The sequence below is a fragment of the Penicillium canescens genome (assembly GCF_028828765.1).
Source record: "Penicillium canescens strain IBT 15451 chromosome Unknown utg000007l_segment0_segment0, whole genome shotgun sequence".
In the NCBI taxonomy this organism is placed as follows: Eukaryota; Fungi; Ascomycota; class Eurotiomycetes; order Eurotiales; family Aspergillaceae; genus Penicillium; species Penicillium canescens.
The window spans coordinates 1,750,527-1,859,682 of NW_026703969.1; the positions used below are offsets into that span (position 1 = coordinate 1,750,527).

The following is a 109,156-nucleotide window of genomic DNA, read 5'->3' on the forward strand; positions in this document are numbered from 1 at the left end:
GACATTGCGCATACCTTAAAGAGGATACGATCTCTTGCTGTTTATATCCGCGGGAGCCCTCAGCGTCGAGATCACTTCCTCAAAGTCCAACACGACCTCGACAAAGGCCAAGGCAAAGTTCCAGGGCAAGGACTTATGCCGATCCAGGACGTCAAAACTCGATGGAATTCAACGTTTCTGATGCTACGCCGGGCGAAGAGACTCCGTACTGCTATCAATGAATACTGTCGTCAGTTCAACTGTACAGAATTCGAACTTGATGATGAACAATGGCGCCAAATTGACTATCTGATCTATCTCACAAGGCCATTCTTTGACTTTACGCTCGCCCTTTCGAAGACACGAGAGGCGACGTCGTTTCTTGTCTTCAGGATCTATAACCAGCTCTTTGAACACCTTGAGAAGTGCAAGTCGCAGCTACAACGAAAACGTGTTCCATGGAAACAGCAGATGCTTACCTCCCTCGGAGCAAGCCATTCAAAACTGTCGGAGTACTATAAGAAGACGGATCATATGCGCGGGCATATCTATGCGGTTTGTACGATGCTATCGCCGGATAGTAGATTCCAGTTCTTTTTATCTGATGACTGGGAGGATGCCAAAGAGATCCGTGAGCAGTATCGAGTGGCTTTCCGTGAGGCACTTACTCCTATCCAGGAGCGTCTTACTACTTTAAATAGCCCGCAAGTGTCTTCCTCTGGATCGATGCCAAGATCCTTCCTTCTTGGCCTGATGGCTCCCCCGAAGTCTCTCTCCAAAGGCAAAGGCAAAGCTGGTAAAGCAACGCTAGGCCCGACTAAAGATGATGAGATGACGCAGTATCTCGACGGCAGTAAGTTAATCTCTATGTTTATTCTTTCTTGAGAGATGGTTTTTCGGCCGAAAACCCATCCCTATCTTCATGATACTAATTTCTTACAGGTTTAACTATATCTGATGAGCCGCTCTCCTTTTGGAGAGAGAATCAATATCGCTTCCCTGCTATTGCCGCACTTGCAAGAGATTACCTTGCAATTCCAGCCACAGGTGCTGGAGTTGAACGTCTGTTTAACACTGCACGCGATATCTGCCACTATCGCCGGGGCTCTTTGAAGGCGCAAACTATCGAAGAGCTGATGTTGTGCCTCTGTACGTCAAGGTTTGATCTTGAAGTGCAAGAGGCGAAGGAATTTGAGCAGTTCTTTGGCTCTGATGAGATTCAGAATCCTGGTGGAGGAGGCTCAGGCGGCTCAAAAGCCAGGTGATGATGCCGAGGAGCCAGCTGAGGTGCTAGCTGTCGTCGACGTTGATGCGATCAGTGATGCTGAAGAGCAGGGTGATAGATCCGGTGATCTGATAGATGTTGACGATGACGATGACGATGCTACTATCGCTGCGGCACCGTCTCATGCGGCACCGTCTCAAGTGCGGACATCAGGGAGGAAGAGGAGGCATGTTGAGGATGATTTGTATGAGCATTATTAGCATGTAGATAGTTTTACCTCTTGGGATCTAATCAATCGATCTCATCAGTTGATCTCATCAGTTAATCTCATCAATCTCATAAATCAGTGAATTGCGTCGATTTCCATGAGATCTCAGTCAATTAGGGGCCTCAGGTGGTAATTGTAATACTCAAAATTAGTAGGAAGGTCTACATAACTTATGCAAATGCCAAGAATTGGCATGTTTGCAATGTTTGGGGCCCATTTGGGGGCCCATTAAACCATATTGGGCTTCTACCTTAGGCCCATAGCCTACCAGTGGGCCTAATGCCAGGCCCAAAACCCGCCCCATTTATGGGCTGGGGCGGGTTGGGCTATGGGCTTTGTGGGCCGGTGCGGAGGTCTATACGTGAGACCCTCACATTATGGGATATAATTGATTATGGGATGGTCCATTTCAGGCAAGGAACGTGCCCAGGATAGAGAGAATTCCAGGATGGTGAGTCATGGGATTGCAAATCTTGGGATTTATTCTGTTCCAGATCACTCTCTCCTGTGCTTCCCGTATCCCAGGCCTTGCCTCAGTGCCTCAGGCCCTCCACTGCATCGGAACAAGCATGTTCCGTAATTACCTAATCGGGTAATTCGCCTGGGGAGGGCCTGAGCGCAATTGCACCGCTTTTGCTGTGGGTCTCAATTTCGTAACGTGTAAAACGCATAGTTTAGGTTCTAAATTCACAACAAAACGACGCGACCATCGAGACAATTTGTCCTGTTTCTCCGCCAAATTGCATTGCTATACCTTGAAATTTAACCCATCCTATCAACAATGCCTGTTAAATCAAATGCAGTATCTTTTATGCCTGAAGATCCTCCATCTGCTGAGAAATTACGCGACCTTCTGCACCGACTCCACGGATTCCAACCCCGTCCCGACCAGGTAGAGGCCATTAAAACCCTGGCCATCGATCAGAGAGACCTCATACTCATAGCTAGGACTGGCTGGGGGAAGTCAATGATATTCCAATCAGTTCCTGCACTTAGAACGGGCGGAATCGCCCTTCTGATCATGCCTTTAAACCTGCTAGAGGAGGACCAGGTGGGTTGAACAGCCAGCGTTGAAATTGATTAGCATGCTCCATACCCAGTTGGAGCTATCACAGGTGGTTCATGCAATCTGACATGTCCTAGGCAGCGTCAATCAAGAAAATATCTGGCTGTGTTCCATGTATTCTCAACAGCAAATCGAACAACGCTCATGTGCGCCAGCGGATAATGAATGGAGAATTCACGCACAGTAAGCTGCATCCAGCTGCCGTGGCACAACGACCCACTAACGGGAGGATTCTAGTTCTTTTGGGGCCTGAGATTGCTCTCTCAGATAAATTCGCGGAGCTGTTACGGCATAGGGAGTTTCATCAGCGCTTAGTCTTAGTTGCCATCGATGAACTGCACGTCGTTCAGCAGTGGGGTGGCGATTGGCGAAAACACTACTCTCGGATTGGCGTCCTTAGACATCGTATCGATAAAAGAGTGCCATGGTTTGGGACCTCTGCCACCCTTGACCCGACCATGCTTCAAGATGTCATACAATTGGCGGGTTTTCAGGACGAAGTCGAGGTAATGAAAACAACGATCGACCGACCAGATATCTCATTATCCATTCGTCGGATTGAGCACAGCATTGCTAGTTTCCATGATCTCAGTTTTCTCTTAGACGAAGCAGTGACTGCCCCAGGGCAGGTCAGCATGAGTCAAATCCCAAAGACGATCGTGTACATGGATTCAATCGCCCAGATCGAGGCCGCAGAGTTTCAAATGATCGAATGGCTCGTGAGGTTGGGTAGCCAGAGAGCCTTGGCAAGCGCCGCTATTCAAGCCTATCACTCTCAGTTGGCTGACTTCGACAAGCGCAGAATATCTGAGGATTTTTGCCGTCCCGACCGAGGCCAGGGCGGTCCCGCCATCCACCGCATCATACTAGCCACAGACGCAATGGGAATGGGAATCGACAACCCTGATATCCGCCGCGTCATACAATGGAAACAGCCCTCCTCAATGTGCACACTATTTCAGAGAGCAGGGAGAGCTGCAAGAGGAAGTGGATATATGGGTGACTTCCTTTGGTTGGTGGACTCCTGGTGCTTCGAACCGATGGAAAACCAAGCTGATGCATCCCGAAGAGCAAAATTGGAGAGGGTGCGCAGAGCACAACTCGATCCTGGCCTGCGGGAGTTGATAAACACGCGTGGCTGCATTAGAAAATGCGCTCTAAATTTCTTCGGGGAGTCAATGACGGATTGCCAACGACCTGGACCGCTGGCCTGCTGTACTGGTTGCAGTCAAGTTGACATCCTCCCTAGGCCTCGAAAGCAAGAGCAACAGCTCCGTAAATCGAAAGTCCCTAACTGGGCAAGACTAAGGGCTCGCACGGACTTGATTCAGTGGCGCAAGACAAGGGCAGCGCAGCTCTTCCATGCAAGCTTCTTCCAAGATGAGGACGCTCATGAGGCGCTAATGCCCACGCACTTGCTGGATAACCTGGCAAGAGACGGATACCACATCCATACAATTAATGATCTTCGAGACCGTATTGGGGGGAAGTGGATTTGGTTGGAGAGATTTGGAGGGGAGGTCGTCAAGACCATCAGGGCAGCTGGGGTTACCAAGGGGGTCGACATCAGAGCCATTGCAGCTGCTCGTGCAGCTAAAACAAGAGACGAGAGACAAGCCCTTCAACAGCTCGATGCAAACAGGGCATTCCGTCCGTATCGAGGTCAGCCACCGATTACGCCAAGTCAAAAAAGGCAAAAAAGGCAGATAGGATAGATTCATCCCGTGTCCTCCAACGCGAAGAAATCTACGGGTAGATCACCTGTGTGGGATTCCTCGAGCTCCTCGCTCTCCATGCCATACCCTCGGAGTTCTCTTGAATTAAACCTTTCCATTGTCTCACCAGCCAGTTTGGCAACACCTAGTCGCACAAGATCCGGAGCAACAAACTTGGTAGTTCGATCGTTTTTATATGCCAACGAACCTTGGCGGACCAGTCTCTCTGCCATGATAGTGAGATCATACGTTGCCGACTTCACCGTGTGCTCCGGGTTAACGTGTACGTTAAAAATGCGCTCGATCTCGGAGCGGAGTAGACGGAAGAACGATGAGTTAAGGGAGCAATACTCAAAGAGATAGTCGAGATGGATAGTGGATCCTCGTTTCGCCTTAAAAATCTCCTTCATATCCCCAATATGGAACTCCATCATCCGATCAGTTTCAAACCACGAGTCCTGATGGCCGCGCAAGTTAATGAGGCTATTCGCGAGAATGGCCCGTTGCAGCGCTGGAGTTGCAGATGTGGTCAATAGCTTTTGAAAGTACAGCATCTCATTGGCATACTTGCGTTGATTGGTCCCGGCGAACAGAACACAGGCTCGATCGACCGCTCTCCGTAGAAGACCAATGTCTGCGTATTTGATGGCGTACTTGAGCAACAGGTAGTTGAGTGTATGCTGCAGGAAAAGGCAGTGGTTCTGTAACTCTTGGCCCCCGCGGGTAGCCTGGTGGAAATATACCACACGGATGCGCTCGATTAGGGAGAGGAAATTCTCTGGGCTGTGTAGGCGTGTAATTCGATCAATATCCTCGTAAGATTTCCCTAGTCCGGTATTCGCGAGAAGTAACCAGTACACAGCGGCCACTCGGGCTTCGAAGCTGTGGATTACCAGCTCTTCCAATGCGAAGAAATCCGATTTTGCTTTGCTGATTTTCTTACGCCTCCAAAAGTTAGCGGCATCATGCAAGGTGGATGGATCGCCCCCAGTGCCTCCGTAATGGCACGTTGATATCATGTACAAATAATTCATCTTCAGGTGGAAGAGGCCAGCGACCGGTAGGACCCACTGGAGATTGTCATAAGGTCGAGAGGCACGTCGCCGAAGGCGCTTGCAGGATCGAATACGATCAACGGTTTTTTGATCACCATATACGAGGAAGAGCCGAGTGCGATAAAGCTCTGAGTCCTCGTCGATAGCGTACTGCTTCCGGAAAATATTGTCAAGTATCGATAGGTTTCCTTCATTTGTCGACTCGTCATGGAAAATGGGTCCAAGAGGGGAATGCTTCGTGATCCCAACGGGCAAGACGTCAAGTTTTGGCATGTTGGGAAATGCCGCCGTCGAAGGAGAAAATATTGCTTCAATTGCTTGAGGAAAGACCCCTTTCACAGCTTTAGCAATGAAAAACCGGACAATCTACCACGCTAGGTTAAAAGGGAATACTTACCATACGAGTCAATCATACCTGGCGCTGAATTTCGTCATCTGAATTGCCCGGTGCTAGGAGCACACTTTCCGGTTCCAGGCGGACATTTCGATCAAGCATGGTCTGCTTCAATCCTCCATCTGGCATTTCCCTTCCTTCAAAGACCTCCCCGGCGGTCACTGAGTGGAATGTACTGTTTCCTTCAACACGCTGCTCCCGGACGCCTTCCATTTGCTCAAAGTTATCGTAAACAGTAACAGAATTCTGAGACCTCCCAGCAGCAGTCACAGAAGCGATAGCTTCTCCAGAAAGAGACTTGATTACCCTCAGAATCGTACTATAGCTCACAGAGAGCCCATACTTCGCGAGCAGTTCGATGACTCGTCGCCGAACTCCATTGGCATGCAGGTGTATGGCAAGAAGAGTCTGCACGTTGCTGTGTCGATTGGATTGTGAATAACAGAGGATTGCGAGGATTATTATGTACCGAGACGAAAGCGAACTTATCTCGCTAGCACGCCGAGTTCCGCATGTTACACTATCCAACAATCCAATAAATCTCGGAGCATGCTCATGAGCCGTATCGAGGAGTCCATGTAGCGAATCAGCACTAGCAATGGAGACAGCGAACTCGCCAAAGCCGGTCTGTTTTCCGAGCTCAACAATTTCTCGTCGATACTCTGGCATGCCCCAATTCACTGAGTCGAGTAGCATCTTGCGCAATTCCAGTTCTGATGAACGAGGATGAGCGAGGCAGAGGTCAATTACCTCCCTGCCATATGCAGCTTTCATATACCCAGTTTGTCGCTGGCGGTTCTTTAGGTCATTTTGCTGGCACAGGGTTCTGATCAAGTCGGATAGGGACCAGTTGAGTTCAGTACGAAGGAATGCGAACGTCTTGTCCAACTTTTCTGCCGGACTGAGACGGCTGCGATACTGCCTAGGTGTTGTATGAACGGGGCTGTCAGAAGGTTGCGACATTGTTGGATGAAGGGGTTGTTGTTCAAAATACATTACGAAATTGAGACCCACAGCAAAAGCGGTGCAATTGCGCTCAGGCCCTCCCCAGGCGAATTACCCGATTAGGTAATTACGGAACATGCTTGTTCCGATGCAGTGGAGGGCCTGAGGCACTGAGGCAATCCCAGGCCAGTGCTGGTCCGGAGTCACGTGTATTTGACGGATAAATATTTTCACCGAGATCCCGCCCAGCTGACAGTGACGACGGGGAGGAGAGTTTCACCCCCACCGTCGCGTCGGAGTTGTCCGTCTTTTCCCTCCCTTATTCACAATAGTGATGAGTGGAAGCAGCTCCCCGGACTACAAGGCGCTTTTCCTCAAGGAAGCCGCGCTGAGACGGCAGGCAGAGGAACGGGAGAGGAAACAGAGGGAGCGCAACCGACCCACGACTTTTCCAGAGTTCATCCGACATTGCCACGATCTCCTTTGGACGCCACTCCGAGCCCAAACACCGTCTCGCTCCACGACAGGCAAAATTCCCGCTCCTATCGGAAAACACTGTCCCCTACGACTGCTTCCGTGGACTGACTGTGAGGATAAACAGCGGGAAATTTACGAATCTGTCTGCCGCTACCTGCAACCGACCGAAGGGGATGCCCGAGAGTTATTTACGTCACTGGTTGCGTTGGAAGACCACGGCCGACGATTTACGCGCCGACCGATTAGCAGCGAACAGGACCTCGAGACCTACGAACGACTCGCCGTTGAAGACCACGTGCACGATATCGTCGCTGAGTTATGCAAAATACCAGAGGCTCGCGAGGAGTTCCGGTTAGGCAATGGGCTATGGTTCGATAATCACCCCAATGCTTTGGACGAAGATGAAGAAGTCGATGCTAGCCAGCCATCGACCACAAAGCCTTCGAGGCCGGATCAATTTTGCATCTATCATGCGGACGGTAACCGGCGTACCTTGCTCACCACGGTCGAGTACAAACCCCCCATAAGCTCTCCGCTGCGAACCTACGGTTGGGACTCCGACCGATGGATTTTTGGCGAGAAGTGGTCCAACCTGATCGTGTTCCGACGGAAGAGCCAGAGAAATCAAGATATCACGCCGAGCGGCTGGTTGGATCAGCCATCGTACAAGAATTTCACGTGATGATTCAAGAGGGTCTGGAGTATTCATATTTGACGAACGGTCTGATGGACGTGCAGCTCTGGGTGCCCTACGACGACCCAACTACCCTTTATTACCACCTGGGTGATCCCGGTATATACGGGATGGCGGGTGTTGCAGGGCCTGGAATTCCCAGGACTCGAATTGAGAGGACCCTGTGCCTCTGTTTGATGAGTTTTCGCGCTCCTCTTCGTGATCAGGCGTGGCGGAATGCGGCCAAAAACGGGCTCCCGAAATGGCATACGAATTTTGATAGCGATCGCGCTCAGATCGTAGTAGTGGAATTACCACGGGACCTGGACGTGGACGATGCTAACTCCGAATCCGCTAGTCCTGAGCAGTCAACCTCTGAGTACCTCACATCCTCGTCTCCCATCACCAGCGGCCCTCGGGTGGCCACTCGAGCGGCCGCTAGCTGCGCGCCACTATCCAGTCCGTATCACCACGAGAGTTCTTCGGATTCCGAGGCCGACCCTACCGCATCTGCAGGACGGAAGCGGGGGTTCAGCCAGGTCACATCGTCCCCTCCAACCCAACGGTCTGCACCGCGAGCAGATCGCCAAGGGAACCAAACCGGGCAATCTCGCTCCCATGATGCTCCATATTGCACACAAAAGTGTCTTCTCGGGCTACAGCTAGGTGGCACGCTTGATCCTAAGTGCCCTAACTCGGAGCTGCATATGCTTGGTGGAAGGGCGGACCGCCATCCGATCGGTGCAACTGACTTGGTGAAAAAGCTCAAGGTGCAGCTTGACCAGGATCTGGATCATAACTGCACCCCTATCGGCCCTTGTGGGTCCTCCGGCGCACCATTCAAGATTACGTGTGCCACCTTCGGATATACTGTTGTCGGGAAGGGGACAACATCGAGACTCTGGGGGAGGTCTCGCGTGAAGCAGACGTCTACCGGGTCCTCCAGCGTGCCCAAGGATCGGCTGTTCCCGTCTTTCTCGGGGCGATCAATTTGGCCCAAACCTACTTCCTCCACGGCGCGGGAAGGATCCGTCATATGCTTCTGATGGGCTGGGGTGGTGAGAGCGTGGGCCATAATACTCTCGACAAGGCCATCCAACTGGCGATTCACCAATCGGTGAAGGAGATCCGCTCTTTCGGCGTTGTTCATCAGGATCTTCGTCCGGACAACATCCTGTGGAATGCTGAGCTCGAGCGAGCCCTGATCATCGACTTTCATCTGTGCACCTTGGACCGTCGACCGTTGCACAATCGGCCAGGTGCTCTCAAACGCTTACGGTGTGGTCGTGAAGAACGTCACTCAAAGCGGGTGCGTGTGGTATGAGAAAGGCCACTGGAGACGGGCCTAAAGCACTAGAGCGATGCCGAAAGTCAACCTGCTCTACGCATAGCCTACTCTATATAACCCAGCTAATTGTCTACCGAGTACTAGCTCACCGTGAGGATATCGGCCATGGAGCTCAATGATTTGCATGGCCTACCTGACAACCCTTCGAAAAGGTTCCTCCGAAAACTCATATGCCTGCTCTCGTCTCAGCGGACCATTCAGAGGGTGTACTCTCGCAGCTCTATGCGTGAGTTCCAGACTAGCACATATTATCATGCTCTCGGAGAGTCATACGCAGGGCAAAGACGTTTTCTCGTGTTGATCTATACCTAATTGGCTATTCGTTAGGGCTTAGGGTCCGTGCTTTGTCATTTGTATTTAGCAAGCATCCCCAGCAGATTTGCAATTCACGAACATCGATCCACGCCTTTTGGAATCCCAGATGTCAGTCTCATAAAATGTCACTGTTCAACTGTTCAACCAAGCATAAATGCGCCAAGTGGAGATCTGACCTGTGAGGCTGCCTTGGCGCTTGCCTAGTGGGGGCTGAGGCGGTCAAAGGTTATGTGAACTACCAATGATGACCATAGTGGTGGGGCATGGTAAGTCGGGTTGTGATCGTTCCATGATCGGCTATCGCAGGTAAACTGTTCAACAGGTCAATATCGAGAAGTTGTACGCAATAAGGCCTGGAGATAGTGATGACCGTCGAGTTTACAGTGCTCTAGATCTGGCGTTCGCATATTGATGTACATCACCCACTTTTTCCTGTCCTCCAGCATGACGCGAGGGTGTTGATGAGGTGATTATTATAGAACGTTCAACCGGCTCATCAAGCCCATGAAGGAATACTGTTCAACCAAGCACCTGCTGCTCCAAGTGGAGATATGACCGCGTGGCGGCGCTAACGCGGGGCAAAGTAGACCAGGGCCATTATTGAACTGCCAATATGATGAACGTAGCGTGGGCCATAGGAACTGGAGGGGCTGGCTATATACTAAATCGTCGCACCCTAAAGGGGCCGCACGCCCAGCCCCCGGGGGCTCCTGGGGTAGGCCCTAGGTTGCGCATCCATGGATCAGAAATCGTTGCCGCATCTCGTTCAATATCGCCGAGGGTTCATTTAGCGAGCCCTCCTGCACCTCCAAGACGGATCGTTGGATCACCAGTAGCTGCCCAATCTTGATGAATCCCGAAAGGATCGGTGTATATAGATAGGCACTACGAAAGGTCTCCTTCCGTTCGACAATTCCTAGGATCGCTAAGAACCCTACTACCAAACACTCAAATACATCCCTTTGCATAGCTGCCAACTCAATTTTTACTGCTGTTCTGGTCACTATATTAGTAAATATCGCGATACCACTGTATCCTTTGTGAAATTATATAATTATATAAAACTCGTCTGTATATAGAATACCTAGTCTAGCAAATTTATATTGAATGAGGGTAGATTCAGAAGCCCAAACGATTGGGCAGGTCAGGAAAGGGAATGACAGTCAGTCAGGAATACTCAATAAACGTAAGGTCAGCTCTGCTTTACTGTTCCGCTACCAGGCATGTCTATAGCCGTGAAAGCTAAGGATCTGGAGACACCGTCAAGAGCAGAGAGAAGTGGGTTTATTCATGATTAACTAAGGGCAAGCCCCGGAGGAGACATATATACAATTTTCTGGCTGGCATAGCTGATCAGGCCTCCCTTGCTGGTAGTTACCGCAACAATCTCTGGTAGGAACAAGGAGTCATTCTGCTTTCCATGTTAGACATTCCATAAAAGCACAGGGTCAGTCAGACGTAGCGTATTCTATTATGTTGCATGTGCTCTGGTTGTCAGCCAACACCAACAAGTCCCAATTAGATAGACCCTTTCAGCGTCACTTTCCGCAACAACACGACCTATCTAAGTCGTTCCGGAAACGCAGCGCGAGCAGGTGATCTCTTGTCCCCGATGAGAATAATGGAAAGTGTCCGTTCGCATAGGAAGGCCAAGATACGCTCCCAGTTCTTTAGGTTTTCGAAATCGGACAGACATCTGCAAGCTGAGGTGGGCCAACGCAGGTATTTGAAGTGAACTTAGTAGTGGTAAGGTCGAAATAGAGTCCTCTATCGTCACATCCATGAGATTATTGCAAGCTGCGAAGTTCCGAAGTTCGTCATGGAAGTCGCAGTGTGCAAAGCATAATTCTTCAGGGCTCGTATGGAGTCTCGTCGAAATGAACTTCAGCAGGCCCAGCCCTCTTGAAGAGGAGAGGTGCAGCCTTCGGAGTCCGTTAGATGTAGAGAATAAGGTATTATTTCTTACAGATGGGTGGTTTTGTTGTCTTGGGAAGTACTTAGTCGTAGTTGGAACATATTTATATCTATATACACCAACTAGTTAATAGATACTGGAAGAAATTGCATTGGACTATAAAGATACTTTTATGATTGTTCACACAGTCAACCAATTTCAATTCCAACGGTGTCTTCGTACTTGGGACCACCAGGAAATCTAGATTTCACACTCCAAGTGAGCAAAAGTTTGTCGCCTTCAAGATACAATCTGATATAGCCCTTGAAACCGGCAATGTTGAGATTGACCCTGATTCCGTTTTTCAAGTTGCCACTAAGAGTGCCGATCTTAATGCCGAGAAAGTAGAAGATATTACTGGCCTCCCACGTTGTCGTATCAACGTTGCCAGATACCTACTTTAGTCAGAAATGATAAATCTGTGAGCCTTGAAAACGCACCTCAACTGGATAATTTTCATAACGAATATTCACCGCCTCCTCCAATGTATCCTTCACTTGTTCGACATCATACTCTCCTTTTCCCAAGTTTTCAATGGAGAGTATAACCCCTATGGATTTGTCAGCGGTGCTGAAGTGCATAAGTATATGTATGGATGGGAAGTTTACCAGTGTGGAAAGCCTTGGAGGGTTGGCTCATTTTGCTTCGCGATTGGCTTCAAGACCTCAAACCTATAAATTGTCAAGCTTGGAGCAATGCTAAGGATGAGAAGATAGCCTGAAAGGAATTTGTATTGTCAGTCAAGTCACCGGCATAAGAGGGGCTTATATAATATTTCTTTTCTCAATACTACATCACTCACATGTTGGAAAGTATCGAAATGCCGGTATCATGAAACAATCAGCGGTGGTCTAGACAGATCCATTTATCGATGCTTCTAACTATTCATCAGCAAACGGTTGGCTGCAAAGTTGGACTCCGTGCCATTTTAGTGCACGTATCAGAATGGTCTATGTAGAATGCCTGTGCAATGATTCGATAAAATCTAAGCTCCGCATTCTATGTCAGTGAACTAGTGAGAACTCCAATCCTTCTTTTCCAATGTGATTTGAATATGATATTCTGACGTTCGTATGGATATGACTCCATATATCCCGTACGTAAGATACTGAATTTTGTGTAAGGTACGTGATTTAATAGATGGTGGATTGAGCCTAGGTATAGACACACTTATCTAACAGCAGTAACCTTAGGCAGTTTAATAACGACGCTGTGAGCACTAGCTAATCCAATGCCCTTGGTATTACGAATTCAGTTGGGCAGGGAACATTAAATACGAACTTGTTATCTCAAAGGTGAATGACTCGATGGTAGAAGAGAAAACCATCGTACCTACTACACCACACCGCTTCCTACGCCAGACGAAGCGCTGGCAATGCATACAAAGGAGCTTACCCGCTCCACTGATATGGTGGATTCAGGTGGAGCTCATAGCCAGCTCCCGGGAAAACGACTGGTTCGCGATTGCCACGCTGAGCATGAGAGTAGCCGTCCTCTGGACCAACGTTTCGACTTCATTCCGGCATATACCAGGTACAGCAGCTACCACCTAGCCGCGGCGACCTACCTTGGCCTCATCGACGACCCTAAGTTGCAAGCCGATGGGGTGCGCTCTCAGCACTGCTTGCGACTTCGAACGAAGCCGCGGGAACATAGCGCTGCAATTGGGGAAAGTGGCGTGGAACATTTCGACTCTCGTGGTGTTTGCTTATGGCCTTCCGAGGATGCTCCCTCGGAGCTACTGGCCCTACTATGTCCAGACTCGTCCACCAGTCTTGTTCGGGCTGTTTGTGACGAGCGGTCGATCATATACTCTACCTCTGCTGAAGTATTGCCCCCAATCACCATATGCTGATTCTCATCAACTTCGACCCTATGATACGCTTTCCTTACATGACCTCCCTGCCTGAACAGAATGCGAGCACAAAGTCGGTCCGAAAAGTGCTTGATGCACCGCGGCCTGATCTTAATTTTTCCCGCCCGCTCGTACAAAATGCGGAGGCATATCACCTAGCTCTTCGTCAAGGCTATCGATTTGAACGTCCAAGTTCCAAGAACTTTCCCAACTCACCTTAACTTGATTATGGGCCAATAATGGACTTTTTCTTGTTGCAGCCTACAGTAAGACAAAGACTCTGCTCCAGCCAATCGCTGGAGCGTGCATCAACCTTGGTGGTGAGGAATTGAACACTACTGACCCATTGATATACTTGTTCTTTGCAAATGGTTGGCAAACCGTAAGCATCGCACTGATTTCAAAGGTTGCTTCATACTGACATACAGATACTAGTCAAATGTTCCTTCCCACTCCGCCCCACTATATTGGCCCAACAACCAACCCAAGTTTTTTTTTTCACTCCTACACCTCCCCTATTGCTCCGATTGTAATGAAATTAGGACCAAAAAGTAGCAAAACGGCGCAGCTATCTACGTCCCAAAGGTCAGCTATTATCTATGCTCACGAGAATGGCGCTACGCAAGTGCAATTAGCTAATGACTTTGGCTGCTCTCGGCGTACAATCTACAATACGCTAAAACGCTATTCAGAAGGCGAAAAGCTAGAGAATCGCGAAAAAAGCGGCCGTCCCGCTATTATTAGTGAGCGCGCTTGCTCTCATCTCTATTTACAGGCACGTCGGCATCCGTTTTAGACCTATAAACAGCTAAGTGCTGCTACAGCTCAGCATCCGTCACCCTCCACTATACGTCGAATTTTGAAGCGATTCGGACTCGGAAAACGGCGATCGAAACAGAAAATACCAATTAAGCCTCCTCTTGCAAGGAAGAGGCTAAAATTTGCGCGAAAATGGCGACGCGAAAGCTTCCAATCGTGGATCTTCTCGGACGAGTGTTCGGTGCAACGAACCTCGAACTTTGGACCACAATGGTGCTTTCGTACAACCTCGGAGGGCCTTCGTAAGGACCTTGTGAATGCTAAGGCTCACGTTAAAGATATTTCACAAATGGTTTGGGCCGGAATCTGGCTAGGAGGTCGAACAGAATTAATAATTATGGAACGGGACAAAGAATCGCGGTCGGGGAGGGGTTATACTGCGAAGTCGTATATTTCGACGCTCGAAAAAGGTCTGATGCCAATCTACACCCCTAATTTAGTATTTCAGCAAGATAACGCGAGGATTCATCTAGCGAAGGACACGCAAGAGTGGTTTGAAACTCACGGAGTATACGTCGAAGACTGGCCCGCGCACTCACCCGATTTGAACCCAATTGAACCGGTATGGCGCTGGTTAAAAGTGAAGCTTTTTGCATTATTTCCGGAGCTTATTGGCATGGGAAGGTCGGAGGCAGACTGGCATTATTTTAAAAAATGCCTAGTGGAAGCTTGGAAGGCATTAGATCAGGCAAAGATAGATACGCTAATATTGAGCATGGGAAGACGTTTGAAGGCAGTGCGGAAGGCTAAGGGGTATTACACAAAATATTAAGCGAATTTTTGAAAGTGCTATTATTAAGCAACCCTGAAATTTAATTATATTATTATAGACCATAAAATGGTGGTGCTATATACTGTGTAACTGATATATATATTTTGAGAGGGGACCCGAAAAAGTGGAGTGGGAAGGAACATTTGGTAGGGGATGTATTACTTATGCAGGTCATATGTAATGCATATGTTAACAATATCCTAGGTTCAATTCTCAATTGAAGCTACTGGCAGAGCAAGGCAAAACTTCTTGAAGCTTCTTTCCAAGAAGCCTAAAGATCCGGATTCTCGAGTTTGGCATCGTTCATATCGGTGCTCTGGAATTCAACACTGTGAACAAGCACATCCTGAAATTTTGACCTCATGTGATCAATACGATGCGGTTAATCCTAAGATCTTTATCGATGTACGCAAAAAGATGGCAAAGCCTGTCTATGCAACAACTCGGCAAGAGGTTGAGCAGCGAACCCGAGAGCGTTATCTAGGTTTCATGCGTACATGGAATATCGATGGCCCATGTATGTATTATACTGGAGCAACAACATGTAAAGATCAGCACCCCTGTATATGGCAGGATGGTAGTGTAAGTGATCTTTGTTATAATATTGACATGTTGTTATGATATTGACGCGGTTAGATGTGGAGAATTGGATGTCCATCTTATCACCAAAACGCGGATTGGCATTATGTACAGACACTTGAACATAGCCATAACATCAGTATGGACTTCATGAAGCTTCTGGTTGAGAGATCTGGTATTCCGACGAATCAATATCAGAACAAGAATTGTTACTTTGTAGCAAATCGTCGGAAGACTGGAAAGTTCTGTGGTAAGTCGCGTTTCGACGTCTTATGTTTTGATATGTTTTGCATATGCAATACTTATGCAAAAAATAGATTCAATACACCAAAATAATATTGGAACTCTGGTCAAAAGGGAATGCTCAGTCAGATTTGATCTCTTTATCCCATACTCCTGGCATCGCTTCCCATTTGTTTTGCTAGTATGTCGTGGCAGTCATTCACACTTCCCACCGCCACCATCAAAGATGCCGCATTCAATCGCCGCAGAGATTACAGATGTTATTCTAAAGCATGATATCCTAGGATTAACCGCTCGGTCTTTGATGTTTTCTCCAAAATTCAGTGCATTAGTCAAGCAACATTCAACATCCGCATTACGACAGATCCATGATACTTTACATGTAGAAGATCGAATTACAGCGCTTATCCGCAAACAAAGACTTCTCCACTACCCTAAGGGGACAGATATTGCGGGGGTCTATCGCGAGTTTCTCTTTGATCAAGCAAAGGAGGTCGATGAACAATGGATTCGTGATGTCTATTTCTTTGATGAACAACGCCAGCACTTTCTGGTCATCTGTTGTACATATGCACAGGCTAAGCTATTCCAATCAGTGCGTTATATTGAAATGGATCTTGCATTCAAGATGGTAGCTGGTAAAACAAATGTCTTTACTATTGCTTCATGGAATGAGGAAGGTAATCGGATTAACACTTACGCCTATGCATTCATGAATTTGGATACACGTCATGCATATGCAACACTTTTCGAAAGGCTTTTCAAAGTCTTGGGTGATGTTGGCCGGAAGCCAGTATCTTGGGCATATCAACTTGGTGGTGACGATGATGCAGAGGGGATTCGCACAGTTACATTAGATATGTGCAAAAAACAAGCACCTGGTATGTACAAGATTCTCTTGATATGCAATACATATGTTAACCATATGTTATCATTAAAGGACTTGGCGATTATCTTGCATCTCGTGACCCACGCTGGAACTGGCATGAGCATCTGGAACGAGTGCTTCTCTTTTGCGAGGTACATGTTAAACGCGCGTTTTTCAAGAAATTTCCAAGGCATCCTGCCTTTGGTGTAATCACTATGATCTTTCAGAGCACTTCAAAAGACGAGGTTATTCGCTGTATGGATAAAGCATCAGAAGAATTCCCTGAAACAGCGAATTGGTTCAAGAATAAGCGAGCGTCATGGATTTTAGCAGGGATCACGCGTGAAGCCTCCAAGATCCCGATTGATTGGTGGATTGCGGCACCTCATCATACAGGAATCTGCGAAAGCAGTCATTTTGTAGATAATGAGGCAATTGGTCGGAAACAATCGCTACTTACAGCTGTCTTGAAGTGAGTTTCTTTAACATATGTTAAACATATGTCAAACATGTGGCTAATATATGACTCCCAGAACAAAACAACATGTTTTTGAGATGGTTGAAAAGAACAACCGATTTGCTGAAACTGGCCAAAATGCAACCTGGAGAGCTTCTGACAGTATCTCACGCATCAGTAAACAATACCGTCGAAAGGAAGTACGCAATCGTGCTAGTGCAGTATCTCGTCAAAAAAAGCCATGGCGACCTTGGAAGCCCGGAAATCCATATGATTCAATTGAGCCTTCTACACCTCCTATGGGCCCACCTCCACGCCTAGATTCCGACATCAATTCTGATTCAATATCAGTTGCTGATTCGCAATTTGAGACTCAGTCATCTATTAGTCATTCGCGTTCACGAATATCTCGCTCACGCTCTATTCAATCTTGTTCATACTCAGTTCAACCTACACAGCCTCAAACATCTCATCTTGATAACCTTTATCAAGAAGAGATCAAGTTACAACAGGAGATTGCGGAACTTCAAGCGCGGAAACGATTGCAAGATCTTAAGCGGCAAAAGGAGGAGTTATTAAAACAGCTTTGATAGATCATGTTAAACATATTCAAAACCTAAAAGATCGATCTAAGGACGCCCTGTCGAAAATGCCGCTGAGCTACTAGATACAGATCCATCTCCATCGCCATCGCCATCACTATCTCTATTACCGCCATTGTTGTTGTGATTACCATTATCATGACCTTGTAACACAAATGGAATCGGGTTCGGAGGAGGGTTTTGCCCACGCTGCATATGATAAGCATATGTTTATAATATTCACAGAACACTAAATACTTACGCGTCGACTACGGCCACCACTAGTAGGAGTAACCGGTTGCTGGAGTCGATGGAAACGCTCTCCATACGCGTTCCGGAAGTCGTCCTCATCCCGACTATTTGTAAACAAATACGTTAGTAATAGATCATTCATAGAAGTGCAAGATTCATACGCAAGGCGCTCCATGTTATGGTTCACGACTATCGAGTTAGCATATCTTTTACATATGTAACCCAGATGTACTCACAGCATCCAGAATGAACCTGGCGGAGATGCCGACGGAAATCAGGCTGGCTCTCAAACGTCTGTCCGCACTGGTGAACCGGGGGATTTTCGACGACAGGGCAAACCAGGGTATTGATTTTCGACAGCCGTAGACGCGGATTTGGAGGCTGGCCAGCCGCGTTCTCAAGATCGGCTGCGGTGATAGCGTAGCGGAGGTTACCAGCAGCGTGTTGTGTATGCCATGTGGCAGGCTTTCCGGTTGGGATTCGGGTCAATAAGTGGCTCTGCATCTGGTCAACATATGTTTTGCATATCCAAGAATCAACATACCATGGACGTAGCCAAATAATGGCACTGGGTTTGCCGCCGTATTGACCCCAGTTGCCTCAAAGTAGGCGCGTGGAATTTTTGACCTGGAAAGACGGCGAAGCTAGTGTGATCAGCTGTATTGAGAGCTGCAAAACACAAGAAGCGAAGCAAAAGAAGTTAATAAAGAGAGGAGGAGGGTAGATGAAGAAGTTAAGAGATGGTGGTTGGAAGAAGAAGAGAGAGGGAGTAGACAGTGCATGAGTGCTTTGTTTATATATATACAACGTGCTTTGTTGACATGTACGTGAGCGACATTCATTCAGTAGTTGGTTGAAATAAAGTGCGATCGTAGAAGAAACCGCGGTGCTCCTTCCTTTGTTATTCAATTCTACAAAACATGTGTTCAGAATATGTTATAAATATGTTGAAAATATGTTCATGAACGTAGGTGTCGTAAATTAAGGCTATACATGAACTACTTATCTAGCGTGAATGAGTGTGGGGAGCGTTAACCAATCAAATTCTACTATTTTGCTTACGTGGACTGAGCGAGGCTCAGAATTTTCCGAACCAGGAGGAACCTGGAAGCTAAGCCTGGTTCAAAATCCGGAATATCAATTTTCCGTCCGGGTGGGTCGGTCACGTTACTTTTTGAACCAGGCTCAACTGTAACCCGCCTTTGGACCCCCAAACTCAAATCGCTCTATCCTGATTATATAAGCATATGAGATTCACTCTGACTAACGTGATTCACGGTCTCCCGGGCGACACTGCCAGTCGGGCGACCCCATAAAAAATCCCCCTCAATAATAAAACATGTTTTTTAACCACAACAAAAATGCCCCCCCAACGCTCTGATCGAAAAAAAAAGTTGATAGAGCAGGAGGGCCGTCTTTTATTAGCTATAAAGGCTATAAAAGATGGTAAATATCCCTCTGCTGCAGCTGCTGCACGATCATTTGATTTACCTGTCTCAACTTTGAAGTATCGGATCAATGGGCGCGAATCTTTGGCTGAGAAGAGACCAACTGGCCATATTTTCACTGAAATTGAAGAGCAATCAATGGAAAATTGGTTACTTGATATGGATACCAGAGGTGCTGCTCTCACGATGCCTATGTTGCGCGATATGGCCAATCTCCTACGAAGTGCCCAGAAAAATACCCCTCCACTATCGGTGTCAATTGGCCTACTCAATTTATCAAACGACGCCCGAATTTATCCAGTCGACTCTCTCGAAAATACGACTATCAGAGAGCACTTTCAGAGGACCCTCGAATTATTAAACCATGGTTTGATTTGGTCCAAAATACTATTGAAAAGTGGGGTATCACTTCAGATGATATTTTCAACTTTGATGAGTCTGGTTTTGCTATGGGGGTTGGCGCAACACAGAGGATTATTACCTCGGCTGAATACTATGGGAAAAGAGCTCTCTTACAAGCCGGAAATCGCGAGTGGGCGACTTCAATTGAGTGTATCAGAGCTGATGGAAGTGTTCATCCTCCACTCTTTGTTTTCAAGGGAAAACTTTTTCCAGCGCATCTACGCCAACCCCTCCTGAACAATCAAGAAGGAGCTGGTCTTACTACAAGTAAAAATGGCTGGAGTACCAATGAGATTGGTATTTGGTGGCTAAAATACTACTTTATCCCAAATATTGGGAGAAGGGTAGGAAAATATTGCCTCTTGGTCCTGGATGGTCACGGTAGTTATTTGACCCCTGAATTTGACCAACTTTGTGATGAAAATGATATCATTGCAATCTGCATGCCTTCCCATGCCTCTCATCTTTTACAACCTTTGGATGTGGGTTGTTTTTCGGTTTTGAAGAGGCTTTATGGAGGAGCGGTTTCAACCATGATGCGGAATGGAGTCAATTCTATTGATAAGGAAGATTTCCTTGAATTGATTGCAGATGCAAGAAAGGGTGCTTTTACGGCCTCTACTATCCAGAATAGCTTCTTGGCTACTGGATTAACACCATTTAATCCAGATAAAGTCTTGGAAAAACTGAATGTGCACCTGGATGAACTTCCTCCTCTTGAGATCCTTTCCCAGCGACCACTCTCTTCCGGCAGTGATAGTGATCCAAATACTCTCTGGACTCTCTCGAAATTCTCAAAATCGCAATCTCGTATCAAAAAAGGTCTAGAATCTTCTTCTTCAATCCTTTCTTCGCCTATTAAACGGGAGATTAAGAGGACCTACGAAATGACCATAAAAGTGGTCCACCGCCAAATTTTCCTCCAAGATCGCTGTATACAATTAGAGGCAACCAACAAAAAACAGACAAAAAAACGAGTGATCAAACATACATTTATTGATCAGAGAGGCATTTTAAGGGGTCAGGAGAGCAGTCAGAGTGATGTGGTTATTGAGAAGAAGGATGTATGTAAAGATATATCTTTGCTGGAGATGCCTGTAGAACAACCTACAGAACCTGCTTTACCCTCTATGCCTACAGTTAGGCGGCAGGTCACCTGTTCTGGATGTGGTACTAAAGGTCATACGTATATTAAATGCCCTACACGTGTTAAATAGCAAAATTTAAGTTGTTTTTGTGGTATTATTCATGCTTAAAAATTGAAGGTTTTTTCATTTTTGGTGGGGCCGCCCGACCAGCAGTGTCGCCCGGGAGACCGTGAATCACGTTAACGTTAGCGGACTCGCTACGGGATATCTCGAGTTGCCGTGGGGATATGGAAATCCCTTCATCTAAAAGCGACGTGGGCGGTCTGGTGTAATGTCGAAAAACATTTCAATACGCATGATAACACTGAAATCTGATTATTATTTTAATATAAAGATTCCTTTTAGCCGGTTCGCAGGATTTCCGTACATACCAGTACTGAGGGAACCAAATTGAACGAGTTTGACTGAGAACTAACTAGGAGATGGCTGTTGAAGGCGTCTCATAGCCTCAGGGGCTAGTATGGCGTGTTACGACGCGGGTATTCTGAGATGATCCGGTTTACCATACAAAAACATACAGAGGAGTGGGTAGTCGTTGAACCAGCCAGTCCTTAGTGGTAAATTATCACTTCTCAGCTTGATATAATCCTACAATGGGACACAGGGAGGTACCGCATCACAGCGGTAATTAAGACCAATTCCTTGGCACTGTTTTGCAGCTAAGAATGAAATGTTCTTAGGAGAAAGAGAGCTACCTCTGGGGTATTTCCAAATGGCACTTGCATCTTCATGGGGTCGCTTTTGGAATAAACTGATGCTAAGCTTTTGCAAGCTTTTTAAGATGGTGAGAAAGAGGGGTTGTGGATCGGTCCGGGGCGAATGGTTGGCTTGATGGTCCCATACCAGACCCACTTGATGACAGCTTGTGAATAGGAGCACGCAGCCATTGGGTGAATACGCCGAGCTTAGCCTCCAACTAAGTGGCGGCCCAGCCTGAAGCCCCGTTCAAAGTCACATGGTTCTATACTGGCTTCCTTCGAACGGCAGAATACGAGCTGACCCCGCACGATCTCGTCCTCGCCGAAGTATCCAACAGAAAATCGTCCCTAAAGGCCTTAGGTTCCAGACACGAAAATTAGGCGACCGACAACTAGGGTCAGGCAGCTCTCAAACGGTTGAGCCATTTTCAAAATACCGTTTTCCAGGCCACTCGGCAAAGCTCTACTTTTTTATTAGCCTTTAGTTACGTGACTCTTCTAACCTTGAGAGCATTCGTAGCCGTATTCCGCCAGGGTACATAAAGACTTGAATTTCCATCTTAAATGCTTCATCATTATCATCATCTCCGAGATTTCTTGCCATTTACCTCAACCTACTGTATCAACGATAGTTCGGAAAGGTAAGGTATTTCGAATCGGTATTATCTTTGCGATATGATATTCTGACGACGACCTAGAACTATATTGTCATCTGATTCACTACACAAGCTTTATTCAAGGTGTCTTCCATTTCTACTTACTATCACATAGTGCTTGTTAAACTGACAAGATTTAGTTTGAGAATCATGAAAATTATGAGGATTGTCCCTGTTATTCTTTTCTCGGTTTCTGCTGTCTCAGCTAGTCCAGCACCTAATCGTGACGGAAATGGGTTAATCCTACCCAGGATCTGCTGTACTTGTCCCAATGGCCAGTCTGGTTGTGGTGGTTTCTGCTACGAAAATAATTGTTAGTCATTGTCTGGGTGCGCGTCCATAACCAAGCTCAAGTAATGCCTGCGCCGAAACGTCATCAGTCCTAAAATGTTCCACACTGGCGCCATGCGCGCAAAGGTACCTTGGACTATAGTTTACCGCCTTGATTATTCTGCTACTCGCTATAATTCGCTATAATTAAATACGTCCATCCTCTCATTCGAAAACGAGCGGTCCGAACTACGGAGTACAAAATCATCAATCTGCTTCCCGAGTATGAGTAATCTCTGCAATATCATTGGTGTGGTTTTGTGTCGAAGACTTCACAAAACGGCAACAACCATGAACTTTTGGTGGACTACGCTACGGTAGGGCTCTCTTTGACACATCAAAGTGTCCCTATCTGCCTGCGGGCTTGAGAGGTTCCGTAACCACGGCTGTCGCTGCCACGAGCCCAGCGATGTAAGAGTTGCGCTCCCTCATAGCCAATGAGCCCTGTGTATGTAAAAATGTGCTCCCTCACAACCAATGAGCCCTGTGATTGTAAAAATGCACTCGGTCATGCAAGACTTGGCTCGCCATGGACTTGTTATGGCTCCCCAGCAATGTGCAGGCACCTCTCCGTGGTGCTGGGGATCAGTATTCGAGTATTCCAAGAGTATTCGATGAAGCAAAGGCCTGTGCATTATCTTCATCGTTCGCTTCGTATTCCGAAGAAGCATCATTGAATAGATAAAATGAATGTAGATCATCCCAAATTCAAACACCGAATTGTAAGGTTCAAACTAGGCGTCCGTCGTTAGCAACCCGTATTCTCACTCTTTCTGCCTTTCTCGCGCCAGCAATGGAAAATGGCATCTTTCATTCAGGTGTAAAGTAACAGAGATGTTGTACGGGGATGCTTGTTCTGATAGAATGTATGTTGTCTTCACTCAAGTCATCTTTGTAAGACCGCATTACTATAAGGCATTCCCGCGAGTAGCTGGATGCGGTAGCGTATTGCCCAGGACAGGGGTCGCGAGCCGGGAGTGCCAGCTTGGAAGGATTTGAGGGTGCAAAATGCCCTCTTAAATGCTAGCCAAGAAGTGGACCTCCGGAAAAAAGCTCGGACAAGATTTGACACTAGGCTTGATGTTTATTATACAGTATAAGAAATAATACTAAGGTTAATTTCATATAGTGTAATAAGCAACGCTTGGATGGGTAAAATAATCCTTATTTTACTATAAGCGTATTCTTAACAAAAGCTGACTTCTATATCTAGTCACTGCTTTGCAGATATCTATGGAACGTAAGTTCTTTTTCCTTTTTAAAGCTATTAGCCAAAGCTATTAGCCAAAGCTAATATAAACTACTAGCTCTAACAGCTACTGCTATGTAAGTTAATACCTCTATACCTTCGCTTGATAATCTAAATCCGTGTATAGTAACCTGTAATTATGGACGAGAGAGCATTACATGGAAAGAGTAGCAGGGTACATGAGGTGAAACCGCGGTGGGGCCTTGAGAAAACAGGCGGGGAGAAGGAATGGAGTGCGAGCAATCTTTAGCATTTCCTAAAACTTTCAACAAGCTTACATTATCCATAGAACTATTATCAAGTTTGCTGGTTTCACATTATTGACAAATCGCCGTGTGGTAAAGGCCTTACTGCGAAGTCTGCGGGGGAGTTGCTGAAGTAAGGAATAGCAGTCAGTCTGTAATAACCCTTTCAGGGAATATCTACGTCTCACTGCCCAACCGCTGGGGCTCTCAGCGACCCAGAAAAATGACCTTAATCTTGTCGAGCAAGTGCGTCTGCCTTTCATTTTGGCTGTTCTCGCGGCGATTAAAAACCACAACACAGTCGAGTTTGGACAACCTTTGTGATTGACGAGACCCTTGTGTGAAGTACAGTCGCCCATTGAGAAAACCCCCGGTTAGAGTCGTCTGAAACACCAACCGTGGGTCTTCAGGAACTGGAAGGCCACCTGACGATCATTGCGACTGTCGGGGACAATTCACACTTGCAAATCGGGGCTTGCTTCTAAAGGCAATGATCAAGGCTCTAGTCTACTCAAGTTCTAACAGGCTAAGCCCACCTACGCGGCCGCTCCGTGTCCACTACCAACAGTGCAGCCTACTGCGTACACTTCTAAGATATAAAGCAGCTTTCGCATGTTCATTATGTCTTCATTAAGGCAATTTTTTCTCTTCCTCCCCTCGTTCATTCATTCCTTTGATTCCATTCCTTAACGTATTCCATTCCTTAACGTATTCCATTCCTTAACGTATTCCATTCCTTAACGTACTGCTGGTCCAGTCGTTCTTTTCTTTTTCATTCCCATTCCCTTCTGGACAAATTCCAGCAAACAATGTCCCTCCTCAAATCCCTCGTGGCAGCGGTCGCCCTCTTGGGCGCCCACGCCCAGGCCGCTGGTGTGTCAGGCACCGCAATCGGCTTCGCATCAGGCACAACTGGCGGTGGCAGTGCCGTCGCCGCTGCGCCTAGCGATACCACCGAATTGACCAAGTGGTTGACCGACAGCACCCCGCGTACCATCCTCATTGAAAAGGAGTTCAACTACCTCGGCACGGAGGGCAAGTGCACCGACTGCAAGTGCTGTATCCCCGAATCCAACACCTGCGGCAGCGCTGGCCAGAATGCCATCGATAACTCCGACTGGTGTGGCAGCTACCCGACTACCACTTGTACTTATGACAAGGCCGGCATTGAGGGTATCAATGTTGCATCGAACAAGTCTATTGTCGGTGTTGGCAGTAATGGTGTCATTCGTGGTAAGGGTCTCCGCTTGACCGGTGTTAGCAATGTTATCATTCAGAACATTCACATCACCGAGTTGAACCCTCAGTTCATCTGGGGTGGTGATGCCATTAGTCTCAATGGTACCAACAACATCTGGATTGATCACGTCAAGGTCAACCTCGTTGGTCGTCAGATGTTCGTCTCTGGTTATAAGGCTAGTATGTATTCCTTCATCCTCTCTCCATAGATCTATACTTACCAAAACCCAGGCGGCGCGGTCACCATCTCCAACTCTGAATTTGACGGCCAGACCAGCTGGTCCGCCTCCTGCGATGGCCACCATTACTGGACAGTGTAAGCAATCACATCCACAAACAAACATCAACACAAACTAACCCACCCCAGCCTCGGATACGGCAAAGACGACCAAGTAACATTCACTGGAAACTACATCCACCACACTTCCGGCCGCTCCCCCAAGCTCGAATTCAACAGCTTCTGGCATGCCTACAACAACTACTGGTTCAACAACACCGGCCACGCCTTCGACATCGGTGAAAGCACCAACGCTCTAATTGAAGGCAACGTCTTCCACCAAGTCAAGATCCCCATGCTAAAGGACAGCTCCCCAGGCGCAACCTTCGCCGTAAGCTCCAGCTCAGCAGCAACCTGCAAATCCAAGCTCGGCCGCGACTGCGCACCAAACTCCCTTGTCCAATCTGGCACCCTTTCCGCTAGCGATGAGTCCGTGCTGAGCGCCATGCCCAAGGGTGAATCCAGCGTCAACGTCCTGGCTGCTAGCCGCGTCCGCTCATCCGTTCTGTCCAATGCTGGTGTTGGTAAGCTCAGCTCGTCGAACTCGAAACGACAGTTCCGGGGTCAGATTGCCCCTGTGCTGTCCTCTGCTGGTCCTGGTGCTTCGCCTGCCGGTCCTAAGCCTACTTGGAGCTGGAGGACTGTTGGCGTTAAGCCTACTCCTTCCTCCATCCCTATTGCCTTCCCTACCACTTTCCCTACTGAGACCCCTCAGGGTTCCCACTTTGGTGGTAAGGGTAAGGGTGAGGGTTCTTCCGGTGGTTTCCCTTTCGGTTGGTTCTAAATGCACACCACTGGACTAACTCATGGAGTGAGGATTCAACCTTGGTTATGGACTCGGCTTCTATATGTCACTAAGTGTACTTCTTTCCACTTCCTGTATAAGCTTGACGGGTTCATGTGAACACGCTGTCTTGCTAATTTTGTATTTATTCTTGAACTATATGTTGCTGTAGGTAGAAATGTCACTTTGAGGCGAATATCCTGCTCTCCAATCCTTTTCCATCCTCCCATATAGACAGACATCCACCATTTCAGCGCATTCTTACACTACCACTGCCTTCGCCCTGCTCTCAACGTGCGCTGTACCCTTCGATTGAATTCAAATACACATGTATGAAGGTAAGCAGCTCATTGAGATTGCACGATTGAGTGAAGGCAACGGGTGATGATTAGTTAATCTACGAATCAATATGCGCATCGTCTTATGTCTTGTGTTATTACTTCCCGTTCCCAAAATAAATGATAACACAAAATACAGCCAGTGAGCTGTTCTGGTGGGAAAACATTGTCAGACATGGGCAAATCTCACCCGCTTTGTTGGTAGCTGAACTTGGCCTTGTCCATAAAGACAGCTGCCCTCACCTCCATTCCCAGCAAATACGCTATCCTTTGAAGCCCTCTCGGTGGACTCAGCGAATATAAAATCTAGGAGCAGATCTTTAATGGAGTTCTTATTGCTGATGCATGCCTCGATCCATGGCGAGAATCCATCGACGTCCTTGATATCGGGGTTGGCGCCTCTTGAGAGTAGTAGGCTTGCCAGTTCTCTGTTGCCTCGGTAGACAGCAAGCCGAGCACTGTTTGGCCCTGACAATTAGGAAGATCGATCTTAACACGACGGTGTTGGAGGAGCCGGTTCACGACCGCAAATGACCCTTTCTCCACGCCGTACCACGGAGCATACAGGCCGTTCGCGTTTCTTGTATTCAAGCGCGGCTCTCTCTTACGCAGCAAGAGATTGGTGACCAGGTCTGAACCGTATTTTGCGGCTGTCATGAGAGGAGAGAAATTATCGACCATCGCATCTACGTCGGCTCGGTAGGAAAGCAAGATCTTTGCAAAGGGGTGAAGGAGAGTCTTGGCAACGAGCGTCAGAGTACGTGGTGTTCGGCCATTAGAGTCCTTTGAGTCCACGTCCACCTCTGTGGCCCATTTTGAGCGGTGCTCTCATCCAGCGTGCTCGCTGGAGACAGGGCAAATATTATTCATATGCAAAACACGAGGGATCGTAGATTGGAAAAATTTATGGAAGTGGCAGACACAGATATTAAATAGGTGGTATATAAGCAAATGCCCCAGAGGGCGACAAAGAATCATACAGCATAATTAAGCTCCTAGCCGCTCCGGCGTGCGCTCCTATCCATATACCCAGCAGGGGTTGCGGGTTCGTGAGAGATCTCAATGGTGGTTTCCTGGTACACGCCACCAAAGTTGGTCATTTCCACGTCGTTCTTCGGAACAATATCCTCGGTTGAGTCCTCGAACGGACGATGTCGGGTCTCCTTGTCAACAGTGGGCATACTCCGCCTGAACTTCGAGCTCAGTCGAGATCCCATGCGGGACCCTCCCTTTCGAGAGCGAGTTCCACCACCAGCGGTTGCGGTAACGATGGTCTGCCATTGTGAGTCTGTGTTATCATAGTTGCCGTCAGTCGTACTGTGCTCGGTATCGATGAGCAGGTGGCGACGAGTAAGGGTATAGACAATCACATCCATGACACCAGACAAAGCCATCAAGGAGCCAGCGATACCGAAGTAAGTCTTACTGGGGGGTCACCGCGAGCGGTTGCCATACGACCCGCAGCAAGTGGCAGCGACAGAATCAGGTAAACGAATGGGTAGATCACCATGTAAATAACAACTCGGTTGAGACGGTGCAGGCTCTCTTGCTGGCCACGGCGGAGCATCTTCGCTTGCGTCATACGACGTCGAAGGTAGAAGAACATTATCGCATAGAGGACGATTGTACCGAACTCGGAAAAGAAAATCCAGATATAGTGACCCCAAAGTCGTTCATTTTCGTGCTCTGGACTCAACCAGCACTGTATAATCAAGCGAATCAGCTCACTGGTCTTCAGGCACAAGGGAAGCAGGAGTATATACCCAATTGGCCTCTGAGATGACAAACGCCTCAGAGCCATACAAACCAACCGGAATGAATCCCAAAACGAGAATGAATATCCATAGCCCGATCACCAAGTATACAAAGATATTGAACGGCAATTGTCGGCCACGCAGCACCACGGCCACCATATGAAGAGCAATTGACAGGACGAACAACCCACTACCCGGGTCTCCTGTCTGAATCCACCATCCTTGCAAATAGCAGGCGGGCTCACCAAAGCGGATGCCTCCACGAGACACCCAGTACAAACTGATTAGAAAGGCGATTGCTTGCTGCAAGTCAACCAGCAGGAGATTGTAAATAAGCACAACGTATTGGTTCTGAGCAAGCGAGTGCTTATAGTACCGCTGCCAGTAGATGAATCGGTACGTCAGGAATGAGACGAGGCTAAGAGTGGACCCCAAAGAGAAGAGAGCTATCACGCCCATGGCAATAAAAAGCGAGCGGTCGCTACCCTCGAGCGGGGACTCTTTGCGAAACTCCCAGCGACGAGAGAGGGACGAGTCGACCCCTGCGGCATATAAAGAACGCAGAGCGTGGACTACCATGACCAAGATTCCAGGGAGCTGGGCCGTGTCCCTGTGGAAGCAAAAGTCGCGAGGAGTAAGGCCCGCGCTTGTATAAAAGAAATGGCATCTGGGGGCACGGTTCCTGGCCCTGGAGATAACAACCCGTGTTCCTATGATGATACTGTGGAGAGTGAACATGGAACCGGACCCAGTATATTAAATCCCGTGCACGAGAAGGTCTACAGTGGCGCGTCGCCCAGTTCCACCTATTTGGCTGCCCGTGAGAACCACCCACTACTTCGACTACGCTATGACGTGCTCCTACCAGGCTAAACCCCAAATGAAACGGACTTACACGTGTTGCTATCCGCTTAAACAATAAATTCCTACATCTAGAAATGTTGTTGCAGATGTCCTATCGTGGCGATTGATGCCAAGACCCGTTCGCGCACTACCACATGTATTTGGCAGAAAAAGAGAAGAAACGTCAGGCAACACTTCATGTTGACTTAGAGGACCTTGATTATCCCATGATAAACTTTTACCCTCAGTAGCCAAGGCCCAATAAGCCTTTTAATTCTCACATCCACCCTAGCCAGATAAGCATAACAAAAAAGTTTCGATGAAACACCAGGAATAGAGTTGAAACTAATGTAAATAGCTTCGAGGAGTATACGTGAAAGGTACTCCGTCCGTACTTTATTACGGTCCAGAACTACCGAATAAATTTGGCAGTTTTGGCTGGATACTGTGCGCCCATTGGTCAGACACATTGTTGGCGGTTCAGAATCGCGACTCCGCAAGAACTTGCCGAGCCGCGATTCCAGTTCGTACCAAACCATACGATCTCCTTCTAGGAGTCTCCATCGTCCGAGAAGGTGCGATAACTTCCCCAAGGACGGAAGCAGTGTTTCTAGTTTTTTTGCAATTAGCTGTATCGAATGGCCAGAGGTGAGGAACAGGTATGTGAAGTAGGACTCTAACCTAGGGCTCCGAAAGGAATAAATGAATGCGAATATAGGGCATATTCATATTCGCACTCCGCGAATATGAATAAATGAATCTCGTTGTTGAGTATCGCGGTGGTCAAAGCTTATGGCAGGACTAGCGATGATAGGTTCTATTTGGGACTGTTGCGTGAGAGCCCCCTTGCGTCGGGCCCACGATATCCCGTGCTGGACTTCGCACACAAATATCGCCTGGCCTTCCCCTCCCTCGAAAAGAACATCGCCGTTTCGAGGGAGAGCCGGGCTCTCTCCGCGACGGTTTCTTCCCGCCCACCGCGGAACCCCCTCATGTATATACAACGTATGCTCCCGCATAGCTATTTTTCCTCCTAGAATATACGGAGTGCCACGGGCCCGCCTGCAGCCCTCACGGCGCTGTAGCCCTCCGTCAACGAGGCCTACATCGCCAGTGTTCAGACCGCAGGTGCCCCGTGCGGGCCAAAAATATCTCATCCGTCTCCATTTGTGCCAGTGTAGCAATGGTTAGAATAGATGGACATTTAAATAGACGGGGTTCCCACTTTTGATAGTAACCTCAACAAGAACACTACAACTACCTATCTCAACACATATTATGCAATTCATATAATTCATATTCGCAATTATTCATGAATATTCATGAATAATCATATTCCTTTTGGGTTAGAGTCTAACCCAAAAGGACGTACACGTGGTATCAGCTACCGACAGGGTGCAACCGGCTAGCTAGTATTTCTACCGACTTTACACTGTGCGTCCATCGATGGAGCGCCCATTTCGCGGTTTAAAACAGCGACTTTGAAGAAAGCTATTTCGAACAGCCACCTGGCGAAGCTACTTTTTCATGCCACAAAAACACTACTTAAAGAAACAGGATATTCTTCGCCATCTTTCAAATGAGATTTAGCAATGAACTCCATTCCGAAATAGCACTCTAGAGCGAGTCTTAGGGCCGGGAAGGCTGGTGAGAAGTGGGTTGATGTAAGGGCCCGGATATCCATGTTCAAGGCTCAACTTTAGTGCAACAGATGCGTCTTACTGACAAGGTAATATATACTGAGGTTTAGAACAAACTGCTCTGGATCCAGTACATCCTAAGATGAGCCACAGTTTTCCATCCTTCCAAGACATTCCGCGCAGCTGTGTTACTCCGAAGAGCGCAAATCCTGAGGCGGGCCACAGTTTTCTGTCTGTGCCCCCGATCCCGAGACTGACCACGAGTTCCCTTCTTCAGTAGGGCCAAGCTCATCACAGGACAGTCCACGATTACCCCTTTCTTCAAGCCATCGCAGGTCAGGCCGTTTCTCCCGATCGAACTCATCGTAGGACGGGCCACGATTTTTCCCCTCTTAAGACAAGCAAGTTCGCTACTCCCGATAGCGCGTATCCTGGGACGGGCCATGGAAACCATACGCTAGCCATACACGAATCGGGCGCCTCGCTATTCGGTAGCACAGGACCTAAGCGATTTCCAAGAGACTAGTTGGGAGGAGACAAAGCTGCTAAGAAAGGAGGTGGGTCACGCCTACGGAAAGTTTACACAATACAGTCAAAGTGGAATTTCAGGTAAGCTGATAATGAGCGTCTCAATGAAGTGGCCGCCCTGTTTATCTTCCTGGGTATCCACAACAAACATCTGCCTTCACCTGAATACACTGCTTTTTTCGAGAAGGAACCTGCCGTTTGGACAGCTTGGATGTTTTCATTAGCACTTACAAGGAATAGAGATAAGTTTTTGAGCACCGGGCTTTTGAAAGGACTTCCATACATGTCAATACATTCGCTTGGATCCGCCCTTCCCTGAATTAAAAGCAATGAGTATCGCTTATGCAGTTTTCTTGCCGCGAGCCATCGCGGCCACTTCAGAGCCGGGAAGACTGAAATCTACAAAGCCGCGTCTCTGGTATAGCGGTGCGCCTTCCTTGCTAGCATCCACATAAGCTGCAACGCCGTCCTTATCAGCCAAATCGCAGCCCCATTTGACAAGCATAGAGCCAGCCCCACGCCGTTGATAATCGTGATGATTGGCGAGGGTATCCAGGTCTTTGTTTCCAAGTCAGTAACAATCCTTTCCAATGTTAATTGTGAGATATATCATCCATACAGTAATGCTTCTCATCGCCCATAACGCGCTTCCTCTCCTTCTCCAGCGCTCTAATGAAGTCCTCGCATTCCTGAAAAGGTGAGTCCGCATGCCAATGCGGAAAGCGACGACCTTGCTCTTCGGGCATGGACAGGTCCCATTTGCTAAAGGCAACTAGCCGCTTGGCTGGTGCGATCGCATCGTCGAGCTGCCGTGCCGCCTCCAGTGAATCCTGCTGGCCATATTTCCCTTCTCCAAGCCCATATCAATGAGTGTACTCGTCTTTGGTACGTTCACCACCCGTAATAGGTCTCATGATATTTCGAAACTTATTAATATACCCACAATTCTTCATGTGCCGGTGACAGAGGGTTAGAGGGTTCCCTCTATTCCAACAATGACTAGATCTTCCCGACTGTCAGATCAACGCATCGACATGTCTTACTGTAATAAATATGCCTATGTAATACTGGCGCCGATATAGATGACTTCGAACTTTCCTATATCCTCGACGCAAGGCCTCTCCCAGCTGAAGAAATTCCTTCGTTTCCAAATTTCGTGAAGATTCCTTCGATTCTCTTAACTTGTCTGCAGACCCTGTAACTCCAGGAGCAGTGGTCCTCCATTTTCTCGTCCGTCCAACAACAGACGGTAGTCGTTGCTGTGGCTACGACCGTCTATGGTTCCGAAAGTCTGTTCTTCGAGCAACCAATGCGCTACTGATTATCACCGAACAGGGCGAGTAAGAATATTTCGGAAGATACTGATGGCGTACGTTCCAAAAAAAAAAAAAAAAAAAAAAAAATATTAGTAGGAACTGTGCCGCTAAGGTTCCCCTAAGGGTTAATTAGCCCTCTTTCGAAAAGCGCCCCCGGCCGAATAGTATAATATGTCGAAATGCAGCATAGCGGGAACAACTCTTTCTTGGCAAAAACGTTTTCTTGAAATATCTAGCCAATCAGAGGTCTCACGGCCTCGTGAATTAGTTCATCGCAATCGTAACCTCAAGCGCTACGGCCTGATACCCTTTTCATAGGGGAGATGGCAGCGATGGTTGGGACGGGTGCGAACGCACAGATTTTGCCCCCTGACAGGAGAGGAACGCCAAAAACCACGGCCCTCGCGGATCCGCCCCGATCCATGGACGACATCGCGGAAGGGGCCCGCCGGGTGCTTAACCACATCGAGAACAATGGCACAGAGGACAGGTACGTCACTGGATATATTCGTGCCGTCCGCCAGTACGCACTAAACGCCCAACGGGGAGACGGTCAGGGGATGGCCAAGGTGCTTGAGGCGCTGACCAAGATCAACGCCGGCACCGAACGCCTGAACCAGCGAATTAATACCATTGAAAAGACAACGAACACATTATCGACGGCACTATCTACCCCCGCGGCGAACTCTGCGGCAGCGTGGCGCAACTTCCGGGCCAAAGAATGGCGCCGCGACTTGGCTACGGCTGCGGCTCCTATCACCCGGAGCGGCGGCACATCGTCTCTAGGAGTACCGGAAATCGAACTTCGCGAGGACCGAGAGGTCATCGTCAAGGTCGGAACGAACCGCGAGCAAGTCCGTGGATTAACACCAAAAGATTTGGTCGAGAGGGCTGAACGACAGAGGGTATCAAATGCCCGTCAGAAGAATTCAGGGGTACTGGCCGGACAGGCTTCATTTGTCGCTGCTCGAAAATTGCCGTCGGGGGATGTGGCAATGATCGCCAGCAGTGCTGCTGGGGCAGAGGTCCTCCGCAAACATGCTGCGTGGCTGAGAGCCTTTGGACCAGGCTCGGTGATCCAAGAACCGTCATGGGGAGTGGTGGCGTACCATATCCCCGTGAAATCGATGAAGGTTACCCCGGAGACGATGGCTGACGTTGCGGCCGAGCTGCTCGCGCAGAACAACTGGGGCGAAGGCGCTAAGATCCAGTATCTAGGGTGGCTAACCCGTCCGGGGGAGAGGGCGGAGGGCTCCATCCTGATCGAGTTCACCAGCCCAGTCGTGGCTAATCGCGCGATCATCTCGGGAGTCGTGTGGGGGAAGCAAATTCACAATGCATCACGATTCTGTCGTGAGGGGCGGATAAAGCTATGCAGAAAATGCCAAAAGCCGGGGCATATCCAGTCACACTGTTCCAACTTATTCAAATGCGGTCACTGCGCCAACGGACACCCGACCTGGGAGTGTCCGTCGACGAAGGGGCAAGCGATACCAGTCAAGTGCGCCAACTGTGGTGAAGGGCATCGACCTACAAGTCGGGAATGTCCGGTGAAGGTTGCAGCGATGAACGAAGCCAAGCAAGCGCTGGCCAACTGCCCTGCATATCACCGCGTTCCTCTGCACCTCCGAGTGACGGCAAGCACCGGCAAAGAAGCAACTTCGACCAGCGCAGACCCCATGGCCACGAATGGACTCGAAGCGTCGATACACGCCCCGGAGGAGCAACGGGGGGAAGAGCCCCGGCGGAACCCCCAGGATGCTGTAATCGACGTGGAGGCTGCAGCAATAGAAGTAGAAACATCACCAGAGGAAAACACTGAGCCTATTCAGCCTACTCAGCTCAAAAGAGGTCCTGGTCGCCCAAAAGGCTCAAGAACGAGGCCAAAGAATCCGAAACCAGCAATGATACCACTAGCATGCCAAGGGTCAACAAGGCTCCAAGCGGCCTCGAAAAGGCGCCGCACAGGCGAGCCGGACGACACCATGGACGAGCAACCAGACGACAATGAATGGCTCAGCATTCAACCCACTCCGGCCGATCTCCCTCAACCTGACACTCCGCAGGATAGCCGGGAACACCGACTTACCCAATTCATTAACGAGGTCACCTCTGTCAACATGGCCGGTAACACGTCCGAGCCTGATGACGAGGACGAACTGGACCCGGAGAGCCCCGAATACCGCAAATTGGTGGTTCTGAAATACAAGCAGCGACAAGCGATACCAATCGGATCTTCTCCGCCGATTTTTACGACGGATGCACCAACAATCGAAGATCCAAATGATGAAGTATGGCACGAGGCCAGCGAACGAAGCGATGACGAACAAACTGATCAATGAAATCGTTTGAGATTCTTCAATACAACGTACACAAATCGTGGCCAGTGATGGCAACGTTCCTCAGAGACAGAAATGTCCTCGCGGCGGACGTCGTCGCGGTGCAGGAGCCATGGAAGAACGAAATGCAACACACAACACACCAACCAGCGACGGCAACATTCCAGCTAATTTACCCACCAAAAGCAGCTGCCGACGGAACAACCCAAGGCCAGGACAATCAAGTCCAAGCCTCGGATCTCTCCCAACCGGGCGTATGCCTGTTTGTGTCTAAAAGGCTTGACCCGAGCACTTGGTCGTGTCAACTCGTCTCACAGGACTACCAGTTACTGAAACTTAGAAAGGCTCATCAGGGCAGAGACTGGACAGATCTCTTCATACACAACATATACAATAGGCCGGGCAGCAATACTCTTAGACATCTGAGAAATGAGCTGTCAAAACGACCTCATGGAGAACACATCATCCTTGGAGATATGAACGCGCATCACCCGAGATGGGGAGGAACAGGGACCAGGCTCGATCAGGAGGCCGAGCAACTCCTAGAAATCGCCAATGAATGGGGACTCGAGTTGACGACCCAACAAGGCAGACCTACCTGGTCTCGAAACGATCAGTCGTCGGTGATTGACCTCACCTTCATCACATCCAACCTTGTCAACAGGCTTATCAATTGCGAGAGGGCGGATGACATCGAACACGCATCCGACCATTTCCCGATCAGGACTGTGCTTGATATTATTACACCCATTGCAGTACAACAGAAGAGAAGAAACTGGAACGCAACCGATGATCAGAAACTCATCCAGAAGATCGAAGGAGGTCTACGGACAGGAGGCCTATACCGGGCAAATCCGCAAAGGATAGAAGCCAAATGCCAGGAGCTGATGGGAGCGATCCAAACAGCAATCGAGGAATCAACCCCATGGGCAAAACCATCCGCGTGGTCGAACCCCGACTTTGACGACGAGTGTAAAGTTGCGGTCAAAGAGGTTCGTCGCCTCCGTCGCAAACATACGAGAACTCAAGACCCCTACGACTGGATGTGCTACTCTGAAGCACGCAACAGAAAAACACGACTCGTCAAGAGAACCTTGTCAAGGGCGCACCGGCGCCGAGTCCAGCAGGTCATTGAAGATGGCCCACAGGGTATGTGGCGATTGGCTAAATGGGCAAGAAACCGAGATGGGGCCTACGAGAAGGGTATCACCCCTTCGCTGAAAATACAGGATCCCCAAATGCCTGGAACTCTCGCAGAAACAGTTGATCAAAAGGCAGAGGCATTCCGGATTGCCTTCTTCCCCAAACCGCCGCCAGCCGATCTATCCGACACGGACTCATTCCAGTACCCACAGCAAATCGAGTTTCCAGCAGTCACCGCTCAAGAGATACAGGAGGCGGTGCGAGGAGCGAAAGCAGGGAAAGCACCCGGAGAAGACGGTATACCAAACTCTCTCTGGCACAAGCTTATCGAGATACCGGTGGTTCTAGCAACAATGGTCCAGTTATTCAACGCATGCATAAACACGGGATACAACCCGTCACATTTCCAGCGCTCAATCACGGTGGTGCTCCGGAAGCAAGGCAAAAGTGACTACCAGCTCGCAAAATCCTACACACCCGTCGCGTTGCTGAACACGCTCGGAAAGTTTCTGGAGGCAGTTGTCGCGCGACGGATCAGCTACGCAGCAGAAACCAACGGTTTACTCCCACGAAACCATCTAGGCGGGCGAAAGGGCATATCCACCGATCATGCTATCCACACTATCATCGACCGAATCAAGACTGCATGGGGAAAGGGCAAGCCAGTGGTATCTCTGCTAATGCTGGACGTGTCCGGAGCGTACGACAATGTCTCCCATGAACGTCTACTACACAACCTCAAGAAACGTCGCTTGGGACATTTCGTTCCCTGGGTGAGGGCCTTCTTGACCAATCGAAGCACAAGGATCCGCATGCCCGAGGGCACATCCGATCGAATCCTGACACCTACAGGCATCCCTCAAGGATCACCGATCTCACCCATTCTATATCTCATCTACAACGCAGACCTCGTTGAGAACTGCAGCAACGGTGTGACAAGCAATGGGTGGGTCGACGATGTTTGCTTCATGACAAAGGGAGACAGCGAACGCGAAACCATCAAGAAACTCAGAGCGGAATGCCGCAAAGCCGACCAATGGGGCGAGAAACATGCATCAGTTTTTGACCCGAAGAAGTATGCACTCGTGCATTTTGTAAACACCAGGGAAGTCGACCCACAACACACATCGCTTTCTCTACGAGGACACACGGTGACAGCGACGAGGACGGCTGAGCGGTACCTAGGCTATTGGCTGGATCCGGGTCTGGAATTCCACCATCACCGCGAGAAAGCGGTGGCCAAGGCCGGTGTCTCTCTCCACGCACTACGAAGCCTGGCAGGATCAACGTGGGGAGCCTCACTCTATGCAATGCGAAAGATCTACCAAGCGGTGATAATCCCGCAGATGCTCTTTGGGGTTTCCGCGTGGTATCAACCTATGCTCATCAGTCATTCCAAGGCACGCATAATCAGTCGGCCTTTCGTGGCAATCCAGAAGCAGGCAGCATGTCTCATCAGTGGAGCTTTCAGAACTACGGCAGCAGAGGCACTGAATGCAGAGCTTCACCTACCGCCTATTTCTGTTCACATGAATCGACTGGTGAAAGAAACGGCCCTTCGACTACGGACAGGACCAAAGTTCGCTGTCCCGCCAACGATGTTACGTCGACGACCGGCAGATGAGAGAGACTGGGCTGGATGGTCACCGATGGAGGCGCAAGCTTGGAAGGCGGGCGGATGTCTTATGGCTCCCCCGGATACTTTGACGAGGAAATGGGAGAGTCGAAAGGCATTCGTCCTGGCACCATGGCAAGCGCCACCAGAGGTAATCATCGAGGACAGAGAAGCTGCGGTGAACAATCACAACCAGATCCTGATGAAAGACCCAAGAGAAAGACCCTTGATTCTGTACACCGACGGGAGCGGAATTGATGGAAGGATCGGAGCGGCAGCGGTCGTGGACCTTGAGGATCAACATGCTCATAGCCAGATGGGAGATGATAATACGTCCACCGTATATGCGGCAGAGCTTCGAGCCATTGAGATGGCACTTGAAATGGTTCTGGAAAGCACAGAGCCATGGGCTAAGCAGGCGAAAAACGGGGTAGTCATCTTTGTAGACAGCCAAGCAGCGCTGAAGGCGCTGAGACGACCGCGGATGCCGTCAGGACAGGTCTATCTAGCAGGATGCCTCAACCTGATCCGACAACTTGCGGGCAGAAGCATTCGGACAGAACTCAGATGGATTCCTGCGCACCAAGGAGTCATTGGCAACGAGATCGTGGACCAACACGCAAAAGAAGCGGCGCAGGAACAGGACGGGCTGCATAACCCCCTCAACCGAGACATATGTCTCGCAGCCGCAGCGAGACGACGAATTCGCAGAGAAGCGAAGCTGGAGTGGGACAGAACGTGGGCCAAGGAAGCGACCAGTCGTCCGACGAAACGCTTGATTGAAGCACCAACAAAGAAGACGCTGGAATACTGGACGGGCTTGCGCAAAGCGACGACATCGATTCTGATGCAGCTTAGAACTGGGCGAATTGGCCTAGGGGCTTACCTGAATCGTATCAACCGACGCGAAACAGCGCGGTGTGATTGCGATCTTGGCAGCCAAACAGTAACACACGTCCTACTGGAATGCCCCTTGCACCAGGACGAGCGAGACTGGATGAGAAGCGCTCTCTCATACCAGGGAGTCGCTCTCCACCGGGACGAACTCCTCACACGACCGGAGGCCCGCACAGTTGTGGCCGAATTCATGGTCAAGACCGGCCTCCTAGGCCAATTTCAGACAGTCGACCCTACGGCTCTGGGCGAGGAAGGGGACGACAAAGGAGCGGAGACAATGATCCCTTAGACAGTGTGACGGAAGAAGAAGGATGGCGCCCATTAGGAGTGCAGTGCCAGGTCCACTGTACTCCCTTGATCCAAGCGAGCGCGCAAGCGGCAGCCGACAAGACTGGACAGTTGGAGAGAAGAGGGCGTGGGAATGGTGTGTTGAAGCGGGGCCCTGGTCCTACCCGCGACCAGGGGTAAATGACGTTCATTTTGGCTTTGTGTTTATCATGTTTGCATCCGTGCATTTCTTTTGTTTAGTTTACGTCTTTCGATTCGAGGGCGATTGATCAGAAATTCGCAAGGCGAGTTCCCTGACGGTCGCCCAGTGGGCTGGCGACCACCTTCCAGCTGTCGGCAGGCCTGACAGCACTCCCGCATAGCAGCATATATATAGAGCGAGCTACATCGGGCAAATGAATACATCATCATAACTATCCTGTTGCTCTGCGATCATTATTTGCCTCTTTGAGGTAACCTATGCCATTTAAAGGCGGTGTTAATTGGGCGGACATAAGATCTTTGAACAATATTGACAGTTTTACGACTCTAGTTGGTAGATCAAACGATGGAAGCGAATAAAGTGAAGATGGGAGGTGCGAAGTTAATGTAAGTTAGATCCGGTCTCATGCAGTGTTCGTAAGGTAATGGCGACACAACATCCGTAAGTCAGTCAGTGTTCCTCAGAGAACAGGGCTGCGGATACTTCCACATCTCACATGTGGCACCTAAGATGACGCTAAGGAAACATTACAGAAAATCTATGATTAGGCCTCTCATTCAACAGTTGATATTTCTTACGAAAAAAAAATAGCAGGAATATTGGAATCGCTAACTCGCTAGTTGTTGTCAACCCAGTTCCCGTGCAGACCAGGTCTAAGTCTCAAAGGAAGCATGATAATAGCCCGGGCCTTGGTGAAATCGCGACAATCGAGAAGATGCAGCTCACTGGACATGTTGCGATAGTTGTTTACCAGTGCCATCAAATATCCATCACCTTCCTCCGTAGAGCACGCACGAGGAATGAAAATGGGTTCTTGCACGAGATGCGTGCTTCCGGGGAAGTAAATTTCCGTTTTGCCCGTGCTTTCGTCATGATGTGCCAGCGAGTTATAAGGAGGATATCCACCGCCCATGACCGGGCCGATAGCTGCAAAGTCCGTTCCCAAGCTGGGGTCCATGAGATCAAAGTAGCAGTGGCTATATTTTCTTCCAAAAAAACGATCATCAATGCGATAAAATTCCGAATTTCCATCGTGCAAAACCTCCGGCTCTGGGAGGTTTTCTTCCTCCGCCTTAGGATCCACAGTAAAGCGTGTTAACTGAGTGTGGATCTTGCTAGGCTCGGGCGAATTGCCCTGAGCATCTGCCCACCAGAAAAAGACATTCTTGTCACTGAGTCCGAGATCGAAGACAATCTTCCCGTCATCTTGCTCATAGGCATTGGCAGTATGGCTGGGGAACGAATTCTTATATGTGAACCACTGCGAATGGCGTGTGAGGACATAGTAAAACATACAACACTGGGTATAGAAATCCGCTTACCTTCACATCCGAAGGCTTAGCTCCGTACCTGGGGATCACTCCGATATATAAGGGGGTCTCAGGGCTCCATTGCCAGTGTTCTCCACCCTGCTTCAATCGTTCAAGATCACTTAACTGGGGAATCACAGGGAAAAGAACCTGACACAGAGGATCATGGTTAGATGCCGACATCGTGCCACAAATGGGTATCAAAGAGCAACACTCACCCAGTTCTCTGTCACCGCGCAGTCATGGATCATTCCACAAACGGGAGCCACTAGCCAAACCGTCTGGGTGAACTTACCGTCAGGACCAATGGTATAATAGCAAATGTCGGGGCTGCCGTCTCCCTTTGCTTCGTAACCGAAACAGACCAATTCTCCAGTCATTGGATCGGTCTTGGGATGGGCAGTGAAGGTCACGCTGGGAAGCTGGCCGTCAAAGGTATACAAGCCCTTTGTTTCCAGGGTCTTTGGATCCATCGCATATGGGGGAGAGTCCTCCTTGAGAGCCAAGAGCTGGCCGTTGAAGCTGACAATATTGGTATTGGCAGTACTTCTAACGTTGAATCCCACGGCATCGGTAAACTTGTTTCGGTATTTTCCTGATTGAAAACAGTTGTTTTAGCCAGCTCTATAATATATCTAAAGCGGGGGGATGGAGGCCACGTGGGCTGGGAAATGCGTACCAATGAGCGCGCGGCCAGCTTCTCTCTCGCGTACGAACTTCTCGGTGCGAACATATTTTTGCTGAAAGGTCACTGAACCGTTCTTGATGCGGAATGCGCTGATATTTCCGTCTCCATTGAACCACTAATTACCTGAGTGTTAGGGCGCCAAGAAGAATGTGGAATAGTAAACTTAGGTGGATACATACGGGATCATTGTCGATAAAAGGAGGCAACTGAGGATCAGGCATGACACGGTAGAAAGTACCGTCGATGTCATTTGGAAGATCTCCATGTACCTCCAGATTTTGAATCTCGCCCTCGAATCGGCATGGCTTCATAAAATCTGAGAATTGAGGGCGGTCGGGAAAATGCTGAGGAGCAGGGGATGCCATTTCCGATTTGATTTAGAGCAATGATCTTAAGTGGCGCGATAGGAGGTTGGTGAGGATTGACGTTGATATACGTTTCGTTTTCACCTCTAGGCGCATGGCATGGCCACAGGCACGAGGAACGGGAAACTCGGAAACTTCCCGGAGAATCCCCGAAGCCACGCTATACCCTCGGGGAGATATCGGGATGGCGGTGATGGCCCTCGGGGGAAGTACGGATCGTTTCCGCTATGTTCTTGTGCCCTGAAACGGACGAAGTGAGAAAAAGGTTCTACCTTCGCGCCCAGGTAGTACAATAGGTATGTAGGAACTACTTTCAAAGTCGTTCTTTTCATTCTTTTCGTTCTTTCCATTCTTTTCGTTCTTTCAAAGAGAAAACAGAAGAAGTTAAGCCGAGTCAATGTTTGGAATCATGAAATAGCACTACTTTCCAACAGAAAAACTTAGTCTGTGCTATGTAGTTATTAGGTTCAACATCCCAGTCATAGTGTGGATTTAGGCTTACATAAAAGTAATTGAAATCCCAGTCGACGTCGACATAGACGTTGCATTGGATTCATGGGACAATGCCCTGGCTTGCGATTACGCTGTCCATGTTTTCTTAGATGGAATAGCCATGGAGTTACAATCTGGTGAATCCGATAATTTTCGAGGCCAAAGTGCTTATTTAAGCATACATTAAGCCCTTTTGAGTTTGGCGGTCAAAACTAAACTTCTTTTGGAACGTCAGCGTACTTATCTGCGATATTATGATATATCCGATTCCTACACTGACTGGATTTTTCTGGGCCCGGCCCTTTTTCGTATCACGTTAAAAAGGAGGCCTATCCCGTCACAGACTAGCGTTGAACGATATCCGGGCGGAACTCAGCATTACATGGAGTTCTTGGATGAAATTTCCTCCCCGCGCCAGTTATCTCCAATCGTGAAGGTTGGCAAGCGTTCGAACACTACTCCGGAAGGTAGAGATGTGTGGAGCCTTGAATGTCAGTTCCTAACCAAGGGGACAGGAGTTTCCTACATACGTCTCAGGACCCACCGTTTCGCTCATTATCAATGGAGACATCCAAAAATCTGTGCATCGGGCTTCTTTCTTGAGCAAACTTACTCCTATTTATACGGAACCCAGTCACTCGGAGATAGCCAGCCATAGCGATCTTCTCACCAAGACGCGGCTCCCTGTGGCAAGTGTAGCTAATAGGCTACCGCATTCTAATTGTGGCGCATTACTAAAGTAAAACCTTTGATTTCTGACTCACTTATACATCGGTAGCCTTTCCATCCAACCAGTCCTTAGAAAACCAATAAAGTAGATCATGCTTCTCTCCACAAACAGTGCCAACATGCCTTCTGTGCCCAGGCATATCTTTTAGTACAGAAACACCCATAGTGAGTTCCTGACAGTAGGCAAGGCACTTGTATCCCTCAGGATACGAGTTGAGCTTCTCCTCATTGATTCGAGGAATCTTGTTGGGGTTTACAGGTAACAGCTTGTCCTTTTCGTACCAGTGACGCACGAATCTGGCACCCCAGCGGCCGTTCACCTTCTCGAAGAAGAAACAGAATCGGCAGTCGGCCTCGGCGTCAACTTCGCATCCGTCGATCGTGAAGCGCTGAGTGATTGTCGCCTTCATTTTGGTGACGGCTCGAGCGGCATCGGGAGTGATGTCCGTGGTCACCCCTTGGCAGCGGTGCATGATAAAGGCCCCCTTGTCCATGCCGGCCTTGGAAGCGGCAATGAAATCCTTATAGGAGACTCGACCGGACCAGGTGGTGTATACATGGGCATCCTCGTGAAAGATTGACTCGAAGTTCTCCCACTCACAAGCATCACTATGGCGGATTAAGAACTGGAGGCGAAGATATTTGGGATCTTGATTCCTTGAATCGCAGCTTACCGGTAGCAGGGCCAGCCCTCCGCAAGCTCACGCAGCTTTGCGCGCTCTAAAACGAGACTGTCAGAACCATTGTTGCGAATAGCCTGCGCGGGCCAGGTGCCCGGAGGAAGAGTGTGTAGATTAAGCATGGTGTAATCTAAGATCTCGCGCGGAAGTGGCAGAGGATGCTTTAGCGCCCCCGGATGGAAAGACGAATATATACCAGCTTCGGGATATCCGGGAACACGGTTGTTGCCATTGCCGATGTATTCCCATGGCGGGCGGTAAGCCGCTCCGACAAACCAAAGCGTGAGAAGTGGAACAGCGGAATAGATGGTAGCTCAGGGGAATTATTTCCGATGATGCAGCTTAGTTTCTGATCTGTACTAGCCTTATATTCCAATAGTTTTTGTTACCCCTAGACCTGACGCGGAAGGGTTTTAGAAGTTCCGGCCTCCTTCCGATCCGGTGTTTCCCCCACACAACTCCTGGCAATAACGGCATCGTTTGTTGTATATCCGTGTCAGAGATATATCTCTGTAACGCCATGTACCGGAGATAACCCACTGTCTGCAACAAAATTGGGATGCAGAGGTCTCCCTGGGACCACAGTTTACAAACAGCTTCAGAATAAGAACTTAACTCTATGCCGCTCATTGGCAATCCACACCATCTCCTTTCCACTTAAGATCAGACCTCTGATCTTTTTTAAACCCCTCCATAAGCATTGGACTCAATCCGTTTCCGTCCAACTTTCAATATTTTCTGTTAATATTTTCTCCCTCTCCCTTACACCATGACGAACGAAAAGGCGCTCACCCCGCTCATCATTAATAATGAGTCTGTTGAGACCGATATCAAGTTCGAGGTCCACGCCCCTGCGACGGGCAAGCTGAACGGCTACTGTGCTGGGGTCTCCGTCGAGGAGGCCAAGCGCGCAGTCGACAACGCCCAGGCTGCCTTCCCCGCATGGAAGAAGACCAAGTACAATGAGCGCCGCGAGATCCTGCTCAAGGCGGCTAGTATCATGGAGTCGCGCAAACAGGAATTCATCCAGTACCAGTGCGAAGAGACCGGTGCCGCTCGCCCCTTCACTGAGTTCACCTTCGGTCTAGGTGTGGAATTCATCCGGGACTTTGCTGGCCGAATCTCCTCCGTCCAGGGTATTGTGCCTAATATCAACCGCGATGGTGAGGGTGCTATCGTGTACAAGGAGCCATACGGTGTGATCCTGTCAATTGCGCCTTGGTGAGTGTCCAAGTTGATATAGTACTCAGATGACCCTCGGAACAGCTGACTCAGAAGCTTTTTGGTTGCACAGGAATGCACCTTTCATCCTTGGTGTCCGTGCCGTTGCGCAGCCTCTCGGCGCTGGTAACACGGTTGTTCTCAAAGGTTCCGAGCTCTCGCCCAAGTGCTTCTGGGCTATTGGCGACGTCTTCCGGCAAGCTGGTCTTCCCGCTGGATGTCTGAATGTCATCTTCCATCGGGCCTCTGACGCCGCCGCTGTCACCAACGCGTTGATCGGACACCCTGCCGTCCGCAAGGTCAACTTCACCGGTAGCACTAACGTCGGCTCGATCATTGCTTCCACTGCTGGTAAGTACATCAAGCCTGTGCTGCTCGAACTGGGCGGTAAGGCGTCTGCTATTGTCTTGGACGACGCGGACCTGGACAAGGCCGCCATGAACTGCGCCATAGGCTCCTTCATGCATGTATGTACCGTAGCACCCATGACATCAGTGGCCATGGACAAAGTAACTAACCTATACAGTCCGGACAAATCTGCATGTCGACTGAGCGCATTGTCGTGCTGCGCTCGATCGCCGACGAATTCCGCCAGAAGCTTGCTGCGACAGCTGACAAGCTGTTCGGCAAGGACGTGCCCGCCCTGGTGCTGGTCAACTCCGCCGCTGTGGTCAAGAACAAGAAGCTCGTAGGCGACGCCGTGTCCCGCGGTGCGACCCTGCTGTTCGGTGAAGTCAACGCCAACGAGTCAGTCCACACGGCCATGCGCCCGATCATTGTCAACAATGTGACCAAGGAGATGGATATCTACGCGGCCGAGTCGTTCGGACCGACCGTGTCGCTCATGGTGGTGGACACAGAAAAGGACGCTATCGCGCTTGCTAATGACACAGAATACGGCCTCACCGCAGCGGTATACACCCAGAACCTGTTCCGCGGATTACGGGTGGCGAAGGAGATTGACTCGGGGTGAGTGAATTCATCACATCATACCGTATTTCGGAGCCGCTTGAACAAGTGCTAACTATGTTTTCTTAGTGCCGTCCACATCAACTCAGTGACTGTGCACGACGAGTCTGTCCTGCCCCACGGTGGATGGAAGAGCAGCGGCTTCGGTCGCTTCGGAGGAGCCGTAGGCTACGAAGAGTTCCTGCAAAGCAAGTCTGTGACTTGGCACGAATAGGTTCAGACCATGGAAATGCCCGGATTTTGGCCCCCAGAAAGAATTGGGGGGGGGGGGGGTCTTCCAAGGACTTCTCACACTTGGGGGTTGAGCTGAGCCGCATACACCGATAGCGGAGCCTCGTCTCGCCTGGCCCCCTGTAGCTAGAGAAGCAGGCGGCATACCCGGGAGTTACTGTGAAAATCTCGACGAATTTAGTGGCCCCGTCCTGTGTTATATGCAGCGTCTCGTACTCCCAGAGTGCGTCCGTATCGCATTCGCTATTTGTGATTCGTATCCTCGGCACCTCTTCCTTAGTGCCCAGTGTATGTTTCCACAGAGGAGTAAAGTTATATCTATAATTAAAGGGAAAGAAGTCGAGTAAATAAAGAAAAATGAGGCGAAAAATCCGAATACCTCTCGAATTAATATACGTGTTCACCAGGCCCACAATTTCAGGAATCCACTGCAATCCCTATTCCCCAGATCGACACTTAACATCACTGAGACCATCGGCGATAGTACCTTGAATACAATCACCCGAGGAGTGAAGACCAGCTGAGCCCGAGCCATGCCCAATAAAGTCTGTAGTGATTTTGGTTGTGTGACCCGAGGTGGTCCACTCACTTTCATCAAGCCGAGAATAGCCATTTGAAACCAGCGCACAGTAATATTCGTGACCAAGGCCAGCCAGACAGTAGAGCACTGATAACTGCTTGTATACTGAATCCCCCCTGGGCGTGTACGAGTGTAGAAGATACTTACAATGCAATCCCTGACATCAAGCGTGCTTTATTTTAATACCTTGGTTACAGGCAACTCTGCCTCAAATGATCCACAAATGCCCAAGACCGGCACACTTGATTAAGGTGTGGCAAGAGTTTTGCTTTGTCCTATCCACTTCGATTAACTTCCTGTAGCCAATAGGGTGGCAGGTTCCCAGATGAGTCTATTACGCCTCACAAATAATCTCACTATGTTACCCCCTTCAACTAAGCTCCCCGGCCGGGGCCCATGGGAAACAATATAGGGAAGGCAGATGTGAAATGACGAGGTTCCTGCCACTGAGTGAGGAGCGCTGCTTGCCCTCGAACGCCATATTCAATTTGAATGAAAGCTTCTATTTGGTACAATACCAAATTCCTACCTGGAATCTTGTGGTCAGCCCAATTTCTCATGGCTCGATTAAGGTAGTGGATTGGACCTATCTAGACAGCCGACGAGTGACAATTTACCACATATACGCTATATGACGTTCCGTTAAATGCAGATAAAAGTGGAGAAGCGGCCAATGTTGGAATCAGACGATGCAAGCGATTGAAGCAAGGAAGACGGGCGAATGAGCAATGTACTCATCATGTAGCGCTACGCGAACAACCTTTCCCTTGCGCTCAACATCGCACTTCTATCCAAATAGCGCAACATTTCAGTTCTACCCGATCGACTGCCGGTTCACCACCCTCCCTATCGCCACTGCTACTTCGGTCTGACGGGCTCGCAGCTGGGTACCGATCTGAAATGGGCTGTGTCGAACGGGGGAGTGTTGTGCGGTTTCCCTTGTACAACGCTACAAGGCAAATTGAGGTCTTATTTCCCGGTAAACCCCATCTTGTCCAAGAGCCGGTCTTTATCCCGTGGAAGGAACTCGACCACGGGGGAGATGGGGGGATATATTTTAATGCTGTTTAATAATTATGAGATGATAGCCAGCAAACTCCATCTGCGGGACAGGCAAAACTTCGCTCACGTGCAGGCCAGAATCCACATGGAAGCTGGGTGGATGGAGAGATGCTGAACCACAGACAGAGTAATACTAGTAAACTGCATTGTAGGTGTAGTCGTTTTGAAGGATCGAAACAATGCTATTCCAGAGCCATCCTTACCCGCTCACGCTTGAGGACTGTAGGCGCGGTCAATAAGGACGTAGGCTGACAACGTCAATAAGTCGATCCGTGTGTGATGTTGGTAAACAATTCCTCCAACATGAATTCCCCACATTCAATGCCAAACGACGCAAAGTTGAAATCTGGGTTCGCACTGCCCACGGCTGCCGGTTCAAGCTGGGTGGGGTCTGTACCAGTCGGATCCTCTGCTGCGCGATCTGATTAGCGTAATCGAGTCCACGTGGTGCCCAGAATGCCTTACGTTGTAAACGTAGGACAGATATCAACTGTTCGAGGTAGTACCTGCAGCGGTCCACCATCCGATTGCCCGTATCTAATTGATGCAAGGTTGCGACGGCGCGATCAGGATATATCAGGATGTCCAGCGTCTGGAGCACTGGGGAATCTCGGGCCGACTGCCTCGTGCGCTGCACCCAAGTCACACCGATAATTACCAGCGCAGCGTTGAAGGCTGTCCCGTCAAACAACAGAGGATCAGACACCTGTAAACTACAACGGAAGTGGAGGAGGGCAAACTTACTGTAGTACAGGGAGTACCACCACGCCCCAAGGAGATCTTGCTGCCACCCAGTCCCAGAAACAAGTTCGTGGACCATGTCAATAATACCCATAGCTGATTCGACGCACTTTTTCATGCTACTGTAGCCGATGTCATTCAGAATCCGCTCTTCGCTGAGCTCCAGACAAGACGCGTGGCTGGCGTCGAGAAACTTCGCCAGGATAGGCCGATGCAACAGGATCTGGATGTGGAGATATCGCAGGGTCAGGATAACCCGAAACTTCAGGGGAAACAGCCGGCCGAGGGCCTGCGACTGCTCAATTCCCTTGCGAAGGCCCTGCAGCGATAATTGACGAAAGCTGTCCGGAAGCGCCATGTTCCACGAGAACAGCTGGTTCTCGATCGCCAGCACCCGGCCCACCGTCTCACTAACAGACAGGCCAGGCCCACAGGCCAAATTTTGACCATAGATCTGGTCAATGATATTACCCATCTGCTTGTACAGGGTTCTGTACACGGTCAGTGCGCGGCCAATTTAACGGGGGAGATGCGGGGTCCACTGACATGGTGCAATTATAGAACTGGATGCTGTGATGTATGGTCTCATTGTCGACGAAAGGTTGGACCTCGGTGGTACTATCTAAGATCGGGAGGTCTAGCTGAACATAACTGTCGGGAATCGCCGGCGGTCGTCCGAAGGTCATGCTCAAAGTTCTACGGAGCGATTAGTTGGAGCCACACTCGCGAAGTACGAAGGGGTGAGTACCGATCCAATACCACACAGCCAAACCATGTTCTCTTTCGTATCTCGCGCTCAAGAGGGGAGAAGGCCTGGGACGCGTCCTTCGAATGGAGCCCGAGCTGCAGGGCGGCCTTGACCGCGAGCCCGTGAACGGTCCACGCCTGGACGGATTTTTGCGTCCCCTGGAGATATTGGCCCATGAGCAGGAGGAACTGCACTAAGGGAAGGTTAATTGGTGCGCTAAGGTTAAAAGAGGTGCGCCAACCCACCAACTTCCAATGTGGTCCCTCGTAGAATCTCGCCTCGGCACAGGTTCAACGCCTGTCGATAGTAGACGGTGGACTCTTCGATCCTTGTTTCTGCAGGCGCGTGGCCGGACACGGCGGTCACCTTTGCCATGGCCAGCATGATGTTCAGCAAGCCTAACCAGGTTCGGCGGACTTTCCTGACATTGTTCTTGAATTGGTGATACACCTCGAGGAAGCCCGGGGGGTGTATGTATGGGAACAGCAATCCCGTATGGTAGAAATACCGGCGAATCAGCTGTAATGTATCGGACGGCAAGGCTAGATTCGTCGCGAGCCCGGGATGCACAGTCGTAGGCGTGCGGCTTGATAACGGCGATGGGTGCCGGGTGGCGCTGACAAAGCCGCCATCGTAGGCAATTTGGTTTATCCGAGGTGAGTGAGTTTCTTTTTGGTTGCTTCCTGTGTATGACACCGCGCGGGATAGGTGCCGCAAGAACGCGATGTTTGATGACGGGCCTGTACCACTTTCCCATTAGTATAACGGCTAGACGGATCGGAGACGGATTGCTGCACCAAAATATCCGCAGTCCTCCTCATCTGCGAAGGTCACCGCGCCCATAGCGTCAATTGGGTCCTCGGTTCCAGCCAGGTCAGCAAGAGGCTCATGTCTAGGCTCCGGACCTTCGCCCACGGGGCTTCTGTTTGTGAGGTGCTCCGCCAGGCCAGACAGGTCCGATCGAATGTTGGTGAGGCTGACCTCAAGCGACTTCACCCGTGACTCCATATCTTGGAGGTAGCTAAGGACTGATAAGCACACGGAAGCAACAAGAACTGGATACGTCGTGACTCACTGTTTCTGGACGATCACGTTAGTGGCAGTGACTGGTGGCATGTAGATACATTCAAATTCCAAGTCTCTGCACATGCCACACTGGGGCCGGACGCCATCACACTAGGGACGCAGAGATCAGTGGGAGGTCTCATTTTTGCTGCGTGACGGTCAAAGGGTGCCTGTCTACCTTAGACTTTCGCGTGCGACATACTTCACAAGCCAAGGCTACGCGGCGACGTTTGCCCGATGGCCCTTGCAGGGTAGGCTTATTGGACGGCGGCTCCATACAGGAGGGCTGGTACTACTTGTGCCTTGCTGTTGCTGCTGCGCTAGTGGGGTTGGAAGTAATGGAGGGAAGAGTGAAGTCGGGGGGAAGTCGGGGGAGGCGCTGGGCAGGGAAAGTCCGGACCCAGTGTTTAGAACTCAGTCAGGACTACGCCTCGCCAAAACCAGCCCAGGCCCAACCCGTGGATAACGGTCAGCTAAACCATGGGCGAATTTTGTTTTGGAAAGCCAAAACCAAATTCGAATTCGCCAATTTCGCACGCTTATGCGGTAGAACTAAAGCTTCGCCACCGTTGTTTGCGTTTACAGCAGAGAGAATTAATTCGGCGCTCTGACGAACAAAGATCGCAGATTGAATCTTGACTTTGCACAGCCGTTACGGTCTATCAAGAATTATTCCGGGATCTCGATCTGGTTATTTTAATATTATTTTAATATTATTTTAATAAAGAATGGGATATATATTATTTTTCATGTAACTTCCAGTGTTCAAGCGAAAACTACGTCATTCCTCAACGTGCCAATCTCTGAGATAAACACATCCATTTGGGTTCCAGGGACCAAGTACTTTGGAGGATTCAAACCGGCACCGACCCCTTGAAATAAAGTAAGTGACAGTTTCTTAATTGGCTCCACTTGCATTTCGTGGACGGAGGGGTTCAGGGTGGATGGCTGCATGCACTTACCGCCAGGTGTACCAGTCATGATCACGCTACCCTTTTGAAGTGTAGTACCTTGAGACAAGAAGGAGACCAAATATTTGCAGTCGAATAATAAATCGGATAGACCTTCTTCTTGGCGCAATTCACCATCAACAAATGTCTTCAACTGTAGTAAACTCGGGTCTTTGATCTCGGAGGCCGCAACCAACACTGGGCCGAGAGGAGCGAAGGTGTCAAAGCCCTTAGAAAAGCCCCACTGGGGAACAACGCCAGCATAGGCAGGATCCCGTTGAAGTTTTCTCGAGGAGATGTCATTCCCAGCAGTATATGCAGCGACATAATCCAGGGCATCCTCCACTGGGACATCCTTAGCGTCCTTCCCGATCACCATGCACTAATATAAGGTTTGTCAGGTTAGAAAATCTTACAAATGCTAGCTAGAAATTTAGGACAAACCAATTCTCCTTCGTAGTCAGCCTGGTTGTTTTGCGCAACCTTGGGGATCACAACAGCTGCACCGTGATCCTGGACAGTGGTGTTGGGCTTAAAGAAAATGAATGGGAACGGGGGGCGCTTGCGTCCTGCTTCCTTGACTTAGATACAAGCTTTCATGTTAGCCTACTTTGACGGTGCTAAAGCAGTGCATGGATAATCAGAGTGTACGAACTGTGCTTGGCATAGTTTAAACCCACACAACGCAAAATAGGCACGTCGCTAGAGGCCAAGGGCGAGAGGATCTTCTTGACCAATACCATCTCCGTTGACAATTTGGTCTCGCCTGTTACGTCAAATATGTCGTCACCGACAAGGATTCTGGCCTGAAGGTGGTCAGCTTCTGTGACAAAACCGAGGTCGATTTGTTTGCTTTCGGGTATTACAGGCTCCCCCCGCAGGATACGGCCGTCGACTGCCTCGAACCGGATCAGGCGTATCCACGGAAGAGACATAGTAGAATGAAAATATAAAATAGTATGGGAAGCGTTAGCGAACCTTCGCCCCCATTAACATTGAAATAGGTAAACTATATAAGAGGAGGGGCTGTCGGAAGATTCGTTGGCAGATTCGGCGGACGGGGATAGATCGGGACCTATTCCGGAGTTACCGGTGAGAGCAAACATACGGAAACAGAGACGGTTCGCTAGGCAAACATAACCGGCTAATTGATCTAGCCAGATTCCACTTTGAGCATAGGCCGATTTCGCGCTGCGCGTAAGCTTCAAACGTTGTCTGTAATAATCGCGATCGGCCCTTCACCCAATATATAATCTGTATCACTTCCGAGATTGCTGGATTTCACATAGGCCCAGGGTTGCAACAAAGTGGAGTGCCAGCTAAGATGGCATCGAAAAGCTCTGCTAAATTGCAGGAAGACTCCAACATAACAATAGCAATTTTCAAGTGGGAAAAAAGGGAAAAACATAATGTCATAATAAAACAGTTAATTCGAACATCCCAAAAACCATTATGACATCATTCTGGGTCGCGTTGTTTCCAAGCTCAGGATGTGCCCAACCAGCTCTATTTGTTCTTAACGAATTTGCGAATAAGAGGCTGGCTACCTTATAGGCTTAGTTATTGCGCAGAAGCCAAGATATTCAGATAAATCTATGAAGCTAGACAAGCACCAGAATACTGCTTGGTACAAATCCGTACTGTTCTTTTGTGGGAAGCTTCGAGTTAACCAAACTTTTGAAGAGATGGAAGTCCGGTATGGGGGCTTCCGAAGAAAGTACGGATCGTGTCGACTGTCTGCTGGCAAGGATGGGCTGCTAGTTAACACTGTACGTAGAGCAATAGAGTGTATGCCACGCAAGAAAGTATGAAATTACTGGCAGAAACGAGGATGGCGAGAATCTAATTCTACCTATCCTAAAAGTGGCTCTTCTCCCATGCCTCATCAATAGCTTTCTCGGTATCATATCCATAACACCACATCTGAGTTGCAGGGTCGCTCCACTGGTTGGGGCTGTGGCTAAAGGCGATTCCCAACACTTCGGGAGCCATTGCTGAATCTCTTGCCTCTTGCAAAGGGCCATCGGCAAAATGCCAGAGATGACTGTTAAGCAGACTAGCCTCCTGCATCTGACCGGCACGCTTTATCCTGACCTTTTCGAAAACAGAAAGAGCCTCCGCCAGCTGCTCTTTGTTTCCGATCTTGGACAAGGATCGGGAAAGTGCTAGTCCGTCTTCAACGGCCATAGCGGCACCTGCTCACACTTGTCAGTATTTCGGTATTAGGCAAGGGGCGATCTAAAAACCTGCCTTGCGACATATAGGGCAACATTGCGTGTGCAGCATCCCCAAGGATGACGAGTTTGTTTGACACCCATTTGTCGAGAGTCAAGCCGCTAGAGAGGGGCCACTTAAGTGTATTTTCTACCATATCAATAACTTTTGTGAGTCTGTTGAGGGGTGGTAAGCTTCATATTCTTTGGAAAACAAAGTAGAAAACAAATTAAAGCAACAGGATCAATACGTACACTGGATCCCACCCCTCGAATTCGGCCTTCATATCCTCAACGGCCTTGCTGGGGTCCCATGTGGATGGGTCAGTGGCATCTGGATGAGATAGAACCATGTTGAATGCTTTTCCAGCCTTTATAGTATACGTCATGACATGTCTCGAATCGCCAATCCTTAATATAAGTTAGTAGGTGATAGACGGGTGGATAGCATATGCATGTCCTCATGCCCGTACCAAATATTGAGACCCGGCTTCTCAAGAACCCATGAAACATCGGGATCCTTTCGCATCCGTTCCACATCTACCGTGGCGCGGTAGGCTGCAAAACCAGGCTTCTGGAAAGTCACATCTACTCCGCCGAGCACGACGGTGCGAGCAACGGACTTGATCCCTATAGTGATGCAGGTCAGGTAAAAATTTCAAGGCTGTGCGCAAGGGCGGCTAACCATCAGCGGCGATGACCAGATCTCCGGTGTGGGTTATCCCATCAGCAAGCGTGATGCTTCCGGCGACTGGATCATAACTTTCGACGTTGGCCCCCAATTTGATTTCAATTCCCATGTCCTGAACTTTCTGGTATAGCGCGGTATGAAAGTGGGCCCTGTGGATTACGTAGTATGGAGCACTGAAATTCTGCGTGAAATCAGGGACCAGCTTCGTGTTGCCGATGACTTCGCCGCTTTGCCATCTTCTGAATGAAATGGATTCGGGTTCGGCCACGTAAGGCGCCAGATATGACTTTAGGCCCAGCTTGAAGAGTATTCTAGTAGAGTTAGACGGGATTTGAATCCCAGCCCCCACCTCTCCAAGTACGGGGGTCCGCTCGTACACCGTGACTTTGTGGCCACTTTGTGTGAGCGCAATGGCTGTGGCAAGACCACCCAATCCAGCACCGACCAGGAGGATATTCAAAGGCACCTTGGCACTTTGCAGGTAGTCAGGGGAATCAGTTACCGAAGAGAAAAATGGCTTCGCAAATTCCAAGCAATTGCTGGGGTATGTAGGCATCTGCAAGGCAAGAATAAGCACGAACGGCTCCAGATCAATTGGCGTGCGGTGAGACTCACGCTGAGCGCCTTAGAAACCAAGGGGTTGTGTGAGACCTCTTTTAGGTTCATATTTGCTTTCAACTCTACTGTAATTTGGTTAACGAGGCGTCTCCATTCACGGTCCTGGTGTGATTAAGTATATAACTCGAAATAATCAGGCCTCCTTCCCTCTTTCCGGGGTTTCCCCGCCACGGGTGAGCTTTCCCGGTTTATCTCCGGCCTTTCCCACCTTCGAAAGATGCGGTCCAGTTGTGAAAGATATAAAGCCTATCACAGGCCTTGTATGGAAATTCTAGTATACAAAATATCTGGATTGATCAACTTCATTGAGTTCGTTGGCTCACTGTATTTGGCTCTGGAAACGGTAAAAGCTAGCTATTCGACCAGATAATTTATCATGGCTCAACCATCGGAAAAACAGTCTCCCAAAGGGGCTGATTCAACCGTGAGACTTCTCCAAGATCTTGAAAATAGCAAAACACTCCCGCTTTGGGCTCAGATGACTCGGCTTAACCCGCCTGCGCCCAATCCAACGGCGATCCCATATGTCTGGGATTACGGAAGCATTCGCCCAAACTTGCTCAGGGCCGGCAAACTCGTTTCCGAGAAGGAGGCCGAAAGACGAGTGTTGATGTTGATCAATCCCACTAGAGGTATGTGAGATACCTTTATCCTCTAACAGGTCTGATTGTTGGAATCATCTTTCCTAGTGAGCTGATACCCATTGTACAGATGCTCCCTACACAACCGACACACTTTATGCTGGACTGCAGCTTGTTATGCCAAATGAGACTGCTCCAGCTCACAGGCACACTGCCTTTGCCATGCGCTACATCATTGAAGGCAACGGAGGGTTTACTGCCGTTCATGGAAAAAGAATCCAGATGCAAAAGGGAGATGTGATACTCACGCCGACCTGGAATTGGCACGATCACGGAAAGGATGGAAATGGACCTATGATCTGGCTGGATGGTCTCGATTTGCCTAATTTTAGACATTTCCCCGTCCACTTTGTCAACCACTTTGAGCAGCCCCGATATCCTGCCGAAAATGTTGATACTAATGCTTCGCCTATTGTGTTCCCTTGGACTCGCATGAAAAGCATGCTCGATCAGGATCATGGTACCTGGACAACCCGGCGATATCTGAAGGAAGACGGAAGTGAAGGTACTTATTTCCCTCCCTTTCCTTGTTCATTATGTTGTTGAGGAGTTGTCCGATGGTGCTAATATGTCATTATATAAAGTAAGCCGTACACTTGGTGGCTGCGCAGAAAGATTAGACGCGTCCACATCGTCCCCTTCCCGCCGTGAGACTACATCCGCCGTATATCATGTCATCGCAGGAAGCGGCATTTCCAAGGTTGGCGATGAGACATTGAGATGGAAGTCCGGAGATACATTCTGCATTCCTTCATGGTACAAGTACCAGCACTTTGCCAACCAGGGCGAGTCGGTTTACTTATACCGCTTTGATGATAAGCCAATGATTACAGCTCTTGGATTCTATCGTACGGAGCAAATGGATGTGGAGAGCTTGGTGTCCTATTAAGCATGAAATATTCGGCTTTATAATTATGTTAGTTTCAATTATAGGTCAAAATGTTGTAGGGAAAATAGAAAACCTTCCTACGTTGAGCCACTATGGACTGAAAGCAACCCGCATGTGATGTCGCCCCTGTTGAGAAATCGTAGCACATCAAATAATTTATTCATAAACTGCAAAATAGCAAGGGACGACTTACTAAGAGCAGCGTAATTTATGCCCGTAGGTTGTCTCCCACATTCCATAAGCCGCATGTTCAGTCTCGCAAAAAATCAGCCTGCACGACCTTTCAATTCTATTTCTAGTCGGAGGGCTCACTGATGTAACCATTGCGGGTGACATATTTCCGTGAACATCAGTTTTGCCTTCGACCTTAAGCTACAGTAGCCTTGGTCACGGGCGCACTGTGCGAACGTTTACACAATATCGACTTATAGATATGCACTCATTATTGTGTTTGATGACTGCCAACAGGAACTGGCGAACAGTACAATGAAGAACCGACGATTCGTATTTACTACTCAATCAAGTGAGAGCTGGCGACGCGTTAAAAAATGTGATACGTCAGTTTCCCAGGGCAAAACCTGGCATGAGCTCATAGCGCTTGTTGGAAGAGGGGCTGCTCCGCAAGAAACAATAGAGATAATCCATTTTTGAAGAGATTTCTCCACAATTTCTGCCAATTTATGGCCATTTGCGTGTTTTCGCTGCGTGTTTTGTGGCCTTTTAGACGGCGATGTAAAGAGGTCTCCGGTACATCAAATAGACTTGCTGCTTCACGAACAGGGCTTATTTCTTTGTTCTTAATAGCCTGGATAGCTAATGAGATCCTAACCTCTTGCTTTGCACAATTTTGAGAGTTTCGGAGCGAATCGGTGACATGGTGGCTGGTTGAATAAAGGGGACTAATTAAATTGAGCGTTTTAGGTGGGGTACGCACCTCGCTTGTGTGCGCCGGCTCGCATGTGCAATACGTCGGTGAGGGTAATGGAAAAACAGATTGATATCCAATTGGCCGGATACAGGAAAAAGTGACACCTTCTCTTTGTCTTGGTCCCTTTACCGCTCTAACAGAAACCCTTGATCCCGTTTTCTTCAGAAAATCTTCTGGATCGTTGTAAACAGCATGTTAGCCTAGTAAATCGAATTAATTCTGTTTCAGAACTTCATGAAATATGTTCTGAGTCTCAGCAGCGGCCCCCTCATCTACAGTGATTCACATAATAAACGGCAGAGATGGTGACTTGCAGGAGTGAGGACGACGTGGTCGCATTGAGCCTCTGCACTGCACTGCCGCCCAGAACACGCACGGCTCACTATCATTCTCCTCGTAAGTTAAACTGTCAGCGAGAAAGCTTGGGACCAGAGCGGTTACCTTCTCGATCATCGGCCTTCTGCTAGCGCTGTGTGGCCGAATCAACCTCCATCTCATCCAACCCAGCTTTCAATTGGCCCCCGGTGAAGATCATCTGAGAGGCAGTCTGGTTGAGACCCTTGGCCGCGTAGCGAGGCTCATTGAAGTGCTCGACAAAGTGAACTGGCAAGTGTCGGAAATTGGGCAGATCCAGGCCGTCCAGCCAGATAAGCGGGCCGCTGCTATCCTTGCCGTGATCGTGATAGTTCCAATTAGGTGTCAGAATTGCATCCCCTTTCTGCATTCGGATGCGTCTGTCATGCACCGCCGTAAAGCCTCCGCTACCCTCTATAATATAGCGCATCGCGAAGGCGGTATGTCGCTGGGCTGGGGCGGTCTCTTCCGGCATCACCAGTTGCAGGCCAGCGTAGAACGTATCCGTGGCATGGGGGGCATCTACTCGAGGTGTCACTAACAATTCTAAACAATTCTACGCCACGCCAACCATACCAGCTGGGGGCATACTTCAACCAGGGTTCACAGTATCAGGACTCTCCGCTCTTCCTCCTTTTGGGTGACTAAGTGACCGTCGCGCACCAGGTTAGAGCGGATGCTGTCATACACCCACACGAAGGGAACAGCCGTGAGGTTCAACTTCCGGGGGAGGGGGGAGGGTTCACTTTCGCCATCTGGGTCCAGATGGACAGGCTTTGCTATATTCGAGACCCTGCAGCAGTTGCGCCGCGCTGTCCACGTTCCCGGGATGCTCTTCTACAGGGGAAGAAGCCATTACGATTGTAACGAACAGTGCAAGTACATGTACAAATGGTATGTCAGAGAAATACACCGATGGGACCCTGTGTAATTCTTACCATGTGTATCTAGATGTCACCTACTCGCCCATAAGCTCACCAAAATCATTGGTATGGCGGTGAAAGACGGTGTGGCTCTGGGATCCTTGTCCAATATCAGCTGAAACGAATATCGGAAAGCAGAAGGAGCTGGTATTGTCCCTTTCCGAAGTTCCCGGCTGTGGCTCAGACGACACAAGAAATCCAATAGTTATAGCCAATGGTAAATCGAGACCACGGGTTTACCAACTAGAGTAAAGTTGAAATAGGGGATATTGAACGTTTAAGGGGAATGATCCGTTCTCTCCCCGGAGAGGAACCGAAAATCGGATCCCGGATACCGGATACCGGATACCACGGAGGACAAGCGTCTGGGGTTAATTTATGGAATCTTCAGATCGCTTCCCATTGGAAGTGGGTTAACTCTATTACCTCTGCCTCTTGATATAGTTTGGGTCAGTGCTGACTCTGTTGTAAAATGTCAGACAAGCCCCGACAATCCCCTCTTCGACCCCGGACTTCCCCGCAATGTCTAGCTAGAGTCAAGACCCTCCCTCCGGTCTTCAGTGCGCCACACGATGTTACTGTTGGCGGGGAATATAGCGGATAGGCCGGGAGCTGGAATTGAGACATACAATGGGGCGTAGGTTCTCGCTTGCCCGTTCGAGCCGTTGCATTATCAATACAGATAACCATACACTGTTTTCCTGGTTCTGAATTTAAATACTTAAAAAGGCCCTTGTTCTTCTTCTTTTTCCTGCAACATTTCATCGCCCTGCGATCTATGACAGCTGTACTTCAAGCTATCATTATTTTCAAAGGACTCGATCGTTCATAATCTCATCGAATTTTCACATTCAGTGACGCTGACTTTGGAGCCAACCTTGCTTGGTGGTTGCAGAAACCATGGCACACGCATCTTCACCGAACGGCGCGATGACCAGCCCCCGCGTATGGAATCTGGACTACCCTCAAACCCTTCTGCGTTGTGTCTAATCAAGAAATACGCAGGATTGGCCTTTGTGGTGGCGAATAATGGTTCTGTTTAATGTCAGTGCCTACACCATGTTGGGTAACATGTTTGCTGCCGGCATTACGCCCCTCTTCGGCCTGATCATCGTGGATTTCAAAGTCAGCACTGGCCAAGTCTCTACTTTGTCATCATATGCCCTGCTGGCCCTTGGGATTTCGGTACGTGAGAATCCTATCGTATGTTGACGAAGTAATCTGAGCAAAGGCAGAACATGTTCGCGGTTGTGGCATCCAAATACATCGGGAAACGATATACAATCCTCATCTCTCTCGCTGTGTTCACTGCTTCCAATGCTTGGGCCGTGTACGCGACGACCTTTCATTCACTCATGGCGACAAGACTCGTTGGTGGCCTCTCCGGGGGAGTCGTCGAAGCCCTCGGCCCAGAGATTATTGTGGAAATATTCCACGAGAAACACCTTGCTTCGGCCATGGTCATCTATGTAGGATTCCTGGCAGCCGGATCCGCTATTGGACCCGTTGTAGCTGGGCTTATCGGAACCGCGACGGGCGAGTGGCAATGGTACTTTACGTTCCTGGCAGTTTTTGCTGGGGCCATCATGCTGCTTTGCATCCTGATGCTCCCGGAAACTACCACTAACTCACAGTCCATCAGCTTTCCTAACCAGCTTGCGGAGCCAGTCTCCAAGAGGGATGCTGAGCTTACCGAAAATTCTGAAATCGCCTTTAACCCCCGACAAGAGGATAATCTTCATGATGTATGGGTATCGCGATCCTTCAAGGTTCAAAATTCAGATTGGAACCGAGATGAAACTGCAGTCCAGTGTTTATATGTGCCCTTCTTGATGCTTTCTAAGCCTGCTGTTCTCGTCACAACTATTGTATTTGGCCTGACAATTGGATGGACCGTTGCCTGCTCCATTGTGTTCTCCAATGTCTTCCAAAAGCCACCCATGTTGTGGACTGCAAGAGCCGTCGGCTTTTTGAATATCGCTCCGTTGGTTGGACTGATGATTGGTCTTCCAATTGGCGGCATTTTAGCAGACAGATTGTCGGCCCGTTCTGCCAAACGACATGGGGGTATTCATATCCCGGAAAGTCGACTACTCATAGTCACCATTGGTGGTTTTCTCAGCCCTGCTGGTGCTCTCATTATTGGGCTCACTATGAGCTATCACACTCATTGGGTTGGACAAGCCATTGGATGGGGTATGCTGTCACTTGGTCTGACTGCATCTGCTAATATTCTCCTCACTTACGCGGTTGACTGTTATCCCACCCGTGCTGCACATACAGCGTTGATGGTGAACGTCATCAAAAACCTTCTGGCATTTGGTGTGTCATTCCGGTCAATGGATTGGTATTTACGTGATGGTCCTCTAAAGCAATTTGGTGCTATGGCAGGAGCTCTGTGGGCGAGTTACCTGCTCGTGCTACCACTTTACTTCCTTGGTGCGAAAATCCGAACTCGCTTCCACTCGTGAAAAGAAGGAACAGTTCATATAGTTACGAAGAAATAGCACAGGAATGGACGAGTTATTGAGTGACTATTGAATTCAGTTGGTGATAAATGTCAAAAATAAACAATCATATGACCGTATCTGTTCATCACATTCTTGCAATAGCAGGATTTGAGGGGAAAAATAAAAATAAAGATAAAAAGATATCAAAATGCACCATTATTCAATCGTATAAATTTCAGTTATTGTTCATGCGGGCCATACCTAGCGTGATTTCAACGATACAGATGATAAAAAGAAGAATACAAATGGATAAAAAGAGAACGCGGATTTCCATTAATGTCAACCAGTTCAAGATGCCCTCGTAGACGCGTCGCTCTTAAGATTATCAATGACTCTACTTGGTCTAGGGAAATCTGTCACCTTTTCAGAGGTTGGATTGTGCGGGTTGCGAGAGTATTTTGAATTGCTATCTCAGATTGTTGTTAAAGTACACTTGACCTTATTTCTTTTCATACAGGGCGATATCTGAAGTCATTCTTGCGATCTAGATAATGGAGAGAAGATACACTTGGCTAAACACGATATACTTCCCTGCATCTACCAGCTGAAACATGATTTTTACTTGATCGTAGGTGAGTACCATTAATCGAGCACTAAAATCACCTTGCTCGCATTCGTGCTATCTAAACCGACCGAGTATTGGTATTGCTACTGCTCGTCGAAGGATCTCCACAAGAGCGCAGGCATCCTATCCCAGACAGGCTTTTTATGCGGAGTGTAATTATACACGATCAGCATCTCAGTTGACTGAGCAATGAGGCCGGTAGATTTTGTCCTCAGTTATTCTCCTTTGACTTGCAATAGATAGCTTCATTTTGTCTTCTAGATCCATGAAACTGTCGTAAATATCACCTTTAACTGCAGATATGGACATAATGATGTTTGTTAATACTTAGTGTTTGCGCCAGAAATTTTAGCTCATGGAATTTCTCGTTAGCCCAAGGAGATCATAACATAGGTTGATGGGTTTAGTCGTTCAAGCAACCCTAAATTACCCACAATCCCACAAAGAAAGTTAATTGAACATTGCACGGAATCTGCTTTCCGATTGCGTGGCACACCCCCTACTTTCTGTGGAAGAGCCCATACTTTATTTACTTCAGGTCGAGAAAATGGGGCGGAGACTTACCCCTAGAACAGGATGCTTATAGGCCGATCTACATCTCCTTATTGAGCAGGGTAATTTTAATGGACCGTAGTTGTGCATTGAGACGCATTGTCTTATTCAGAACGGACCTCCTCCCTGTGACACAGACGTGGTGTTTTTTACCCATGTGTTTATCTCAGCGCAAGCAAGCCTCCTAGTCTCTTTCAGTCTTAGACGCGTTGATCGTCTTTTTCGAACATTCGCCCCTAAACCGCTGTGCATTTTGCGCTCTTACCTCATTAGTGTATTCTCGTCGTCGTTCCGTAACATTAGAGTTCCGTCGTACTACAGCGGATATCAATATTCCGGTAGTACGTCGAATTTGGCCATGCAGTCCCCCAAAAGATATTGTCAAGGCAACTCTTGCTAGGTGGGCGGTATTTATCAGATCATACTCTGCCAGCCCTAGCATGTACAATGGACAATGTCGGCTTTAAAAGCGTCTGTGGGGGTCAAAGCCTAGCCCACAGTATAGCCGCGTCACAGAACGACCCCCACCCCTTGGGTAGGATACGGTCCTGTGACACGGCTACCGTTAGAACTGACATGTGCTCGTTCTAACAATACTAACTGCATAGACTATTCAGCGATTGTGGGTCTTGAGTACAGTCAACTCTCGCTTATACCACAGCATACTATCCAAGCCAAATTACGTGGTATAATTGAGTTGTGTTTTGCTGAGAGGATGACATAATATTTGACAAGCTAACTCTAAGCCCTAATACCTATTTAGTCTTCCATCCCATCATCTGATCCAAAGTCACCTGACGTTTCTCATCAATCTGAATCCTGCCAAAGTCGTTGATTAAGCTCTCAATTTGTCTAATATGGTCCGAGGTACCCTTTTCTTTGCTACAAACCCATAGTAGGATATCCTGGAGGCTGTCCAATATAGCAGAATTAGACAGAAGCTCAGGTGGGGGCCCATCAATGTCAATATCCTGAATTTCTGAGGTTGTTGGGGCAATATATATATCTTGCTCATTGGTCTCATCTCGCCCTTCAGTCCCATCTTCTAACATGTCTTCGTCCGAAGGGTTCAAAAACTCGTCAAATGGCACAATATCTTTATCACCAAGCTTATCAATTGCTTGATTATATAGACTTTCAATCTCATCACTCAATCCGGGCTCGGAAAATAGTGCAGACTCAGGTGCGGACTCGGGCGCGGACTCAGGTATAGGTATAGACTTTGGACTAATCAAAGTACTTTGTTTAAAGCAATTGATAATCGTTTGGTCTGATACACTTGTTCTCCAAACTTGCGTTACCCAGGTAACAGTATAATAAATGCTCATTCTTTGTTTTGGGTCTATCCCACGATCAAGAAAAGCAATCATATAGCGCATCCATTTCTTCCGATAATGGTGCTTCAAGTTTTGGATAATACCTTGGTCCAAGGGTTGATAAATTGAAGTTGCGTTTGCTGGCAAAAAAACAACCGTAATCCGGGGTGGTGGTGGCGCTCGCTGGAGTCCAATAACATGTGGTGAAGCATTGTCTAAAAGGAGCAAAGCTTTCTTATCTAAGGGAATACGCCCATAGAAAGATCGCAACCAGTCCTCCATAATGTCATGACGCATCCATGCTGCCTTGTTGTGACGCCAAACACATCCCAGAGCTCGGAAATTAACCCCCGGAGTGCGCGAGGGGTTTTGCTGTGCCAATCAACCATAAAGGGACTCGATCGGAACCATCCGCATTTGATGCAACAACAATAGTGATTCGTGTTTTATCAAGCTTTTTGCCAGCAATTTTTCCCTTTGAAAGACCACCATTTGGCATACGTCGCCAAAATAGGCCAGTTTCATCCATATTGTAGATTTCGGACGGTTTGAATTGATTGCAAATCGATTTGGTGCTTTTGATCTGATCATGTACCGAGGATGGGACTGAGGCAGCTTCCCCGTGGAAAGTATGATATTGAAGAGAGTGGCGTTGTTTGAAGCGAGTTAACCAACCCTCAGAGAATTGAGGTTTGGTCCGATCTTTGTATTCCGGTATTTGTCTCCAAAGCTCAGCTGCTTTAGTTTGGATCAAAGGGTTATTTATTGGTATTCCATTGCCAATATGGTTATCTGCCCAGTCATATAGCTTTTGGTCCAATAATGGCCAATGAGAGGATGAAGATCGTTTGTTTGCCCCTGCAGGGCCCGTATCAAGATAATTGTATTTGGATGAAAGGATCCTTGATATGGTTGACCGGTCAATCACTTGTTTGAATTGGTCCTCAAACCACTTAGCACATGCAGTCTGCGTGGGCTTTGGGCTAGTATTAGACCAAAATGCCCGTAGTGCCTGTTTCTGCGCGTCTGATATACCCAATTTGGTACGCTTTGGTCCCATTCTGACGCGCTTGGGTGGGGTCGGGAGGGTAGGAGAGCTTGTAGATTGAGGCATTCTGATTGGTTGATTGCGCTGACTAAGCAGATTTGAGAGGAAGAAAGTGTGGTAAAACAAAATGTGTTATATTCTGTCAATTTATATGGAAAAAGCTGGAATGAAGGGGCCATCCAAGCAAGGGATGTGTTATTATCAAGAATGTGCAATATCCCACCGTGGTATAAGCGAGAGTTGACTGTATATACTATGAGCTTCGTGATAACACAACTAATTCAACAGATCCCCTTCGGCTGGCTCAACATACATGGGCCCATACATCCCGTTTATAATATGTACGGACACCGGCGCAGCTGCACAGTGATAAAGGTACAGACATGGGCATATGAGCCAAAATGTCGCTGTACACTTTGATATGATAACTGACAGTTTCTGCTCTGTCTTAGCGGCTCAGCCAGCGATTACTGTGGCAGTAATTGTGACCCGAACTATGGTGACTGCTCTAGTACTAGTACCGTAACATCGACAGCCGCATCGACTAATGTAGTGCGACACCATCTGCAACTTCGAGCTCCAATGTCTCACCTAATGGACTCAAGCGCTAGCAATAGTGGCTACACCTGCCTCGGATCTCAGTTCGGAGATTGCTGCAGGCAGTACGGATATGTCACGATTTGTCCTGTATCCGGCCAATTTGAGATGTCAATGACTCTGTATTTCCATTACCCCTATTTCTCACTAACTTATTTATGGGTCCATTCTAGTTACATAAGCTATGCTGACGGATCATCTAGTTATAGACCCGGTTTCATGCAGTATTCGTAAGGTAATCGCGACAGGATACTGGTAAGCTAGCTCTAGATCAATGCAAAATGCAATTGGCTGACCAAATTGAAAGTGGATCGGGGAGTGACTACCGTTCTTCGGCTAACTGCGACTCGAGCTATGGCAGTTGCTCATCGTAGTGATTATGGTAAACATATAGCCTGGGGCCCGTAACACAAAAGTATAACAAAGTGGATCATTCTCGTAGACTTGCCTCCAGCTTCTGTTTCAATTGCACCATCTCAACACGTTGACGGCTAGTTTCTTGTGACTCGCCAATAAGACGCATCAGGTCCTCGTCTGAAAACCTACTCACAACTGTTGGGTGAAATGCCCCTTCCAGTTTGGACAGAATTTCCTGTTATTCCTCCAAGAATGAATGTAAATTGTTCTCCCCAATTCTCGTAGAATCAATTCTCTGGGCCTTCCAACGTTGACTGGAGAGGTACTCCATTTCTACCCGATGGCGCTGCCGAAAACTGATTCCATTCACTAATTCATCTTGGGAGGGACTTTTGACGAGAAATAAGAACCTGTGCCATGGTGGTTATGAGTTTCTGCAACTGGGCTGTTATGGCGTCCCATCATAAACTCTTCCAGTTGGTACGGGGGTTGCGTGAATTGAGACATAATCCAATATGTGGTTACGGCCTCAGCGTCAGAAGGTACATACTAACAGCTCCTGGTGGCACTTGCAGAGTATGGTAGTTTGGGAGATGACAGACCCCAAGTTGCGAGATGTCGAGCAGAGATGGGGACATGAAGTACCATTTGTGTCGGTCATCATCAAGTCGCATTTAGCTTGGCTAGCTGATAGCACGCGGAGTCTGTTAGATCCGGTCAGTCTGCGCAAGGTCGCAGATGTGGTTCATTTTGAGTGGCAGGGGCAGATCGGTGACGTGGAATGTTGTCCATATTTAGCTTCACGTAAGGAGTTATCAATTTCAGTGGAACATCACTTGGATACGGGGTGCAACCCTTGCCAACTGCTGCATCTAGATACAGGCGCGCTAAGCGAACATAACAGCGGCAGCCGACGGCCAGGATGGCTGCGCAGATGGTGGTGTAGTGGAAGGAGTTGTGAAGGATACTCTGGTTACGGAGGAAGCCAAGGGTGACGTTCGTTCGCATTTCTTTTGTTAGTGGTTTACGGAGCGGGGTTTATCTTGTTCGCATTTATACTGTATTATACCAAAGATCAAGGAATCCAGCAGTCCAAAGTGGCGCCAGAAACTTTTAAAGTGTTGTTTAGTATTCGAAAAATTGCATAAGTCCGAAGCTTTCAGGAATTTACTCATTTCTCATTTCGCTATTCAAATCGTAGTATATCTACAGATCAGCCCGAGCCGGTTCACCCGCCCAAACTCTGCGCAGCAATTCCCGAATAGGCGCATGCTCAATCGGACGAGGATTCCAATAAGCATTGGAAATGGCAATATCCGCTGCCTTATCAATATCCTCCTCCTTCATCCCGAAGTCCATCATGCCGCGCTTAACCTTAAGCTTAGTCAGGAGCACGTTCAGGCCGTGGATAGCGTCACCATTGCTGTCGGGCAGAGCGTCGGCGAGCTGCTTCATAGCTTCAGGAATGCTAGGTGCATTGTAGGAGATAGCATGTGGCAGAACAGCGGTATGGGTTTAAGCATGAGGGAGATTGAAGCTGCCGCCGAGGGTGTGGCATAGCTTGTGGGGGATGGACATGCCAACACTGACCAGGCATGTTCCGCAGAGCCAGGCGCCGTAGAGAGCCTTGGATCGGGCGGATTGCGAGGATAGGTTCTCGACAATCTCTGGAAGGGATGATGCGAGAGCTCGTGTCCCTTCCAGTGCCATCATGGTGATGATTGGGTTGGTGTTACGTGCGTAGAGAGCCTAGACTGTCGAAATGCATTAGACTTATATTCTTGGGGCTTCATATGAGTCTATGAGTACTTACCAGCATGAGCGATAGCATTGACACCACTGATGGCACTCATAGCCGCCGGTAGGGTCATCGTCAAATCAACGTCATAAATGACAGTCGCGGGCAAGATCTTAGGATCAAAACGAGTCTTCTTCAACCCATCGGCAGTTTCACCCAAGACGGGGGTTCATTTCACTACCGGCGTAAGTTGTCGGAATGCAGATATGTGGCAGCCCAGTACGAATGCTAATCGCCTTTCCAAGGCCGATGGTACTTCCACCTCCAATGGAGATGACCGAGTCGGCTCCCTTCGCCTTAGCACATTCGAGAGCCTTGTCGGTGATATTCGTAGGTGTGTGCATGGTGGCCTCGCTGAAGATGCCGGCGACTTGACCTTTAAGCACATCCTTGACGGTTTCCGCCTGTCTGAGCTGATAGGGCGTCGACAGCACCAGCGGGGCCTTCACCTGCAGGTGGACGATCTCATCGGGGAGTTTCTGCAGTGTGCCGCTGCCCAAGACGGCACGGCCGAGGTTGGGATTGTACTCTAAGGCGTCCATTTTGTGCTCTCATCTTAGGGCGAGACTTGGGATCTTATAGTCACTCACCCCACCACAATGAGTGTCATCCGCGGCGGGGTCTGCCGGCAGTTGCATTCTGCTGAATTTCCGAGCCATTGCACTTTTTGTTATTTCTTTTGTCGCTAATACAGCAAGTTAATTGGCAGATAGTCTCATTTGCTTCATATGGCCTTTTATTATCATTCATTTCATGCGCGAGGCATGGTTTTCGGTCTCTACGATGTGCGGAAATACATCCATGATTCTAAGTTCAGCATGAATAAGTTCTTAAGAAACCACCCGTGAACGGATACGCGGCTCAACGAAGATTCCCCTCAGCATTCAAATCCAGTGGGACTATGTTTTAAAGATATGTGGGCTTCCGATCGCTCAATCCCTAAAATCGACGCCGTATACACTTTACTGTTCGGGATGAATTCTGCAGAAATGGGTACCAGATAATAACGAGATCGGCAGGACATGAAAATCCATACTTACAAAGCAGAGCCGAATTTGGTAAGACAGCGTCCTTCAAATTCTGTGTTCTATACGCTTAATTCTTTTCGCATAATTAGAACCAACGCCACCACAAATGGCGGGTTGGAAAAAGCTTACAAGCGGCGGGCATTTGCCCGTTAGTCAGTTGGGAAAACGTGATCAAGCCCCCTAATCCCGCTCCGAGCCGAACCGATGCTGCAGTGCATTCCCATACCGCGGAAGGGGCCGCGCTGCAGTAATCCGGGCAAGTTGTATGGAAACTGGAAGAGAAATCTATCTGGTAGTATGGTGCCCGATATGTCCCATGATAAGAAGCGGTGTCTTGTCTTATCGTCCCGATTCAGCCATGTTCCCTACTGTTTCGCGTTCGACACAACCTCCATATCTGATAAGAACTGCAGGCCATAGACCAATATCTTAAAGGTAACGGATAGCTATCATCCTGTGCACTGCCGCTGCTCGACATGGCCATAAGCGGTAGTCCTTCGGTAATCTGTGGTACTTAAGCAAGTGCTTTATGATCCAGCCACGTAACCGTATGTAGATCGACAAGTTCCGTCTGACTCCTTTCACAGCCCGACGCCTCTCCATTTGGCTCGCTGTCTTCCTCAGGTACACCGAGGTTATGTCGTGATCCCTGGCTGAATTTCTTCCAAGTTTTCGTTCAATTCGTTCCACACCTTCTTCTGTGCCTCAATCCCAGCTTCACCTCTCACAAACGACGATAATGCCATGTTGTACACTTTGCCATTCAGCAGGTATGGTAGTCCCAACAAGCATAATAACAGTATCAAAACACTGGGCATACAAGTAACTGCCGCTACCAGTCTGTATCAATGCTTCGCCAATTGGCAATCCTGTGAGGGCTGCGGAGCTGATACTTAACACCATTCCAGTTCGAACAGCAATCTTCTTCGAGTCCTTTGTTGATAATATTAGACTGGCCGGAAACAAGGATTGCGGACTAGCTGAGAATACGCCGTAAAACACTTCGAATATATACAAACTGCTCAACCCTGTAACGCCCATCCTGCTAAACAGCATAATCGATGAAACCATGTCAACCGGAATGAGGAGATTGATCGAGCCAGTCTATCGGTCAGCAAGAATATCTAGTAGGATTATCACTGGAAACTGACACCGACCATTATCAGTCTCAAACTGAGAGAGGTAGACTGACGCTAACGATACCAACGGGAGGGGTGACAAAGCCGCTGCCCGTGCGGGAGTTTTCCGTGAATTTCTAAGGATGTACATGTAAGCGCGGGACCAAGATCTTAAGGCTGACCAACTCGGCATTTTTATCACTTATCATGCAAAATGATGTGCCCGGGATGATTACAAAGAGGAAAGCGATTGCGAATCCCTCCAACAATGCAAAGGATGTATCCAGGTATATAAAGAGTGTGCGCCTCCTCGAAAGTTGAACTATTCTACCTTCAATCAAGCCAACTTCGATACGAACATTACCAACCCAAGACTTGGTCTTGACAAAATGCCTGCTAAAGTTGCTCTTGCCGGTGTAAGTAACCTTGCCCTCCTATCTTTTGCACTCAACTAACATAGACCAGGGAAGCGGCAACCTAGGCCCAGCTGTCCTGGATCAATTGCTGGACGCTGGGTTCGATGTGACAGTTCTGTCTCGTCAAGATAGTGACAAGACCTCTAACGCAAGAGCCCAAGTCGCAAAAGTCGACTATAAATCTCTTGACTCCCTCAAGAATGCCCTGACTGGCCAGGATGTCGTGGTCAGCACACTTGGTATGAGTGCAGTGCCACGGGACACCCACCTCCGTCTCGTTGACGCCGCTGTCGCCGCCGGGGTAAAGCGGTACATCCCCTCAGAATACGGATGCGACACGACCAATCCCCAGACTGCCAAGCTCCCCGTCTATGGCGACAAGGTGGCCACCCAGGAACATCTTAAAAAGGCCAATAAGGAATCTGGTCTGAGTTATTCGCTCCTCATCACTGGCCCCTTCCTTGACTGGGGCCTCAAAGTGGGATTCTTGCTCAATATTTCCGGACCCGTTGCAACATTGTATGATGGCGGCGAGCGAAAATTCAATGCCACCACTCTCGCCGATGTTGGTCGCGGAATTGCTGGAATCATCAACAACCTCCCGGAAACCAAGAACAAGACCGTTTACGTCAGCTCTGCCTCTGTGTCCCAGAAAGAGCTGTTGGTCTTGTCGGGCAAGAGTCTTGAGACGAAGACCGTCTCGACAATTGATTTGGAAAAGGATGCGTTTGCGGAGTTGAGCAAGCCGGCTCCTAACCCAGGAGTCTTTGCTCCCCTTTTCATCCGGCGAGCAATCTTTGGAGAAGGTTTCGGAAGCCAGTTCGATTCCGGAAAGCTGTTTAACGAGGCGTTTGGTTTGAAGACTTTGTCTGACGAACAAATTCGGGGCTTCTTCGGCTGAACCATTTGTCAATAAAACAAGGATAGCCATATTTAGGATATAGATACGTATGGTATCACATTTATATATATCAAGGATACTTCGTATTCCACGCGCCGTAGTTACTATGAGTTGCAAAATGTCATTGATTGTTTACATGTGGTGAGATCACACATTCAAATTTCCCGATCTCCATCTCGATCTGAGCCCCTTGCATAACTCAATTTACACGTCTTAACAAGAGGACCCCAATAGAATTTGCCAATCTGTGAATTATTGTCAAGGAGGAATCTGTTGTGAGATTCACTCGGGTATCAGTCGCCAAACTACAAGATGAGAGGAGGAAATGCATCAAGACCAGTAGTCCTCTACTGGCAGGGAAGAGATTTGCGACTTCATGATTCTCCAGCTTTACACGAAGTCATCCATCTTCATCCCGGTGTGGACTTAGGATTCTCACTATGTCTACCGAGCACGAGTAGACCCAAGCAGATGGCGACTTTTGCAAGAATGCCAGACGGACCTCTCGAAGTCATAGACTAAGCTGACTCCAAATCAAAAGCTCTTGGTCGTTCGCGAAGCGCCGCAGACTATCCTCCCAACCTTTGGAAACATTGGGGTGTCGCGCACCTGGTGTTTGAGAAGGACACAGATGCGTATGCCACGGACAGAGATATTGATGTGATCAAGATGGCCGAAAAGAGAGGTGATTGTCAAAATGGGTAGGACTCTGTTTGATCCCGACGAGGTGGTTGAAAAGAATGGCGACAAACCGACAATGAGTATCGCGCAACTCGAAAAGGTTGTTGAGAAGATTAATAACGGCAGCCCGGACAAGCCAGTCGAGGCACACAAGAGCATCCCGGACCCATGGGAGGAGGATAAAATGGATATGAGCTGTCTCGAGCATGACTCGGTTGATCATGAGCCGGATTTCAAGGCGGATGCTCAATACTCTCAATCGATGGGCCCAAATAATGATTTTGGAGTTCCAACTTTCGAAAACAAGGGTATGGATATATCGGAAGCTGCAACTCCTCATCAGGAGGCGAGACAGAAGCCTTAAAACTTTTTGGAGACTGCATCAAGCTCGAGGACTACATCGGGAGGTTCGAAAAACCGAACACCTCACCAGTGGACTTTGAACCCCAATCAACGACGCTGTTATCCCTCACCTCCACTTCGGCTCGCTGTCAGTACGCAAATTCTGGTGGGATGTTCAAGGGATCCTCGCCAAAAGAAGGAGAGAGAAGAAGCCAGACTCGTCTGTTCCAACCAGCTTGGAGGGTCAGCTTTTATTCCGGGACATGTATATGGCAGCTCACCAGTGTCTTTAACCTTGGCTCAGTGCTCTCCAGCCAAGGGAAATATGAAGAGGCGTAATCGATGAATTTGAGCGACATGTAGACGTGTCTAGATGTGAATATTACTGGAGGATCATTAAGTTATTTGTCAGGAAAATGGTGATCAGCATCGTATTGACCCAAACGGTACCTCTGGGATTCTAGAGGATTCGATACCAGGTATTCTCGAGGCTATTTTAACCCCCTCGATCCCAGTAGATAGGAGACAGGAATCAACACTCTTTTGATCTCATCATTTTGGGTAGTTCCCCTTTTTGATTCCGTTGCGCCAATCGCCTAGTACATCCATTGTTGTTGGTATCACCAGCTAGGTACCGTGTACACAGTTAAGTGAACAGTGTTTATGCTCCTAAAGCGAAAGTTGATTGATTCATGTAGATAGATGTGTTCGTTCCAGGTCATCTCAGGTTCCAAGATACCCCTTAATCCCATGCACGGACACTCGGCGGTCACAACACCGGAGCCGCAGCTCCGCGCAAGAATGCGTACACCAAGAACGGGACGTTATGTCCCGACAATTGTATTTCCCTAGCTATACAGGATATTCCTGTTATTCTGCGTGCCGAGTAACCGAGCCACCTTGGACGGCTGTGAGCTTGGGAATAAGGTGAAGCTAGATCTCGCGGGCGACGCTGCCCGGCGTTGTGGCATTGGAGGTGGCGCAGGCGCTTTCAGAAATCCCTATATCATATCAGAAGTTCTATATCAAGACATATTTCGGATAAGTCCTACATTTGCGTCCGGGACACGGAGATTGTCCAATATCTTTGCCCTTCTGGCCAGCAGTGAAGGTCTCTCGTTCTTGTTGACAACGTCGCTGAACATGACACTATATCGCTCCATTTGGATATCCGGGATGTCGACACTCAGCAGCCTTTGAACGGGTGGTTCCTCTGGAGGCGCTTTCCTCCCGCTCAGTGAAAACTTCTGAGAACGTGGAGGGCTTTGATTAACGCCGCCCATGATTGTCTTAGGGTCTACCTCAAAAGCCGGCCACTCTTCCAAAGAATTATTCCTTTCCTTGGGCTTGTTGGACTTCTCGGGTTGCTGAGCCAAGCTTCCATGTAGTTGATTTGATGGCGATGTAAGTGCATTCTTTGCCCTGAACATTCCCCGAATCTTCTTCCACTTGCTCTGTTTGTAAGCCTGGGGGCTTTGTGTCATTCGCTCTGGCTCGAAGATTGCTGTATCGAACCGAGGCGGCGGTAAAGGTTCATCTTCGTTGATCATGCCTGGGCTACCCAGTGCAACTCCTATCATATACTGCTCGGTCGGTCCGTTGCTAGATGGAATGACTTCATACAGTGGCGATGTCACTTGAAAGTCGAAATTCGCACCAGGGCCTGGCGGTGGTCTCATAGAGCATGTCGACTTGGACTTTTGTGAGTCGAATCCTCATGTAGTTTTCCGCGTTTGGATTGCCCATGTCTTTGATGTGTCTACAGATTCCAGCGATCCTTTGTCTTGCAGACGACCCTGGTGAAACACCCACGAAACTCCACAATCGTTCAGCTTGCCAGTGATTGACCTGTGATTCCAAGTGGGCAAGTCTTGGGGGAAAAGACGGTCACCTAGTTCCATAGCTTGTCGAAGTTTGTTTGTACTTAAATCCGGAAACAATAGTATCATGTTTTGAGCATGGTCTAGGGGCGCAACTTCAGGGACCTGGGCAAGTTGCAAGCTTCAAGGGAAAGAGACTGACTAGCGAATTGATTTCCCTCAGCAGGGTCATCAACCATATGTGGACTTGAACATTGCTCAGCAGCTTGGGAGATGAGCGCCGCTGGCTCTGCCAGTGGTGGACTCATGCCAACGCCATTCATATTTTCGGGCGTATTATGTAGCGTAGAACTTTCTAGGCCAGTTGCCGGTCGCGGCGTATAATCGAATGTGGACTGGGTCGGGTGCAAATGTGCGGGTCTTGGCACATCTAGCAACTGGAAAGGATCGAGATCCGTCGGAGTCGAGAAATCAGAGCCTAACGTATTGGTTCTTACGTCTGGACTGGGAACAGACTGGGGGTTGGATACGAGGTTGTTTCCAAAGGCTGTGATTTTGGCGGATTAATCTCCGATTTCGAAGGTATGGGCGAGATACCGAGATCGTAGGTGAACTCACTGAACTCACCCCAGCCAGTGGCTTCCGTCGTGGGATCTACAGATATAAAATCAGTACATGCGGTGTTGAATAGCTTTTGCCGACTACTAGCTTTGCTGTGCATTCCTCACAGCGAGATCATACAACGCAGTTATGCTTCGAAGCAAATGGCTTTTATGGAGGAAGGAAGTGGGGCCTCGCGAGTGATACAAATTGAAATAGTCGTCTCGCTATGGCGACTGTACTTTGAGGATCGGAAGCAGGACGGAATTTATCTCGTACTGACGAGGCAAATCCAGATACCTTCGAGTCGGCGCATGTTTTGGAGACAATGCGTGAAACCAACTGAAAGTGCAACATTTTCGTTAATGCCTGAAGCACCAATTGACTGTTGGTCAAGAGGTGTACTCCACTCTCCCGGGAAACCGTAGGGCTGCGTTGAAGACGAGGGATTGGATTGGCGGGAACTGGTTGGTTTCCCAGTCTTCTGCAAAGGCGCGCACTTGGGAAAGAGAGGAGAGATCGAGACGTAGGAACTTAATTGTCGAAGTGTTCATTTAACGTTGCGCTATCCTTTGTATCCATTCAAATGCAATTGCGTTGGCCAGACCAATAAATTGGGTCGACGCTTGAAGTAGATCCAGGATTTTCTGATCATGCCCCATAGCATCAGCAATGCGGGATGCTATTCCTGGAAGCCAGAGGATAATGTACAGTGTCGGATAAATCTTGAGGGCTCTAATTTTCCGAAAGAGAATCTCGTGTTGCTTTCTCCTGAGACCTTTGGTCTCAAAGTCCACCCTACTCGTAGGAAGAGTCGCGCCATTCGTAGATATATCCGCGTTGGAAAAGGAGTCAGGGTCGAATTCGTTTTTCAAAGGTCTAGCGGAATCGTGGGAAGACCTATTAAGTCGGCCTTCAGAGAGATCTATTAGCTAGGTTTCTGTTCATCCATATTCAAGTTATAAGTTACCTTTCCTGGAAAGATTTTCCGCCCTTTCGACACCTAACTTATAATGATTTTCAGTGGCATCAACGGTTATTCCCATTGGAGGACTTGGGTTCATTGGTATTGAAGAAGGTAATTCGTCATGGGTACTCAAATCGTTGCTATTGCCGCTCCAGGGTGGATAGTTGACCAGATGCCGAAGGTGTATGTGAACAATCACGCACTGGCAAATGAGGAAGATTATTATAGCGAACCGCCATGCATGCGCAAGCACGTATCGCAAATACACGGGATGGTCTTGGATCCAGCACCAGTTCCCACTGACTGGGTGGATGTAACCCTTTATTAGGGCCACAGAACCTATTTTAGGTCAGAAGAGAGATAGTGCGGCGGCCGAGGTCTTACTAGTGATAATAGGTAATATCCAGACACATCCAACCTGACCAATTTGGCGCCTAACAGTTTGCTTTATGACTGTACGAGGACACAAAACCATGACGAGAGTCAAAATAGCGATTGATAAGGTGGAACAATCCACAGCCTAAGAGTGACCTGTCAGGAACTAGGATTTAGTGTAGATGAAGAAAGACGAGCTAAAAATGCTCAAAAGAGAGATACTGGGAGGAAAACTAACCTGCACAGAAAGTTGTCCGATAAATCCATTTATGGTACAACCAACGCCATCAGCCAGGGGTTTGTTCTTGGTCACGATAACGAGGCCAGAAATGCTGTTATTCAAAGCATTTGCAAAGTCTGCAAGTTCCCCTAAATATCAGTTATCTATCATCAAGGAAAACGGACATGAGAGATAGATATGGACAATTACTTGCAAATAGAAGATTTATAACCAAAGCGTTATGGAAAGGCCGAGGGGTAACCGGCCAAAAATGACGGCTGATTATGAAAGCGATACCTGCGCTAGACAGAATGCTCCCTGAGAGGGTTGTCGCTGAAATCGCAAGATCCATTGACATAGAAATTTGGGATTAGACATAAACGTACCCATGCCCCTGTCTGTGGCAGCAACTTGAGATATATAGGTCAGTGAAAAGCTCTAGAGAAATGTAGTTGAGTCATGGGTTCCGTAATACGTTTCCGGCGCCACCTTTGATTCCCATCGCTGAAACACAACATCCACCACAAAACGCTTTTCAACTTTACTAGCTCTGTCTAGCGTGGTGCTCAGACACTTAGAACACCTCATTCCCCCAGGAAATCAGCTTGAACCGGCAAAAAATGTCATGAATACGAGGAGGCTATAAAGCTACACCAGAAGGTCTGTGCGAATGTGTGAATTGTGGCGAGGAAAACGAGTCAAAGACCTGGAAGTAACTGGATGTGCTTGGATGTAGGCAATTTGCAAACGGTCTGCCATAGCGCAAGGGGCTCTGTATGGACTGTAAACTTGACTAGATACATACATACTGTCAGTAATTTTGTGGCAGATCGGATGCCTGACCCATGTTCTCGAGAATATCTTTATTATTGTGATTCAGGAATACTGAGAAGAAGGGGATCGGTTAAAAGGAATTTACTAGGTTATGCTTTTAATTGGCTATCGATTATCTTTTTGGGGCGGCCCCAGAAGATCCCAACAAAACCCCAGAAAAATCTCAAATAATCCTAGAAGTACCCCAGAAAGCCCCAGAGAAGTCCCATAGTACCCCATCTCCCACCTTTTATCAGGCTAGGGATCCACAAAAAGTTTCACCCGGTCAGAGCAAGACATCCAATTATACTAGGAACCTAGCCTGAAGGCTAGATCGATTAAAACGGAACCATTGCCCGATACCGCTAGTCGAACAGAACAAGACTATTAGAATAGAAAAACCTTACCCATCAGTTACGGAATCAAATAAGTAGATATCAGAATAATTACCCGTATTCGTACTTCCAGTAGGTATAAATTCTCCTGCAAACAACAAGTTTATATTTCAGCAACCTCATCAACAAAGATCCTGCATACTACCTACACGCCACTAAAATCATCTAAATTCTTCAAATTTTAGTAAAGAATTTAAAACGAGCTACATCCATCCCTAATTTGAGATTATTACCTCAAATTACGAATACCTTCAAGCAGGATCATATAGTACTCTAACAGCAGAATCAACACAAGTGTAAAAAACAGGATTATATCTTATTATTTAGCAGATTTATACACGCCAACGCCTGGATTTTATGCAAAAAGGTGTTTTTTCGGAGACTTTTTGGGGTGACTCAGGGGCATTTTGCGGAAGGCTACCCAAAAATGACAATCTGCATGATAGAAACAATAAGGCCAACCATGGTAGTGGTGAGTGAGTTGAACGTATCATTGAAGGCACTTAGGTTCACGAGGCCTCCCATAAGGCCATTGTCAAACCTATATCTGGTAAGTCACGCCCATTAAGTATTACAAGCAAACGCCCATATACTTACCCAATCTGCGTAAAACCCAGCACCGTCAAGGCCGTCACGGCGGCAAAAGGGCATTCTCTTGTAATTTCATGCTTCAGCTCCAAAGCGAGTGATACAATATATGTCACAAGACGTGTGGGTGCGACCCGGAGAGCCACTAAAAGTCTGTCGTAGAGGAGTAAGTTTTGGACCCGTAGGCCTTTGGGCTTGTTGACTTCCAAAACTAAGTTGAGGACTATTACTATACGGCGCCAAGGTTTGCGACCCCACAATAGCTGGGAACTGTATTCCTAAAAGAGCGGCTACGGAAGCTCTCTGGGGTTAGCGCTGAACTTTACTTCAGTTACCGATAGTCAGGCAGTGGTCTATTGTGGAGACCATCCTACCCGGCAATTGAAGAAGCTCGCTCGTATCATATCTCTAGAAAATAGAGCCGAGTATCGATAAATATTCTGCCTCTACTCCGTATAGTGTCTGGACTCAGTTCGAAGGTCAGCACAATTAGCGTGGTTTCAGTTAGTGTATTATATCAACCAATAGGTTGCAAGACTAAAATCCATGACAGTAGATCTGGCAATCTGGCAAGATCGCCTGGTAGTCAATTAGTCCCGGGTTGCCAGTTTACCCTAGCCCTTTCGTATGCAGCAGCCCTCCGCCCTCCCAGTCATCATATAGAAGGCTGTGCTTACGGCTTAGAGAGCTATTACTCTCCATCACAACGATTATGTTTCTCAATAATGTGGGAGCAAAACTCAAAGGGAGCAAAACTCAATTTACGCGCCAATCCCTGGCCAGCCTGACATCCGCTACGCTGCACCATCTGCCTTCAGCCCCTCTCCATTCAGTGTACTTGAACTCTCCACATGGCGCTTCGCCGCATGGTTGCCTGAACTTTGTTTGTCAGCTCGGACAAGCTTTTCAAAGCATTTTGGGGCGGGGGGCCCATGCACGAGGCATGTTGATATTACATGAATAGTTTAACCGAAGCAGCTTTGGTAGCCTATTCATTAGCGGCCTGTACGTTCTAGCTGGAATTGACTTTTGTGGCGGGATCTGACTTCTGTCTTCGTGGTAGACACTGAACCTCAGCCGCCGATTTACGGTGGCATGGCTGAGACAACGGAGAGTGAAGTCGATAATCCGGCGATTCTCGGCATTTTCTTGATTCCACGTTGGTTGTTTCCCCTCCCCTGAACCCCTATTTTGCATCTAGTCCTTTCCGCTTTGAGCGGTTGGCTGTTAGATCGCCTGGTAGAGAAGCCGAGAGATGGAGAATGGAAAGTAAGGAGAGCGCCAGTATGGTCCGGGATAAGGTCGTCCAGGCGGGATACCCAAGTATATAAGAGAGGAACGGGACAAAAACAAAGTAAAGCCAGTGAAGGGTCGCATCTCTCTATTGTACTTGAAAAAGCTCTGCCGGACTTCATTAACCACGAACCTCCAAAATCTCCCATCTTCCAGACCAATCTTCGCCAGGCTCTAACCTGTGTACTGAACTATTTGCTGGAGTGTGCATCAGCTGAACTTTCCATGGCCGTCAAACCTGCTCAATCTTGGTCTGAAAGCAACGATCAAGCGAGCCTTCCTGGACCAGATGTATTCGACTTCAAGCACCCCATTTGTGCTGCCGAATTCGAAATTAGATTCCCCCTTCTTGCACACGTAGATTGTTTCCCAAACCCTATATCAAAGTACGCTAGGCTAGATTGGATTAACGGCCTTAAGACCCCTGTCAAGCTGTTTTGTCTTGCATAAACAGTATCAAACTGGAAGACGCGCGCGTTGCGCGCATCGGCCCTGAAACGAAGAACTGGAAAGGGGAGACGGAGAGGTGAAAAAAGACATTAAAATGTGTGGATGATATTTGAGTTGCGTTTTAGTTAAGATTGACCAATGAGAGGAAAGATCAGATGACTAATAAATGAAATCGAAGAAAGCAACTAAGAAATCAGTTAAACTCGCTAACAGTTGTTATTTTTCGACTGCGCGAGTATATCGGCATATGAGATTTTCCTTGGCCTTTGAGAGCGTCTCTCTGGAGTGGGAGTGCTAGCACGAGGTAAGGCCTTGACTTCGTCTGCCGTGTCTGGCCACGTCATTTGCGTGCTTTCGTCGTCCTCATCATCTGCAGCGTCTGTTCCAGTTGGCCCAGGATAATGCTGATCCCTGATAGAAGGTTCATTTGGGGGTTTCACTAGGTTAGAAAGGGGTTTTATGAGAGTAGGGAAGCGCACTGCGTTCTTCTTAGGTTACTAGCTCTTCTAGCTTTCACTTATAGATAGCTGACTAGACTAGATCATAAACCCACAGAGGAAAGGGAGAATCCAGCAGTTTTCAATGTGACCTAGACAGAATCTCTGCCTGAGGCAGTTATAAATTGTCAATGCTAGACCTCCGCAAAGCCCATAAATGGGCCCGACCTTTAGGCCCATAGCCCAACCAGCAGTGGGCTGTGGGCCTAACCTCTATAGCCCGCCCCAACCCATAGCCCATGAGTGGGGGCCCATGAGGCCCCCAATATAGCCCATTTCTATGCATAACTACGATCTTGGCGCTCATAAAACCGCTGATTAATGCCTGTTTTTTACGCATGTTCCAGTCTGTAAGCCTTTACAAGGCATACATCGGCCCGACGTTTTACCAGGCCTGATCTAGTATTTCAACTCCCAATCCGGGGTTCAACTCCCCCAAGAATCAAGATCTCAAGATCCAACGGCGACGACATAGTAATTAAGGTCGTAGATGAAGCCAGCTACAGTAGGCACTATAGTTTACCGGCGTCATCCAAAAAACAATCCAATTTCACCAAGTTTTCGTAGTATTCTAGTACTTAGAGAGTTCCAAAGTGTCAACATGTAGAGATATATATCTCATATAATTAGAAGTAGGTGCATGTTTCTGTTGAACTGTAGATTCAAGGGTCAAATCTATGAATTATAGGTTTATAGAGTTGAAATTTATACCAAAAGATAGCCAATCTCTCAGACTTAACGTCTGTCTTCACAGGAACGTAATATTCTGGGGATTACAGAGATATGAGAGGTTTGAAGATATCTCATGAGCCATGGGGTGAGATGTTTTGGGCGAACAAATTGTAAAATGGGCGGGGAGATGGGTTATCCATGGACTTTTCTTGGGCTTTGGATGGGCTGAATTCACTGCATATGCATGATCTAGCCAATCAGATGCTAGAATCAAGATATTCCGTTTTAATGTCGACTGCTACGGTGATCTCTGTTTACAATATCTGTTTGCTACGGCGTCGATACGTCGACAGTTCTCTCACTAAGAAGGTATGTCGATTTCTTCCTCCTGAAGCTATTCCCCTGAAGCCCTTCATCCAATTTTGAACCTACTATCAAGTTGTCATCCTGATCATGTCGCAAAGCCAGGAGTTTAGATCCTCCCAGTTGGGCCTGTTCGACACTGAGCCCGACAATTCGTCAATTGCTACGCCTTCTCTTTGCCCAGCTACTCCGTCCACCTCTCGGCAGGTTGATAGCTTCTCGTTCGTTGAGCCGTCTGTTCCTTCGTCTATCGCCCTAGATCCCCTTGAACGCTTCCAACGTGTCGGTCCTGGTAGGAGAGGAGGCCAGTTTTTCCTTTACGACGCGATGAATCACACTGATTGGGTCAACTGGTGGTTGGAGACTGACTATGGATCTAGAAACAAGATCGCTTGGGAGTCACAGCATGGCTCCGCTTCGGAGACCTGGAAACAGTTTGAGCAAGTGGCCCATACGGCGACTGGAAACCCAAAGGTCTTGTGTAAGCGTTGCGATGCAATTCTTGAGCACCCTTATACTACTAAGAAGGATGCCAATGGGAGGGTTGGTCGTCATGGCACGACAACAATTACCCGTCATCTTCAGACCTCAGCCTGCCAAAAGGCTACAAGTGGACGCCGGCAGAGGGCTGAATTGACGAGGTTCCTTCAAACGGTATACTATCATACCTAGCTCTACTAGACCCTACTAACTAGCATCATGATCAGGGTAGTCATAGCCAGACATTCTCGCAAGAAGGTTTTGAGAGTAAAATCTTGGAGTTTATTACTACTAACCGGCTTCCATTCCAAATCGTTGAAAATCCAGCATTTCGTGAGCTCATCGCAGAGGTAAGTCCGTCAGACGCCAGTCCGTAGGCGTCAAATCCCCCAAATCCTCCAAATCCGCCGTCTTTACCAATCAGCCTCTATTTTCCTCGTCACCTAACTAAATCTTAAGTCTTGAATCTAGGCACAATCCGCCCTAAGCCCTCCGATCGTGCCCTCCGCTGATACAATTCGACGTCGCCTGTCTGGCCGTGTTAAAGAACGACAGCATGATACACTCAGAATGCTTCCAGAACATGCAAAGATCTCGATTGCGTTAGACTGTTGGACATCTCCATTTCAGCAGGCATTTATGGCTATTACTGGCTATTTCATCGATGCCGAATGGGTCTACCGTGAGGTGCTACTCGGCTTTAAACCCCTTCATAGTTCGCATACAGGTGCAAACCTAAGTGCTATTCTGATGGAGACGCTTACCGAACATGGCATTAAGGGCCGAGTCTTTGGAATAACCACCGATAACGCATCGAATAATGAGACTCTGGTTAAGGCACTACAACAGTCTTTACAACAAGAGCCTTCGGCTTTCGGCTACTGGTTTTAACGTCATCCGGGTCCCCTGTCTCGCTCATGTCATCCAATTAAGTCTGAACCAACTACTTCACCGACTTAAAGCATGCCCAAAGAATGAACAAGCCGAGACTGTCTGGACAGAGGAACAACAGATTAGCCTTGCTAAGGCGAATGCGGAGGCCAGGTCTAAGAAACGGGACATTGCGCATACCTTAAAGAGGATACGATCTCTTGCTGTTTATATCCGCGGGAGCCCTCAGCGTCGAGATCACTTCCTCAAAGTCCAACACGACCTCGACAAAGGCCAAGGCAAAGTTCCAGGGCAAGGACTTATGCCGATCCAGGACGTCAAAACTCGATGGAATTCAACGTTTCTGATGCTACGCCGGGCGAAGAGACTCCGTACTGCTATCAATGAATACTGTCGTCAGTTCAACTGTACAGAATTCGAACTTGATGATGAACAATGGCGCCAAATTGACTATCTGATCTATCTCACAAGGCCATTCTTTGACTTTACGCTCGCCCTTTCGAAGACACGAGAGGCGACGTCGTTTCTTGTCTTCAGGATCTATAACCAGCTCTTTGAACACCTTGAGAAGTGCAAGTCGCAGCTACAACGAAAACGTGTTCCATGGAAACAGCAGATGCTTACCTCCCTCGGAGCAAGCCATTCAAAACTGTCGGAGTACTATAAGAAGACGGATCATATGCGCGGGCATATCTATGCGGTTTGTACGATGCTATCGCCGGATAGTAGATTCCAGTTCTTTTTATCTGATGACTGGGAGGATGCCAAAGAGATCCGTGAGCAGTATCGAGTGGCTTTCCGTGAGGCACTTACTCCTATCCAGGAGCGTCTTACTACTTTAAATAGCCCGCAAGTGTCTTCCTCTGGATCGATGCCAAGATCCTTCCTTCTTGGCCTGATGGCTCCCCCGAAGTCTCTCTCCAAACGCAAAGGCAAAGCTGGTAAAGCAACGCTAGGCCCGACTAAAGATGATGAGATGACGCAGTATCTCGACGGCAGTAAGTTAATCTCTATGTTTATTCTTTCTTGAGAGATGGTTTTTCGGCCGAAAACCCATCCCTATCTTCATGATACTAATTTCTTACAGGTTTAACTATATCTGATGAGCCGCTCTCCTTTTGGAGAGAGAATCAATATCGCTTCCCTGCTATTGCCGCACTTGCAAGAGATTACCTTGCAATTCCAGCCACAGGTGCTGGAGTTGAACGTCTGTTTAACACTGCACGCGATATCTGCCACTATCGCCGGGGCTCTTTGAAGGCGCAAACTATCGAAGAGCTGATGTTGTGCCTCTGTACGTCAAGGTTTGATCTTGAAGTGCAAGAGGCGAAGGAATTTGAGCAGTTCTTTGGCTCTGATGAGATTCAGATCCTGGTGGAGGAGGCTCAGGCGGCTCAAAAGCCAGGTGATGATGCCGAGGAGCCAGCTGAGGTGCTAGCTGTCGTCGACGTTGATGCGATCAGTGATGCTGAAGAGCAGGGTGATAGATCCGGTGATCTGATAGATGTTGACGATGACGATGACGATGCTACTATCGCTGCGGCACCGTCTCATGCGGCACCGTCTCATGCGGCACCGTCTCATGCGGCACCGTCTCAAGTGCGGACATCAGGGAGGAAGAGGAGGCATGTTGAGGATAATTTGTATGAGCATTATTAGCATGTAGATAGTTTTACCTCTTGGGATCTAATCAATCGATCTCATCAGTTGATCTCATCAGTTAATCTCATCAATCTCATAAATCAGTGAATTGCGTCGATTTCCATGAGATCTCAGTCAATTAGGGGCCTCAGGTGGTAATTGTAATACTCAAAATTACTAGGAAGGTCTACATAACTTATGCAAATGCCAAGAATTGGCATGTTTGCAATGTTTGGGGCCCATTTGGGGGCCCATTAAACCATATTGGGCTTCTACCTTAGGCCCATAGCCTACCAGTGGGCCTAATGCCAGGCCCAAAACCCGCCCCATTTATGGGCTGGGGTGGGTTGGGCTATGGGCTTTGTGGGCCGGTGCGGAGGTCTAGTCAATGCAAGTTCATGAATACTGGAAGAGAACCGGAGAAATGGATACTCCGAATACGCGGATTGGTCATTAGTGAATAGCATAAATAGCTTGAAATTGGTAGTAATAAAAGACAGAGTCATCGAGATCTTATTGGTCGGATGAAGTACGGCTTTTGAGAGTTATGAGCCCGGATCGCCAAGAATAGGACTGCTTCCAGCAATTGAAGCTATTCACAAGCTGAATAAGACCCCTAAAAGCGGAAAATCCGAATACCCCTGAATCCTCCGAACACCCTCAATTCGACCAAATACCTCCGAAATCACCTGCGTCCAAGAGAGGAAGCAGCAATGGAGTCAGCATCGATACTCTCCGCCCTTAGAAGCGATAAATTGAAAGACTCGTCCCAATGGCGAGCCTGGCATAAGCGAGTGAAGGCATTCGCAGTGCAAAGAACAGTCTGGGATCTCTGTAACCCAGATACAACATCACATCCGATACCTTTATCGGAGCCAATTGAGCCTGAATACCCTCAATCGGGAGATCAGGAAGAAAAGAAAGAATGGAGAGACCTTCTTGAGGTCTACAAGATTAAGGCGAATCGCTGGGAAAAGCAGCGGAAGGGTCTGAACGAGGTGAATGAGTATATCATCACCTACCTAGACGCATCCTTGCGAGACGTTGTACTAGAGTATGAGACTCCGTACGAACGCTTGGTGTATCTAAGCAAGCGCTTTGCTAGATCCCACGCGTATAAGGAAGAAATTCGCATGAAATGGAGAGCTTTCGCTACCCAAAAACCCATCGGAGATGTCGAAAAATGGCTGATTTCCTGGGATGAAATGCGTGAGCAAGCAGTGAGCCTCAATTTGAGCGAGGCTGCAAGTGCGAATAATGACTTTCTACAAGCCACAAAGGAAATCTTGCCAATCTGGTGGCAAGCAAAATATCAGGAGATCGTGATGAATGGTGGATCGGTTGATACTCGAGATCTGATTGAGTCCTTCAGGGCAATGTATCGAGAGATCGGACCAAATGCATTAGCACCGGAATCAGCACCATTAAAAGGGTCTTTCTCTACCTGGCAAGGCCATCAGGAAGCAAAAAAGGAGGTCAAAAACATGCCGTTCGAAAAGAGACCCTGCCCTTGTGGAAATAAGCATCCCCGCCATCATCCGACGACATGCTACATTCTCAATGAAGCAATCAGACCAAATGGATACGTGCCTAAACAGGAGGCCGTACAGAGGGTCGAGAAGGCGCTAGCATCAGACCTAGCGTGGAAGAAATGGATCTATGAAGCCATTGAAAAGGCGACTCCAAAGCCGTCTAATGCTATACAACCGCTACACTTCGGAAATATGGCGTTTTCAAGCCAAGCAATCGGACCGGCAGTAGCATCACTCCGAAACCGATGGATCCTCGATACTGGATCGGGTGTCCATGTCTGTAATGAGGAGAGCAGATTCATCAATCTCACTCCGTGCAATGAGATGCTAGCCACGGGAGATGGCAAGACAGCTGTTAAAGGTCGCGGCACCGTGAAACTCACCGGCGTGGACCCGATAACGAGAGAAGAAAAGACTATCACCCTAAGCAATGCATGCTATGCACCTGGCTTCCATGTGAATCTCGTGTCATACGCCCGTCTGAGAGAAAAGGGAGGCACCTGGTCAGAGTCTAAAGGGTATATCCAGGATCATGAAGCAATACCGATCGTCAGCCTCCGTCTATGGCATCATATCGGCTTATGGGTCTTTGATCAGCCGTATGAGGCAATTGGTACGACAAATGCCGTCAGATCATCCTCGACCCCACAACATAAAACCGCCTCAGCCGAAATGTGGCACTGACGACTAGGTCATGTCAATGACAGAGTAGTCCAGCAAGTGCCGGAAATGGTCGACGGAGTAAGCATTGGAAAAGCGGATAAGGCTAGCGAGATATGCGAGACATGTCAGCTAGGAAGGTCAAACCGCCAAGTGTCTAGAAGGCCAATTGGACGTACATTCGGACGTCTTGGAAGAGTGCATTTTGATCTAATTCACCTGCCGAAAGCTTACAATAAGCATCACTGGATATCGCACTTTTACATCGATGGTATCAGATTTCACTGGCTGATGACCCACGAGTATAAGCCAGAATGCCAATTTGCCATTGACCACTTCGTCAAGTTGGCTAAGAATTGGTGGAACTTGCCGATCAAGGCATTCCACTACGACAATGAGGCCTCTGCAGGCCGAGCATCAGAGAGAAGCTTAACATCGGACGGGATAGTGATCTACCACAGTCCACCAGCACATCCAGAGATGAATGGATAGACTGGGCCATGCGGGAGGCAGAATGGACCGTGCGGGAGGCAGAATGGACCGTGCGGGAGGTAGACTGGACCGTGCGGGAGGTAGACTGGACCGTGCGGCAAATCTTTACCCAAGTCTCAGAAAGCTTTTATTGAAAGTTTTGCCTCCACTAAGAAAGACAAACACTTCAAGAAGTCTTGTGATTGGGTATAACGAAAAATTTCGGACACATTCATAGGAGACTGCATGTATGACTTGCAATGCAATGTATATAAGCAAAAGCCACGGTATCCCTATAATTTCACACTAGGACTGCATCGAAAACATATTTTAAATTTACAACCCCGACACTGGTATAAAATGGCTTAACGTGATTACTCCGTGGAATATTCGAAACCTACGTAAGCTTTGAACTGTGTTCATGCTGTCTACTATCCGTGATCTTACACATAATCAATAAACAATACTCCTAATAGCCCGCGATGGCGCGGGTTTTATCGAGAAGCTGTCTACAGAAGCAATATTTTTAGAGATGTTGCCATACCTTGATTCAGAACCGACCCTCAACCACCGGAGTCCAGCTGTGGTGGCTGAATTTGAGCGAGCGTTTAGGAATTTTTGAAACAATATAAACCGAAAATTAGAGTGCATTCTCCAAGAACCTTTTGAGCCATTTAGAGAAAAACCAAGCCTTCAAATTTGGTAAGAAGAGAGACGGACAGAGCAGCATTTAACATTGCTAAGAGATTGCAAAGACTTGTCAAGGTCAAAGGTCTTTGATTGTCAACAACATTTATGTTTGCTTAATAGTAGTATTCTCGCTACTTCTAGAATTCCTACGTCGTGTACTTAGTCTGTCACCTTTGCTTGGTCTCCAGATGTATTTTCTCACTTCCAACTCTATGCCTTATGATAGTGTAGGCTCTGTCAGCATACGTCGAAACTTTTGTCTGATATTGATGCGCCTTTTCTTCTGTCCACCCATTGGGTTGCCTCGTCATTATTGCTATAAACACTTGGCCTTCAACCATCATGATATAATAGTGCCAGTTTTGCCCATCAGAAATTTGACTTCCTGGCCCTGGCATCGATGCAAGCAAGCCTGCATAAGTCACTGAAATAAAAAGTATTTAGTATTACCCGACAATGTAGTCAATCATACCACTTTTAGAGCTTTCTAAGTTCTAAATAACAACAATCATTTATACTACAGTTTGTTGAATTACAACCCTATGGTGCGCTTGTGGATAAATGCTCGACAAGTTGTAAGGGTCATTGATTCGTCGTTGAATGCAGGAGGCCCATAATACAAAATGCCTACAATGCAGGAGGCCTTTGATGCAGGAGGCCCATAGTGCAAGACACCTGTTATGTAAAAGGAACTCTATCGGGTAATATATTATGGAAGAAAATTCAGGATCGTGTGGTAATAGGTGCCGTGGTTGTGTCTTGCACGTTTTCGATAAAGTCGGGACGCATAGCTTAGCTTTTATTTTCCGCAACTCAACGGTTGTGACGCTACTCTCATGATAGGGCCTTCATGGACTGATCATGCGGGTTGCTTTGAAGCGAAATTCACTCACAATGAAACCTGTGGAGTGGATCACATTTTCATCGTAGATCGACAATGGTCGATACAACAGCGGTGAGAACAATACGCCGACAATGGTAGATTTGCTTTTAACATTATGTCAAATTGGTATATTCGACCTAACTATAGTAGAGGCTAAGATAAGATGATAAGCGCCCTTACATCGTGTGTATATCAGTTTTCTGCTCGTGCAACTTGTATTGCAGGCGGAAATCGAAGGCAGTACAGTTTGCATAAAGGGCGTCGGCCTGTTGATTGAAACATTTTCCTTAATTCATAAGCCGGTCCCTAGAATCTTCGCAACCTAACGCAGCTAGTATTAGACCCAAAACAAGCTCCCGCACAAACTAAGCCAAATCCCACAGCAACCGACCGTCTGTCAACCTCTACATTATGGCGCATGCTCCATTCTCTAAGACGATGACTTTAGACGACACATTGTACCTGTTCCACCACATATTTCTCCCACCAAAGCTTCCCCAGGCAAAAGATTACAATGCGCAACATGAACATCTTTTGCTCGACAGTGTCGTTGATGCGCTACGGAGCTTCACTGATTACGTTCCGACCGCAGATACTACGATCCTGCGTAAGGCTACTGAGATGATAGCTCGCCTAAGAAAAGCGCATGGCCATCGCGGCGATGTTGATGAAAAGCAGCTCATGAGGGTTCTGACAGAGCTACCCATTTGTGGTAAGTATTGCAACGCGCGAATCAATGCGAAACTTTCTAACCAGGTGGTAGGCGGATTCCTCCCCATTTACGTTCGGGAGCAAAACGCAGGCATCTTCTTGTAATGGCATAGCGACGCGATATATGTCGAATCATTTGAGTTATCAGCTCGCAATAAGGCCATTATGACAACAGCGGGACGGCTACGCCGTACTTTTCCTGGCCCTACCATGGCTATGGAAAGGGCAGCATTCGAGGAACCTGGACTCAAAGAGTTCATGGCGCAAACAATTTCAAGGATGAGTCACCAGCCTGTTGCTGGTACAAAGCCAAAGATCAAGAAATCTGAACAGCAGCATGATGAGGACAGGGACACCACACATCCCAAAATGGTGACTGAATTTCTAATGTCATCTCTCCGTCCGCGATGCACAGACAAAACGACGGTACAGATTCAGAAGAACACTCGAGAGGAGGTGATGTGGCTTAATTGCCGATCGCCGTGGCGCCGATCTGCATTATGGCTCCTGGTGCGCGTGGCGCCAGCCTACGGAGGTTAATAGGGATCACGAGTGCAAGAATGACAAATGGTGGCTTTTGTCGGGCAGAATTCCCGCTTGGCCGACTTAGAGGTAGTGAGAATAGTTATGCTGGTACCAGTCTAGCCTTATTAAACCTAGCGTAATACGAAGTAACGTCGTCTATGCCCAATTAGGCTTTAGTCTATCCAGCGCTCACAAATAGACCTAACGTCGGCCAACTCGTCTTCCTACCCTTCCCTGCCTATAAGGCACTAAAACAAGCTGAATTCTTCCAAATAACATGTTTTCGCTAAACAAGCACCTGTCTCCTCTTTCTGACTAGTCAAGACACGCAAATTGAAGTTGATTGAGTCTCAAAATCGAAAAATAACGCGAAATGACATATACTCTCCAAGTCCTTCCACTCCGCCATCTCTGTCTTATGCTAATTACCCCCTGCTTGCCCTCCAGATCTCCGAAACAGGCCCTGACTCAGTCATTCTCTCCATATCCGACTCTCGCAGCTGGTATCTCCGCCGGGTACGTGGTGGAGAGATCCCTGGCGGCACACGAGCTCGCTTTCGCCGCTGCGGCAGCGGTGCCGGTGGTGCTGGTGGCGGAGTGGCCTCCACAGCTCTCTGCGGTGATAATGACCTGATAATTGCTCCTAGTGATGGGAGAGATGATGGGATAGATGCCTCTGACGGCGGAGGAGATGGCGCTGGAGCTCCTGCTGCCACAGGAGCTTCAGCTTCAAGCTTTATCGTCACCGGTTCCGGTCTTTTCCTCTTGATAATCAGGAAGACCTCATAACTATCCTTGATCTTGGTAAATTTCGTACAGAAGTCTGTGAGGAAGCTGTTCATGATCTTCCCGCATGCCTAGGAACCAAGGCTCCTTTTTATTTTTAACTGCAGTTGCAAATCGAAATGTATCTCCCTCCTCACGTGTGTAATCCTCAGGGTCGAGCTCTACTAGAAGCTCGTTTTCGATGAAATCGACGAAGCTACTAATAGTACCCGGCGTAAGGATTGGAGTAACTGTAGCTACTCATAACGAGACAAGTTAGTATATCTCTCTTAGCTGCGGGATCTCTCCATACTTAGCTTTTCAAGCCTATCTGGCTTTCCCGATGCTAAGCACCAATAGAGATAGCAGTGGACGATTAATGAGACTGTCGCTGGCGCTGTAGGGACTTGAAGTCGCCCTCGGCCGAGGCGGCCACCTCCGGAGCTTCTCCCACCAATAAATTGGCGCTGAATCGATCGCTGTTGGATCTGGCGCTGCCGGATCTCATTTGTCGTCCCCGATAAGGCCTGGAAGCGTGGTTCAGGGGTAATTAGGCTTCTCTCGTAAAGGGTCGCCCTAGCCGAAGAGGATAAATTCTGTATAGGAGTTCTCGTGCTATACGTAGGGGAAGTAATCTGGGCAGTGGAGACAGGAGGATAAGTAAAAACATCTTCCCCAGTATCGTGGGACTGAGTATCGCGGTAGTGCGCCATAAAAACACAAATAGGATGTTTTTCGAGGAAGAATATCAGGTACAAAAATAATGTGAACATAGGAGGGAGCCGAGTCAGCTTGGAACAGAACGAAATCCCCTAGTAAAATTAGTACTCAGTTAAGACTTTATGACGAACTGAGGCATGGATATCTTACCACAACGAATCCACGGATAGGCTTATTTAGCGTCGGCGCCTTCCCCTATTAGTTTCGTATGGTAATCCGGATAGAGCCGGAAGTATAGCGCCGTGATAACCTCGTGTTTTGGCGTTGAGACATATATACGTAAGAAAGTTTATATATCGAATTACCTCCGTCGATCCCCTTCTTCCTAGATACTAATTGGCTATCCTAAAATCCTAAGAGCGCTATGGCACTCGCTGATCGGCCTGTGTTTGGATATTGGGCCGAGATGCTGTATAGCGGCGCTGAAAATTAGCTTTCCTGTGCCTCTCCAGGCTCCCAATCCCACGCGCCGAGGGGTTTTGTAGTGAGGCGGAGCACTGGATACTCATCCAATTGGTCATGGAGAAGGGCACGGCGGCGGAGTTCGAGATATTCTGCACGGTAAGGATGACTAACTTCCACTGGCGCACGAGACGGGGGTCCTCAGGATTGAAGTCATTCCCAGGCCCATAAAGCTCGGCTCCAATCTCCTGAAGCTGCTGGTGGCACCAAGCCAGGACGTCAAGGGGTAAATATTCATCTTTATCCCAGTCCCGGACGTCCTCCTGTAGCTCGCGAAGCAGCATAGGATCAACTGCACGCTGGTAATCGGGCTTAGATGCATTAAAATAATTCATAAAGGGCTTCCCGGTAACAGCGTTCGGCCGTGACTTTTGCTTTCGGATATTATGAATATTCCAGGTCTTAGCGTACTCGCTAATAACCCGGCGGAGTGTAGGCATATAGACCGCAAGAAGGGCGACTTGCTCAGGGATAGAGCCGGAGAAGAGACCTATAGAGGATTAGCGGCAGCAGCGGATAGTGGGCAGGATAACTTACCTTGTTCCTGGAGCTCCCGGAAATACTGGTAATAGAGGAAAGTACATGACTTAGATAACTGCGCCCACCAAGCCTCTATTCTCTGGTTATCTGTGCTTCGTCCTAGCCAGAAACAGTCTCCATGGGCAGCCTCTGGATCGAAAACCTGCCGCAGCGCCCATTGTGCATCCCCAATTAGGGATGTCTCCGAGCCGAGGTCAGACCGAATAATCTCCGGTTGGTAGCAGAGGTCGGCGATGGTGTCAAGAAACTGAGAGAGAACGCTCACTGCTGTACGAGAACTAATTCCCACGTATATCCAGAGAATATACCGAGAGTACCCATCAATAGCGGCATAAACCTCAACTCCGAACTGCGCTAGCTTCATATAACCATCCACATGCCACACGAAATTCGGCCCAGGGCACCAATACTCGCCGCGGGAGCGCTGGAGATCGTATGATCGGCGGAGGAGTGAGTCAGGGCGAAGGGAGCGGTAGACTTCGAATACTCGGTGCTGTGGGAAAAGAAAACCATGACGGCGAAGGTGGTGATAGAGAACGCGACGCCCATAACCTTCGGCATCGCCAATCCCAAGCTCCTCGGTCAAGATAACCTCGATTTCGAGCCGCTGCTGCTGCCTCTGAAGCGGGCAGTCTGTACGAAGCTGAATTCCAAGCTGTTTTCGTAACCTTTTAAGTGTAGGTTCAGAGACCTGGAATCCCTCCTTTTGTAGCACTTCGAGTGTCTCTTTAGGAGATAAACCGGCTTCGGTAACTAGCGTGAGAAGGCGAGCGTGCAAAGCTTCATTTTGGCTGGGTAGTTCGCGTCGCAGGCCCCAGGAAGAAAGGCGAGTTTTGAGCGTGCGAAGTGAGATATTGACGCCGTAGCTTTGTATGATGGTCTGGATATTGGCAATAGGTGTATTCTGAGAATATAAGAGAGTAATCTCCTCCCTATAAGACTCTAGGTTAATTGGAGGGCGTGGCATGGTAAAAATAGAGGTTATTCATACGAGCCCAAAATAGTAGGAATTATACTGTGTTAAAATCAATAGAAAGGATTGCCGGCTACCTGGTCATACGGTCTTATATACACACTACACTAGCGTAACTACTGAGTCGGAGATTTAGTAACGTAATCTACGGGCGAGTGAAACACCGCAAAATACCATATTGAATGCCATATTTTGATTCCTCTATATCTCAACCACTAGCGGTTTATTCTTGTTAAAATTTGAAACAACAGTTTTCCAAGCAAGAGCAATAATATATCTAGATTTTGAGCTAGTCAGACCATTATTTCGACACTTTACCATAAAATACAGCGTAGTTTTGATATTGAGACATCAATATATATATATCTCCTATTTCTTAAACTTTCTATGCTGCACCACTAGGTCACAAATGCTATTTAGGTTATACGAGCTTTTTATGCTATCCGAAAGAGCTATATTTTTGGAGATATGAAGTTGTTATTTATCGCATTTAGTATGGAGTTTTGGGATATTTCACACGCCCGTGTGTTTCACTCGCCCGTGGATTACGTTATTCCGACCTAGAACTACAGTGACTGGACATAAGTTTCTACACCCCGGCCAGCTCACCGTCTCTATTGATTTATACCGCCTACCTAAAGCGCGTAGTATAGAACCATGCTAAAAATAGTAAGCGACGCAAACCTAGGATGGGAGCATTTCCTTGAGACGATTCCGCAGCGGATGGAAGCTATTATTGGGAGCCAGAGGCGGTATACACCGTATTAGATTCCATAGTATGAATTCATGGAGGTTTTTGACTGGCAGTATATTATATAATCAGGGGATGGGGCCAGACAGTGTAGAAACTTATGTCCAGTCACTGTAAGTCTGTTCCTCGCCATAGTGGCTAACCTAATTAAGGTAGGGCGAACAGGATATAAAATACGGGCGGAAAAGGAGGCGGTATACAGATTGCCCAATTATATTGGATTCTGGGTTATTGCACTCGTGATCCCTATTAACCTCCGTAAATTGACGCGTTTTTGGATGGGGTGGCGGCTCGCTTGGCAAACACGTTATCTTTACCAACACCAATCTTATGTAATACGTACTTCCTTAACGTGAAGTCCGATTGCGCGGGCGACCCGGTTGCGCGAGCGACCCCACCAAACCTTGAAAAACCTTCAATTTTTAACCACTATTAAAACCACCAAAAAACATAAGTTTGGCTATTGAACACGTGTAGGGCATTTAGAATATGTATGACCTTTTATTCCACAGCCAGAACATGTCACCTGCCGCCGAACCAAGAGCATAGAAGGTAGACTAGGTTCCGTAACCGGTTTTGCAGGCACCTCTGGTAAAGATATATCTTTGCTTCTATCTTCATCCCCAACAACCACATCATCCTCACCACCCTCTAGACCCCCAAAGATGCCTTTCTGGGTACTAAACTTGTGTTTGGTCCCTCGCTTTTTGGTCTGTTTCTTGTTGGTAGCCTCCAATTGAGTACAGCGATTCTGGAGAAAAATGTGGTGGTGGACCACTTTTATAGTCATCTCGTAAGTCTTATTGATCTCCCTTTTTGTTGGTGAAGAAAGGATTGAAGAAGAAGATTGTAGACTTTTTTTGATCCGAGATTGCGATTTTGTAAACTTTGAAAGGGTCCAAAGGGTATCTGGATCACTATCGCTACCGGAAGAGACTGGTCGCTGAGAAAGGATCTCCAGAGGAGGAGGGAATCCAGGTGCACATTTAGCTTTTCCATGACCTTATTAGCATCGAATGGTGCTAATCCAGTAGCCAAAAAGCTATTCTTTATAGTGGAAGTCTTAAAAGCACCCATTCTCGCATCTGCGATCAGTTCAAGGAAATCTTCCTTGTCAATGGAGTTAACTCCGTTTCGCATCAAAGTTGAGACCGCCCCTCCGTAAAGCCTCTTCAAAACCGAGAAACAACCCACGTCCAAAGGCTGTAAAAGATGAGAAGCATGCGGAGGCATACAGATTGCGATGATTTGGTTTTCTTCACAGACTTGGTCAAATTCAGGGGTTAAATGACTCCCATGACCATCAAGGACCAGTAAGCAGTATTTTCCCACTCTTGTCCCAATATTTGGGATAAAATGATATTTTAACCACCATAAACCAATTGTATTGGTAGTCCAACCATTTAAGCTCATGGTTAGACGAGCTCCTTTTTGATTTGAAAGGAGATAGGGTCGTAAATGCTCTGGGAACTGTTTTCCTTTGAAGACAAAGAGCGGCGGGAGAACACTTCCAGAAGCTCTAATACACTCAATCGAAGTCACCCACTCACGATTTCCGGCTTGTAAAAGAGCTCTTTTTCCATGGTATTCTGCTGAAGTGATAATCTTTTGTGTTGCACCAATACCCATGGCAAAACCAGACTCATCAAAGTTGAAGATATCGTCTGAAGCGATACCCCACTTTTCAATCGTCCTTTGAACCAAATCAAACCATGGTTCAATAATTCGAGGGTCTTCTGAAAGAGCTCTCTGATAATCGTATTTGCGAGAGAGGCGAGTAGAGAGATTTGGGCGTCGTTTGATAAATTCAGCAGGCAATGATTACCCACAGTAGAGGGTGTAGTTTTTCGGGCATACAGTAGAAGATTGGCCATATCTCGCAACATAGGCAAAGTAAGAGCTGCCCCTCTGGAATCCATATCCAGTAGCCATTTTTCAATCGATCCCTCCTCAATTTCGGTAAAAATGAAGCGATTGTGTCGCTTTTCAGTAGCAGATTCGCGCCCATTGATCCGGGCCTTCAAAGTTGAGACAGGTATCTTAAAAGATCGCGCAGCAGCGGCAGCAGAGGGATACTTGCCATTTTTAATAGCTTGTATAGCTAATGAAAGGCGACCCTCCTGCTCTATTAACTTTTTTTCTTATCAGAGCGTTGGGAGGGCATTGTTTTTGTGGTCAAAGAAGATGCATCATTATTGAAGTGTATTTTTGGTGGGGTCGCTCGCGCAACCGGGTCGCCCGCGCAACCGGACTTCATGTTAGTGCTCGAATTTTCGATATCTGACAATGCAGTTTCTAACATTGAATTTAGCTTCAAGGACAACCACCGTGTATCTATTTCAACTCGTCGGATGCATTTAGAAGACGAAATCATGATGCTGCCCGTACTTCCTATTTGGGCCTGTAGAGCCTTGGCGAGCGGGCCCGTCTAACCGTCTTCAGCAACACCGAACGCCCAAGACTCTCGAACGAACCAAAACAATTTCTTGACCTTGTCTCACGAGCAGAAGGCAAGCGTGCTGTTGGTGTGAGCTTAACTGGCAATAGGCATGTCATGATGAATTCTAAGAGATGCTAATACTGATTTCACTCACACAGCTCACATTTTAAAGCCGAACCTGGTTCCCATGGGTCAAGGGAACCGATTGAGTTGGTGTGACCTGGTCCGTAGTCTGGGCTCCAAATCAGGTCTGCACGTGACTACTCGAGACTCTCTGATCACGTAACCAGACGTATTGTCGTCAACCAATGGTGTGTTCTCGACCGTGTAACAGTCTGTCCCATTTTCTACCTTCCCAGCACACGCAAAATGCCGTGCGCTGACTAATATCCAGGATGACAAATCCGGATTATCTTAATTACATAGATCCACAATTCCGACAGAGACGTTCATCTCCAACGTCAGCTCTTGGCGTTTCAATTTGCTGCTCCAGGAATAACTGAAGAGAAAACAAGGTTGCCTAGGCATACCACGTGATATCTTTAAGCGTTTTGTCTTGATTGAGTGACGAATTTCTATAAGAGTCTTGCAGACAAAAACACGAGGTTGTAATGTGAGGACAAGAAACCTTCGCGCAATGCCCATTCGCCGGTCCCACAAGAAGTCAAGACACGGTTGTACGGCTTGCAAACAGAGGAGAGTTAAGGTCTGTTTAATCTCCGGTGGACCTTCAAGCCTGCGATCACTAATGTATGAGCCAGTGCGATGAAGTAAGACCAGTATGCTCCAATTGCAAACAGCGTGAGGAGGACTGCAACTACGTGAGCGCGGCGTCATATCTGTGGGCTAGCGAAAAGAAGCCTCGTACTAGGACTCGGAAACGCAAACAGCCACCTTTAAAAGATGTCGAGCAAACTTCATCCCCGCCTAGCGATGCTCCTTTCTCTTTGCTCGATAGATGCGACCGCACCCGGCCTATTAGCCACCCTGCACCACCACCGCTAGACATAACCCAGCTACGTCTCTTGGTGAATTGGCAGAAGAATACGTGTTACTTTTTTCCCGCGATGCGGACACGCGAATTGTCTGGCAGGTGTTCTTAGTTGATGAGGCTTTGGAATCACCCTCACTAATGCATGGTATTCTGGCTGTTTCTGCGCTGCACCTTGCCCTCTCTGAGCCCGCTTCAGAACAATCATTCTGGTTTGGTCTCGCCACAGCGTATAAAGGCGAGGCTTTGTACGCGCTCCGACATAATTTGACGGAAATGACTCCAGAAAAGGCCAAATTCATGATGGGCCTATCTGCTTTAGCAGTGGTCTATGCTTTCGGCTCTGTTCTGACTGATGTGGATGACGTTCAACCAGGCCTTGACGCTCTCAACAATGTGTTTATTCTATGCCGCGGTGTACAGCAAATAACAGGACAAGCGCACTCCTACCTACAGCAAAGCAACTTCGCGCCACTTTTCAACCCTGGTGAACCAACTGTTGCTGTCCCCGATCATGTTCAGCAGTCTCTTGATCACCTTGACTACTTGAATACAGAGTATAACGAAGACGACAATGGTACTGCAACATACAGTCAAGTGATTACAGCTATGAGGAGCTTATCTGCGCACGCTTTCGCCCAGCCAAACTCCATGACTTTGGCTGCTGGATGGGCTATACGCGTGCCTTCCCAGTATCTTGAGTACCTTCAGTTACAGAGACCTTTTGCTTTGGTCATACACGCGCACTACTGTGCTTTTCTTCATCTAGCCCGCGGAAATTGCTTTTTCAAGAATTGGGGTCACTCGGTCTTAAGAGATATACTCAAACTCTTGGATCACTCTTGGATTCCCCACATTCAATGGCCGATCTGTGAAATATTTGGTGATGGATATCCTGACGAGTTATATAGTGGCCAGGCTCATACTCCTGATTTCAAAATATAAAACCTTTTGTGGAGCTCCATTAGTAGCGAGTCGCTCCGAAATGTTGGCCAAGAGTAAAGACTTACATACATTCTCTTACGGACAGTACAGAAATAAGTCAAGCACTGGATAGTACCGCCTAAGAGAGGCCAAGTTTCGCAGGCGCTGGCGATCTTCGTGGCATTTAAGACAGTATGTATTCTGTATACACTGTTATAATTATTCAGGTACTGAATGTTTAAGCCTGAGGACATTCCACGCACCAAACATCTACCCCAAAAGCTTTTTGAAGCATTTATTTTCATTAAGTTCATTCTTGCTATGGCCTGTGTGGCCGATGGTGGAGGGCTGGAAAGACACAGCAAATCGCCGAGATAAGCTCTCATCAGCTTATCAAAGGGCTGTCCACACTAGACAATAGAATGTCAAGCCAGCTGACTTAATTGCTTACGGGGTCGTCATCGCCTTAGTTCGCCGAAATAGAGGCGCGACAACCGATTTGTTTCGTCTTGGCTGAGAAGAGCTGTCAGAATGTGTGAGGCCGGACGGCATCGGCAGACCTACCGTCTGAAAGCCAAGGTCCATAAGCATCGTCGCCGCTTGGTTGATCATGGTATTCAAGTCTTGACCGCTATAGTAGTCATAGGACGCGGCATGGCTCGCTGATCGGGGATAGGCAAGAATCGGGTGTTGGACAAGATCGGCCGCTCGCAAACGGATCAGGTCATCCAGAACCTGGAGCTGTCCATATTCCTGAACCAGTTGGTCCGCGGTGTCGAAGAAATCGACCTGAGATGTCTGACCACTGCGTTGGATACCCATGGTGAGGGAGAGTTTGCAAGATTTAGGGGGATGTTAGAGAGCTCGCAGCATCGATCTCTGAGAGAACAAGGGCCCTATATAGGAGCAAACCAACAGGTTAACTTGAACATAATGGCATTGATTCTAACAGATAACGTTAGTGCTTAGGATGATAGAGACGGTCGTTGGTGATTTCAGTGTTGTAAGAGCGTTTGAAATCCAATCTGATCATCTTTTCCGCAAAGATGTTTATTTCAACATCCAGTTATGGCGCGATGGTTATTACCTGGCACTCTTCGTTCATCTACCTTGCTTACGGATTACGTGGTCTCTGGTTAATTACTGGCGGTATCGAGTCACCACGTGATGTGGCAATGAACACGCAGCGACAAAGGAGAGCAAACACCGGCAAATGTAAATTTGCGTCCTTGTCAAAAGGCGGAGTGGTGTTTCAGGGATAAGTTGCTAAAATTAAGCAACGGAGAGGTAGCTTGTCTTTAGACCTCGCCACGACCCGCGGGTCACCCTGACGACCCGGACCACGACCCGGACCTCGGAGGGTCCTGGGTAGTGAGTCCCGACCCTGACCCTCCATGAGGGGAGGGTCGTTGAAAGTGCCCCCCGACTCTCAGGGCCACGACCCGACCCTCAGGGTCGTAAAACAATGCAAACACCAGCATGTCGCGCGGTGCACAAATTATGTAGGTTTTAGCTCTATTTTTGAGTATCTCACTTACAGCAGTTCTAGGCTTACTTTGCTACCTTTGATCACTTTGAATGCATTAAACAGATAGATTGAAAGGATGAACTGAATAGATGAATTGAACGAATTAACTATATATCCAATATTTCATATCCATCAAGCAACCTTGAACGCTTGCGAACTCTACCAGATACTCGGTGCTGTATCTCTGGCAGGCATGTCACTTCACTATCATCTTCCTGGTCACCTCCTGTATCCTTGGCTATACTGCTTAAGCGTCTTTTGCCAAGTGCGTTTGTAGATAGGCCTTGTGAAGCTGCTTGGCCAGGCGAAGTTGCTTGAAACTCTGTAGAAGGCCCCTCATCCTCTTCATCATCACTGATTGGATCAACGGTGATATGTTGCTGTGTTCTCTCTTCCTTTGCAGCCTGTATCTCCTGGGCTGAAAGATATTCAGACAGCATTATTCGCTCCTCTTCAAGAATCTCGAAACGCGACGTGCACATATACATCATAAGATCCGAGATTGTTTGAGGCTGTAGAGAGCCCCGCCGATAATGACAAATATCTCGCGCAGAGTTGAAAAGCCGTTCTACTCCTGCACCACTAGCTGGAATCGAAAGAATATCCCGTGCAAGCCTCGCCATTCTCGGGAATTCATCTTGGTGATATTTCCACCAAGTTCGAGGCTGAGCATTTGGTACTGTGTCTGAAAGAGAAATAAGTAATAAATTCTGTCGAAATTAAGAGAAACTTACTACTATCAAGATACCTTGTCAGCTCGTCAGATTGAACTCGCTGTGGAATCTGCGATTGCTGCGACTCGTCTCGAACACATGCTAAATCAAATTCATCCGTTTCTGGAATCATTAGAGGAGCACCTAATGTCAGCTGCTCCCGCGCAAGGTTCTCAGAGTACTTTTCGAGAGAGGACTCAAGGCTCTGGCGATAGGTTGCTCGGTAATCAATTCCGCCTTCCTCTGGGTCCCAGTCGGCGGTTGAGAAAAACTGAAGTTTATCCTGCGGAGAAAGGATTGTGCCAATGGCATAGAGATCGCCATCCATATTATCAGTGTCTTTATAGTAGACTGAGAGCTTGCTTTTTGCCGCTTCGAGTGACATAAGCATTACTTGCTTCCAAGCGACCCTCTTCCGTCTAAGCCGTCTAATCGACTTTTCTATGTGATCAAATAGCTTATTGTAGACCTTAAAGACCCGGTGGATAGTGACGTCCTTCGACTTTGAAAGAAGAGTTGTGAATCGGTGAAAAGGCTGAAGGATGCAGATAAGATAGTCCACTTGTCGCCACTGCTCCTGACTTAGGGCAAAATGTTCTTGGTCGTACTGTGTACAGAAAGCATCGAAGGTTTGCTGGAGTTTCTTTGCGCGGACAAGCATTAAGAACGTGGAGTTCCATCGAGTAGCAACATCCTGAATTGGCACGAGCTTTGGCTCCTTAGTTTGTAAGTTGTAGAATGACTCTCGGCGCTGCGGACTCGCGTTGATATAGATCGCAAGGCTTCGAACCTAAGAGACAGATTAGGATAATGAATGGTAGAAAAGTTACGATATCTCACCTTATTTAGAGTGTCCACGATCTCGCGTTTCTGCTGTCTTGCACGAAGACTATCCACCCGGTCATCAGACCATGCCTGTTCAGCTACATCATTCTTTGGAGCAGCCTTCATCTTCCCAAGGAGGTCTTTAAGGCTTAACTGGATCACATGTGCAATACACGGTATCCGAATAATAACGACATCGTTGACGGATTGTAGTGACTCAATCGCGTCGTGGACACTTGCCATAAGGGTAACGTTATTTGAAGCGTTGTCGGTGGTTACCGTAAGCACTCTATCTGTGATCTGATACTCCTGTAGCAGCTTGAAGAGCACTTCACTCAGATTTGCACCTGAATGAGATCCATGTAAGTGTTCGAATCTGAGTAGTATCTCATTGTACTCCCAGTCTTCGTCAAGAAAGTATCCCGTAATCGCTATAAATGCCTGCTTAAATGGCGATGTCCAGCAATCTAGAGCAAGTGATAGCTTCGCACCAGAAGGGAGTCTCTGAAGGATACTCTTTTGGTTCTCACGGACTAGGTCTCGAAGCTGCCGGCGCATAACCTTAGCAGAAGGAATTTCCGGCATTGACGGTGCAAGCCGGGCGTAGGAGATAAGATCACGGAACTCGGTGTGCTCGAGAAACAGAAAGGGGAGATGCGATACAGCAAGAAGCTTAGCAAGCTTCTGCTGCCAAACTCGCTCATCGAATCTTCGTACCGTCGCATTCTGCGCCTAAACGTCGAGGTCAGATTTAGGATCGTCACGGTTAGAGTTAGGTCTTATCTATACCGCATGCTCTAATGCAAGCTTGATATTTGGTTTCTTCCCTGCAGCTGAGGCAGCTTTTCGGCAATTTACCCCATTATAGTGCTTATTCATTGAGGTCGTCCCTGAATGAGCCCAGCCAGGGTGATCAAGCACCTTCCGACATTGATGGCACATAACCCCAGGCTTTCCATCTTTTTCAAACGCGACTTGGTCAAAGTTTTTCCAGCACTGGGCAGCTCGTTTTGTATCCCAAGATATCTGTTTCTTTTGGCCAAAATCGGTATGAAGCCACCACTGCACGAATTCGCTACCCATTTCCGGTGAGTATAAGATGTACGATCTGATCCGATCGGGGCAAATCCGTGGAAGACAATCAGGTGCCGCTCGATGTAGAGACGAGGGAAGGGAGGTAGTTTGACTTCCAGATGGGATAGAGGAGTAAAGCTGATTTGAACTATCATTAGCAATATATTCAAGAAAATCCGAGGGAGGACCCCCATAAGCAGATGAAAAGTTATCAGAGAACTGGGACATTATGAAGATGGTTAGGAGAAGAAAAGTCTTACCTCGATCTCTTGTGCTATTCAGTAAAGAACTCAGGGGTAGTTGAGTCTTGTAGACAAGGGTCTACTTCGCAAACAAAGGAGAAAAGGTGATATATCATATTTGATACTACCGATACTAATTGGCTAGAACAAGGATTATGAGGGTCACCCTGAGGGTTATGAGGGTCACTTTGAGGGTCGTGAGGGTCACCCTGAGGGTCGTGAGGGTCGCCCTTAGGACCCTAGAACTCTGGAGTCACATAATTGAACTTAATCGACATATTCTGCTTAATTTTAGCGTAGCATAAGTGTTTAGAGAGTGAATACAATATATCAAATACAATGAAGTCAGGATTTCCAGTGGTTTTAGGTTATATCCAGAAAAATGTTAGCCGTCTCTGGATTGCGGTGCGACTACGTTCTGCACTCAAAATATATATTTCCACATCGTGATTTGCCAATCTCTCCAATTCTTTACAATACATACCACAACGGTCTCCCTTAGACCTGAGAATCTGTCAATTGAGTATTACCAAGCAAGAAGACCTGAAGACATATTTCATAAAAATACACAGGGGTCGGATAGAAAAAGATGAATTAAGTGTGTGACAGACGAAACAGGTATAAGAAACAGTAATTTGTTGCTATCTGTCAGCAAATTTATCCATCCTAATCAGGGAAGGTGTGAAGAATTTATGCATATGCGGGTCGTGAGGGTAACTTGGCGGGTGACCCTCCAAAGATTTTATGACCCTCAGGTGCGGTGAGGGTCGTCAGCCTACGACCCTCCCCTCCGGAGGGGCGGGTCAAGGGTCGCGAGAAGGGACCCACGGTCCGGGTCATGGCGAGGTCTAACTTGTCTTGCTCATTGATGAGGCTGGTTGAGGTCGTGTTTAGGGTTCTTAATAGCTCATAATTTAACAGTGTGCTCGCTGGTCAGACTTAGGCTGCGGCACTATCCAAATTATCGGCAGATAATCGATTATCGTATCCGTAAATTGCGGATAACGATATAAATTCATTATCGAATTATCCGCAACGATACGATACGATAATTATATTTTCATTTGCGGATATCCGCGGATTATCGTACGATAACAAATATTGCAAACATGCTAAGACTCGTGACCCGAACGAGTTTGCATAAATTATGCATTTTCCCCGGTATTTTTTGGAGTATTCAATGTGTAATTGATTGTATATTTGTCACGCGAATGAGTGGCCTACGATATTTTCTCCAAATTAACCTACTTTGTCTCGCTTTATTGCAACAGCATCCAATTATTCAAGATTATATTACAGGTTATCAAATTCAAATCCATCTGGCTGCTTTGGCTTCTTCCGAATCCTCCCTGATCTCCCCTGCGTGGACCCTTCAGTTGGCATTTCAGGAACCGGGAGGTCATTATCACCATCATCCTGAGGCTCAACGGCACTATGAGGCCGCTTGCGCCGTGGTTGCTTGCCCTGGGCTGTAACCGGTGTAGGAGTCGCCTGCTCAACTGTATGATTATCTCCCAAATCATTTTCTGAATCATCCGATCCATCCTCCGCTTGGTTACTATCTTCTTCGTTTTCACTTATTGGCTCGATATCGTTAAGCGACGGAGTTGGCTTCCATGTCTGATCGAGTATGGCAGCCTCTCCACTAGAGAGATACTCCTTGATCATCTCGAGCTCGGTTTGTTGAAGCTCGAACTTCGATGCGAACAAATGAAGCATTAGAGACCTGATTGTTTCTGGTTTAAGCTGCCCCCGGCGATAGTGACAGACATCACGAGCACAATTGAAGAGCCGCTCAACACCAGCGCCACTAGCAGGTGTTGCCAGATTATCCCGTGCCATCGCTGCAAGCACTGGATATTCATGCTCATGCTCCTTCCAGAACACCCTTGGCTTTCCTTTGGTAAGACCTATTGGATAAATTAGCTGGAAAGCCGTCTAATAAAGCAGGGAAGTATACGAACCCTGTGCAAGATATCGTGTGATCTCATCCTCCGGTCGGTCAATTCCACTTTGTAAAGTAGCGTGCAAATCCATCATAAGATCAAGCTCCTCTTCGTCCACTTCTTGAGAGAATTGGACTTGAGAGGGCTCCTTGTGGCGGGTAATGCGTTGTTGATATTGGTCAAATTCCTTCTTTAGTTTATCCCGATAGATCTCCATCCAATGAATATCTTCTCCCTTCTCGTTTTTCTCTTTCCAATCATCGCCTTCAAAGAACCGAAGCTTCTTCGATGGACACAGAATAGTTGCAATTGCATAAACTTTGCCAAATGATTCACTGTCGGTCGCTCTGTAGTACTTTGAGAGTTTCTGTTTCGCTGCCTGTAGTGCCTGAAGCATTCTCTTTTTCCAAGGGACAGTCTTGCGTTCTAGTAACTCTGCAACATCATCAAGATGGCTAAAGAGCTCCTTATAGATGCTGAAGACCGAATGAACAGTAACATCTTGAGTCTTGGATAAGATCTTGGTGTAATGAAAGAAAGGCTTTGTGACCAAAAGGAGATACTCCACTTGGCGCCATTCATCTTGACCGAGCTGAAACTGAACGTATTGGTGGGTTGAACAGTACTGGTTGAAGACTCGCTGTAGTTTCTTGGCACGTTCGAGCATTAAGAAAGTAGAATTCCAGCGTGTACGAACATCTTGAATCGGTAGAAGCTTGGGCTCTGTTGTTTGAAGCGCCCGGAAAGCCTCTCGGCGCTGAGGACTGGCGGTAATGAATACAGCGAGCTCTCGAATCTATAGTATTTTAGCAATTATGTCCTCGGAATATAACATGATACGTTTACCTTCTTCAAAGTAGCCACGATATTCCCTGAAGCGTGACCCGGAGCGGACTGTAGCGACTTCGTACGTTCATCTGACCACTCTGACTCGGCCTCTGCATTCTTTGGGTTCGCTTTGATCTTTCCAAGGAGGTCTTTTAGGCTAAGTTGTATAACGTGCACAATGCATGGTACTCGGAAAACAGAGGTATTGTGAAGAGCCTGGGACTGAACCATCTCTTGAATGCCTTGAATCATTGTGTTGTTATTTGATGCATTATCAGTTGTGATTGATAATACTCGTTCGGTAATATCATGCTCTTGAAAGATTCGGATAACAGTCTCACTTAGCTGAGTCCCAGTATGTGATCCCTGGATATGCTCAAATCCAAGAAGAACTTCACAGTAATTCCAGTCCTGGTCGAGGAAGTATCCAGTGATTGCCATAAATGCCTGTCCAAACGGAGAGGTCCAGCAATCAAGTGCAATAGAGAGAGAGCTTCCAGGTGGAAGCTTACTGAGCACGCTCTGTTGCTGTTCCTGGACTTCATTATCCAAAAGACGTTTCAAACTGCGGGCGGACGGGATATTGAGCTCTGATTTGGCGAGCCTGGTGTATTTCAGAAGCTCTTTGAACTCTGGGTGCTCAACAGTGCGGAATGGGAGACGGGTGGTCGTGATAAACTTGAGGATCTTCTTCTGGAGGGTTATCTGGCTGAATTCTGTGCTTGTTGATTGACGCGGCTAGGTAGAGATAAGGAAAATTAGTGTATAATATAGATTAGATCTAGGATAGACTTACCATCTCTCGGAGAAGCTGGTCTATGCTTTGCTTTGTAGTCTTCCGCGGCTGATTGCAGTACGCACTATTAAGATGGTTCTTCATGGGAGAGGGACCAGAACGATTGAACCTTGGGTGAACAACCACACTTTGACAGCGGTTGCACATAACCTTAGGCTCGCCAGTCCGCGCATTTGCAACCTGATCAAATGAGCTCCAAACATCAGACTTTTTGTGTATAGTATCCCATCTAATAGATTTCTGCAGTTCTTTCTTGCTGCCAAACTCAGTCATTAGCCACCATTTCACAAACTGTATCCGAGACGTCTCCATCATTGGATCGGTTTTGTCGCAGTTGTAGAGAATATAAGATGGTTGAAAGAGTTTGCCGACGCGCTGTAGTAAGTCGGGGGCACGAGGATATCGAGGGGGAGGGGGAGTGTCTGAGACAGGAGTCGATTGCGCTATGCTTTGACTGCTTAGAGCGTCTGAGGATTCATCTGACTGTGGAAAGTCTGAATCAATGAATGAGTTGGCGTACCGAGATGCCTCATATTGGCTCCTTGATACTTGGGAATAAGACATGACGAGCAGAAGACCAGGTACCAAGTATAGAACGATCGAGTATACCAGGAATTTAGCAGAAAAATTGGTGCGTAGGCAAACGTGTGCGCCCGCGATGTCGACGTGCTCACGATAATACTCGATGCCTATTGGGTATGTATTAAGCGGATGTGGAGACTCAGACGATAATTGAGGATAATCCGCCGATAATCCGCCGACTATCTTCGGATTATCCAACAATTATCCGCGTGTCACCAACACCAAAAGAAATGCCAAGTCCGCCAGTTCCAAACTTCGAATCTAAATTGCGCCTTACTTTTGTGTGTAAACATGCTGAGTAAAATGAACATATAAATGAACTGCGAACTAGCGAATCTATCCATACTATTCTCAAGGTCAAAACTGTACTATTGGTGGATCTGGATAACTTATCGAATTAAGACTTTACAGGAAAATGTACTACATTCCTTCGGCATCAAACATATATCTCTGCCAAACCACCACCCATTAATTAATATTTTAGAATTACAGGCGAGTACAACTCGCTCGCTTTATAGTTAAAACCAATTTGTATGCAGAAGACAAAGACATTTACTTACGAATACAATACTGTTTCTTATTATTACCCAGGAGAAGTGAAGGAAATAGGGGATGAGTACTGTTATGACCAAACATGTAAAGATTCAGATGTAAGATAGCGTTTGGTCAGCTTCATAAGTATCACCTGATGGTCCAGAATAGGATATATTAGCGAGTTTTATGCTAGTGCGGATAGTTTGCTGATATCCAAACTATCGTATAGATATCCGCGGATATCTGCAACGACGATGATGATAATGATCCATTATCCGCAATCCGCAATTTGCGGATAACGATAACGGGTCATTATCGTTATCGTACGATATGCCGCAGCCTAGGTGTGGTGAAGTGGGCGGGGCCTCCCACCCGCGATCAGGGGTACATGACGTTCATTTTGGCTTTTTGTTTATCATGTTTGCATCCGTGCATTTCTTTTGTTCAATTTATATCTTTCCATTTGAGGGCGATTGACCAGAAATTCGTACGAGTTTCCAACGGTCGCCCAGTGGGCTGGCGACCACTTTTTCCAGCTGTCGGCAGGCCTGACAGCACCCCCGCATAGCAGCATATATATAGAGCGAGCTACATCGGGCAAATGAATACATCATCATAGTTAGACGACCTTACCTCGTCGCAGCAAATAGCTAGAGCCTACGGAAGAGATCCGATTTGCATTCTATATATCACCAAGGAGGGCAAGACGAGTAACGAGTCAAAAGCAGCTCGGACGCTCGGATGAGACTCAAGTCCGCGAAGCCGCCTAGCTTTATTGTCTAACAGCCGCGCCAACCATCGATTCTCGAAGTATGCATTTGCTTCATTTCGATATTGTCAAACTTTCAAGTAAATCTAACCATCGCTTGGAACTCCCTCGTTGGAATATTCATCGACAAGGCCTGTTTGAAGATCGGGACTAATGTCTTGGGCCCAGGTCTCTGACAATAAATTATTTCAACCTGCTCGCAAGGACCACCTCCGCTCCATTCGAAGCCCTGGGGCGACACCGGAGAATTTGAACTTACAATCCTCCTCCTGTGGTTCACTAGTATTGTATACAATGAACGAAGTATCAACATGAATGTCTGATTCTCTCGAAATTTTTCCTACTGTGCGGATAGATCCTGCGAACGTCATCGAACTTGGTTTGATAGATGAATGCAACCTCCAGCTTCATCTCAGTTAAAGAATTTGTGGAATCCGGTCATGGTAAAGAACCATGCAGACATAGATAGTATGAGCTAGAGAACTGGGAATGTCAAAATGTGATTAGCTTATCTCTTAGTCTCGCTGAGAGTGCCACTAGACCAAAATAGGCAGTTACAGTGTCTGTTATCCCTACGGTCCAGAGGATATTCCGGGTAAATTACCCCGTATCCAAGTATTGGGACTCGGTATTTGACACTATGTACTGAATTTCAGCTATTTTAGGCTCGATTTCGATTTGTAATAATTTTTATAAAAATCGCGATTGAAGGTATAAAGTACACCAGGTTTTGCACTCGCTTATCATATGACTAACATCTTCGCAGGACTTGTGTGCAGGGAGGCCCCGGCAGCTGAAAAGGACTCATGTAGTTACGTACAGCTTGTGAGGTCAATAGGATTGTCGACTAGTGGGAAGTGCAAGGTAAAGCAGGTGGGAAAAGAGGTGAGAGGTGAGCATAGACTGGCACGATACTTTGTGTGCTGGTTGTCAGATCACGGCTGGAGGGTAGCTTGCCCTGGCCATCCTCGTACCTCAAGTCTGATTCATAAGGAATAAAGTAAGAACAAGGTTGGCTTCTTAGGGAGCGACTGTACCTTATGCTTTCGAGCCCTAGGCCCTAGACTCAAGCTTTCTTAGTCTTGGTCTTCGCCGCCGTCTTTCTCGCCACTGCCTTCTCCGCCGTCGCCGTCTTCCTTGCCACTGCCTTGTTATTTTTTTCTGGAGCTGGTCTTGTTTCAAAGTTTCTTTCTTCGTCAGGGGGCCATATGGTTTCAATGTCGGCATTTTGCTTTCTTGCAGAGGAATAAGGTATGGTATAGTTGAGGGTTAGGTACTGTAGTTGGAAATAAGTGGGTGCGACATGTTGAAATATCACGGCTCTTAAGAAGCACTGCGATCAGGGACTCAACCCCCCATGGTGACGAGATCATCCCTTTGTCAGAAGTGTCGCTTACTTCAGCCTCCTTGGCGCTTCCAGTGGCGTTCTATTTCGTACTATATCACTGGTTGATTCGTGCGAAAGCGAGCGGTCGGCATGCCTGAGGTGCCTGGGAGTGACGACTCGTTGGAGATGGAATGAGGCCACTCAAATAACGCCCTGCCACGTATGCATATACCCGGGCAACTTGTTGGAGATGGTGGTCAGCAAGACGAGTCTATGCTGTCTCTGTCCGAAAATGGCCCCTTAGGCATAATCCGCAGCACTTCATCAGGAGCCATATTCCTACGATGCGATAA

The 109,156-nt window shown here is 47.9% G+C and overlaps 25 protein-coding genes across 25 annotated transcripts; 10 read left to right on the forward strand and 15 right to left on the reverse strand.

The window, feature by feature from the left end:
- Window positions 1-2,253: 2,253 nt before the first annotated feature.
- Window positions 2,254-4,253, forward strand: N7446_010831 (P-loop containing nucleoside triphosphate hydrolase protein; the record flags this gene model as incomplete). Its single annotated transcript, XM_058519574.1, has 3 exons — window positions 2,254-2,523; window positions 2,616-2,721; window positions 2,776-4,253. The coding sequence occupies 3 exons, from the start codon at window positions 2,254-2,256 to the stop codon at window positions 4,251-4,253; spliced, it is 1,854 nt and encodes a 617-aa protein (XP_058368412.1).
- Window positions 4,254-4,255: 2 nt separating this feature from the next.
- On the reverse strand, window positions 4,256-5,581 carry N7446_010832 (uncharacterized protein; the record flags this gene model as incomplete). Its single annotated transcript, XM_058519575.1, has 1 exon — window positions 4,256-5,581. One exon carries the CDS (start codon window positions 5,579-5,581, stop codon window positions 4,256-4,258), a length of 1,326 nt encoding a protein of 441 aa, XP_058368413.1.
- A 136-nt stretch (window positions 5,582-5,717) lies between these two features.
- On the reverse strand, window positions 5,718-6,665 carry N7446_010833 (uncharacterized protein; the record flags this gene model as incomplete). Its single annotated transcript, XM_058519576.1, has 1 exon — window positions 5,718-6,665. The coding sequence occupies one exon, from the start codon at window positions 6,663-6,665 to the stop codon at window positions 5,718-5,720; it is 948 nt and encodes a 315-aa protein (XP_058368414.1).
- Window positions 6,666-7,850: 1,185 nt separating this feature from the next.
- On the forward strand, window positions 7,851-9,121 carry N7446_010834 (uncharacterized protein; the record flags this gene model as incomplete). The annotated part of the gene is made up of 2 exons (XM_058519577.1): window positions 7,851-8,616; window positions 8,682-9,121. The coding sequence occupies 2 exons, from the start codon at window positions 7,851-7,853 to the stop codon at window positions 9,119-9,121; spliced, it is 1,206 nt and encodes a 401-aa protein (XP_058368415.1).
- Window positions 9,122-11,563: 2,442 nt separating this feature from the next.
- N7446_010835 (uncharacterized protein) lies at window positions 11,564-12,053 on the reverse strand (the record flags this gene model as incomplete). The annotated part of the gene is made up of 3 exons (XM_058519578.1): window positions 11,564-11,809; window positions 11,855-11,964; window positions 12,023-12,053. The coding sequence occupies 3 exons, from the start codon at window positions 12,051-12,053 to the stop codon at window positions 11,564-11,566; spliced, it is 387 nt and encodes a 128-aa protein (XP_058368416.1).
- A 440-nt stretch (window positions 12,054-12,493) lies between these two features.
- N7446_010836 (uncharacterized protein) lies at window positions 12,494-13,269 on the forward strand (the record flags this gene model as incomplete). The annotated part of the gene is made up of 2 exons (XM_058519579.1): window positions 12,494-12,510; window positions 12,729-13,269. The coding sequence occupies 2 exons, from the start codon at window positions 12,494-12,496 to the stop codon at window positions 13,267-13,269; spliced, it is 558 nt and encodes a 185-aa protein (XP_058368417.1).
- A 4,367-nt stretch (window positions 13,270-17,636) lies between these two features.
- Window positions 17,637-18,344, reverse strand: N7446_010837 (uncharacterized protein; the record flags this gene model as incomplete). The annotated part of the gene is made up of 4 exons (XM_058519580.1): window positions 17,637-17,798; window positions 17,851-17,944; window positions 18,002-18,029; window positions 18,077-18,344. 4 exons carry the CDS (start codon window positions 18,342-18,344, stop codon window positions 17,637-17,639), a joined length of 552 nt encoding a protein of 183 aa, XP_058368418.1.
- A 6,481-nt stretch (window positions 18,345-24,825) lies between these two features.
- Window positions 24,826-26,316, forward strand: N7446_010838 (uncharacterized protein; the record flags this gene model as incomplete). Its single annotated transcript, XM_058519581.1, has 3 exons — window positions 24,826-25,435; window positions 25,487-25,571; window positions 25,623-26,316. The coding sequence occupies 3 exons, from the start codon at window positions 24,826-24,828 to the stop codon at window positions 26,314-26,316; spliced, it is 1,389 nt and encodes a 462-aa protein (XP_058368419.1).
- Window positions 26,317-27,649: 1,333 nt separating this feature from the next.
- Window positions 27,650-28,987, reverse strand: N7446_010839 (uncharacterized protein; the record flags this gene model as incomplete). Its single annotated transcript, XM_058519582.1, has 3 exons — window positions 27,650-28,079; window positions 28,133-28,356; window positions 28,418-28,987. The coding sequence occupies 3 exons, from the start codon at window positions 28,985-28,987 to the stop codon at window positions 27,650-27,652; spliced, it is 1,224 nt and encodes a 407-aa protein (XP_058368420.1).
- Window positions 28,988-31,759: 2,772 nt separating this feature from the next.
- Window positions 31,760-32,165, reverse strand: N7446_010840 (GNAT family N-acetyltransferase; the record flags this gene model as incomplete). Its single annotated transcript, XM_058519583.1, has 2 exons — window positions 31,760-31,977; window positions 32,039-32,165. 2 exons carry the CDS (start codon window positions 32,163-32,165, stop codon window positions 31,760-31,762), a joined length of 345 nt encoding a protein of 114 aa, XP_058368421.1.
- A 7,670-nt stretch (window positions 32,166-39,835) lies between these two features.
- N7446_010841 (carotenoid oxygenase family protein) lies at window positions 39,836-41,582 on the reverse strand (the record flags this gene model as incomplete). Its single annotated transcript, XM_058519584.1, has 5 exons — window positions 39,836-40,480; window positions 40,542-40,679; window positions 40,748-41,124; window positions 41,209-41,332; window positions 41,397-41,582. 5 exons carry the CDS (start codon window positions 41,580-41,582, stop codon window positions 39,836-39,838), a joined length of 1,470 nt encoding a protein of 489 aa, XP_058368422.1.
- Window positions 41,583-42,838: 1,256 nt separating this feature from the next.
- On the reverse strand, window positions 42,839-43,622 carry N7446_010842 (uncharacterized protein; the record flags this gene model as incomplete). The annotated part of the gene is made up of 2 exons (XM_058519585.1): window positions 43,478-43,622; window positions 42,839-43,412 (listed from the first exon to the last, which is right to left on the reverse strand). The coding sequence occupies exons 1-2, from the start codon at window positions 43,603-43,605 to the stop codon at window positions 42,839-42,841; spliced, it is 702 nt and encodes a 233-aa protein (XP_058368423.1). The 5' UTR covers window positions 43,606-43,622.
- A 301-nt stretch (window positions 43,623-43,923) lies between these two features.
- N7446_010843 (aldehyde dehydrogenase) lies at window positions 43,924-46,210 on the forward strand. The gene is made up of 5 exons (XM_058519586.1): window positions 43,924-44,704; window positions 44,778-45,171; window positions 45,231-45,673; window positions 45,743-45,930; window positions 45,952-46,210. Exons 1-4 carry the CDS (start codon window positions 44,253-44,255, stop codon window positions 45,885-45,887), a joined length of 1,434 nt encoding a protein of 477 aa, XP_058368424.1. The 5' UTR covers window positions 43,924-44,252; the 3' UTR covers window positions 45,888-45,930; window positions 45,952-46,210.
- Window positions 46,211-47,803: 1,593 nt separating this feature from the next.
- N7446_010844 (uncharacterized protein) lies at window positions 47,804-50,377 on the reverse strand (the record flags this gene model as incomplete). The annotated part of the gene is made up of 8 exons (XM_058519587.1): window positions 47,804-47,958; window positions 48,012-48,778; window positions 48,834-48,983; window positions 49,036-49,228; window positions 49,281-49,775; window positions 49,833-50,056; window positions 50,111-50,211; window positions 50,303-50,377. 8 exons carry the CDS (start codon window positions 50,375-50,377, stop codon window positions 47,804-47,806), a joined length of 2,160 nt encoding a protein of 719 aa, XP_058368425.1.
- Window positions 50,378-50,865: 488 nt separating this feature from the next.
- N7446_010845 (fumarylacetoacetate hydrolase family protein) lies at window positions 50,866-51,985 on the reverse strand (the record flags this gene model as incomplete). Its single annotated transcript, XM_058519588.1, has 4 exons — window positions 50,866-50,972; window positions 51,063-51,432; window positions 51,495-51,631; window positions 51,706-51,985. 4 exons carry the CDS (start codon window positions 51,983-51,985, stop codon window positions 50,866-50,868), a joined length of 894 nt encoding a protein of 297 aa, XP_058368426.1.
- Window positions 51,986-52,907: 922 nt separating this feature from the next.
- On the reverse strand, window positions 52,908-54,620 carry N7446_010846 (uncharacterized protein; the record flags this gene model as incomplete). Its single annotated transcript, XM_058519589.1, has 6 exons — window positions 52,908-53,245; window positions 53,301-53,440; window positions 53,519-53,674; window positions 53,737-53,893; window positions 53,949-54,510; window positions 54,570-54,620. 6 exons carry the CDS (start codon window positions 54,618-54,620, stop codon window positions 52,908-52,910), a joined length of 1,404 nt encoding a protein of 467 aa, XP_058368427.1.
- A 328-nt stretch (window positions 54,621-54,948) lies between these two features.
- N7446_010847 (cupin domain-containing protein) lies at window positions 54,949-56,102 on the forward strand (the record flags this gene model as incomplete). The annotated part of the gene is made up of 3 exons (XM_058519590.1): window positions 54,949-55,204; window positions 55,284-55,718; window positions 55,798-56,102. 3 exons carry the CDS (start codon window positions 54,949-54,951, stop codon window positions 56,100-56,102), a joined length of 996 nt encoding a protein of 331 aa, XP_058368428.1.
- Window positions 56,103-57,493: 1,391 nt separating this feature from the next.
- On the reverse strand, window positions 57,494-58,221 carry N7446_010848 (RmlC-like cupin domain-containing protein; the record flags this gene model as incomplete). Its single annotated transcript, XM_058519591.1, has 2 exons — window positions 57,494-57,921; window positions 58,038-58,221. Coding segments are annotated over 2 exons (612 nt in total), but the record flags the coding sequence as incomplete, so codon positions are not given.
- Window positions 58,222-59,366: 1,145 nt separating this feature from the next.
- On the forward strand, window positions 59,367-60,778 carry N7446_010849 (uncharacterized protein; the record flags this gene model as incomplete). The annotated part of the gene is made up of 2 exons (XM_058519592.1): window positions 59,367-59,492; window positions 59,543-60,778. 2 exons carry the CDS (start codon window positions 59,367-59,369, stop codon window positions 60,776-60,778), a joined length of 1,362 nt encoding a protein of 453 aa, XP_058368430.1.
- An 11,783-nt stretch (window positions 60,779-72,561) lies between these two features.
- On the reverse strand, window positions 72,562-73,116 carry N7446_010850 (uncharacterized protein; the record flags this gene model as incomplete). The annotated part of the gene is made up of 1 exon (XM_058519593.1): window positions 72,562-73,116. One exon carries the CDS (start codon window positions 73,114-73,116, stop codon window positions 72,562-72,564), a length of 555 nt encoding a protein of 184 aa, XP_058368431.1.
- Window positions 73,117-84,314: 11,198 nt separating this feature from the next.
- Window positions 84,315-85,817, forward strand: N7446_010851 (uncharacterized protein; the record flags this gene model as incomplete). The annotated part of the gene is made up of 1 exon (XM_058519594.1): window positions 84,315-85,817. One exon carries the CDS (start codon window positions 84,315-84,317, stop codon window positions 85,815-85,817), a length of 1,503 nt encoding a protein of 500 aa, XP_058368432.1.
- A 2,431-nt stretch (window positions 85,818-88,248) lies between these two features.
- Window positions 88,249-88,653, forward strand: N7446_010852 (uncharacterized protein; the record flags this gene model as incomplete). The annotated part of the gene is made up of 2 exons (XM_058519595.1): window positions 88,249-88,549; window positions 88,601-88,653. 2 exons carry the CDS (start codon window positions 88,249-88,251, stop codon window positions 88,651-88,653), a joined length of 354 nt encoding a protein of 117 aa, XP_058368433.1.
- A 7,708-nt stretch (window positions 88,654-96,361) lies between these two features.
- Window positions 96,362-97,660, forward strand: N7446_010853 (Zn(II)2Cys6 transcription factor; the record flags this gene model as incomplete). Its single annotated transcript, XM_058519596.1, has 3 exons — window positions 96,362-96,430; window positions 96,525-96,744; window positions 96,765-97,660. 3 exons carry the CDS (start codon window positions 96,362-96,364, stop codon window positions 97,658-97,660), a joined length of 1,185 nt encoding a protein of 394 aa, XP_058368434.1.
- A 426-nt stretch (window positions 97,661-98,086) lies between these two features.
- N7446_010854 (uncharacterized protein) lies at window positions 98,087-98,461 on the reverse strand (the record flags this gene model as incomplete). Its single annotated transcript, XM_058519597.1, has 2 exons — window positions 98,087-98,152; window positions 98,204-98,461. 2 exons carry the CDS (start codon window positions 98,459-98,461, stop codon window positions 98,087-98,089), a joined length of 324 nt encoding a protein of 107 aa, XP_058368435.1.
- Window positions 98,462-103,314: 4,853 nt separating this feature from the next.
- Window positions 103,315-106,155, reverse strand: N7446_010855 (uncharacterized protein; the record flags this gene model as incomplete). Its single annotated transcript, XM_058519598.1, has 4 exons — window positions 103,315-103,931; window positions 103,986-104,763; window positions 104,814-105,533; window positions 105,592-106,155. The coding sequence occupies 4 exons, from the start codon at window positions 106,153-106,155 to the stop codon at window positions 103,315-103,317; spliced, it is 2,679 nt and encodes an 892-aa protein (XP_058368436.1).
- Window positions 106,156-109,156: the final 3,001 nt, after the last annotated feature.

Coding starts and splice junctions, on each gene's coding strand:
- N7446_010843 (XM_058519586.1), top strand. CDS start 44,253: ATGACGAACGAAAAGGCGCTCACCCCGCTCATCATTAATAATGAGTCT. Junction 45,172..45,230: donor CCATAGGCTCCTTCATGCAT/GTATGTACCGTA, acceptor TAACCTATACAG/TCCGGACAAATCTGCATGTC. Junction 45,674..45,742: donor GCGAAGGAGATTGACTCGGG/GTGAGTGAATTC, acceptor ATGTTTTCTTAG/TGCCGTCCACATCAACTCAG.